Here is a 144,179-nt window from a genome sequence, read left to right as displayed (position 1 = left end):
CCTTCAGTGTTTTCTTCTCATCTTTATTCTTTCTTCTAATTTCATGCCTATTTTGTCATAGATAGCTAATTAACAAATAATTCCTTCATCAGTTACCAATTCTCTTCTTTCTGTTAAAATTTCATTTTCTATGATGTTGTTCAGTGCTTGCCATGTCCAGTGTCCTCTAACCCTCCCCATCTTTTTTTTTTGAAGAATGTATCCATGTTGTAAAGGAATGAGATTTCTCAGTACTGACAAGCTTTTTGACATCTTTAGCTTCTTAATCTCAAACTATATCTTTTAACATTTCCCCCCATCTTAACCTATGCCCACCTTTGCTCAGAAGTCATTAAGCATTAAGATATATATTGGGTATAGAGCAGGGGTTCTTAGTCTATTTTTTGTCATGGACCCCTTTGCAAGTCTGGTGAATCTTATGAACTTCTCAGAATAATGCATAAATTAAAATTATATATATATATATGTATAATTATATATAAAAATCTAAATTAAAATTATATCATTATATTGCAATAATTATCAGAATATTAAGAAAACAAGTTCACAGATATCAGGTTAAGAACTCTTACTTTATGGGATCTTGTTGAGTTCTTTGTAGAATGTCTTCATTTCTTCATTTCTGCAGGAAATGTTGCCACATGGGCTGAAATTATTTTCATGATTTTCTTTTTGTATTTGCATTTGTATATTCATCAGAAACACTGGAAGATGAGATGACCATGTGTCCCATGATGACAGAATTCAAGTTCATTAAGACCAGAGACTGTTTCACTTTTACCTTGCATCCTCATTACCTAGGACAGTGCTTGACACACGGCAGGTGCTTAATAAATAAATGCTAGCTGATTGACTGATGAGATATTTTTTGTTCCCTTTGGGAAGCTCTTTTAATTACTTATCTGAGAATAGCTTTTGAGTCATCTTTCCATTTACTCTCAACTTCTCTGTATGTTGTGTAGACATTAACAGAGAGAACATTAGTATGGATAATAATAATGACTTACATTTATATAGTCTTGGTAGAGTTAGACTACTGAATATTTATATATTCTATAAGAATTTTGAATGGGTTTCTCTTTCTATTGGTAGGCTTCTCTACATGGACCATTCTAGTAACCACAAGAAAGTGATCATTCTTGTTCCCCACTTTGCCTATGTTTATTCCCTAAATTTTTTTCTATTCTTGTCTCACTATAGTTAGCATTTCTTTTATTCAACCATCTCTACTCTTGTCCTTGGTGCATTAATTTTGTCTTAACATTTCTTTCACAATATCAAAAAATAATGGTGGTAATAAAGACCTTTTTCTTTTGCTTCATGCTCCTATTAGGAAGGCCTCTAGTTTATTGGCATTATATATAACAGTGGTTCTTGATTTTAATTAGATAGTATTGACTATTTTAAGAAAAGATCCATTTATGTTCATACTTTTTCAAGTATAACTTGATACTCTCTGAACATATGCAGTTCTAACATGGAGATGCCCTTGAAGGGCCTTTTGAGCATGCCCAATTTGCCTACCATGGAACTAAGTCTCATACCATGTGGATGGGAGTGGTCTGCTTTGATTGGCTGTGTCTTTAAAACTAGCAGGATTAAGTCATTCATTCTTTTTGTAGTGGACTCTTTTCTGCCATTTTTGGCTACATGCTTTTTGGTGATCTATACTCACCTTGGATGCCATGAACTGAGCTAAACCCTTTTCTTTTTGTCCACCGTGTTCTGAGGTGGGGTGCTGTAGTAAGACAGCCTGGCATGGAAACTCTGAGAAGCCAGGGTGCCTTGGACTAGAGCCTGAGGGGCATTTTGGACTTGGAACAGGTATTGTGTTCTATAGGAACCAAACTAGGCTATGAATTCAGTCCTATTCTCTTTCCCCCCAGAGACTGTGGTGGCGCAGAGAGGGAGGAGGATTACACCTCCCACATGCTGAAGAATAAGTTAACTAAAGTAAATTTTTCTGTGTAAAAGTTAATCTGATTATTTATTAGTGGCTAAATGGATCTGGGTGGAGGGGATCTATGCCCTTTACACTTGGGGGAATATCATTGGTGGGGGCTGAAAGAAAACCTAAATATCCCAAGCCCCCTTGAGGGTACTGGAGAACCCTGAAGGAAGAATGAAATCCAACATACTTGGCCTCCCAGGCAGTGAGGGCCACAGTAGGCTCTGTTATACATATTTTCACAAAAATAGGTATTGTATCTTATAAGCCTTTTTCCTATACCTATTGATACAATCATATGATTTTTCTTATTCTTGTTATGAATATGATCTATTATGTTGATATTTTGCTAATACTGAACCAACCTGCTTTCCTGGAATGTGATCATCATGTAGAATCTTTGCAATATATTGCTAATATATTATTCCATTTTGAAGTTTATATTCAGTGGGGACAATGGTCTATCATTTTCTTTATCTGCTTCATATTTCTTTGCTTTAGGTCTCGAGACCATATTTATTTTACAGAAGGAATTTGGTGGGATCCCTTCTTTTCCTATTTTTTCAAATAGTTATATAAATTTGGAGTCAATTGTTCTTTTAATGTTTGATAGAATTCATTTGAAAATCCAGTTAGTTCTGAGTATTTTTTCCCTACAAGAGTTTCTTTATGATTCATTCAATTTCTTTTTCTGAGGTTGGGTTACTTAAATTCTCATTTCTTCCTTTGCTAGTCTGGGTATTTTATATTTTTATAAACATTTGTCCAATTCATTTAAGTTTCCAGTTTTACTGAAGTGTAGTTGGATAACATAGTTTTAATAATTTATTTCCTCGTCATTTGTTGTTGTGAATCCTCCTTTTTCATGTTAATAACTATTTGATCTTCTTTTTTAAAAATCAGATTAGTTATTGATTTATCAAACTTATTAATTTTTAAAAGAGCTTATCTCTGTCAAATTTTTTTTTGCTTTAAATTTTAAGCCTTCCTAGAGTTTTTGGTATTTGTTTTTTGTTTTTTGGGTTTTTTTAGGGCATTTTTCTCCTCATTGGCTTTTTGGACCTCTTTTGCCATTTGGGTTAGGCTGTTTTTTAAGGTGTTATTTTCTTCAGTATTTTTTTGGGTCTCCTTTAGCAAGCTGTTGACTTGTTTTTCATGATTTTCTTGCATCACTCTCATTTCTCTTCCCAGTTTTTCCTCTTCTTCCCTTACTTGCTTCTCAAAATCCCTCTTGAGCTCTTCCAAGGCCTGAGACTGATTCATATTTTTCTTGGAGGCTTTGGATGTAGGAGCTTTGATTTTGTTGTCTTCTTCTGGTTGTATATTTTGATCTTCTTTTTCACCAGAGTATAATATAGTCTGACTCTTTTTGCGCTGCTTGCTCATGATCCCAGCCAATTACTTGAGTTTTAAACTCCTTGTAAGAGTCTGCTTCCAATGTGGAGAGTGTATTGTCCCAAGCTTCAGGGGTTTGTATAGCTGTTTTCAGAGATACTTGTAGGGACCTGTAAATTTTCAGTTCTTCCAAGGTGGTATGATAAGGGATGAGGTGTTTACTCCTTTCCTGGCTTGTGACCACAAGTATTCCTTTCAGTCCTGTAACTGTGAGGAGGGGTTTCTCTTCACAGCCACTACAAGCTCCACCACGCCAGCGCTCCTCCTCACCCCAGCACTGACGCCCAGAACTGTGACCCAGATCTAAGCACAGGCAAAGCAAGAGATTCCTGCCTCAGCACTGGCAAAGAGATCCCTGCAGTCCCTCTCTGATCAGCCACTGGATTCCCCCTCAGTCTGTGGGCCGAAAGCTTGGGAAGCAGCTGCCCCCCCGATTTGTTTTTTTGTGCTGCATTTTTTAAGTGTCTCTTTTCTATTCTTTCTGTGCCCAATTCATTGATGGGTGGTTTTTGTTGTTGTTATTGAAAACATTTAGAGATATACTCTTCAGTATTAGTTTGTCTTCATCCCAAAAGTTTTAATATATTCTCATGGTCATTTTTATTCATGAAATTAATTATCTATTATTTCTACAATCTGTTCTTTGATCTTCTAATTCCTTGGGATTAAATTATTTTGTCTCTAAGTTTAAATCCTTTCTTCAAATACTTTATTGATTTTAATTTTTATTGTGTTTTGGTCAAAAAAGGATGTGTTTAATATTTCTACTTTTGTGTATTTATTCCTGAAGTATTTATGCCTTAGCACATGTCAATTATTTTAAAGATGCTAGGTACAATAGAGAAATAAGCATGGTGTTTTTTCTTACTCACTTTCAGTAATCACCAGATGGCTATTAAATTTGATTTTACCAAAATGCTGTCCTTAATTTTTTTCTTATTTATCTTTTTGTTAAATTTGTCTGGGTCTGAAAGGGTCAGATCTAGTTTCAATTACTGTATATCTAGTATTTCTCTCTGTAATTAAATTATCTTAGTACTTAGATGCTACACCATTTATTGTGTATGTGTGTGTGTGTTTCGTATTATTTAATATTCTATCATGCCTTTTAGCATAATGTGATTTTCACTGTTTATCTCTTTTAATTGTATCCATTTTAGTGTTGCCTTATGTAAATTATTATCTCTTCTTTTTCTTAATTTCTCCTGAAGAGCAATAAATTCTTCTCTATCCCCTCCTTTTAATTATATGTGAATTTTAATGTTTGAAATGTGTTTATTGTAAACAAGATAATGTATTCTTCTTCCTGGTCCATTCTGCTATGCGCTTCTGGGTTCAAATTATTCCATTCATTTTCATTGTTATGATTATTAATTGTGCATTTCTCTCCACCATTCCTTTTAGAATTTGTCCTCTCTTTGTCCTATGCTCCTTTCTTCACAAAGAAGGTATTCAGAGCCTAAGAATGTGATCAGCATTAGCCATAAATTGCTTTCTGTAGGAGCTGGTGCTTTGAGTTGAGCTTTGAAGGAAACTAGGAATTCCCAGAGGCAAAGGTGAGGTAGGAGTGTATTCTAGGCAGAAAGAACAATCTGTATCAAGGCATAGGTTGGAAAATGGAGTTTTTTGTGTGCAGAACAGCAAGAAAGCCAGTTTGACCGAAGGACTATAATGTATAACAAATCTGGAAAGGTAGATTGGAACCAGGTTGAGAAGAGCTTTAAATGACAACCACAAGAGTTTGTGCTGGAACTAGTAAGATGGGAAGTGACATTATTGGAACTATGCTTTAGGAATACCACTTTGGCAGATATGTAGAGGATGGATTGGAAAAGAAAGAGATGAAACAGGAAAACCATTTAGTAGGAAGTTTCTCCAATAATTTAGGCAAGAGATAATGAGGTTCTCAATTGGGGTAGTGATTGCGTGGTTGGGGAGAAGGGAATAGATGTGAGAGATGTTGTAGTTAATAGAACTGACAAGACTTGTCAACTGAATGAATTTGTAGGGCAAAGGAAAATGAGGAATTGAGAATGAATAGGAATACTAGGAAGAGGATATGTTTTAGAGGAAAAATAATGATTTCAATTCAGAGCATGTTGAATCTGACAAGCTGATAACATATCCATTTTGGAATATCTAATAAGAAGTTGATGATGCAGGCCTGGAGCTCAGGAGAAAGACCAGGGATGGGTCTATACAAGGTGCCCCAAAGTCTTACTGCTGTCTTAAACTATTAAAACTTTATCAAAGCATTAAACTTTAGTAGCTTAAAACTACATTAAGACTTTTGGGGTACCCTGTATAGGTGGCACAGTGGATAGAGTACTAAATCTAGAAAGATCTGAATTCAAATCTGGCCTCAGACACATGGTAACAGTGTGACCTTGGGCAAGTCACTTAACCTCTTTTTGCCTCAGTTTCCTCAACTGTAAAATAGAGATAACAATATCACCTATCTTTCAGGGTTGTTGTGAAGATCAAATGAGATAATATTTGTAAGCACTTAGCATGGTGCCCACCACCTTATAGATTAATAGGTGCCATATAAAGTCAGCTATTATTATTAGATCTTAGAGTTATCTTTATGGGAATTACAAAGTCATCAAGAGAGTATGGAGGCAGAAGAGATAAAGACCTAGAACAGGGTCTTGGGGCATACCTCTGCTTATGAATTGGGCCATAAATGATATTCTAGTCACTACCACTTCCTTAAACATCCTCTTAGTTGGCTGATGTCCCTTATCTTGAAAGAATTTAACTGGAAAGAGTAGTCCACCAGAAACTCCTTGGTAGAGTTCTATTGCTTTACTAGATTACCCTGGGATGTAAAAACAAATGATTCATTCAACAGAAAGTGTATTTAAAGCTCCTTGAACCATCTTTGTTTTTATTTCTATCCCTAGGACCTAGCACAATACCTAGGGCATAGTAGACACTTAATAAATATTTATTGATTATTGATGTAATTTTATGGTATTGTAGATGGTAAAAGATATGTTTAATTTTTCTGCATTTCTGTGAAATTTTTATTCCTAATAAATGGTCATTTTTTTAAAGGTTCCATGCATGGATGAAGAATGTATATATTCCTGTCTATTCTCACTGTGTAATTGCCATAAATATTAGCAAAAAGGCATTTATCATAACTAACTTTTCTAAATTTATATTCATATCCTTAACTTCTTTATAGTTGACTTTTTGGTAAGATACATCTAGATCTGAGAGAAGTGTACAAACAATCCTATTATAACTTTACTGTCTATTTCTTTCTATAACTCTATTAACTTTTCCACTGAGTATTTAGATCCTATACCATTTGAGATTTTGTGTGTGTTCATGTGTGTGTGTACTAACTAATCTTTATCAGAGAAACTCATTACAAAGATCTTTTCCAAGTTATCTGTTTCCCTTCTAATTTTAGCTTCATTATCTTTGTACAAAACCTTTTAAATTTTATAGAATCAAAATTATCCATTTTAACTTGTGCAATCCTCTCTATTACTTTAGTCATGAACTCATCTCTTATCCATAGAGCTAAAAAAATAATCAATTTCTTTCTTACTCCTATGATCTGCTTTTGTTGTTACCTCATATATTTAAGTCATAGATTCATTTGGCATTTATCTTCGTATAAGGAGTAAGATTTTTTTCCTTTTTTAAAAATTAATTAATTTATTTTTACTTTTCAACATTCACTTCCATAACCTTTTGAGTTTTAAATTTTCTCCCCCTCCTTCCCAGCCTCCCCAAGACAGTATGCAATCTAATATAGGCTCTACATGTACCTTCCTATTAAATATATTTTCACATTAGTCATGTTGTAAAGAAGAATTAGAACCAATAGGAGGAACCACAAAAAAGAAGAAACAAAACAAAACTGAAGAAAAAAAAAGAGCAAATAGCATGCTTCAACCTGCATTCAAACTCCATAGTCCTTTCTTTGGATGTGGATAGCATTTTCCATCATGAGACTTTTGGAGATATATTAGATCCTTACATTGCTGCAAAGAGCAAGTCTATCAAAGTTAATCATAGCACAATGTGGCTGTACTGTATACAACTTTCTCCTGGTTCTGCTCACTTCACTCAGCAGCAGTTCATGTAAGTCTTTATAGGTTTTTCTGAAGTCTACTTGCTCACCATTTCTTATAGAACAATAGCATTCCATTACATTCCTATACCACAACTTGTTCAGCCATTCCCCAATTGATGGGCATCCCCTCAATTTCCAATTCTTTGACACCACAAGAAGAGCTGCTATAAATATTTTTGTACACGTGGGTCCTTTTCTCATTTTTATGATCTCTTTGGGATACAGCCCTAGAAGTGCTATTGCTGGGTTAAAAGGTATGCCCTATGGGCATAGTTCCAAATTGCTCTCCAAAATGGTTGGATCAGTTCACAACTCCACCAACAATGCATCAATGTTCCAATTTTCTCACGTCTTTTCCAACATTTATCATTTTCTTGTTTTGTCATGTTAGCCAAAGTGCCTTTTCTGTATCTGATTTCTGCCAGCAAATTTACTTTCTAAATTAGGACTGTGTCAGGGCTAGGCTCTGTGTGCTTCTGGAACAAATGGTGGGTATTGTTTGGTCCTAATCTGTGTTATCTGTGTTAACAAGAACTGTATTCCTCGAGGACTTCAGGAGTGGAGATTACTGGGGCAATCTGACCTAATGTGTGCCTTGACTGTTGCCATCCTGTTTTGAAACCCACGGGGTCCTGAGTCATAGCTGAGTCAGAGAAAAATAGCGATAGGCTTTGGGCTAGACCCTGATCCTGGCCCCTGTCTCTAGAGGCTGGTACCTTGCTACAGGATGCAGGCTTCTCTGGCTTCCCCCTGAGGGGGAAGTCTCTGCACTGCACTCCTCCATCCAGGCTTTTCTGCCTGGGCCCCTTCCTTAGTGTCTGCAGGCTTGTAACTGACTCTTTATATGGATCTGAGCTGGGAAAATGCACTTACTGTAATTTCTCCCTGAATTTCTTGATCATTACTTATCTGATGCTCTTCTTTTCATCCTCACTAGAGTAGTTGTCAGAGAGTTGAACTGTTTAGCTTTCCCTTACTGTGCTATCTTAAGGAGAGTTAGGCATCTCTTTCTAAACACCATTAGCAGAGAGTAAGCTCTCTTTGAAATAGAGTTTTTAGAGCTTTCAGGGGCAGTAGTGCTATAAAAAGTGAACAACATTCAAGGTGCATGGTTTAGGAATTTTAAGAGATATGGAGAGCTTCTTATCTGGGATTGAAATTTAACTTAAGAAAATTTTTGCAAAGGCCTGTATGGTGGTGTAAAGCAGGAGGTTAGTGTCTTTACAGAAGAGGGCTCTTGCCTAGGAATACTCTTTGCAGTTAGAGCTGGAAGGTAATCCAATTACCGCATTGGGAAACAGTGGCCCAGAAATGTGAAATAACTTGTACAAGGTAGTAAGTGTCAGAGTCAGAATCAAAACTCAAGACTTGTGACTATAAATCCATGTTCTTTCAAAGCACCAATGCTGATTCTTTCCCTAATCAACCTGCACCTCCTGTCCAGTATTTCTGATTATGGCACCCAGTGTCCCATGTTCAAAACTTTGACATTATCTTTGACTCTTTCCTCTCCTTTACCTTTCATTTCCAGTCTTTGTCAAGTCCTATCAATTCCATTTTGGCAAGCTCTCTCACCCCTTTTCTCTCCCCTACATTGCCACCATTTATTGTCCCAGTTAAAGGTTTTCCCCTCTTCTCTTTCTCTTTCCAATCCATCTCTCCTTCTACTGCCAAAATAACCTTTCTTATCCATAGATCTGGTCCTGTCACAACCCATGTTCAAAAATTTTTCATTGGCTCCCTGTTGGAGCTAAATTAAAGTTCAGATACCTTTGCCAGACATCCAAAAGTCTCCGTAAACTGGCAACACCCTTATTTTTCACAGCTTACCATCACATTACTCCTCTCCAATCCCTGTATTTCAATCAAACTGGACAATACTATGCCACCTAAACATATACTGCAATCTTGTGTTATCTGAGATTGTGTACTTTTGTACATAATTCTTTGTACTTTTACTCAGGCTATTTCTTGTGCTTGAATACCCTCATTCCCTGTCTACCATTTCTCTTTGTGAACTACTATCCTTTAAATTCAATTGCTTCCACTTTTTCCTTGAAGGCTTACCTGATTACTCCATGATTATTTGGTGGCAACCTTCCCTCTCAGCCCTCACAGAGCATTTTATTTTATGCTTCTATGATGCATTTATTTTTTAAATAGATGAATTCTCTTTCTCCACTTATATTGGTGTCTTTTATTTTGTATGTTACTTACATTTCTCAATGCATCCCACATCCTACTCTTCTCAAAGCCATGTTCCTTATAACAAAGTCCTAAGAAACTGGGGCTCTGTGCTCCTTTCTTCTTTATCAAGGCACTCCTTTTCTCATACTCTTTGGCTACTTACATTCTATACTAGACACTACAGGGAAAATTTGCTTAAAGCTTAGGTTTTGCTCATGGCTAGGCTCTCCCCAAAGTGGAGAATAGAATGGTACTCAAAGTGTGATGTAAATTAGGTATGGGATAGATATTTATTTCTTATACACAAAAGAAATGCTACACACAAAAGATTTTCGCCAGCTTAGAATGATAGACGACTTAAAACAGGATTCAGTAACTTATAAATAGTCTTAATCATGCACTGACAGAACCTTAAACAAGCCAAGCAAGTGGCAGGACTACTTTTATATTCTGTTAGTATGTTGAAGCAAGCATTGGAACATTAACAGAGTGAGTGCTGAATAGACACCAAAACATTGCATCTTGGCTCTGCATTATCCAAATATCCCTGGTAATCCTATCCAGGGCTTAGGCTTGGGCTTTTGCAAGTGGTCACCTTTTTCAAATGAAGAAGCTCCCCTCACAGACACTCATGTCTGATTAATGGACCCAGGATCTCCAAACTCACAAACTCATTTAGAATCACTGCTCTATCTCCTACAATCAAAGAAACATGAAACAGATGAGACAGCCAGAGCTTGAGGCTTCAGCTTGATTATTTGAGTTTTCCTACTCTAGCATGGGTAAGTAAATGTTAAATCACTCCAGTATCTTTGCCAAGAAAACCCCAAATGGGAACATAGTGGGACACATCTGAACCATGACTCTAGCAACTGTGTTGAAGCCATTACTCTGTAGCTCAGATGGGAAAGGGCAACCATCCCTGGCCCTACTCATCTGTCAAGAGGCTGGAAGAATACTGACATGCTTTATACTCAGGGAAAGAAGAGACATCTGTAGGTGAGTCACTTCCTTTTAAAGGTCTATGGAGTCATTGGCTCTTCCTGCTCAGTGGCCAATAAAGAGATTGCTTCCTTATCCATGAAGTTTCCCTTATTGTTAACATACGATTGGCTGGAAGCAGCCAGAGACTTCACCATCACCAAAGCACCCAAGTGATGAGCTAGTACAAGTGTTAGTCAAAATCAGCTCTGTAAATGCTTTGTGGAACCTCTGGTTACAAAAGATTTTTTTTTTATTATTTTGGCTAGGCAATGGGGTTAAGTGCCTTGCCCAGGGTCACACAGCTAGCAAGTGTTATGTGTCTGAGGCCAGATTTGAACTCAGGTCCTCCTGAATCCAGGGCCGGTGCTCTATCCACTGCACCACCTAGCTGCCCCAAAAGATTTTTTTTTAAGGAGAAAAACTAACCAACATTTCAAACAAGTTTGTTCCCACCTCTGCAAAGAAGCAGGGATGGGGGAGAAGAGAGATGCCTTCTCCTGTCTCTTTATTGGTGCCAGGTTTCATCATTATAATTTTCTGGCATTCAGTTTCTGTTATTTGATGGTTATTCTCTATATCTGCACAGTAGTATTTGTGTGTGTTGTTTTCCTGGCTCTGCCTTCTTAACTTTATATCATTTCTTTTAAATCTTCCCACACTTATCTGTATTCATCATATTCATTTCTCCTTTTATTCTGTTTTGTCTTATACATTTTAAAAATAGGGAACAGCAGATGAAATAAAATACATGTTATGGGCCAAATAATAGCATTAACTTTTACAAGTTGGCAGAGGATGCTTATTCATTTAGGAAATCTTAGATCTCTCTCCCTGTAGCTAGGTATCTCAGTGGATAGAACAAGCCAGGTATCAGGAAGACCTGAGTGCAAATCTGACTTCAGACACTTAAGAGCTGTGTGATCCCAGGCAGTCACTTAAGTGCTGATTGCCTCAGTTTCCTCAACTGTAAAATGAGTTTTTATGAATTACCTCCCAGGGTTATGAGGAGAAAATGAGATAATAATTGCTAAGAGCTTGACACATAATAGGTACTTTAGGAATGCTTATTCCTTACTTCTGCAATCAGGGGAGAGCACTCATCTAGCAAACAACCTAAAATTAGGGTAAAAAGAAATAATAGGCCATTAAATAAATGTTTATTGATTGATGTTTTGTGTTGTTACCTGTGTTGACTCTGCCCTGTGTTATCAGTTTAATCCTTCCTTAGCTGACTTCTTTGAATATGTTCTAGGGGGAGGTTATCCTTGAAAAGGTATAAGAGGGCACTGAAAAGTGATGTAGAATGGGAAGCACCAAAGACCAACTTTATTCACTGGACAAGGGAAATCAATTTTTGTTTGTTGTTTCTTAGTTCATTTGGTTCTTCTTCATTAGATGTTATCATTGTTTGTAGGCAAGATTTCATTCTGTATTTTGTTTGATTAATTGTCTGTTGGTTATTAATTTTATTAGTTTAAAATCACTTAACCAATTAGATTCATGTACAATAATTTGTTTAGCCACACTCCTATTGGTGGACACCTTCATTTCCAGGAAACCATCCCAGACCTCAGATCTTACATTCTATCAGACATTGGTAGACAGCAGGAGTGTGGCTGGTCAAACCAATACTTCTGGGAGAGAGGGATAGAGGCTCATTGGTTATGGATCTAGCATTAGGAAGACCTCGGTTTGAATTCTGCATCAGGCATCACATGTGTGTGTGTGTGTGTGTGTGTGTGTATGTGTGTGTGCACGTGACTCAACCTATTTTAGCCTCAGTTTTCTCCTTTGAAGGATAGGGATAGGGGTCATCTCCAGTCACCCTGATGTATATGTTGCCACTGGACTCAGATGGCTCTGGAGAAGAAAGTGAGACTGGTGACTTTACATGGCCCTGACTTACTTAAATCCAATTCACTTACAAGTCAAGATGTCACTCTCCTGATGTCATTTGTTTTCTTCTGGAACAAAGGACAAGTAACAACAACAAGATAGGGATAATAATAGAACTTGCTTCATGGGATTATTGTAAAGGTAAAATGAAAGAACAAATGTAAAGCTTTTTGAAAAACTTAAAATGCTGTATTGATATTAGCTAGTATTATAGTGGCTATAATACTGAACTTGGAGTCAGGAAGAATTGGGTTCTAATCTTGCCTCTGACACTTACTAACTGTATGACCATGAGAAAATCTCTTAATCTCTCAGCCTAAGTATCATTATTTACAAAGTAGAGATCATAATAGCTGTAGTATGTTTATAATATTTTAGTACCTAAATCTACAACAGAAATCAATACATGATCAAATGATTCAACCTTATCTGCTTAAGAGCCTTTAGCCTTTATCTTTCCTTTTCAAAGTGCTTAGGAAGCATTTTTCTCCCCATGTCCCTCAGAGTTAGTAGGCTGTAATTGTTTTCATTGTCCAGTGAACATTATGAGCCTATTCTGACAAAATAAAGCAATAATAAAAAAGAGAGATAAAAAAGAAAAATTTGACAAATGAGCAATGTACTCTTGTGGTATTTTGAGTGAAAAAACAAATGAATGAATGAATTTAAAAACATTTACTAAGTACTTACTACATACCAAGCACTTTTCTAAGCATTAGAGTAGCACAATTGAAAAATCAAGACTTTTCCTGCTCTCAAGCAACTTACATTCAAATTTGGGCAGAAACACATATAGGATGGTTCAGCTTCAAGGCAGATACAAAGAATAGGTGGGTCAGAGGGTATAGTTGCAGAGCAGTTGGTAAAACCCTGTGGTTTTTCATCTAATTGGAAAATAGTAGTTGGTGATTCACTGCTCACCCATGGATGTCTATCATATGGTGGTGGCAGAGGGATAGAAGGGAAGGCAGAGATAAAAGAACACTAAATGCTTTTCTCTGAAACAATTTTTAAAATATAGCTTTCATCTTTAAAATTCTAAATTTAACAAACACTAAATAAAATGAATTGAGGACACTTGGTACAAAGCATTCCCCCAAACATCTGTAACACATTCTCAAATACATTCAGAATTCAGAAGTTGGCTCAACCTTAAAAAGCACATGAGGCAAAGGGTTAACCTGGATGCTAGAAGCCTCCTCCCACCCATATATACCTGGGCATAATGCTAAGACACTGGTGGGAAGATGCTATTATCCTCTGGTTTCTTTAAAGCTAGGTCTTCCCACAGTCAAAGATGGGGAAAGAGGAAGAAGATCTGGGCAAGCCTTCTCCTTCCCTGCCTTCCCCTCCATCCCTTCAAAGCAGTTCCTTCTCAGGGGTTTCAGCTAGAATACCATGCTCCCTCCAATTTCTGGAATTTTCCCCTTCCAGTTAACTCATTGATTTTGTATAGGAACCAGAGGTTATTAAAAAGCCATCAGCCAATTGGAACCTTTTTGTCGAGATCATTTCATGTCATCAAATGACTTTCAAAAGATTTTCATGATTAATCTTAAGGTCCATAATTTATTGATTGAGACACATTCTTACCTATCAGTCTATAATGGGGTATAATGATTTTCTCCTGCCCCACTACACATGGATCAGAGATCTTAAGTTTTTCAAAGTACTCTTCAAACAATATTGTTACTATACAATTTGTTCTACTTACTTCATTCTGTACAAATTCATATATATTCCTAGGTTTCTCTGAAACTAACATCTTAGTCATTTCTTATAATGCAATTGAATATTAATTCAATTACAGTTATATACCACAACTTGTTCAGCCACTCCCCTATTAATGCAAATCCCCTTAGTTTCCAGTTCTTTGTTATAACAAAGAGAGATACTATAAATATCTTTGCATATAATATATGGGTCTCTTCCCTCTTTCTTTGGGGAATAGACCTAGTGATGTTTTCACTGGAAGAACAAGGTATATACAATTTACGATATACGATTTAGTGACTTGTTGGGCACAGATCTGAAACACTTTCCAGAATGTCTAGATCAATTCACAACTCCACCAACAGTATGTAAACTCTCCAACAAATGTCATTTTTCTTTTTTGTCACTTTTTTTTGCTAATCTGATAGCTGTGGTGTGGAACCTTAGGGTTCTAAAACAATTTTTAAGCATTCATATGGTGATCAGTCTTAACTTTATACTTGGGTCCTCTTATACTACTTAAAATAAAGTTGTATCCCCTTCCCTTTCAAATTAAAATTTTAACGTTCTTGTCTAGAACAATTACACTGACCAGATCAAGAAAAGCCTTAATTCAACAGGTGTTGCCTAAAGAAAAAAAAATAAACGAAACCGTAGATGACATTAAAATGCTGTCCTCCTAAGAATACCCATCTAATGACATCTAACCTGACCCGGAAAGACCACCTTCTGTCAGAGAGGTTTTGTTCCATTTGTGCCAGATGAAACACAAGTTCACCCAGTTTATTCACTGACCAGCAGGATTAATCAGACACCAGTGAGGCAGCTGGTGAAGATGTTAATTGTGTTTGCATAATAACCAGTATTCATCATCTTCTTTGTTATGAGATACAGTAACTATGTCCCTAACGCTGACTCTGTGACCCTTAAAGTGATCACCCTAAGACGCAGAACATGTTCAGATACAATATGGCAATATGGCACTCACCTGGAACTAAAGGCTGAAGTTCATACAATGAGACTGGTGCATGTTGCATCAATTCATTTGACTGGGGATGAATCCAAATGATTTGTCTTCAGTATGTCTATTTTAAAATAAAATCTATCAAGGACGCAGAAATAAACCACAGGAAAACCATAAGAATTAAAAGTTCAATATGAAGATTTGAAATTCATAGGTTTTAGAGGGGTGAGAGGAGAGGGGAAGAAAGAGGGGAGAGAGAGAGAGAGAGAGAGAGAGAGAGAGAGAGAGAGAGAGAGAGAGAGAGAGAGAGAGAGAGAGCAAATAATTTCCTTCAGAAGTGTTTTATACACGGGAATAAAAAAATTTAAATGTTCACGACTATTTTTATTTTGCTTCACATCTTCTCTTTGTCCATCTTTGCATCTCTGTCTCTCCCCATGTCTGTCTGTCTCTGTCTCTCTGTCTCTGTCTGATTCTCTCATACCTGATAAATCCTGATGATCCTAGGAGTAAACCAGTATTATATTTTATTTTCCCCACCCAGGTTTATTTTTACATTTACATTTCTTCTGGTAGTCTTTACTACATATTGAATAATATTTTACACATACCATGTTTTTCTGTTATTTGAGATAAGGCAAAAGAATTAATAAACTGACTTCCTCCAAAAAAAAATACCTGTTCTGTCATTATCATCATAAATTCTAAAATTCAAAAGGATTTCTCTCAGACTTCTAACAATAAAAATGAAGGTAACAACAACGACAATTAGGTGACATGATAGAAAGAACAATGAATCTGAAGTCAGGAGGACCCAAGTTAAAATTCCAATTCAGACACATTGTGTGATCTTGGGGAAGTCATCAAGTTTCTTCATCTTTAAAAATAGAGGAATAGAGCACTGGCCCTGGAGCCAGGAGGACCTGAGTTCAAATCCAGCCTCAGATACTCGACACTTGCCAGCTGTGTGACCCTGGTCAAGTCCCTGATTGCCTCACCAAAAAAAAAAATTAAAATAGTGGATTGGATATAATCTCCTCCAAGGTCCCTTTCAACTCTAAATCTATGGTCCTATGAACTCTGAAAAGACACGTAAGCATAGTTCACTTCCAGCCCCCAAAGAGAACATGTCCAATATTATTTCAGTACTATGAAGGCCCTGTAATCTCATCATTGTGGGTTCTCCTTCCATTGGTATAGGTTGCAACTTCTCCATGCTTTCTCATTTTGTACCTTCTTGCTCAAGTCTTCCCATGAGTCCACCAAAGACCCACCACACAATGTGTGATGGCCCGTCCTTTAGGTCTTTTGACATTTCATGGACATCAGTGCAGCACTCGGGCAATTCATCTGTAATCCTCCTCACTTGCTACAACTGACCGGTATCCTTTCCTGCATATCCTTAATGTCTTCTATGCCACTTCTTGACACAAGTCATTGTTGTTAATCTTATTTCAGATTGCTTCCACGTTCCTTTCCTTTGCCCTCTGTGTCAGCCTAAGTTGTTATTCTTCTGAGGTCATGGTGTTCTGGGATTCATATCTATATGGTATTACTGAAAAAATACTAAATATTAACATCAAAAGGTTGATAGCAGAGAATAGAAAGTGTCCAACATTAAATAAATAATGTTATAATAAATAAAATAATATAAATGTGAAATAATAAGTAATGAAGTAGATGCACTACTCAGCATTAATTCAAGGTCTTCATCTTAAGAGACCGTGGCCTTTAATTTCCATAACTATAAAATAAGGGTGGAAAAATCTCTTTAAAAATTCTGTACAGCTGATATTCTCCAATTTTCAAAAATGTTAACTGGAATACTCTGTTCTTGTTGGTGGGAGGAAAGATCTAGGCTAGAACATGGCTTAAATATAGTGCAAGAGTATGGGCTGAAAGGCTGTTTGTAAGGAACTATTTAAGGGAGAAGGAAAAGAGCTGCATCTACAGATGTTGATGACATAAAAATGCATGTGGGAGAAACTATGTGTACAAAATTAAAGGAGGCATATGAGATTGTAGCAGATGCCAAAGAGATCTTAATTAAAGAGACAAAGAGAGACACAAAGACAGGAAGACAGAGGCAGAGACTGAGAGACAGAGGCAAAGAGAGGCAAGGAAAGGAAAGTCATTCTATTAAGTTTGTTTGGACAATAATAGACCATTGACACAGTAGAGTAAAATGAAAGGCAAAGCGTTACTACGTTTCTTCCCCTTCCCCCCAACCCCAAGACTCATTACTGGCACCTTCCAGAAATGGAGCAACAAAGTTATTAATCTTGACTTGGAGAATAAAAGTATCACTTGGATTTTCAAGCAGGCCTTAAAGTATTAAAATGCAACAAAGAGTCAACATAAATCACCCAATTTTCACTTGCTTCTCCATAGGGTTAACATGCTAAAAATGTGCTTTCATCTCTACAGGAGAATTCCTGATTTTAAAAGCAGAAAGGTTTGTCTTTCGGATTTCCTGGGAGAAGGCTATCCTGCACTGAAAGACCCAAGGTAGTGAAGGGATGTGGGTGATCCCTCTTCCCTGTTACCTTGGAAGAGGTAGAGAACCAGAAGTAAGTCTGAAATAATAGGCAAATGGGGTATTCCTCCCTTCTTAGGGAAAAGTTATTACCCCTCCAAACGCCAGTTTGTTTTTTGATTTTCCACGGTCCGGCCCTGTATTTAGCACAGAAAGAAACTTTAGAAGCCATGACACTGATAATAACCCTAAATATACACAGGGACAAAGCAAAGGGCACGTCTTTTTTGTCCCAACAGGCAAATTATGATCTAAGTGTTCTGCCAAGATAGGGGTTTTTGGAGGGGAGAGGTGGGAGGTGGGAATGGGGGAGGGGGCTGCTTATTGCAACACCCACATGTTTATTGAGATTCTAAAATGCAATTAAACTCACTGGAATAAAAAGAGAGGGAGCGCTTATTATGTAGGTTTAAACTGTTTCAAATGGAAACACGGCTCCTATTGTGAAAGCAGTAAAAGCATTGTGGAAAATTATCCCAGATTACTTAAGCTAAAGGCAAGATTTTCCTGCCATGCTGTGACACTTGCTTAGGGACCTGAGGAGAAAAGGATACACCAGGATTTGTATGAAAACAAATGACTAAACCAATACGGGTAGATGGTAGCCTTGCTTGGATTTATACAAACTTGTACAGGAATGATAATAACCTATCCCAATTACTGAGCGGTAGTAATTTATTTAGGGCTTCTAATGCAGCTGCCAGGAAATGACCGTCTTGCTAGGTTTCTACACCAAGCTGGGAGATGCTACAGTGGAGCTCTTCTAAGAGATCACCAACATATATCAACTTTCCTCAGAGCTGCTAAGAAAAGTGATTGATGTTTTTCATCGGTGCCATATATTGGGGCTCTCTCCTAACTTCCATTTTTCATGAACGGCTTTTTCGCTCTTCTATATTTCCAAATCAGGAAATAATAATAAGCAGTTAGGTTTAGGATTCACTTGAACACAGACCATCGGGCTTCTGTGGCATTTTTACATTGTAATTTGTGATTTAACTTACATTTTAAAATAAAATAAATTGTAAATTATTTAAAATATAGAAGGGTTAAAAAATCAGAAGTACTATGTGGTATAATGATGTTAGGTCACATTTGGTTTTTGTTTTTAGCATTTTACAATTTGTGAAGGGGTTTCATATACATTACAATTCTTATAACAATCTTGTGAGGCATGTATTTGTCCTCATTTTACAGATAGAAAAACATTTAAATGTATCATTGACTATAACATGTTTCTGCAACCCACAAACCTTCACAGCTTAAAACACTTAAAAGATGACTCATTTCTAATGTATAACCTAAAATGAAAATTTTTCAATGGTGGGATAAAAAAAGTTTATACTGTCACAAACTGGCATTCCTATTAACAACTTTAATATCTGCCCATTTCAAAAGTGCATGATGGAATCTTTCAAATTTGGGGACTGCAGGTATTTGAGAGACAGCAAATATTTGGCAGTACATAGGCAAAATAGGCATTCATTTACATTTTAATTGCTAAATCTCAAGTTTTATACAAATCAGTTGAAGGGTTTATAATATATGCTATCACACTTCAAATCTGTGAATCAAGTTACAGCAACAGTTGCTGCAAAAGCTGAGGTGTTTTGGCAATATTTCTCCCAGCATGTTACAAGACTGAGCATAAATCACTAGGAGTCAGCTGCCTCCATTTTTGCAAGGAGCAGCTCGCAGAATCCACTCTGATGTCTTGAATTAGTAAATAACCCCTTCCAAAGGCCTTCATGAGATGATGTACTAGAAACAAAATAACACATCTGACCCAGAAGCCTCTGAAGTTGCAGCCCTTTTGTATTTACACTTTTGAAATATTTCTATTGTGATGCAAATTTTTATTTCCAGCCCAAAATTGGCTAGGAAAAAAGAAAAGAAAAGAAAAGAAAACTCTCTCTGGAAATTGTTGTAGGAAGTCAGCTTGAGTCTAAAAAATTCCTTGCTCTGGTTTTATGTGCAATGATGAAATGGTTGATATTAAACTAGTATGCCCTTTTGAAGTGTTGATTCAAACCTCAGCAGTGACAACTCATACCCACTTCAAATAACTGCATTTCAATGCCATTTACACTGGACTTGTTCATCCAAGGAGCATATAGATTTTGGTGTGTGGGAGAGAAACTGATTCTTAGAGCATTTCAACTTTTCCTGTACGTTAAAATCAAGTCAATTTCAGAGGCTTTTTTCTCCCACCAGAGTTGGTTCCTCATTAGTAGCTATCCATAGAAGTGAAATTTTGAGATAAAGAAATGCTAGAAGGAAAATAGCCACATTGACATGTAGACACCATACTTTCATTTAAAATAATTTTGATTGTGAGCATTGAAAAACAGAATCCTCTCAAACACCATTTTCCTCTCCCTCCCCCCAACAAAAGGGAAGTTTGAAGAGATTTGGCACCTTAACTATTATTTTTGATATTTTTATCAACATCAGGTTAAAAGTTTTGTGTATGTGTATGTGTTTTTTTTTTACTGTACTCCTCTAGATGTAATTCTGAAAGAACATTTCTGCTGCCAAAATACACACACAGTCTGGGATTAAAAGGGCTGAAACCTACCACCAAGTTCTTAACGCCCTCCCACAATCATTAGACTAAATCCGCCATCATTCCAGATTCATTTTTCCCTTATTCATCTGTCCAACTAATTCCTGTTGCATTCAGCAGGCTTACATCTTAATCTTTTCTGTTACATAGAGAATACATAATGAAAAGCTGCATTTTCTGGGTACATGCACACATTTGGAGCGGATGAACCATATGTGAAGTGACATACAATGCTGAATGGTGGCTGAATGGTATCCAGTACTAAAAACACTGCAAACCCAGGAACAAAAAGCAGGGGAACAAGGGCCCTGTGCTGGGCTTGCCTCTGCTTGAACACCAGGGGATTCACCACTAAAACATGGGTATAATTTCACTGTTTTCACTCACACAAGCTGTGGGAAAGGAGTCACCATCTGATGTTGGATTGTGAGGGATATGTTTTTGGCAGTGGCCTTGTATTCTGCATTGAAGGGGGGAAAAGGAGGGGGAGAGAAAAATAAAAAGAGAATAGGGCTACATTTGCTGTTTTGAATTTGACATCTGGGGGAGATGCAGGCACAGCTGACAGAGTCCCTTATTGCTCACTACCTGAAAAGGAGGAATATCCTCATCTACTGTATCTCACTCCCTCATCATCCCATCCCTTTCTACTTCCTCTTTTTCATTTCCCTCTCCCTGCCCCCTCCCACATCATCCCCCCCAACTTTTCCTTTATGTCTATACTCCCACAAGGAGACTTTTATCCTTCCTCTCCACTGGTCTGGTTAACTTACACTGAGCTGTGTGTTTGACATTTGCCTGATTTAATAAAGCCTTTTATCCAGAATAGAGACTGTGGAAATTTCCTGGATGGTAGAACTCAAAAGTGATGGTTTCTGTCAGCATTTAAGGAGAAAGAGCAGCAAATTACCACCAGGGCTTTATTGAAGTGAAATATAGAAATATTCCTGACAAAAGGGCTCTGTGAAAAATTAGTATGGTAAGTAATTGCGTGTTGGTCTAGAAAACAAAAGCTGACTAGGCTATGGGGTCTTTAATAGACAATGAGTTCCAACTAAAAAATACATATATATATATATATGTATATATATATATATATATATATTTCTGTTATGAAAAACATCACAAGCCAAAGATGTTACATTTATAGTTCATGTTTCTAATCTAAGATTTCAAGAAAAACTATTTTCCCCTTTATCACCGGCTGAATAAATTAACCCTCAGAGGAAAAGGGACCTTTTCTTCAGGCCACCATCCCTGCAGTGCAGAGGCTGCTTGGGCATTAGCCAAGAATATTCTAGGGTCTCTTTTATTGTGGAATTTAACATGTCATGGCTTGCTGAGCCATCACATAGAACCAGAGGCCAGGCAGAAGGAAAATATACAACTATAGAGAGAAAACAAATGTGTATTTTCATCGGAGTCTCACAATAACCCTGTGAGTTGATACTATGGGCAATATTATCCCTATTTTACACATGGGGAAACTGAGGCTCTGAGAACTTAGGGAACTTGCCCATGGTCATCCTTAGCAAGCGTCAGAGGTAGTAATTGAATCTGGGATTTCCTGACTCCAGGTTCAGCATTCCATCTACTATGCCATGCCGTCTGGAGCACCTCAGAAGAAAGACCCTATTATTATTAGTCACCGTATTAATTAGACCCAAATTAAAATGTTTGTCCTGTTCTACAGCTTTACTGTGGGTCTCTCTTGGTGTCCAGTGTTCGTGGAGCACAAGAAGTGTTAGAGGGTCTAGAACTAAAAGAGTTAGTTATTGGGTCCCTTGGGCTGGAGAAGAAATCCCTTTGAAGCAAGAGCCTGAGCTCTTCTCTTTAGGTTAAACAGATCTCCCTGCCTCGTTTCTCTGTTAGACAGATGTGAATAATTTTGTTTGAGCTGAGTCTTTAACAAATACAAAAGTCTCCTGGGATCTATTCACCGAAGGCAAATACACCCAAGCTCATAGCTTTCCCTTTTCAGAGCTTTCTCCTGTCACTCTGGACTTGCCCCACTTCCTCCCAAATTCACACACACATAAACCCACACAAGTGCTCTCTCTCTCTCTCTCTCTCTCTCTCTCTCTTCTCTCTCTCTCTCTCTCTCTCTCCTCCTCCTCCTCCTCCTACTCCTTCTCTTCCTCCTCCTCTTCCTCCTCCCCCCTCCTTTTCTCTCTCTTCTCCTCCCTCTCTCTTCTTTTCCCTCCTTCCTTCCCTCCATCTCTGTGTATCTCTCCATCCCCCCCACATTCTCTCTTTCTCTCCACACCCCTGTCCAGAACCCCTTCAGTACCACCACTATCTATTACTGTACACAGGGATATCGCATAAATATTTTTTTTATTGTTGTTTGTTGACAAGTTGCTAAAATCCCAGATAGCCTCAGGAATTTGTCTCACATCAGGACATGTTGCTCGAGAGACTTTCCCTTTGCTGGCCCAGGAGGCAAATCTTATTAGTGAGAAAGGAAAAGTTTTCCATTGTGAGTCAGTGGCAGGCAAGAGACTCCAAAGGAGAGAAGGATCTACAGTTACATGTTGCAATTTATCCAGTAGGTGGGGATATGAAAACGGACTTGGTTGGAAGGCATTGGAACACACTTTATTAAATGAATCTGTTGATTCTTTGATCCTCACAAATTTAAGGGGAGAAGCTTAAGGGAAAATTTCAAAGAAGTACAGCTTTGGTGAACACTGCTTTAGCAGTTAGGGAGAGTGACTGTATACATTGGCTTGGCTGGGCAGTATGATTTTCCCCATGTGGTGGAATCACTCTCATTTTTAAACTCAGTGCAGAGGCACAATGGAACTGTGTAATTATCACGTTAGCATCAGGGAGCAATATATCTACAATAAATTAAGGCTGCTTTGCAATTAGTTGGAGGAACGCAGCTGTGGAGACAAATGACATATGTGCTAATTAAATAATTTGTCACTTGACTGTTAAACAAACAATTCAGCCTCTTTCCATGACAAACTAGCATCTCTAGAATAGTCCACGGACTATTAACTAAATGGAAGGAACGGCTTGCTATGCCCTGCTTGCCTGGTAGCAGTGACAATGGCAGGATAAAAACAGCCATACACAAAATGAACATGGGTTTCATAAAAAACAATGACAAATGCAATTGCAGGGCAATGGTCTACCACTGAGAAAACAATCAGAGAAATGGTCTTTCCAGATTGCAGACCTATGAGATTAGGTCTGCTGAGGCCTTGATCTCTTGAGTTATTTTGTGTAACTTTGTACTTACATGGTAGAAAGCACCTTTCCCTGGTAGAACATAAACTGCTTGAGTAAAGGATCATTGTGCTTCTGTCTTTGTGTTCTCAGTACCTTCCACAATGACTGGCACATAGTAGACTCCTAATAAATACATATTTTACCCTTGAATTTCAGAGTGATATTATTGACTTGCAGATGGTACTTTTTTATAATGGTTATTTTTTCAATGAGCAACAATATTCCAACATTCTATTTCATCTTATCCTATTTCTTTGTCACTTAACATAGACTACCTTGCCCTTGTTTGTCTTTTGAATTAGGTTTTAAGCATGCCTGAGAGGGCAGACACCATATTTTATAGTTCTTTGTGTCTCTAATGCTTGGCTTAAATCTAGCATAGTAGATCCTCAGTACAGATTTATTGGTGATAAGATGATCATAAGATCCTAGATTTAGGGCTGGAAGTGAACTGACAAGTCATTTGGTCCAAATCTTACATTTTGGAAACTGAGGCAGAGAGAGTTTGAATTACTCTTCCAAGGGGATGGTGATGGTTTCTAGAATACTGGATTAAAGTTTAGTCTTGGAACCACTCAACTTTACTGGCAATAAGTTAACATAAGGGAGATTCTAGGATGTAGAAGCCCACCTTCAGTCCCAGGCCCCAAGTCTTTGACATTTGGCTGTACCCTGAGATGACAACAGGGAATGAGTCAGTTCCACCAGCTTCTTTGAGTCAAAAGCACTACCCCTTCATGCTGGAGATGCAGGGAGTGTTTCTTTCACATTCTGCCCCATGTTGGGATAGGCAGGTGTTCCTTCCATGTTGTCACTAATCACTCTCCTGCAGAATCTGTCCATGAAGCTCTCTCTCCACAAGAAAAATAGGAGTTAGAAATCTACTCTATAGTTAGAAACTTATTCTCAATTTATTGGCCTACTACTAATTAGGACTCTCCGTTCCCATTTACTTCCCTCTCCACAGTGATCCCATGGCAAGAGCCTGGCATGTTGTTGTAGTCTTCAATAGACTGTGGTTAATTCACAAAATACCGTGTTCAGTAGGTACTGCGGGCCGCATTTCATGCATAGGACACAGGCATGGTGAGCCAGGGCCCATATGGCCATGAACAACAGAGCCAGGTAGGTAAGATGGTGCCCAAAGTGCTCAGTCCGGGCTGTGTTGTCTTTTGAAGAAGGCAAAAACAATAGCAAGGGCTGTGCAGAAGGAAGAGTGAGGCCACAGGGCTGCAGGATCGGGTGTGGGGCCTCCACAGAGTCAAAGTCATCACAGAAAGTTGTCACCTACTGGTAGCTTTGGGAGGATTTTTCAAGAACTATGTTGTTTATACTTGGTTAAATCAGCGCTATCAACCATGACAGGGTTCTGTGTTTGTACATCTATCTATCTAAATGTAGGTAGATAGATTTATGCGTGCACGTATGTTCATATGTTTTACAGTGGGCTAACCAATGAGAACCCAGTCCTTAAGAGCACGTGGGGTACATGTTGCCCCTGGCTGAGAGAGTGCCCAAGATCTCCCCTCCTCCCCACCCCAGACCTGTAACAGCTCATCCTCCTTACTCAAATCAGGAAAGAGGTTGAGTTATTGGGACCTTTTGTAGGCATACTCAGATCTAACTCAGCAGCCAATTCAAAAGCCTCTCTTCACCACACAGGAAGAGGGTGGGAAATAGTCACAGAATGTTTGCACACACTCCAGAACAGAGAGTAGGGCCCTCCATAACGCGTTCCTGAAAACAAACTCACCAGAAAAGCACATGGAAAACTGTATCAGGTATGTTGGGCTCTCACTGCTAGATTCATGTGCATGTGTATGTGTGTGTGTGTGTGTGTGTGGTATACGTATATAAACATGCCTGGAGAAAGAAAGTTTCTATCACTTTGTATATTACTGCATACACTACCCACAAGGCACTTAGGGGGTGTCTTAGCTGTCCACATTTTTGCAGTCTGCTCGAGTCATATAGGGAGTGGACAGGTTCAAGGAGAGAGAGAAGGGAAATTGAGGCACGGAAACAGGAGACCTTTGGGTAGAGGAAATTCAATTGTGGGAGAAGGGAGATGTCTCAGGGAAAATGAGGGTGCAGACAAGGGAAGGAAGGGAGAGGGGTCCCACCTGACTTTGGGGAGGGATGAGATGGGTCCTGGTGTATCTGGCAATAGCATCCTACATATCTCCTGTGTACATGCTTGTCTCCTTGGGTATAAGATCCTGTTTACTCGGACCTTTGTGTGTGTTCCTATGTGTGACACATGTTACATGCATTCCTGTGTGCCTATCCCTGAAAATACAGCATGGTTCAGGGGAGAAGTGGAAAAAACATTATATTTTGAGGGGTCATAGTCTGTCTCTACCACCTAAGTATTTGTGTGATTTTGTGAAAGTAACTTTTAACCTTCTGGGCTGCACTTTCCTTCTCTACAAAATAATGGAGTTATGCTAGATCTCTGAGGGCCTTGTTAGCTCTAAATCTATGACCCTATGTTTAAGGATCTAACTGGGCTGTCTTTGCATTTTATTTCATTTGATCCTTACAACAAATCTGAGGAGCAGATGCTATTATTATCTCCATTGTACAGACAAGGCAACAGAGGTAGACTTGCCCAAGGCTCCACAACTAGTATCTGAAGCTTGATTTGAACTCAGGTCTCACTGACTCGAAGCCAGATACTCTATCCACTGTGCCACTCAGCTGCCTCCAGGATGCAAAACATCCCATTAGCCATCAGCAGGAAAATAAAAGAGCTGAAGAAAATGATATTGAGTTAGAATTCTAGATTCTGGTATACACCTCATCTTATTGCAGATGAGGGAAATTGTGGCCTAGGGAGGTGACTTGCCCGGAGTCACACTGCTTGCTAGTTGCTAAGCTGGGGCTAGAACCTCCATCTTCTGACTCCATTTACACTACACCGCTTTGTTAATCTAAAGATCAAATGGAAGTTTCCAAGGAAATAAATCAATAAAACTATAGCCCTCATAGTTAAAAAGAGAGGGGGCGAAGTGAGGGAGGAGCAAATATAGTGGGAGCAAATTAGGGCTTTCCTTCTCAATAAACGCAATTCATATTTCAGAGCATTTGGGGTGGGAGGCAAGGCTGGGAAAAGTGAAGACACTTTCAACCACCACTTTGATAAGGGATATTTTTAGTACTATCATAGGATTATTAGCCTATGAGATTTGCTAGGGAGAGCATTCTGCCTTTGAGGTCCCTTCCAACTTCAGGGAATACATGATCCTGTAACCTTATTTCTCTGTTTCTCTGTGTGATCTCCTTGTATGAGCTAGATCAGTATTGAGATTGCAGAGGCCTATCCATTCAAGGGACTGAGATGTGGATGAGAATAATTGAAGAGAACCCCTTAAAATGGATAGAAAAAAATCCTGGAATCATGGACCTGGAAGTGATTCAACTAGCTCAATTTCTACCCCCATTTTATGGATGAAGAAACTGAAGTTCACAAAGGCTGAGCTGAAATGATCATACAACAAAACTAAACAGAAACTTTCTTTTTTGTTTGTTTTTCTCCCTTCTCCTGCCACTTTTGAATTTAAGGGGGGTTGCCATTCACCACCTCCTTTTTCTAATCTAAGATAGAGAAGTCAATAAAGTGTCTTTTCCTGCTTGATATTTAGTGTGGTCTCAGGCCCACTTGTCCATTCATTCATTCATTCATTCATTCATTCATTCATTCATCAATCTTTTATTAACAATCTAATGTTTTCAAAGCTCTGAGGAGATAAAATATAAGTAAGTTACAATAATCCTAGCCCTTAACAATCTGACCTCAACCATCTCTCTGGCTTCATTGGATATTACTCCCCCCCTCTACATGTTGTGGTCAAACCAAACAGGCCTTCTTTCTGTCCTCATATGCTACATATTTCCATGCCTTTGGACTCACCTTCCCTCATGCCTGAAATATGGTGCTCCTTACCTCTGTCTCTCAGAATCCCTCTCTTCCTTCAAGACACAGCTTAAGCACTACTTTCCACATTAAGCCTTTCCTGATCCTCCCAACTGCTGGTGCCCTTCTACCCAAACCACCTTGTATTCAACTACTTGGCATTTATTTGTATTTTATTCATATTTCTACATTTTATATCTCTATGAAAATATATATGCACTTGTTGTCTACCTTTTTATTTTATTTTTTTGTGGTTTTTTTTTGTTGTTTTTTAGGCAATTGGGGTTAAGTGACTTGCCTAGGGTCACACAGCTAGTAAGTGTCAAGTGTTTGGTCTGAGGCCAGATTTGAACTCAGGTCCTCCTGACATCAGGGCCGGTGTTCTGTCCACTGAGCCAACTAGCTGCCCCCTTTTTGTTTTTTGTTGTCTCTTTTTAGAATGTATGCTCCTTGCAGGCAGGAATTGTTTCACTTATTTTATTTGTATCTTCAGCACCTAGCCATAGTGCTTGATACGTGGATGCTGTTTCATTGATAATTACCACCGGAGCCCTAGACAGGGAGACACATGTCTGGGGTTCAGTTCTTACCTTCCATAATGATGTCCTTAGCACCTCATATGTTTCATCCTGACCCAAAAATGTAAGACAGTCATTGTCCTAACAGAAATACTGGCAGGGTTATTTTAGATCATATCTACGTAGAAAGCACTTTGAGCTTGTTGGAAGGAGAAAAGGACCTCCAGAAACATGCTTAAATGGAAACATCTATAAAATTATTCCTAAAGCCAAGAACTGTATTTTTGAAATGCTGTATTTTTTTCAGAATTTGTTTTAAAATTTTTCTCAAAATAATTTTATGGGTATCTCCTAGGAACCTCATCCTCCAAAGCTGGGTCTACTACAAGTACACAAAAAGCTAGAGGGGGCAGCTTCAACTAGGTTAATTTAATTATCACATAGAATGTGCAGAGCACACTTGTGTAAAAACAAGGAGAAAAGAGACAGAATGAGGCATTCAGGAAATACGAGCAGGCCAGTTTGGCTGTGGTGTCGAGTGGCTGAAGGAGATTAATATGGAACAAGCCTGGAAAGGTAGGCTGGGACCCGGAGTGTAAATGACTTTAAGAAAAAAATAAAGGAGTTTGTATTTCATTACTGAGTTAAGAGTAAGTGACTAGAGTATGTTGGATGCCTAGCACAGTGCTTGACACCTAAATGCCCCTAGGTTCTCACTTTTAAAATGAGGGGGCTGGGCTAGATGACCTCTAAGGTCCTTTCCAGATGGAAATCTATGATTAGTTTAGAAATATCACATTGGCATCTCACTGGAGAATGGATTGAAGAGAGGAGAAACTGGATCCTAAGAGACTAATTAAAAGGCTGTAGCTACAGACCAAGTGAGAAGCAATGAGTGACTGAATTAGGATGATGTCAGGATGACTGGAAAGGAGACAGATATGAAATATATTGTGGAAGTAGAATTGAAAAGCTTGGCAATTGACTAGATGAGGGAGAGGGAAAACTCAAGCTTGTAAATCTGGGTGATCGGAAGGATGGTGATGTTCTTAACAGAAACAGGGAGGTTAAGAAGAAGGGGCAGGGTGGTGAGGAGAGATAATGAGTTCTGCTTTGGACAAGCTGAGTTTGAGATCTCTCTTGGATATTCGATTGAAACCCCTAATGGAAGTTGTTGATGCAAGATTGGCACTCAGGAGAGAGACTAGTGATGGTCTAGGCATCATCTGAATAGACATGACAACTGAACCCATAGGAGCTAATGAGATCACTGAGATAGCGTGGTGAGAGAAGAGGACATTGCACAGAGCCATGCATTACACCCACATGTAGGAAATGAGAGAAAAGTAATGATCCAGCAAAGGAAGATAAACCCAAATATACACAGAGAGAAGGAAATATGTGCATACAAGTTAAGATCTTTTGCTAAAGGAGAGCCAATTAACAACTGGAGAGATTAGAGAAGGTAGCACTTAAGTGTGAGGAAAGAAGGGAGGATGTAGTTATGAATTCTGAGAGATGGAGGTAAAGAGATTATTCAGCTCAGTAGGAATAGAATTTGGACAAATAGGTAGCAATTCAATTTGATTGAATGTGGTGTATGTATAAATATAATAAAATTGGAAATAAAAGTTGGAGCCAACTTGCAGAGGTCCCTAACTGGAGAGTTTGCATTTTATACTAAAGGCAACTGGAAGCCACTGAAGGTTTTAAAGCATGGAAATGACAAGGTCATATCTGTATTTTAGGAATATTATTTTGGCAATTGTGTGAATGAGTGATTGGAGATAGAAGAAACTGGAAGCAAGGAAGCCAACTGGAAGGATATTACAATAATCCAGGTTAAAGATGATGAAAACCTAAAGTAGTGCAGTGGTCATGTGAATGGAAAGAAGGGGACAAAATGAACAACTATTTATAGAGAGAATATTTTGGATATGGAGAGATGAGTGAGGAAGAATGAAGTCTAGGCAGCTTTGGAATTTTAGACCTCAGTCTGTGAATAATAAATAAGTTCTCCCACTCACCCAACCCAATCCTGGTCAGAAAGTAGTCCTTAATGGTCCATTTGAGTGGAAAAAGAGAGGTCTGTGTACCCTAGTGGTTGAATTTTAGCAAGTTACAGGCAAGCATTTTTTTATAAAGACCTTTTCAGATAGCTATTTCAAAAGTCCTCTGTTAGCCTCAAGCAAATACGCATATTAGTAGGAATTATTTATTCAAAACAGGATACAGGGTAATTTAGTTCTATATAATATTAATTTGGAACTAAAATCTCACAACTCCCAAATTAAAGATAAAGTCATGCTTGAGAATTTTTTTAAATTGATAAACAAAGGGGATGTATCATTTAAATGCATTTTGATTAATTAGAACTTTCTTTAACCTCAACCTTCATGTCTTATTCTAATGAGCCTTGTGGTTCAGTAGTGTCCAACTCTCAGTGACCGCATTTGGGGTTTTCTTGGCAAAGATACTGGAGTGGTTTGCTATTTCCTTCTCTAGCTCATTTTGCAGATAAAGAAACTGAAAGAAACAGGGTTAAGTGACTTACCCAAGGTCATATCGCTGAGGCCAGATTTGAATTCAGGTCTTCTTGTCTCTGGGACTGGTGCTCTATTCACTGTGCCACCTAAATGCCCCTAATGAGCCTAGGCAATGTCTAAAGGACTGGGGAGTAAAATCCACTGGTAATCTCTTTAGATCCTGGGGTTCTCTCCCACACTGAGAAGTTAAGCTCCACTAATAAGGTGACATCTTCATATTTTAAAATGTTTTCTTTTTGCCTTATGGCTTAATGTAGTTTCACTCACTTGCTCCAAAATCTTAGAGACTCACAGATGGATTTGGTCATTGACTCACTACCATATTTTTTACATGCAAAAGCAGTGGTTTAACTACAGATAAATGTTATCTTACAGGCAGGTGGACTGAGATCAAATGAGGTTTGTCAGGATTCGTATTGGACTTAGTTTCCTTATCTAGGCTCACTTCTTCACATTTTATCAGGTAGATCTCCTACTTTCCTACATAAGATTTTAAAGTATTTGCACTGTTGATGAGACTTTGGAGGGTACTCAAAAGAGGGAATAAGAAAAAGTCTGCCTTAGATAGTTCTTTTTTATAGGTCACCCCAAATGGTGGTTTATGCTCCCTAGGAAGGGAAAGAGAAGCAGAATGTTTTCAATCAAGACATGTAGGGGGAAAGGAAAGGCAGAAAACTGAGGTAAAACAAGAGGGAGGAAATGAAATTAAGTGGGAATAAAGATTCTCCACCTTCATTATTCCTGCTATCATGTAGACCTCAGCTTATAGGGGTCACCCTCTAGACTTGCAAATATGCCAGTGCATCCTTTGGTGGTCACCGGAATTAGAGTGATGTCTGCCCCAAGCATATGAAGACTTCCCTTGGGGGAATGGGCAGATGTGAACAATTTGTTCCTGTTGCCATGAAGGCAGCTGAAGCAGGTGATGTGGAGCTTGGTCAGACATCGAAGACCCAAGGTCATCCACTGCATCCCAGGTCATCCAATGCCAGTTGTCTTGACTTTTGTCTTGCCACCGGACTTTGATGATTGTAGAAGGGCGAGACTAATGACTTGGTGCAACTCTGCCTCATTTAAATCCAATTCACACAAAAGTAAAGACAACCGAGGGATGTCACTTAGTCCTCTTCAAAAATGAAAGACAAGTAACAAGAATACCTTCCATCTACTTGTTCAGTATTTTCTAGACTTAGTTATTTACTTATTTCTCCTCTCCTTGAGGGCAGAGGTTATTTTTTGCCCCCTTTTTGTATCCTTAATGCTTAGCCCAGTTCCTGACACATATGTACCAAGCACTTAGCAAATGTGTATTGATTGACTGATACTTACCCTGAGGGCATCGATGTATTAGCATAATAACTGATTATAGGATTTGAGAGCTGGAGCAGACCTTAGAGATCAGGAAATCTACCACTCTTATTTTACAGATCAAGAAACTGTCCCAGAAAATTAAAATAACGTGCTCAAAATCACCTGGGTCACCAGCAGAGCTAAGACAAAATTCAGGTCTTCTGACTTCAAAGCCAATATTCTTGCTGTATTAAAGTACCCACAAAAGGTTAAATTATGTTTAATATATTCCATTTAACAAGTCCAAGAAGTATATAATTCATTTCAGAAAGATTTCTATCAAAATCATTAAAGTAATAAAAGTTTTGCCTCTTAAACTTTCAGTTCTCTGGAGAATTTGCCTACTTAGGGGAGTTTATTCCTGGCAATTCTCATGCTGGGTAAATAAGGTCTTACTACTTATAGTAAAATTGCAAGCATCTAGCACTCTCTGCCTTAATGTCTAAAGTAGGATGGGCCCGTTAAAACTCAAACAAACTTTAGAGAGTTGTTCCCACGGGCCACTTAGGAGTGAGTCTCTCTTCTGGGTACCACATGGCTAAGAGCAGACTCTCACTATCACACATCTGGGACCTCACATCTGTTCACTCGCATTTTGCAGAGGTCCACACAATCATCTCCACAGCGGCTCTTTGGCTATGCTCATTCAGTCACTGTTCGAGCAACAGGACCTCTGATTGATGAAGTACTTTCAGTGAACAGACCTCAAGTCAGTGATCCAAATGTCTCTTTCGTATAGAGTGAAAAAGAACAAGGGTGTTAAATCAGTTTGGGGGCCAAGAAGCAGCCTCCTCCCAACACGCGACTGCTCTTTTTCTCCCCTCACTCACAACACTGGCATTGTCTAGGCTCTATAAAGGTCACTCAGCCTCCCCCACTGTTACAGACAAGACATGGTACTGTCTTCTTTTATAAAATCAAATATCATTCTATGAAAAGTTGTCATCATCTGTGCAGCGAACTCTGAAATACACTCTTCTTTTGCGTGAAAAGCAATATTTTCTTGCTCTTTATGACAAAAAAAAAGTACTCTCTCTCCCTCAAATTTTGTACAGAATTTTCCCCAGACATGTCCTTTGCATGTTTCACTTGTTACCTTTCATTGGAGTCGTTTCTACTCAATTCCATACAATAAACACCAAATGCCTAATAGCACAAGGCACTGTGTACACTACTGTTTGTGTGTCTTATATCCTATTAGACTAGAAACTTGTTGAAGACAAGGAATACCTCTTTTCATTTTTGTTTCCTCAGTAAGTGCCTTGCACTAGAAGGTACTAAATAAATAATATTGTTTAATTGAATAGAGTTGGTTACCATCAACCTCTAGGAGAATCATTTGGGGCTTTGTATAATTGAAACCTTGAAATTCATCCCTGAATCAAGCAAGCCACAGCCTGTGACTTCATGACTGGTAGTGTACCCCTGAAAAGTGACATGTCCCAGAAGTAAGCAAGCAAAGGACAAATCATCAGTCCTTTGTAACCTTGTAACCGCAAGGTTTCGGAGCAACTTGCATGTAGCAGCCTCTATTAAAAGGGTGAGAAAACATTGAGATATTACCAGCAATTTTTATGATTAGACATAAATACTAATTGCATTTTGAATACCTTGCTTTGAAAATGAATAATCAATTAAATTCAAGCAGCTTGCTAGATGGTACAGTGGATAGAGCTGGAACTTTGAAATCAGGAAGATCTGAGTTCAAATCTAGCCTCTGCTGGTTAGTAGCTGTGTGACCCAGAGCAGGTTACCTAACCTCTGTGTGCCTCTGGGCTTAATAATAGAGCCTGCCTCCCAGGGTTGTGAGGATCAAATGAGACAGTTTTGATAAAGTGTGCTTAATAAATGCTTGTTTCTTTCCTTCAAAAAGCATTAGATAAGTGCTGGAGGGTACATGTGTAAAAATAAATCAACTTTACCCTCAATAAGCAATTTTGTGATTTCATTTGCCTTTTTTTTTTTTTTTTTTTGCTAAGCCAGCATAGGGAATTTCTGGTTTGGGAACTCTCGCCACCATTCAGTTCCTAATCTATTTATGATATATTTACTAAGCACTTACTCTCTGCCTGGCTATTCACTCAGTATTGGGGATACAAACCCCCCCCCAATAAGGTCCCTGACCTCAAGGAGCTCCCATTCTAATGAGGGAAGGGGGAGGGAATTCAAACAACAAGGCAAATACAATATACAAACAGTGTAAATGGGAGGTGTTCTCAGAGGAAGGGGCAATGGTAGAAGATGGAGAAGGACTAGAAGGACCTTGCAGAAGGTGGGATTTGAGCTCAATCTTGAAGGAGGACAGTGAGGTGTATGGGATGTTCAGGTAGACTAGTACCTCTGATATGAGGGCTTGTGTGCTCTTTTCAGGGCTGCTCACCCATCTTTGGTGTCCACCTGTCACCCAACTCTTACCTATGGCCCCAAGAAGCTGTAACAAGAGCAGTGGCCACCCCAGTAAAGCATCTCAGCAAATGGACTAAACCAGGTTGAGAGTCACTGAGAGGCCTCAAACCCATGAGGGTGCCTACCCCAAGCAAGTAAAGACTTCCCCTGGTGGAATGGGCAGATGAGAACACTTTGTTCCAATAGCCATTAAAGCAGCTGAGGAAGGTGCTGTGGAGTGTTGTGGAGTGGAGTTGTGAGAGCTTGGTCAGCCATCAAAGACCCCAAAGTCATCCATTGCATCCCAGATCATCCTGCCACTGAACTTCAATAACTCTGGAAAAGAGAGTAAAGCTGACTACTTTGTGCAACTCTGCCTCACTTAAATCCAGTTCATGTACAAGTCAAGACATTACCCTGTGATGTCACTGGTCCTTTTTAAAAAATTTTTTATTAATTTATTTTGATTTATCAACATCACTTCCATATGCTTTTGAGCTGAAAAATTTTCTCCCCCTTCCTCCCCACCACTCTCCCCAAGATGACACACAGTCTGATATAGGCTATACATTTACATTCCTATTAAACATATTTTCACATTAGTCATGTCGTAAGTAAAAATTAAAACCAATAGGAGGAACCATCAGAAAGAGGAAACAAAACTCAACAGAAGAGAAAAGAAATAGCAATTCAACTTCCATTGTTCTTTCTTTGGATGTGGATAGCATTTTCCATCATGTGACTTTTGGAGATGTCTTAGATCCTTGTATTGCTGTGAAGGGTTAAGTTTATCAATATTAGTCATCTCACAATGTGGCTGTTATTGTGTACAACGCTCTCTTGGTTCTGCTCACTTCACTCAGCATCAGACCATACAAGTCTTTCCAGGTTTTTGTAAAATCAGCTTGTTCATCATCTCTTATAGCACAATAGTATTCTATTATATTCATATACCACAACTTGCTCAGCCATTCCCCAATTAACGGGCATCCTCTCAATTTCCAATTCTTTGCCACCACAAAAAGAGCTGCTATAAATTTTTTGTACATGTGGGTCCTTTTCCCATTTGTATGATCTCTTTGGGATACAGCCCTAGAAGTGCAGTTGCTAGGTCAAAGGGTATGCACATTTTTATAGCTCTTTTGGCATAGTTCCAAATTGCTCTCAAAAATGGTTGGATCATTTCACAACTCCACCAACAATGCATTAGTGTTCCAATTTTCCCACATCTTCTCCAACATTTATCATTTTCCTGTTTTGTCATGTTGGTCAATCTGTCACTGGTCCTTCGTGAAAGTGAAGGATAAACAACAACAACAAGATGTCCAGAGAAACCAAGAGGCAGAGGTGAGAAGGGAGAACATTCTAGGTTGTAACTTCGTAGATAAGTATGAAATAATTTCTGAATGTTATTTCAAATGGCCCCATCCAAATACAGTTCTGAATGATACCCCTCTGGATAGAGATTTGACATATTCATGGACCAGCACAGACAAGCATTTGTTAAAAGTACCCTCTATGTACAAGGCACTGAGATAGGCACACAGGATCCATAGGAAAAAAAAACAACAACAACAATCCTAGTCCTTAAGAACCTTAGTCCTTTCTAATAGAGGAAATCTAGGTGTGCCCCAGAACAGAGGTGATTCTATATAGTGGAAAGTTGTTCTGTTAGTCAGATGGCTTGAGTTCAAATCCCATCTCTTGTTTCCTAGCCACTTAATGCCCCTACCTCAGTATCTTCATATATAAAATATGAACATTGTATTTACATGTTCTAAATCTTTCTGATCTAAATCTATGGTTCTATATATAAGTAAAGCAAGGGGGCAAGTGGGAAGAATTAATAACATCAGTATCAGGAGAGATCTCAAGCACTTGAAGGGAACTATGGCTTCTAACAGGCAGAAGTAAAGAGGGAGAGTAGTCTAGGTGGTACAGTGGATCCAGTGTTGGAGTTAGAGTCGGATCTGAGTTCAAGTCCTGCCTCAGATGCTTGCTAGTGGTGTGACCGAGACAAGTCACATATTAGCTTCAGTTTCATCATCTGGAAAATAATAGCACCTATTCACAGGTTTGTTAGGAGGATTGAATGAAATAGCATATATAGAGTTCTTTGCAAACCTAAGTGCAATATAAATGGTAGCTTTCTTCATCATCATCATCATCATCATCACCCCAGGCATGGAGGATAGCCTCTTTAAAGATATGGAGGTGGGAAACACAATGTCCTGAAATGGAGAGTTTAGCTAAAATGCAGTTTCTTAAGAGGAATATTATGAAATCAGCCTGGAAAGGCAGGGTGGAATGAGACTGTGAAAGATTTAAATGCCAAACAGAGAAGTTTGTAGTTTATCTTAGAGACATTAGGGAACCACTGAAGCTTTTTAAGCTGACAAGGGGCATAATCAGACTATTGGGAGTGCACAATGGTATATTTACTTCTTGGATGGATACCCAAACAGAAAATTCAGGAAGAGTTCCCTTATTTTTTTTTGTTGGGATATAAATAGACTCAAGGAATGGGGATCCTCTTCTTGTAAGCCCCCTGTCTCATAGGAGCAGTAAACATTCACACTCATGAGTAGATGAGGAATAGAAATAATGAGGTTTACATTTTAAGGTACCACATTCAACATGGTTGAAGAGAGAGAAATGCACAGAAAGATCATCAGTGGCTTTGTGAAAGTGAGGCCTGAAATTTGGTGAAATCTCTTATGATTGTAGATCCAGATTGATTATGGTCACTAGGAAATACCTCAAAAATGGAAATTGGGAAATAGGGCAGAGAAAAAGGGGAAAGGAATCACTATTCCTAGGAGAATCTAACATGAGGTTGCATGCCTGGAATGTGAGCCTGCTGGAGTCCATAGGATGTGGTGAATGGTAGCATTTTTACCTGCCATCTCATTACTTAATTGATGGCCCTCCTCAGTCAAAACCAAGCTGGAATCCTTGACTGCTGCACAGGAATTGTCAGAAAGCATCATGCTACTTTATTCCTGATACTCCAGACCTGGAAGAGTGGGGAGATAGGAAGGTCAAGTAACAGGGCAGGCTGAAGAAAGGGACTCAGTAACTTCCCCAGAGTAGACCTTTAGTGCAAAGTGAGGAATTGTTTAAGTGAGGGGCCCACTGCTGCATGCTGGTAAGTGCCTTGTTCAACACCAAAGAGAGAATCCATCGTTGTCAGAGCCCAATTCAGAACTTGGCACCTCCTTGATCCTCACTCTCTCCTGCCTCTCTCCCAGTGTATAATGGACCATTATTTTTCCTTCCACTCCTGTTGCTCTTACATATTCATTCTTCTCTAGAGAAGTTAATATGGAAATAATTGGATAACTGGCTATTTGGATTGCCAAATTCCCCCTCCGCAAGTCATCCAGAAGAGAATAGACACAAAGAACCAATATGATTTCCAAGTTTATTTCAGCAGTTGTGTAAGGAAAAGAAATGGAACTGAACATTTTTAAGATGAGGTGTCATACAAAACAAAATCACTGGCCTTCAGTCAAGACAAAGCTTGAAGACTAGGTAGGAAGAAAGGGGAAGCATCTTGAGGCATCTACCCCATCTGTGTCTAATTAGTTTTAGTTGAAGGTGCTGGAGAGATAGCATGATAGTGTGGGGAGATCTCAGAATCATAGATCTAAACAGAGCTGGAAGGGACTTTATCCACTCCCACCCCACCCCCACCCCCATTTTACAAATAAGAAAACAAGATCTTGCTCAAAGTTGCACAGGTAAGAAGCATACTAGGCAAGATTTTAACCGGTCCTCTGAGTCCAAGGCCAGCATGGTTTGTGTTGTACACACAAGCCCTAGGTTCCCATCCTGGTTTTGTCATTTAGTAGCGGCATGACCTTGGATAAAACACTTTCCTTCTTTACCCTCAGTTTCTTCGCAGTAAAAAGGTAGCATTGGACTAGATCTTGTCTCATATTTTGTGGCAAGGAGAATGAATAGTGCTACTACCCACATTAGACAGAGGCTAAACTTAGGATGAGACTTTCTTGACCCCAGAAGTAGCATCTAAGCTCTATATAGTATATAAAGGACATTGCCTTGCAGGTATTTAGTATTCTCCATGCCCATTCCTTTCATGATCTGTCCCCAAGATCTTGAAAAGTAAGTATTCCTTGGCTGTCATTGAGAAGGTCACCTAACCTTGATAATTGTGCCTGGGTTGACCAACTCACCCCACACTTATTTGTGGGTCACCACTTAATGTGAGGATATTGGTATTGTTGGAATCATCATCTGGTCCAACAATGTTTGGGATTTTCCCTGAGACGTACTGCAACCTCAAAGGATTGACAGGTTCTGCCCCTTGTTAACTTTAATACAAGAAGATCTCACTAATATCCTATACAGTCATCTTTGGAGTCCTGGCCCTAGGAGGAAGCTGCTGGCACCCTCTCCTCCTCAGAGGTGCTGTTTACACCCTACTGTGATCCAAAGGTACGGCACCTCCAAAGCCAACGTCTGAGCTTAATGCCCTTCCCAGGCCCCATGCCTGCCACTGGCTAACAGCTGTCCCAAAGAGCAGCGCCTATCCTGAGAATCTGGGCCACCATTCACTGTGGGCCTCTCCTCAGAAGGAGAAAAAGAAGATTGCATTCTATTAGGTAGAGCTTATCATTTGCATCTGCCAAGATGAACACATTCTCCCCTAACAGCTCCCTATCCCACAGCCATTGCCCTCCCCTCCTCCTTTACAGTCTCTGGTAGCTTTTTCAATAGTTTTTTTTTCTTTTCCCCCTTCTTTCTGGTTAAGACAGGGCTGTCTCTCTGGGTGGAAAAAGGCAGAGTGTTAGTGGGGTGCAGCTGCATTTCAAAGGTACTTTGTTGGCCCGTTATGAATTTGCTTTCACTAATGTGGGGAAACAGGGGGATTCTTTGGCCTTTTTAAAACTGAAATTGATGTTATTCCTCTGCCAGTGGTACCCAAGGAACTGTTTTGTTCCATTTCCTCCCCTTTCAGGCAGAGCCCCATTTATGTTTAGATCTGGTGTGCTGCCACTAAGAATCATTGTCATTACCACCAGTGTCTAAGGCCTGGCCAAATTTAGCAGCTGTGTGTTTAATGCCTACTCTCACTAAGGTTTATTTCCTTGACAACATCTTCTCCTTTGGACCAAGTTTTATTCCCTCTCCTTTATTTTTTTCTTGTTCAGAAAAGTTCCCTTGTAGTCCTGTGGAGATTAAAACCAAGGGTGGGATAGTGTAGTGAGAGGAGGTATGAAACAGAAACTTGGGAGATGGAAATGGGCGTTGGAGGGGTGGGGTGGTTTTCACCATAAATTATAGGATCAGATAAGTTATTAGGATGGTCACCACTCCCCCAGCCCCTAAGCCAACTCACCCCGAGCCTCACCCACCCTTAGTATTTAAAATGGAATACCTAGGTGGCCCAACAGGACCCCCTGACCCCTATATCCTGTTCCTTTCTCCATGCTTTGCTGCCAGTTTCCTCGATAAAAGGAGAGAGTGAGAGATAATTAACAAAAAACATGGCCCCAGGACAATTGAACAACTGGCCTTGGCCGGCAAGAAATTTATCCTGGTTTTCTAGGTGAACTTTCTCCCATCAATCTTTCCTTTAACCCCTGTGTTAGTGGAAGCAATAGGAACACCCCCTCCCATCCCCTGAGCAATTGCTTTCTTTTGACTGGAAACAAAAAGAAGGGATCGGAGAGCGCTGAGGTAAAATCTGGGTGGTATAGTGCGCCTCACAATGCCCCCACTGTGTCACTGGCAATAGCTGGTGTTTTACAACAGGGGAGGGGAGAGCATGAATAGGCTGATGATGTGAAACAATCCGACTGATTCAGGCCTACAAACCCATCTTCTGTTCCACTAGGGCCTGAACAAAAAAGAGAAAACCAGGGGGAAAGTACAAATTAAAACAAAATGAATTAATTTTTAAAATATTTCATCCAGGGGAGGAAAGAATTTTTAAACAACCTTTCTGGGGATTTTTTTGGACCTTGTCTGACAAAACTTAGAGAGAGCTCATGGAGATAAATTTGAGGGATTTCTTTGATTAAAGAGTAAAGTACAATAGGCCATACAACTAAGATTCTCTCTCTCTCTCTCTCTCTCTCTCTCTCTCTCTCTCTCTCTCTCTCTCCATTCCTCTTCCTAGCAGTAGTAAAACATGACTAGTAGTGGGGTTGGAAGTGCTGGTGACAATACCCACCCACTTAAGGTCCCCTTAAGAGTGTATTATAGTTAGAGAAAATATTTGTGCTCTGAAGATGACACTCTCCATTTTGTTAATGGCTCTTGTTTGGTCATGATAATCACCCTCACCAACAAACTGCTATGAAGAGTGTGCTGCTTTCTAATTAATGGGCATTCTTAGCAAAAACATTCTTTTCACGGCAGCCAAAGCATTACCATTGTGCTCTATTGGGAGAATAGAAAGCAGAATGAATATGAGGGAATTCAATATTATAAATTACCATTAAAACAAAGACAGAAAGATCCTTCTCTGCCCCAGGTCACTGCTACCCCCAATAAATTAGGACTCAGTTTGGTGGAAAAAATAGAAGTGAGATTAATGTTACAAGAGTTCTTCCCATAAACAGTAAGGTTAGGAACTCTCTACTGCCTCTTCTACCCCCCAACCCCATCAATCTAATAAATTGAGCACATACTATGAAACGGAAACATTCTTCATGATCATCAGTGTTTCCTAATTTCATCATTATGTCATCGTGTAATAACTACCAAGTGGACATAAAGATGAATAAAACCTATAAAACCTGCCTCTAAGTAACAGATGAGTACACAAAACAGCTATATTACAAGGTAATGGGTGGTAAATTACTCAAGAGGAATAAAAACCAAGTGCTAAGAAGGTTCAGAGGAGGAGGAGATCACAGCTTGTTGGGGAAGATCAGGGAATAGAACATGGAAGAAGTGCACTTGAGTGGGGTCTTGAAAGTTAGATAAGATAAAAATGGAAATTGTGGAAGGAAAGCATTCTAGGAATGGAATTCCAGGGGAAAAGTATAAATGTGGAACCTTGGGGAAAACTGCCATTAATCCAATTTGGCTGGAATGAATAGAAAAGATGAGATTAAAGAATTGGGTCGGGGCCAATTTATGAAGTATCTTGAATGGGAAGTGGAGGAATTTAAACTGCAAGTGATACTCTATGAAGAATCACTAAAAGTTTTAGAACAGAGAACTGATAGATGAGTGTGAATCTGACTCTTTTCGCCTTCTTTTAAAAGTCTCTGTACCTGAGGTGTTTCTAGCTCATTCACTTATGTTTCTAAAGTGCTCTAGTGGGCCAGCAAATTTATAATAATCCATAATGGAATATAAAAAATCTATGATAAGTAATATAATTAAACTCTATAAGTGGACTCTAAGAAGAGAAAAATAGTAAGATGCCTCACACAACAATAATTTGCTTAACTATTTTTATTTTAACCAGTAAACCAAACCAACAAACCCACTCTGCATAGGTAATACTCCTCCCATTTGGAATATATGCTGGACATTCTCCATGATAGTGGCCAACATCTTTAATGTATTATTGGATACTCAGAGGTTTACCTCTGAGACTGTGACCATTAGGTCCAAATGTGAGGGCTTCACTGCTATTTGTTGTATTCCTTGAAATTTTATCCTTAAATGTCCTCAGAATGACCTCTCTTTCTATAGACTTATTTTTTCTTCTGCCAGTCTGATAATTGTCTTATAAGATGATCCTGCTCATAAATTCCACCATCTTCCTCTCTAAGATTTAGAAATGGCATTTCTAAACCTACACTGCCCTCAACTGCCATATTCCCCAGCTTGGCAAGGTGATCAAATATTTGCTTGTTGAGGTGATTTCTAGGTCTTTTTGGTCTCATGGCTATGGCAACTGATTTACATTTACTAAAAACTTCCTTAGTTAATAGCAGTTGTTTGTGTTGATGGCTGGTTGTTAATGTTTTTTAAAATTCAATTCTCATATTTTAATGTCAATAGCTAACTTAACTAGATCAAATTGGAGTTACTTTAATTGCATGCTCTATCATCTCAGCTTTCTTTTTCTGACTTGGTATAGATTTTTATCTTTGATGCAACAAATGGAAAGTCTGTTGTGCATAGACAGATGATTTTCACATTGGTAGCCAGGTCTTTCCTCTCCTTTTTAAAAATTTCATGTGTTGTGAGAGTCAATGCTTCCTTTTTCTAGTACTTCCACTCTTCCTAAAGATAAATGAGTTTTCTATGTATAAGTCCATAAATCTTCTTTAATTTCTTACTCTTGATATGTATTTTCCAATATAGTTTTGGGAATGCCTCATACTAACCTTTGCATCAAATCATTGTGTATTAATTTTATATGTTTTTAATATGGTTTCATCTATTTAGATGGGGGAATGTGAAAATAGCAATCTCTTTCATTTTATAAATGCTAATCACGAGCACTATAAGGTAAAATTAACAAGTGTCCTATGAAATCTCTATTTCTGCCTTTGGTTGTAGAATCAAGCCAATTCCAGTGACTTCTATATTTGCCTTTCCAAATAAGACCTGTGAGCCATTTTTTCCCCTTTAGTTAGAATTTCCTTTTGTCTTCTGGCTTCATTTATAGTGAGAATGTTAATTCTGATATAATTTAGTTTCTCTAGTAGTACATCCACTTATTGGTCATTGTACAAAGAGCACACATTTAGTGTTCCTGAGCGTTGTTAAAGTTTTTCAGTTGTTTTTCAGTCATATCAGACTCTTTGTGACCTCATTTGGGGTTTTCTTGGCAAAAATGCTGGAGTAGTTTGTCAATTGCTTCTCCAGCTCATTTTATAGATGATGAAACTGAGGCAAAAAGGGTTAGGTGAGTTGCCCAGGGTCACATAGTTAGTAAGCGTCCGAGGCCAGATTTGAACTCATGAAGATGAGTCTTCCTGGTTCCAAGTCCAGTTCCAAGTACAGATAGTCTAAAAATGGTGTGATTCTTAACATCTACTGCTACATTTTCTACTTCTCTAATCCTCTCATTGCAGAAGAGGGAGGAAACCATGTAGGACTGACGATCCTTTTGTATATTTCTTTTCTTCTCAGGTTGCCATTACCAAGTGACTAAACTACTATTGAAAATCTCTGTGATTAGCTAGGTAAGTACTAGAAAAGCAAAAACAAATTGTTGCTGAGATTACAATCAAAGCCTTTACAACATGGCAGAATCTGCTAAAACCTGTACTCTTTTGACATAGCCTTCAAAATCCACGGTCAGTTTCAGGCTATGAAAAGGCAGCAGAATAGGACTGTGGAGTACAATACAGGAGAAAGTATTAAGATGATGTAAGGGTGTGAGACAATGTTCCTTTCTTCCTGGATTGAGGAACAGGTAATGGAGACAATGAGGTCTAAGGGCAGCCCCCTTTCAGATTTAGAGTGGCCAAATTTGTAGCTTGTAAAGCATATGAAAGAGAATGGTCATTTGCATATGAAAAGGTCAAGATTGACAAAGAAATTTAGACTTGTTCCACTCTGCCCACTCCTTGGAGGGGGAGAAAGGTAGACCGAGAGGTTTAGAAGAGGAACAGACCCTGTCCTGCTTCTTCAACTGAGTAGAGACAACTATACTGAAAGGGTAAGTGAGCTTGGTGCCTAGAACCAGGATCTTGCTTATGAGACAGGAGGCCTAAGGGTGGAAAGCATTCTGTAGCTTTGTTAGTCATCAGCAATCTGGAGTATGGTCTCTGCTTCGTTCCGGAAGAGTTTAACAGCACCCTGGGCCAGGATTTCAGCTCAGACCAAGGTTAGGGATGTGAATGCTAGGACCAAACAACATAGATGATGTGCCCAGGGAATCTAGCAGAGAAACTCAACCAGCAGAGAAATGAGGAGCCATCATGAGAAAATATTTGGGTCCTATGTCCTGGAGGTTCAAGTTGCCTTGGCCACATGAGCTCCCTGCAATCATGGCTCTTATGTAGTGCATGTTACGTATATGTCCATTTTTCCTGCTGATATTGTGCATATTTATGGAAGAGTAAACCCTCAGTTTAGAGGAAAAGTATTTTGTATCTGCTCTGCTTACTAGGTTATTTCTTGAAATCTCGCCACTGCGAGCTAATTGTGCCTTTTTGCTGTCCATTAAGGAGAGTGTAAGTTAAGTAAGTCCCAGAGAAGTTAGGGGACCCATATCAGAAGTGCCCCACATATGTGGCCTGCAGTACGCTCAAGTGCTGCAAAACCAGATTAAAATTTCATTGGGAAACATTTAACAAATCCTTTTTAAAAAACACAACAGAACATAGATAATGTTAATATGTCATTTTCTAAGCCAACATGTGGCTCAGGAATTCTACTGTCCCCTATTTCTATTTGAGTTTGATGCTACTGACCCATATCATACCTTAGTGAGGTTGCTTGGTCAATTTTAGAGACATGGAAACAGAGACATCCAGAGGTGAAACAAATTCCAACCTTATAAAGAGATTAGCAAGAGGAGGGGCAGCTAGGCGGCACAGTGGATAAAGCATTGGCCCTGGAGTCACGAGGACCTGAGTTCAAATCTTGTCTCAGACCAAACACTTGACACTTACTAGCTTGTGTGGCTCTTGACAAGTCACTTAACCCTGTTGCCTAGCAAAAAAAAAAAAAAGAGAGAGAGAGAGATTAGCAAGAGGATAAATTATGAACACTAAATCAGTCAAGAAGCATTTATTAAGCTCTTGCTATGTTCTAGGATAAGTGAAACCAACCCTGTTTTCATGGAGTTGGCATTCTAACATGTGTATGTATGTGTATGTATGCTTCATCAGTGTATATGTAAGGGTATACGTATGTGAACATTGAGATGTATGTTTGTGTGTGTGCCTATTTTCATGTAAGTGTGTAATTGTGCTGTGTATGAGTGTGTACATATTTTTCCACATCTCTGCTTTTGGAATCCTTGGTTTCCTTCAAGTATGAATTCAAGTTCTTACATCTACATGAGGTCCTTCCTGACTAGCTCTGCTGCTAGTTGTGGAGGAAGGGTGGGAATATCAGGTGCTGTGCTAAGTGACTTACAAACATTTCATTTGATCTTCACAGCAACTGTGGGAGGGAGAGGCTGTTATTTTCCCAATTTTACTGTTAAGGAAACTGAAGTAAACAGTGGTTTAAATCACTTGCCCAGAGGCACACAGTGTAAGTGTCTGAGACCAGATTCAAATTCTGGTCTTGCAGACTCCAGACTCTATCCATTGTACCAGTAGCTGCCTCCTTTTGTCATTTTGATTGTATGTAGATGTAGATGTATTGCATGTGTATTTATATGAGTATTGAAATGCACATGTATATATGTACATGTATATGTACACACATGTACATAAAGTAGCTAACATTTACATTGCCCTTTAATGTTTACAAAGAACTTTACAAATATTATCTTGTTTGATTCTCACAACTTGTGAGAACATGCTACGATTATCCTCATTTTACAGATGAGGAAACAGAGGTTAAGTGACTTATCCAGGGTTGTACAAGAGCGAATGCCTGAGGCAAAATTCAGTCCCGTACTCTATCCACTACACTACATCTATATATCTGCATGTGTAAATGTATATGTACCTGTGCATCAACATATACATGTATATGTATATATACGTATACATATACATATCTATATATCTCTATCTCTATCTCTATCTATCTATCTATCTATATGTAATATATATATATATATTATATATATATATATATATATATATATATATATATATATATATATATATATATATATACACACACACACACATGTATATGTATATGGAAATCAGGGAGTCCAATAGACAGAGTTGAAGAAAGAGTACATTTCAGGGATGGGTATCAGTCATCCCCAAGACATGGAGGCAAAAGAGGGAGTGGTCATATGTGCAGAGTAGTGAGTGGACGAGTTTGTCTGGATTCCAGAGTATATGGAGTAAAGTAATGTGCACAAAAAAGGACCAGGTTGTGAAAGTCTTTAAATGGCAAATAGAGGGTTTTATATTTGATCCTGTGATAGGGAGCCACTGGAGTTTATTGCATAGAGGAGTGACATGGTCAGACCTATACTTTAGGAAAATCCCTTTGGCGGCCAAATGGAGAATGCATTGGGATTAGGAGGAGGTTTGAGCCAAGGAGACTATTGCAATAGTCTAAATGAGAAGTCATAGGGCCTGAAATAGGGTAGCAGTTGTGTGAGTGGAGAGCAGGGGACATATTTAAGAGTTTATGTAGAGATCAAAGAACTGAGATCTGGAAACTGATTGTCTATGTGGGGTGAACGAGAATACATAACAGCAAGGTTGCAGACCTGGTGACTGGTAGATTAGTGCTGTTTTACACAGTACTAGTGTAGTTCAGAAGAAGGTTTGGCTCCAGGAGAAAGATAATGAGTTCTGTTTTGAAGATGTTGAGTTTGGGATACTTCCAGGATATCCAATTTGAAACATCTAATAGGTATTTGGTAATGTACCTGAAACATAAAAGAAGATCTGTGGTTGGATATATAGTCTGGCAGTCACCTGCATAGAGACAGTAATCGAACTCATGGGAGCTGATGAGATAGCATAGAGAGAAAAGAGCAGAGGGCTCAAGATATTGAACCTTGAGGTACACCCCACAGTTAGTAGATGTGAATCTGATAATGGCCCAGCAAAGGAGACTGAGAAGGAGTGGACAGGCAGATAGAAAGAGAATCAGAAGAGAGGTCAAAGAGGATGAAGTTAAGAGGTGAGACCATTTGATTTGACAATTAAAAGGTAATTGGTGAGTTTGGAGAGAATAGTTTCACTTGAATGATAGGGTGAGAAGCCAGATTGGAGGAAATTGAGAAAGCTCTTTACTCTCAGCTTCAGGAGAAATAATGAAGTCTGATCATATGTATGAAGGATGACTACCTGGTAAAAAAAAATTTTTAAAAAGGATCCTTCTGATTACACTTGTAATGTTGGAGATGCTTGGAATGGGTGTATCCAAGACAACATATACTGAGTATACCAACTCAGATAAGGTATTGCTCTTCTTATACAAGTAGACAATTTGCTTGTTGAAAAAAGAATAAAATGAAATTTTGAGACAAAAATAAGAAAGAAAAATAAAACAATTGTCTAAAGAAAAACAAATTATCTTTTGGAGAATGTAAGGAGCTTCCTTTTCATATACAAACAGTTTGGTTGCCAAAGTGGACCAAAGAATCTTTTTGTTTATGAAAAACTTATAGAGTCAAGTGTGAAGACACATAAAATGTGAGGGAAAGCATATCATCAGGAGGATCATATTGAGTATTGAGGAGTCTTGTGTGAGGACAAAGAAAGGACTCAAGTTGCAGGACTTTGAATTCCTCAGTTCATTTGGATGCAACCACTTTTAGAATTTATTTTTTTTATTTTTTTTTTAGGCAGTTCGGTTTAAGTGACTTGCCCAGGGTCACACAGGTAGTAAGTGTCAAGTGTTTGATCTGAGGCTGGATTTGAACTCAGGTACTCCTGACTTCAGGGCCAGTGCTCTATCCACTGCACCACCTAGCTGCCACTCACTTTTAGAATTTAGAATTAGAAGTAGAAGTAAAAGTCACAAAGTGGCAAAAAAAACACAGATAATGGTTTGGAAATGAGGGGATGATTAAGTAAGGGCTGTTGGTTTCATAACTAAATCATTAAGAATTTTACTTCATAAGAGAAAAATGAATCACTGAACATGAGGAGATTCTGATTTGAGCCAGAGAGAGTCCAACTGGAAGGGGCTGAGTTGAGAAGATGGCAGGAGAGTCAGCTAATATGGAATCTATTATGCTACCTCTCTTATGCCAGATGGTAAAACCAGTATCCTTCACCATTCACCTGGAATTAGTCATCTCTCCCTTTGACTTAGTGATAAACACAGTTACAATGCTCAAATATAAATAGAATTTTTTTTTATCTGTTACAGAAAATAACAACCCCCAAACAAGCTCCTTTTGGACATTTCTTGCTAACAACTTTGCCAAGTCAAAATAACTACCAGTTCCTACAGACCATGGGTCAGACAAAGCTGTACATTTGGCAAATACATCTTCAGAGGCTTGTCTTTTGACTCTTCTAAGTTGCCCAACCCTGAGCATCTGCTTGTTGAAGAACTAAATGATTTCATCAACTTTCCTTTTCCTTTCTGTAGCTCTGGTAGACTCTTCCTTTTTCTCTTCTTTTTCCCTCCTTCTTCCCCTCCTACCCCAAAATCAGAAAACAAAACAAAAAACTTGCTACCTCAGAAGTATCCTCAGTTCTCAAAGTCATCTCCAACCTAATGTAGCTAATGGACACAAATGAAGAGTCATTTCAGCAGTACTGTAGAAACTGGCTGCCCAACTATTCAACAGGGAATTTCTCTGGCTAAGATGAGCCTCCTGAGAGGTATACCATTTAGAAGACAACCAGGAAAGAGGGAAAAGAAAAGGAAGACAGTTTGAGAGAAGCCTTAAATAATTCTTACGCCTAAACAGATTTTTTTTTAAATTTCAAGTAACATCTATTCAGTTTCTCTAATCAGTTTCAAAGGCCTTGTAAGGCTCCCGTTACCATTGTGTGGCTGGTAGTTCTATGTCACAACTAATTACTGCCTAATAGCCGTTGCGGGGACAAAATCTCCTGTTTAAAAGAAATCTATTTCGTCTTGCATTCAGACCTAATCTGACCCTGAATGGTGGAGATTACATGAGGTAATACAGCAGTTATTTCTACCTGCTGCAGTTCATAAGCTCCATCTCCAGCTGAGGCAGCCACCCCCTCCTCCTTTACAAAGATTATTTGTCATTAAAATGTTCTCTCTCTCTCGCACTCACTCTTTCTCTCACTCTCTCGCTTTCTCGCTCTCTGGCTCTCTCTTTTAAATCTGGATGTTGCCTGCACTTTGAGAAAGGTTTTTGAAGAAAGATTAGCAGGATTAGGAAAGGTTCACATATGTTCAGTTTCACTATTGGTATTCAAGACATCACAACTCTGCCACCACCCAGGAAGCACAGGAAAAATCAGAAAAAGGGAGCAGAAGAGGCCTCTAGGACAGGAAAAGGGGGTAGGGGGAGGGAGAAAGCTCTCCACTAACTAAAGGAATGTTTGAGTCAAAGGCAGATCAAGGAATATTTGCATTCTGGGAACATTCCCAGATGTTTTGCTAGAAATTTTGTTTTCACCTTTGTTTAAATCTTTACTCTCCATGTTGCCTTGGAGGGATCATTTTCCCTGGAATAATCAACAAACTTGGTGAAAGGGGCATCAGAAGTGCTACAAGGATTTCACCATTCGATGAAATTTCCAACATCTTTAATCTCCTTCCACTTCCCCCAGCCCAAATCATTCCTCTTACCCTGACCATCAACCTTCTCCAACTTAATAGTAAAAAACCGTGGAGGATGGGTTCCTATAACTAAGAGAGGAAACACATGACAAAGATCCATCAGTTTTGCCAAGTTATATTTCATCTCAACAACAGCGCTTACTGAGTATCTGCACTTATTGAGAAACTGTACGAGACACTGAAGGGACATATTTAGAAAATGAAACAAGATACTATCTCTGGTGTGTCCATACCCCTTGACCTAAAAATCCTACTGCTAGGCACATCTCTCATGGAGATCAAAGATAGAAAGAAATATCCCACCCACACTAATTCAGAGCAGTGCTTTGTAGAGCAAAGAACTAGAACCAATGTCGATGTCCAACAACTAGGAATAGCCAAACAAATTGTGGTTAATGAGTTGTAATGGAATATTACTATTTGTAAGAAATATTAAATTGCATGAATTCAGAAAAACATCAGAAGATTTATTTGAACTGATCAGTAGTAAAGTAGAACCAGTAAAATAATACACATAATGACTATAAAAGGGTGTATGGGCAGCAGTCTCATTTCAATTAATGTAGTCACAGGAGATCCAAACTTCTCAACTGACTCAATCGGTTAACAGAGTAATAAACTAGATGTTAATGAATTCTTTTATAACCAAAGTGTGAATGAGCTCTGAGTCAATTTGAAAGGACTATAGTGCTTTGACCATTGGATACCTCCACAAAAGTCTTTCTCCAATGCTTCTGGGTTTTCAAAACAGATCAAAAGATCTAGTAGGTACTACCAGGAATAGATTTAGTCTGTTTTCTAAGAACCACTCTATCTGACTAATCCCAAAGTGGTACATCACTAATAATACATTGGCCACCTGACAATAAAACTTTTTTGTCTATGACAACCCATGAAACAGGGAAAAATAAAAATCACCATCAGTACTATGCCGTCTCCTTTCATTTCTATAGTTATGATAGTAGAGTGGTGGGAAAGGGAACAGAGGACACTAGGAAGAATAGTTTTTACTATCTGTAGTCATATGAAAAAGTGTTCTAAATCATTGTTGGTTAGAGAAATGCAAATTAAAGCAACTCTGAGGTACCACCTCATACCTATCAGATTGGCTAATATGATAGAAAATAAAAATGATAAATGTTGGAGAGGATATGGGAAAATTAGGACAATAATGCACTATTGGTGAAGCTGTGAACTGATCCAACAACTCTGGAGAGCAATTTGGAATGATTCCCAAAAGGCAATCAAATTGTGCATACCCTTTGATCCAGCAATACCACTACCAGGTCTGTATCCCAAAGAGATTTTTTTTTTTTAAAAAAAGGGAAAGAACCTATTTGTATAAAAATATTTTTAATAGCTCTTTTTGTGGCAGCAAAGAATTGGAAATTGAGGGAATGCCCATCAATTGGGGAATGGCTGACCAAGTTGTGGCATATAAATGTAATGAAATGTTATTGTGCTATAAGAAATGGCAGATTTCAGGAAAACCTGGAAAGACTTACATGAACTGATGCAACATGAAGTGAGTAGAACCAGGAGAATATTGTACACAGTAACAACAACATTGTATGATGATTAACTATGGATGGCTTAGCTTTTCTCAGCAAAACAGTGATCCAAGACAATTCCAAAGAACTCATGAAGAAAAATGCTATTCACATCTGAAGAAAGAACTGATAGCTGAATGCTGATTGAAGCATACTATTTTCACTCTATTTTTTCATGGTTTTTTCCTTCTAGACTGTTTCTTTTTCACAACATGACTAATACTGAAATATGTTTTATATGATTGAACATATATAACCTATATCAAAGGACAGAGGGAGGAAGGAAAAAATTTGGAACTCAAAAAAATTTTTTAATGTATGTTAAAATATATCTTTACCTGTAATTGGAAAAAATAAAATATTACTTAAAAAAGAAAAAAATGCTTTTAGACTATAAACAAATATTAATTTCGTCCTTAGTGTTCTAATATAGAATTTCTGTAATTATTAGTGATTTAGAGCTATTGATACTTTTGCTTATCATTTATACTTGGGAGAATTACTTTTCTTCTTACAAATTTGAATCAGTTCTTTATATAGCTTAGAAATGGCTCTTATCAGAGAAACTTGATGTAGAGGTTTTTTTTCCACAGTTGCTTGTATCTTTTCTAATTTTAGCTGCATGTGTGTACAACTTTCTAATTTTCAGCAAAGTTGTCCATTTCATCTTCTATTATCCTTTCTGGCTTTTGTTTATTAATGAACCATCTCTTTATCCATGGATCTGAAAGATAATTTCTTTCTTGTTCCTGTAATTTATTTATGATGTCACTATCTCTGGTTTTGTATTCATTTTGAGCCTCTCTTGGCATATGGTGTGGGAGTCTATATCAAGCCAGGCTGCTTTCCAATTTTCTTAGTAGTTTTTGTTAAATAATGGATTCTTACTCCTATAAACAGGATCTTGGGTTTATCAAAAACTAAGCTATTATGTTCATTTACCCCTATGTGTAGTATATTTAATCTGTTCCATCGATAGACCTCTGTATTTATTAACCAGTACCAAATCATTTTAATACTTTGTAGAATTGTTTGTTAACCACTTTCTTTTCTATTTTTTAATTATTTCCATTGAGATTCTTGATGGTTTCTCAAAATGGATTTTGTCCTTTTTTTATAGTTTTATAAAGTAATCCTTTCAAAATTTGATTGGTATATCACTGAAAAAATAATTAATTTAGGTAGCATCACTTTTATTATATTGGCTCAGCCTACACATGAACAATTAATCTATTTCCATAAAAAGTGTTTTGTAGTTTTATTGATTTAATTCCTCTGTATACATGGTAGATAGACTCCCAAGTATTTTACATATTCCACAGTTATTTTAAACAGAATTTCTCTATCTTGAGTTTCTTTCTCTCTCTTCTTCCCCCCAATCTTTGACCATATTATCAGAGAGACCAGATCAGTAGAACACAATGCAGTGATTCAGAGTGGCACCCCAAGAACAAAGAGATGCACAATGATGGTCACTTAAGAAAGGGGGAAGCTTCAAGAAGCATGACTCTTTGTAGCAGAGAAAAATGTCACTATGTGCTCAAGAATGGACTTACAAGTCTTAAAGCGCCAGAAGCTGTAAGTTACCTCCCCCTTGCCCCAATCACGGCCGCCACCACCACCAATCCCTCATGTAATAAAGTGACAAGGGCTGGTTCCTTTATGGGAGAGAAGAGTGAGAAGTGAGGTCCAGGTGGTTTTGAGTGAATGAGGCCTCACATAGGGTTAGTTTCTGTAGTGATCCCAATACCTAAAGATTCAGAATTTCTCTTGAATCATTGCTGATTCCCTGAAAGTACAGTGATGATCTTCAAGACTGAAGACATTTAATACATTTATCACTTTATGGGTTGTCTAATACTACAGCTATTGAGTAATGTGTACTGTTTAGAATTACTAGAAATTCTTCATAGATCCAAATTAATTCACTCCCTAACTCCATAGGGTTAAGCACATCAAAGGGCAGCAGTTACAACTATAACTCCTAACTGTCAGTCCAAACTGCCCTTTCCTCAACATCACATTTGGCTCTGTAGTCTCTGTGGGAAAGCCTAGTGAAACAGGTATTATATTTCTCCCCATGGACAAAACTCTTCAGTCCCTTGAAAATTATTTGGAGAATACGTAAATTCACATTAATATCACAAGCTATAAAGCAAATCATCACTTGACAGGCTGCTTTAAATATGGATGAAAACAGGATGCCATTAGCAATAATAATATTAACAAATAATAATAGAATAAAACACATAAATAACTGTATTTACAAATCAAAACTGGTGCCTTATTTCATGACTTATGAACAATTTTTGCTCTAGTATTATATTTACATATGTATGTGAATATAAGTATAGATATTGATATATATTATAATATATAGATACATTACAGGTAAATATAGTAAATATACATAATCCAATATAGAAAGATGATAAGGAGACAGATAGATGGACAGATAGATAGATGGGGAGATAGAGATGAATAGATAGGTAGATAGATAAGCAGATAGATAGAAAGATAGGGAGAGAAATTTTTAAAAACCTAGGAAGAGAGGCAGAGAGATAGAAATAGACAGATGAACAGACAGATAGACAGACATATGGATAAATGAGCAGATAGATAGATAGATAGAGGAGGCAGTGTGATATAATTGAAGAAGACTTGAAGTTTGTGCCATAGGACCTGATTTCTAGTCCATGACCTATCATTTACCACTTCTGTAACTTTCAGCAAGTTACTTCACTTCTCAGTTTCCTCATCTATAAAATGGAAGTTAGCCAAGAGTATTTCCAACAGTCTCTTACCACTTAACATCTGTGGTCCTGTACAAAAAGGTTTTTTTTTAATTATTACAATGTGTATTTGTTTTATTTTTATTTACCATATTTAGTCTTTTCAGAAATGCTGAATAGTTAGCCAGTCCTTTCAAAGAGAACCCGCTTTTTGTTTGATCATTTTTAAAGTCTTTTTGGTTTCCAATTTATTTGTTTATCCTTTAACTTTCAATGTCCTCTTTCTGGTGCTTAGTAATCATTTCTTTTTCAATTTTGTTAATGTATGTTTTTAGGAATATACCTTTTTCCCTCAGGACTACTTTGGCTGTATCCCAGAAATGTTAGTATGTTGTTTCATCATTATCATCTTTTTCATATAATTATCCATTGTTTTAATGATTTGTTCTTTGATCTACTCATGATCTAGAATTTCGTTATCAAGTTTCCATTTTGGTCTGCACCTTTTGTTTGTGCTTCTTGACCTGGTTTTTTGTTTTTGTTTTTGTTTGTGTATTTTTGCATTCCTATTTTTATCACATTATGGTCTATAAAAGATGTTTACCAGTTCTGCCTTTTTACATTTATTTGCAATATCTTTGTACACTAATACAAATTTTGTGGTGCTAGGAAATGTGTATATTCTTTAATAGTCCCAAGATACCTCTAGATAGATCTAATTTCTTTAGCCATTTATTTCATTCTGTAATTTCCCTTCTGTTTATCTTTCTGTTAGTTTTGTCCTAAACCAAGAGAAGGACATTAAAAGCTTCTGCTATTACTGTGTTACTGTTTATGTTTCTTGTAGTTTAGTTAATTTTTCCTTCATGAATTTAGATGATAAAGTAACTTATAAGTGTATGAGATGATAAAGCACTTATAAGTTTGATATTGACACCGGTTTAATGTCTACGATTCTTTTCAGCACAGTGTAATTTTTTTTTGTTTATCTCTCTTAGATTAGAACTCCTTCATTTTTGGTTTCACATCATGTAATTCACAAGCTTCATTTCTTCCAAAGTTTTAGTCTCTTTCCTTATCAAGCCTGAAGGTCCGCATGCTGCTAATGAATAACAGATGATTAATTTGACTTACAGAGTCTTCTTCAAGTAGAATAGCTTTTAGTGACTGAAATGATCAAAGGAGGGTCAATCAGAGAGAGATGAATTAGAAGTTAAGAGCACAAATCCAAGTTTCGTAGTCAACGGCATAATGTCAAAATTGGCAGGCGTATCAGTGACCTGGCAAACAAGAGTTTGTGTAGGAAGGTTTAAAAAAGTGTGCACCATATGTGAGGACCCTGAATTACTATCCTGGATCTCCTTGCACTTAGACTGTGAGTAGCTCAAGCCTTGGGACAATATTTGTCATGGGTCTCCCAATCAAGCCTCTGCCAATGGACTCCACCATACCTGTATGAATCCCTTTATGTATGAGGACGTCTGTTGCTGCTCCCCACTTATGTCCCTTCACCCACACAGAAAGGTTGCTGATCTCTGGTTTGGACAATCCTCTAATTGTACAATTGAGAGTTAATTTTAGTTATACCTGTGAAGGAGATGGTTGTTTCCTCAGGGAGATCAGTTTACAGTCTACCAAAACTCTTTGTATTCTTTTTTCAACTTCTGGGAATCACAAAGCAAAATAATCACATCACATGCACTATTTTAAAAAATTTGCCATGTTTTGAAAGCACGATTGATGTAAATTTTCTGGGGCAGTCAGTGACCTTGGCATAGGTAGTTTTCACTGAAATAGCATTTCCTAAACTAATCCAGCCAATAAAAACTTAGGTGCAGGAAATATTATTGACAAAACCCATGCTTATTGAGGGATCTGATGGTATAAAGTCTCTCTTGAATGAAGAACACTTTGCAGCAACATAGACAAACTTAAGCCTATTTTATACTGAACAGTTTCCACAGATGGTGTTTTTGAAATATGTGCAATGTGGGTAGGGATGGCTCCTTTTTATAAGACTCTCCAGTGGCAGTTATAGGTGACAAGATACCTAATGACAAGACAGAGGAGCTGCTGCTTCCTGTGAACTTCACAGCTAATTCCTGAGCTTCATTTCATTCAGTTTTGGCTTTCTGCTCTTCCAAGTCTTTTTCCCCTGGAGCTCCTAATGAGGAATAGCAGATGATTGGTTTGACCTAAAGAGGTTCAGAGGCATGAAGGTGCCAACTCTAACCTGATTGTTAAAGGTATAAATCGGGGCTTGATTTACAATTCTGTGGTTAATATAAACTTAAGAAAATGATAGAGAAAAATGTTTGTAATGTAGATTAAACTTAAAAGTATGTTGTGAGTACATTTTGTTTTCAGAGAGCCAGTTGTTAAACATTTCGCAGCATCTTAGCGTCTCCATCTTCTGAGAGATTATGGGGTTGTTTATGAGCAGTGAAATGGCCAAAAAATCCAAAAACAGAGTCAATAAAAGATAAGACATTTTGGGAAGTCACATCCTTCATAGGGCCTTGCATTTTGTGGTATGAACTTGGGAAGGAAAAAAGAATATATAAAAAAGAACAGACAACAGAAATGAATTAATGAATTGACTAAAAAGCAATTATTAGGTGCCTTACTGTGTAAAGCACTGAGAATACTAATTCAAAAGCACTTGCCTTTAAGGACTTTTTTTTTCACATTAGTCATGTTGTAAGGAAGAATTAGAACTAATAGAGGGAACCACAAGAAAAGTGAAATAAAACAAAACAGAAGGAAAAAAAGAGAGGACTTGTGTTTTTAACAGACCCTCTAGGCAGGAGTGAGTGCTGGAGCCAGCTTTTTGGGAACCTTTTGTTAAGTTTTCAGTGTGAGTATTTACATCTCAAAAAGTAGGACTTGACTTATCACTTGTTGCTTGTCTAGATTTGAGAAAGTGTTAATGCAGATCAAATTTTAAAGTAAAGGTACATATATTTTAGGGGTTTTGTTGTTGTTGTTGTTGTTGTGTTGTGTGTGTGTGTGTGTGTGTGTGTGTGTGTGTTTTCCAGAGAGCCCCTTTGTTAAAAATTTCCCAGCATTCACCAGGGATTACTTTATAAACATTACTTGAGCTGACTAAGAGTACAAGTGATGGCTCAGGGATTGAAGTCATCAATAGAATAGAGGCTTGGTGACTGTAGTATAATAATAACAATAACAACAATAATGTTATAATGACATGCATATAGCACTTTGGGCAGCTAGGTTGCACAGAGTGCTGGGCCTGGAGTCAGGAAGACTCATCTTCCTGAATTTAAATCTGGCCCCTGACAGTTAGTAGCTGTATGACCCTGAGTGGGTCACTTTACCCTGTTTGCCTCAGTTTCCTCATCTGTAAAATGAGCTGGAGAAGAAAATGGCAAACCACTCTAGTATCTTTGCCAAGAAAACCCCAAATGGGGTCATGAAGAGTCAGACAAATGACTGAAAGGACTAAACAAAAAACAACATATAGCACTTTAAGGTTTGTGAAGTGCTTTACATCTATTATGTCATTTGAGCCTCACAACATCCCTACTCATAGGGCTGTTCCCCCAACTTTCACTTGTACTTGAATGTTGAGGTCCTCAGAGAGTGGTTGTTACCTCAGGTGCTCTCCTTTGGGGAGGCAGTGTACCTCATAAACCCCAACTGGTGTGCTTCCTGATAACAATCAGTCAGACTTAATTAGCTTTCAACAAAAGCATTTACTAAGGTGATATGGCAGATACAGCTGAAGGCCTGGAGTCAAGAAGATGTGAGTTCAAATTCATCCTCACAAACTTACTAGCTATGTGACCCTGGGCAAGTCACTTAACCCTGTCTGCCTCAGTTTCCTCATCTGTAAAATGAGCTGGAGAAGAAAATGGCAAACCACTCCAGTATCTCTGCCAAGCAAATGCCAAATGGGGTCACAAAGAATTAGATGTGACTGAAGCAACTGAACAATATTGACATAGTAAGAAAAGTTGGTAAAAAACACTTTCTCCAAAACATGGACACACTCTTTTATGAATACACACAAGTCAATGGAAGATATATACACACATAGAACATAATGTCAGTGATATATCCATGCAGGCAAAGGGGTAAATCACAACTCCTGATACTTTGTGGCCTGAAAGTACTTTCTTGAGTCTATAGCTAGTACAATTCTCTGGTACAAGAGGTCACACTCCGTACAGCTGCTTTCTCTCTCAGGTGATTGTCTTCATGTCTATTCTGTTTCTCTTACCACTACTGGCAGGATGCATTGCCTTCTACTGCTCCAATTTCTCCAATGACACGGACATTAAGAGGCTGGGGAGAAGCTGAGAGGAAGTATAAAAGTCCCTTCTCCCTCCCCCCTTATTAAATGCCTCAGTTTTTCCAAAATTTCTGGCTCCAACTTGAACTGACAGATCTGATCTAGAACTTTTCCACCAAGGGACACCATTTCTATAGTAGTGAACTGCTGAGATTCCTCCGGCTATTTGAAGTTTCCCCAGAGGCATGGCCAACCTGCCTGCATATTAAAAGCAATGTTCCATTCTCTACTAAATTAAAAAGGGATGACAGAGCACAACATCATCTTGTTGACACATTTAAATTTTATTATGAGTGAGGACATTTGTTTGATTATGTTAGGCTAGGGTGGTGGTAAAAAAAAATCACACATACACCCACATGTACAAAAATATTTATAACAGCCCTCTTTGTGGTGGCAAAGAATTGGAAATTGAGGGGATGCCCATCAATTGGGGAATGGCTGAACAAGTTGTGGTATATGAATGTAATGGAATACTATTGAACTATAAGAAATGATGAGCAGGCAGACTTCAAAAAAAAAACTGGGAAAGACTTACATGAAGCTGATGCAGAGAGAAATGAGCAGAACTAGGAGAACATTGTATACAGTAACAGCCATATTATTGGATGACTGACTTTGATAGACTTGGTTCTTCACAGCAATGCAAGAATCTAAGACAACTCCAAAAGACTCACAATAGAAATTGCTATTCACACCCAGAGAAAGAAATATGGAGTCTGAATGCAGATGGTACATACTATTTGCTCTCCTTTTCCTTTGTTGTTTTGTTTGATTGCTTCATTCTCATGGTTCCTCCCATTAGTTCTAATTGTTCTTTACAACATGACTGAGGGGAAAATAAGCTTAACATGAATGTATATGTAGAGCCTATATCAGATTGTATGCCATGTTGGGGGTGGGTGGGAAAGAAGTGGGAGAGGGAGAAAATTTTAAATTCAAAATCTTATGGAAGTAAATGTTGAAAACTAAAAATAAATAAATTATCAAAACAAATCACACACACACAAACACACACAGACACACACACACACAGGCCCCATCAAATTAAAATGTATTTAAGTGCTTCCCATATGTCAATTGCTGTGCTAAGTAAGTGATGGAGATACAACTACACAAGTGGAGATAGTGACTTCCATAAGCACTACATTCTAATAGTGGCAGACAACTAATATAAGAGGGCAGTGAGTGACCAGAGAACGCTGTTAGTCAATTTGGTAAGAATTCTCCTTTGACATTGATCTTCCCTTTTCTGGATAGAAATTGGCTTAGATTCCATCCCAATTCCCTCTCTCTCTCAACCTCCATTCACAATATTCCTCGTAACTACTGGGCTGAACCATAGCAGTCTCTCCACCAACACACACATAAAGCCAGGTAAAATAAAGATACAAGGGTGCCTAGAAGGGGAAAAGGAATTATAGAAGGATAAGGTAGCTTTAGGGGGATATCTGCAGAAAGTCTAAATGCTTTGTCTTACTGTGGGAAAACTATGGGCTGATTAGGGATATAATTTTCTTTAATGAAAGTGTTTGTATGTTTACAATCCTCCTATTTGCACATCATTTACAGTTCATTAACTCAAAACCCCTGAGGAAAAAGTTTTTCAGGGAAGAAATTATATTTTAAAATGTTGAAACATATATATTTTTCCAGAATGAAAGGTTTTAACCAAGTCTCTTAGTAGGAGAGCAAGGGTAGGTGGTTGAGGAATGTCTTCTGAGTACCAAGCACTGGAGTCACAACAATGTTTGATGCGGGTGGGGAAGTAAGGGATTGTTGTTGTTTGTCCTTAGTTTTCAAAGAGGACCAACGACATCATGGGGTGATGTCTGACTTGGGAGTAAATTGGATTTAAGTGAGGCATAGTTATACAACATCATATTCCTCCCTTTCTCTTCCAGAATCATCAAAGGGAATAAAGGCATAGATATGCTCCCTAGGGAAATGATTTTATTTTCTTTATTATTGGGGGACAGACTGAAAGCTTTGCATGAGCTGAAATAAAACCAAATAATTAATAATTAACATGACTGCCACATTCCAATATTGCAAGCACTTGGTACAAGGGAAAGAGGATTGGTTTTGATATCAGGAGACCAGATATCAACTCCATGCTCTAATACTTAACAGCTATGTGACTTTCAGTAAGTCACTTAATATCACTGAAGCTTTAATTTCCTCATCTGTAAAACTGGAATGATCATGCCTGAATTACACTTTTTAAATCTTATGAATGTTATATGAATGTGGACTTATTATCATTGTAGCAGTTATACACATAGAAAAGTCTAAGTCAATAGTCAACAAGTATTTATTAAGCATCTACTATGTGCAAGGCACTGTGCTAAGCACTGAAGATACAAAGAAAGGCAACAGACAGTCCTTACTCTGAAGGGGTTCATAGTCTAGTGGGGAAAACAACTTACAAACAAGATATATGCAAGATAAACTGGAAACCATCTACAGAGCAAAGGTACTAGCATTAAGGGAGATCAGGAAAAACTCCCTGTGGAAGGAGGGATTTTAGCTGGGACTAGAAGAAAACCAGGGAAACTGGGAGTCAGGGAGGAGGAGAGAAGGACATTCCAGGCATATTGGACAGTTGGGAGATAGATTATCCTGTGTAAGGAACAAGGAGGCCAGTGCTACTGGATGAAAGAATGTGCTTGAATAAGTTACGAGAAGGTAGGAGGGAGCCAAGTTATGAAGATTATGCATCTGGATAGACGATCCACATTGCTTTAAACATCAAACAGAGGATTTTATATTTGATCTTGGAGGTGATAGGGAGCCACTGTAGTTTTCTAAATAAGGAGTTACTTGTTCAGAGCTTTGTTTTCAGAAGGTAATTCTGATAGTGGAGGAGAGACTGGAGTGGGGAGAGATTTGACCCAGGGAAACAAACCAAGGATTATCTGTAATGGTCCAGGGGTGAGGCAATGAAAGCCTGTACCAAGATGGCAGTAGTGTCAGAGGACAGGAGAGAGAGTATATGAAAACTGTTACCAAAGGAAGATCTATATGAATTGGCAACAGATTGGATATGGGCAGGATGAGAAAGAGTGAGGAGTTGAGGATGACACCTAGGTTTCACTCAAGCCTCAGTGACTAGGAGGATGGTAGACTAGTAATAGTCAATTTAGGAAGAGGAGAGGGTTTGGGAAGAAAGTTATAGTTCAGTTTGGGACATATTGAGTTTAAGATGTTTATATGAAATCCGGTTTAAAATTTCCAATAGGCAGTTGGAGATGTGAGACTGGAGGCCTGCAGAGAGGTTAAATGGAAATGGAAAAGTAGATTTAGAATTTATCAGCATAGAGATGATAATTGAATCCATGGGAACTGATGAGGAATATCTCTTGTCCAGATTACTATATGCATTTGCATGGACAGCCTATATAGCTTGTCTATATCACCTGGTTCTGAGTGTAAGATGAATCTTGATTTTCCTCTGTGGCCCCTTAATGAATTCCCCAAGTCCTGTCCCACCCTTCTTTAACCCTGAAGGCATCTGGGTTTTCATCACTAATCACCTTCCCATGTCATGGTCTTCTTCAAGAATGAAGGAAAAACAATTAACAATCTGTGAGTAGTGGTAGCTGCCCCACTGGGGATCCAACGGGTCAGTTCCAGATGCAATCCAGCATCTTCCTTCCTTCCTTCCCTCCCTCTTTCCCTCTCTCCTCTCCCTCTGTTCACATAGGGAATCATATCATTACCTGCAGGTACTCTACTCAAAGGAATTTAATTTTGATGACTGAAGCCTCACAAAATATCTTGAGGTTTATGGGCTAGATTTCTTTGTCTTAAGCCCAAATCACCCTGGCTCTCATTGACTGACCAACAGTAGGCCCACCCCAATACTCGATTTGGTCATTGCTTTGGCTCTGATGGTTCAGAGTGAGCATAAACAGCAATTGTTTCTATTTTGGCCGGAAACTGTGATTTTTTTTTGACTAGGTAAAAGAGGCCATTCTTTGCCTCATTTCTTAATCACTGAATGGGCATTGCCTCAGACCTGAGACCTGAGAAAGAAGCTTAAAAGCTTAAGCTTAAAAAGGCCAAGGTCTCCCATCGCATCCAGGGCCATCTCTAGTTGCCCTGATCTATATCTTGCCACTGGACACAGATGGCTCCGGAGGAGAAAGTAAGGCTGGTGACTTTGCACAGACCTCCCTCATGTAAATCCAATTCATTTGCATATTATGGTATCACCTTACCAATGTCATGGTCCTCTTCGAGAACAAAGGACGAACAACAACAATGACATGAGGAATTCACTTTAAAAAAAGTTCTTGGCATAGCCTTTACACTCTCTGAGAAGCATTATTCTAACTCTCACTCTCATAGACACTTACTTTTAGGAAGGCTATTTCTCTTCTTCAGAGTCCTGTGGATACTTCTAATACGCTATCAGTGTGAGCCTCTAGGATGATCTGTTCTCCCTTTCTCAGTGATAACTGCCCATGACTAGTGTTCCAGTATCATTTAACCAATTAATATCAATTAAATTTTACAAAGGGATATTTATTGAGAAGATATAATAAAAATAGAAATATAAAACATTTCCCTCCCACAACCAAGGACACATTCTCCCTATACCACATTTATCCCTGGGGAGAATGGGCTCCAACTTAGAGCAGTTTTAATTGCAGTCACACTTAAATTTCACTTCCTAATACAACATAGCCAGTGGATGAGTTTGGATAAATAGCTGTTGTTGCCTTCCACTTTATGCTAGATCAAAACTGAAAAGTGGTTGGTACAGATAAGATTCATAAATTATTGGCTCAAATGATTCACAATGGCACACCAATTATTAGCAAAGGTAGAACTATCATGATTTTATTGGTGAGGGAACTAAGCCTCAGAGAAGTTAAGTGACTTTCCCAGGATCACACATTTAGTGTCTGAAATCTGCCTGATTCCAAGCCTAGTACCACATTTACTACATCCTGCCATCTCCAGATGCAGCACTCACTTGTGTGATCCTGGGAAAATAACTTCTGAGCATGAATTTCCTCATTATAAAAAGTTTAAAAAGATCAAACCACAGTATCTATACTGCCTACATCATAGGGTTGTTAAAAAAGAGTTTTATAACTTACAGAGCCCTATATAAACGGGAGTTATTATTATTACCAACAATAATCTTTCAATTGCTAACAATATATCACCACTACTTGTAACAATAGTAAGATAGTATGGCATGGTGGTCAGGCTTGGATTCAGAAAGATCTGGGCTCAGTTCCTAACTTGGACACATACGAACTGTGTGACCATAGGCAAGTTAATTAACCTCTTAGTGCCTTCAAAGAAAGCTCCTAAGACAATAAATAATAGGTAAGTTGGTGATCTGCACTGGTAGAGGGAGCTACCACACTGGGTGGTCCCCATATCAACAAACTTACAGGCCCAGAACAAAAAACTACGAAATACCATTACTAACTATAATAAAGAAGAGCCCCATACAAATCAATTAGCAAAGTTAGAATGAATCTATGGAAGACATATGTTTGCAGTACTCAGTAGCAATCAATAATTACTGTGCTTAGGTTGCTGGCTTTCCTATCCCTATAATGAGTAAGATAGTCAAAGTCCTGAACTGTTTATGTGACATTTCAATAAGCAATGCAGAAATTTACCAACATTTCCATATTCCTCTTTTAATGTCTCAATGTCTCTGACTTAATCCTAGTTCCTTGGCATTTATTACTGTTTGTTACACTAACAAGTAAGATTATGAGAATTCTAATGAAGGCTTCCAGTGAAAAACTCTGTGATTAAAATGCCATAGTAACAGTTGTATGCATTTTATGTGCCTGATTATCATAATCTATTTAGCACAAGTAAACATACAAACAGAAGGAGAAAAGCAAGCACACTCAAACTCTAGCTAAAGGAGAATTTTAAATGTGGGGAAGACAATGTAAATATGTAAATGTCTGTGTATTCTTTTTTATCTTTTCCCTTTCTCATCCTAGCCTTTTTTCTTTTCTGTTTGTTAATGAGCCATCTATGCTTCATCACATGTGGTACAGGCTCTACTAGGCCAGGGTGCATTTGGGGGCCATCTGCTGGGGACAATGTCATTAACAAATGCCATGCAGAAAGCAATGGAGATATTGGCAGCCACCTTTGACATCATGGAATACAAGAGAAGGTGTCATAAAGACGGTGTCTTTGATGTGCTCATGGTAAACAATTAAGTTCAGCTGTTACTCCATTAATGCAAGCCCCAATACAACATGATCATGCAATAAGCTGTTCTTCCCTTCTTCATCCTCTTTCCTTCTTCTGCTCTCCTAAACTTACATACTACACTACCTGGTCAACGTATGAAAAGCAATCACACCAAGTTTTTTCTTTTTTAAATACATTTTTATTTATAATTTTATTTTTTATATTATGTTTCCTACAGTCTCCCTCTTTCAGCCCTTTCACAGAGTCATTATATATAACAAAAAGTATTTTGAGGAGAGACAGACAGACAGAGAAGAAAAAAATCAGCATAACTACTGATTACTTATCAGCACTTACTTTGACCACTGATCTACTGGGAAATAACTTTACATTGAGAAACACTGAAAATATATGCAATATGCAATACTTGTGGACTTCTCACCTCTGCAAAGGGATGAGTTGAGAACATTTTCTCATTTCTTTCGAGGTATGTTTGTTCTCTATAGTTTTGCAACATTTACTTTTGATTTTGTGCGTTTGTGTGTGGTTATTCTTTCCAATTACATTGTTGTGGTCATTATGTATATTTTGTGGGCTCTTCTTCCTTTACTCTGCATCAGTTCATGTAAGTCTTTTTATGTTTCCCTTCACTCATCACTTTCACCATTTTTCCTGAGTTACAATATTCCATTATATTTGTGCATCACAGTTTATTTAGCCATTCCCCAATTGGTGGGTATCTACTTTCTTTCCAATTCTTTACTATTACAAAAAGTGCAAGTATACATACTTTGGTGTATATGTGAATTTTCTTCTTATCAGTGGCCTCCTTGGTATTTAAGCCCAGTAATGGAATCTCTGGGTTAAAGGAATAAATGTTTTAGTCGCTTTATTTACATGATTCCAAATTAATTCCCCAAATGGTTGTACTGATTCACCAACAATGCACCAGTGTGCTTATCTTCCCACAACCTCTCCAATATTGAATATTACTATCTTTTATCATCTTTGTCAATTTGCATGGTGTGAGGTAAAACATCAAGGTTGTTCTTGATTTGCATTTCTCTTATTAATAGTAATGTGGTTCATTTTTCATGTGGTCGTTAAATACTTTGCAATTCTTCTTTTGAAAATCTCATATTCTTTGACTACTTGTTCATTAGGGAATAGCTATTGTATAATAAGTTGCTTCATTAGTCTCTCTGCTCACTCCATTATTTCTAGCTCCTAATCAAGTATCAATGGACAGGTTGATTAGAATATTCTTATACTTTTATCAGTGAAGAATTTTGAAAAAAAACTGTAAGAAATGGAGGCAGAGATAAGATAATGGAAGGAATTTACTATTTCTACTGAGCTTTCCCAACCAAACACACTAAACAACTTTCTAAAAAAAAAATCTCAAATCAAATTCTGAGTGGAGTAACAAAAAAAAGTCATAATCTCTCTTTTTTCCAACCCTGGACAGCTTAGGACAACTGAAGGAGAGGCTGACCTGTAGACACTGTTGGGGGTGGGGAGGACTGGCAGGAAGTGCCTGGAGAAAGCAGTACATACTGCAGGAACTGAAGGCAGTGGCAGCACCAGCAAGAGCAGCAGCAGTGAGTAACAGGGCCAAGAGGGGTAATTGGATTAAACTCTCAGTTACCAGGAGGATAGGGACCAGAACTCTCCCTATACCATACCAGCTTAGAAGTACCAAAAACCTACAGGCTCCCAGATCTAGTGACAGAAGCTCAGGCTGGTCATTCCCCATCTTCCCACCACATTCCCAGAGGTGAGAAGAGCCTAACATAAAGTCTAAAGCCAAGAAATAAGATGTGGATAGAGACTACTATGAAATGCAAAATGGATAATTTTGACTACATTCAACTAAAAAGTTTTTGCACAAACAAAGCCAATGCAACCAAGATTAGAAGGGAAGCAGAAAACTAGGAAACAATTTTTATAGCCAGGGTCTCTAACAAAGGTTTCATTTCCAAAATATATAAAGAACTGAGTCAAATTTGTAAGAATACAAGTCATTCCCCAATTGAGAAATGATCAAAGGATATAAACAGGCAGTTTTTAGATTAAAGCTATCTATAGTCATATGAAAAAAAATACTCTAAATCACTCTTGATTAGAGAAATGCAGATTAGAACAACTCTGAGGTACCACCTCAAACCCATCAGATTGGCTAACATGACAAAAAAAGGAAAGTGATAAGTGTTAGAGAAGATGTGAGAAAATTGTAACACTCTTGGTGAGTTGTGAGCTGATCCAACCCTTCTGGAGAGCAATTTGGAACTATGACCAAAGGGCTATAAAACTGTGCATACCCTTTCATGCAGCAATACCACTATTAGGTCTTTATCCCAAAGAGATCATAAAAAGGGAAAAGGACCTACATGTACAAAAATATTGATAGCAGCTCTTTTTGTGGTAGCAAGGAATTGGAAATTGATGGGATGTCCATCAATTGGAGAATGGCTGAACAAGTTGGGATATATAAATGTATGAAATACTACTGTTCTATAAGAAATGATGAGCAGGTAGATTTCAGAAAAACCAGGGAAGACTTACATGAACTGATGCTGACTGAAGTGAGCAGAACCTGGAGAACATTGTACACAGTAACAGCAATATTGTGTGATGGCCAACTTTGATAGACTTAGCTCTTTTCAGCAATTCAATGATCTACAACTATTCCAAGGGACTCATGATGGAAAATGCTAACCACATCCAGAGAAAGAACTATGGAGTCTGAATGCAGATTGAAGCATTAACATTTTCTCTTTTTTTCTTTCTCATAGTTTTTCCCTTTTGTTCTGATTCTTCTTTCATAACATGACTAATGTGGAACTGTTTAATATGATTATTCATGTATAGCCTATATCAGATTGCATGCTGTCTTGGGGAGGCAGAAAGGGAGGGGAAAAAATTTGGAACTCAAAATCTTGTAAAAGTGAATGTTGAAAACTATCCTTACATGTAACTGGAAAAAATAAAATACTATTAAGTGTGGGGGGGAAGAAATAAGATGGGGAAATGACTGAAGAGAAGCATGAAAAGGTAAACATCAAAAAGAAATCATGAGGGACTTGATAAGGTTAAAATGTTTAGACTTCTACACGGGAAGATAATACATGTAATTCCCAAGAACTTTATCATTATTAGGGCAGGTAGAAGGAGTCTACATAGACAGAAGACATGACTGTGGATAATCTCAAAAAAAGAATAGAAGGATGAGAAAGAGAGATATACTGGGAGATGAGGAAAGGGAGGGGAAGAATAGGGAAAATTATCTCACATAAAAAAGGCAAGCAAGGAGGAGTTTTTCCAGTGGATGGGAAAATGGAGGGGGGGCCAACACTTGAACCTCACTCTCATTTGAACTGATTCAAAGAGGGAACAGTGTGCGTGTGTGTGTGTGTGTGTGTGTGTGTGTGTGTGTGTGTGTGTTTGTGTGTGTGTACCCATGCAATTGGATATAGAAATTCATCTCCTCCAACAGGGAAAAGGCAAGCTGGGGCTAAGAGAAGGAGGCATAGTAAGAGAGAGGGTAGATTAAGGGAAGCAGTAATAAAAAAGTTAAACAGGTTTTTGAGGAGTGGGCAGGGTAAAAAAGAAAAACAAAAATATAAACAGAAGGGACTAGGATCAAGGGTCTCAAGAAGAACTATTATGCTTCAGCTTGAAGTAAAAAAGGCAAGGGTTGCAATCATGATCTCAGAAAGAGTAAAAGCAAAAATGGACCCAATTAAAAGAGATATTCAGGGAAACTACATTTTACTAAAAGGTGCCATAGACAATTAAATAATATAATGCTGAACATATATGCACCAAATGGCATAGCATCCAAATTCTTGAAGAAAAAGTTAAATGAATTACAGGAGAAAATAGACAGTACAATTATACTAGTGGAGGACCTCAATTTACTCCTCTTGGACCTAGATAAGTCTAACCATAAAACAGACAAAAAAAAAAGAAGCTGAGATGAATAGAATTTTAGAAAAGTTAAAGATGCTAGATTCCTGGAGAATATTGAATGGGAATAGAAAGAATGTATCTTTTCCTCAGCTGTACATGGCACCTTCACAAACACTGACCATGCATAAACACACAAAAACCTCACAAACAAATGCAGAAAAGCAGAAAAATTGAACATGCCCCTTTCAAACCATAAAGCCATAAAAATTACACTCAATAAAGGGCTTTTGAAGCACAGACTAAAAATTAATTGGAAATAAAACAATCTAATCCTAGAGAATGAGTAAGTCAAAGAATAAACAAAGAAACAATAATTTCATTAAAAATAATGACAACAATGTGACAACATATCAGAATTTGTGGAATACAGCTAAGTAGTACTTAGGAAAAAATGTGTATTTCTAAATATTTATATCAATAAAAAAGAGAAAGAGAAGATCAACAAATTGGGCATGCAAATAAAAAAACTAGGAAAAAATTAATTAAAAACCCCCAATTAAACACAAAATGAGAAATCCTGAAAATTAAATGAGAGATTACTAAAACTGAAAGTTGAAAAAATGAAGTAATAAATAAAACTAGAAGCTGCTTCTATTTAAAAAATAATAATAAAATAGACAAACCATTGGCTAGCTTGATTTTAAAAAAGAAAGAAGAAAACCAAATTACCAGTCTCAAAAATGAAAATGAATATAAGATTAAAACAATTAATAGGGCTACTTTGCCCAACTATATGCCAATAAAGTTGACAATTTAAATGAAATGGATAAATATTTAGAAAAATGCAAATTATCCAGATTAACAGAAGAGGAAATAGAATACTTAAATAACCTTAGCTTAGAAAAAGAAATTAAAAAAGCCATAAATGAACTCCTTAGGGGGGAAAAAACCTTAGAACCTAATGGATTTACAAGGTCATTCTACCAAACATTGAAAGAACAATTAATTTCAATATGTATAAACTCCTTGGGAAAATAGATAAAGAAGGAGTCTTACTAAATTTCTTCTGTGCCACAAATATGACACCTTAACCAAGGAGAACAAAAACAAAGAAAACCATAGACCAATTTCCCTAATGAATATTGATGCAAAAATTTTTAAGTAAAATACTAGCAAGGAGATAATAGCAATATATCAGAAAGATCATATACCATGACCAAGTAGAATTTATACCAAGAGTTCTGAGTTGGTTCAATATTAGGAAAATTATAAGTATAATTAACTGTATCAATTATAAAACCAGCAAAAAATTATATGATCGTATCAATACATACAGGAAAGACTTTTGACAAAATACAGCACCAATTCCTATTTAAAACACAGGAAAACATAGGAATCAATGGAACTTTTCTTAAAATGGTAAGTAGCACCTATCTAAAATCAAGAGCAATATCATCTGTAATGATAAACTAGAATCCTTTCTAATAAGATCAGGGTGAAGCAAGGATGTACATTATTACCATTATTTTTCAATATTGTACCAGAACTGCTAGCTATAACAATAAGACAAGAAAAAAATTGAAGGAATGAGCACCAGGCAATGAAGAAACAAAACTATCTCTTTGCAGATGATATGATAATATCTTTAAAGAACCCTAGAAAATCAAATAAAAACTATTCAAAACAATAAATAATTTCAACAAAGTTGCAGTATATAAAACAAAACCATAGAAATCATCAACATTTCTGTATATTACCAACAAAATCCAGCAGGGAGACAAAAAGAGAACTTACATTTAAAATAACTGCAGATAATGCAGATACTTGGGAGTCCACCTGCTAAAACACACACAAAAACTATATGAACACAATTACAAAACATTTTTCATACAAATAAAGACCAATCTAAACAATTGGAGAAATATTGATGGCTCATGGGTAGGTGAAGACAATATAATAATAATGACAATTCTACCTAAATTAATTTACTTATTCATTGCCATGCCAATCAAATTACCAAAGAACTATTTTATCGAGCTAGAAAAAAATAATAAAATTCTTATGGAGAAACAAAAAGTTTAAGAATATCAAGGGAATCAGTGAGGGGAAAATGTGAAGGAAAGCAGCCTAGCAGCACAAGACCTCAAGCTATATTAAAAAGAGTAATCATCGAAACAATCTGGTACTGGATAAGAAAAAGAGCAGTTGATCAATGGAATAGATTAGGCACACAATATACACAATTAAATGACCATGGTAACCTATATTTTATCAACCCGAAGATCCAAGCTACTGGGCCAAGAAGTCACTATTTGACAAAAACTGCTGGGAAAACAGGAAAGCATTCTGACAAATTAGGCATAGACATCTCACACTGTATTACTAAGTTAAAGTCAAAATGGGTCAAAATTTAGGCATAAAGGGTGATGTCACAAGCAAATTCCATTAACATAAAAAAAATTACTTGTCAGATCTATGGATAAGGGAAGAGTTTATGATCAAACAAAAGATAGAGAGGATCAGATAAAATGGACAATTTTGATTACATTAAATTAAAGAGGTTTTGCACAGACAAGACAAATGCAATGAAAAATAGAAGGAAAGTGAGAAACTGGCGAGGGGGCAGGGGATTGCAGCAAGTTTCTCTGATAAAAGTCTCATTTCTCAAATATATAGGGAACTGAGCCAAATTTCTAAGAATAAGGGTCATTCCCCAATTGCTAAATGGTCATAGGAAATGAACAAGTAGTTTTCAGAAAAAGAAAGCAAAGCCATCAATAGTCATATAAAAAATGCTTTAAATCACTAATAGAGAAATGTAAATTAAAACAATTCTTAGGCACCATCTCACAGCCATCAGGCTGCCTAACATGTCCAAAACTGAAAATGACAAACCCTAGAGGGGATATGGAAAAATAAGGTGAAATGGAAGGAGAGAATTTGGAGATAAAAAATAAATTTTTTAAATGAGAGAGAAAAAAGAAAAAAAAACTTTAAGAAAAATTATTGGACATATTTAGAAGGAAATGATTTAGTTGGAAATAAGGACTTATAGGCACAGTTTCGTTTGGAAGGGCAAAAGAGAATGTAAATGCCTAATTAGCAGTTTGACAGGCTATTTTATTCCAGTAAAACTTCAGTTTAAATATTAGCCACCCAGAAGATAGTAAGAGTTACACCTTATAAATGTTACCAAATTCTGTTCTAATCATTCTGTTAACGTATGCTATGATTCTTTTATGTATGAGAATGAATAATCTATCCTTTATCCCGATTCATATTTCACAAGAAGTACCTATTTTTCTTTACCCCTATTTGGAGTGGAACAAATAAAGAAACTTCCAAGTATCTTCATTTGTTAGAGGACAACTGAGTCTCTCAAAGATTTATCAAATAGGTTTCTCTTAAAGCAGGAAAAATAACTATAAAGTTTTTGCTGAGAAAACAGAAAGGTCACTTTTAAAGATATTTTCTATTTCAAAAGATAATTTCTAATTGACATTTCTGTGGTGCTTTAGAATTTTCAAAGAACTTTACATGTGTTATCTCATTTGATCCTCACTACAATCCTATAAAGTAGATTCTATTCTCATTTTATAGATGAGGAAACTGAGGGACAGAGAGGTTAGGTCACTTGTATGGGATCACACAGCTAAAATATTAGAGATAGAATTTGAACTTGGGTCTTCTCAAGTCCCTGGAATTGGGAAAACATAAGTTCAAGCCTTGTCTCTAATACATATTAAACATGCAAGCGTAAGAAAATCACTGAGCTCTTCAAATTTGTTAAGTCAAAAGTCCAGATAGAAAAAGCCATAGTTTATTAGAGGTTAAAAAAATTTTGAGGGGCAGTTAGGTGGCACAGTGGATAGAACACCAGCCCTGAAGTCAGAAAGACCTGAGTTCAAATTCAATCTCAAACCAAACACTTGACACTAGCTGTGTGACCCTGGGCAAGTCACTTAACCCCAGTTGCCAAAAAAACAGGCACAAAAAAAGTTGTTTTAAATAATCTTTTTTTTTAAAACTACCTGTTCATTTCCTTTGGCCATCTATTTTTTTAAAACTAACTATATTTTAATATAAATATATTATTTTGGAATTCTATTGTTTTATTTTATACATTTAAAGACATTATTTTGATATTCTGAGAAGGGTTGCATATGTTTCACCATACTGCCAAGAGGGGTCAATGATACACAAAAAGGTTAAGGACTTCTTATCTAGACCATTTTAAAGATAAGAGAAGAAACTCAGGTTCAAAGAAGATAATGATGGCCCATGATTTTCAGAAGATTTTACTTTTACTTTGCATCTACTTTTGAATTTCAAAAGAATTGTCAACAATTGAAATTATAAAGATATTTTTTAATTTCAGATAAATATATTTGTTTATTTTACATGCATTTATAATCTGTCTGTCTCTCTCTTTCTCCCCTGTTGAATCAAAAAGAAAAGAAGGAAAGCACAATACTATTCCATTCCATTCATATGTCATGATTTATTTAACCATTCTCCAATAGGAAAGGCTCTTAGTTTCTGGTTTTGAACCAATACAAAAAGAGCTACTAAAAATACTTTTGTATGCATAGGTCCTTTCCCTCTTTTTTTTGATGTCTTTTGGAGCACAGGCCATGTGCCAGTGTAGCTGAGTCAAAGGGTATACACTGTTTAGTAACCTTGGGGTCATAGTTCCAAGTTGCTTTCCAGGATGGTTGGACCAATTCACAGTTCCAGTGCACTAGTATGCCTATTTTCCTTCAACTCTTCCAACATTTGTCATTTTCCCTTCTTTTTGTCATCATCTTTGCCAATATTATGGACATATGTATACATACATATATTTTATGCCAATATTATGAAGTAAAGTCTCAAAATTGCTTTAATTTGCATTTCTCTAATTATTGATTCTTTAGAGTATTTTTCCATATGGTTACTAGATTTCTTCTTTGACCATTTATAAATCAGGAAATGACTCATAGTTTTATAAATGTGTATCCATTTCTCAAATATCTTTCTAAATCTTTATCAGATTTTTATCAGATACCTGCTACAACAAAAATTCCCATGTACCTTTCCCTTTAAATTTTGACCATATTATATTTATGCAAAACCTTCTATAATAAAATTTTAAAGTATGTTATTCTTGACAGTTAAAATAGCATATACTTTATTATAAGAAGACATGGCTACTTCAGTTGACATCTAAATCTCCAACAAATAAAAGAAGATACAATGCACATCATCCTGCATTTTTCTAACTCAATGATAATTATTAAAAAAAAAAAAAACCCAAGTAATGAAGTTGGAGAGAAACCCTCTTGTCGACTTCCCTGCAGTTATGGTGAATAGGGCACTTGAATGATTTTGAAGGAGCCATTCCATGGCGCATGCTCCTAGAGCTCCACTGGAAACTTCCAGGGACTCCAAAGACACGAGAATTTTTGTTTGAACTTTCAGAAATTTGACAAACTTCCTAGATGGTTCCAGCCATGTTGTGGTCCAGCACTTAAAGGATTGGATACTTGAGAATGATGTGGAAAATCTTGAATGGTCCCTTGATCCTCCCCCTGCCCAGTGACAGCAGTAAAGTGGTGAAGAACCGTGTTTGTTAAAAAGAAATAGCTTTTGGCTTAGCCCTCTTGGCTGAGACTCTCCCATGTGGCGAATAGTGCTTTGATTCTCTAATGCAGGGGAGTAGGGAATATATGACATTCATTTCCTCATTCTGCCACTGGCCCCAGCAGGAACATAGACTCAACGAAGTAATCATGGACTCCTGTGGCCTTTTTCCATTTTGTATTTCCCCTCCTGAGCAGGAAATCTTGTGAGTTTCAAGGTCCAGATGTTTACAAGGACAGGGGCAATGATGGCAGGGTTTACTAGAGACTGGTTGTGGCACTGGCAGATGCAGGAGTAGTTTACTGTGGAAACAGCTGAGAACAAAGTTCAGAGGAGATTGGGTTTAGAATGGAGGAAGAATAAGCAGAGCTGAAGTAGAACGTAGAATGTCTAATTAGCCATGTGACAGATTATTTTACATTGAGAAAGCTTAAGTTTAAATATTAGCCAACTAGAAAACAGTAAGATTACGATTTACAAATTCTGTTTTCATCATTTTGTTAAACTATGCTATGAATTGATTCTTTTATGCTTAGCATTCCTTTTTGGGTTTGGGAATAAACAACCTAAACCTTGCCCTGATTTATATTGAGCATAGATTATCTATTTTTTCCCCCACCACTTTGGGAGAAGCAAATAAGATACGTAAAGTGCTTTGCAAATCTTAAAGCACTTTATAAATGCTAGTTATTGTTATTGTTATTATTGCAAACACCTTTGACTTTTAAGTCATAATCTAATTTACTATAATTAAATCATCCCTAGGGTAACTGGAGGGATGGTCTTAGGAGGTCAATGAATATGTGATAGGGACTCCCTCTGACCAGAGGCCAGGCTCCCCAAGGCTAAACCTAGTCCAAACCACATGGTTGAGTCCAAGACAGAGAACATCAAGTGACCCAGTCTTTGTGAGCTGCTCAGATGAGCAGTCCCTAGTTGCTAGATAAATATTTAAAGTGAATTTTTTTTAATGAGGCGTGTATGCTATATTACATTTATGTTTCATACAATATGGACCTAATAATCACAGGAATAGGATGAGAGTGGAATTCAGGAGACATGGGCCCATGGCAAGGGTATTAGTCAGAGGACCTGAAGTCAAATTACACCCTTTGTCATATACTACTTATGTGACCTTGGACAAGTCATTTCACCTCTTTGGGCCTTGGTTTCCTCATCTGGATAATGAGAAACTTGAATTAAATGGCCTTTAAGGTCTCTTCTGGCTCTAAATAAATGATCCTAAAATGGCAGCTTTCTACCAAATGTGGTCAATGTCACTTTTGTGGGAGTATTTTGTCAATGAATTCTTGATTATTTTTAATGTCATGAGGGCTGTCCCCTTATGTGCAGCATGGGGGCATCATTGTGTGGCTTGGAGGAACCCCAAACAAGTCTGTCTAGTCTCTTCTACCCCTCATCATTCTCCAAGGGAGACTTTAATTCCGGTGAGGAGGGGAAGCAACAGGCCTGGACCAGAAGCTCCGCCACTCTGCTCCCCTCAGAGAGAGGGGCTACTGGCTAGAATTATATCTATCTGCTCCTTTAAATATTATTAGCCTAGGAGATGTGGTTTTTAGGTTCAAGATAAACTTCTGACTGCTGATTCTGATCCTACTTAATGGGGAAAGAGGGTTCCATGCTTTATGTTCAAGGCTTACTCCCTTCTCACTAAACACTAGTTCCACAATGATCACACCTATAGGTAGCAAAGGAACCCATTAATTCAAGATGATAACAAAAGAGAAATCAGAGAAAGGATTCATAAGAGAATATATACCAGGCAGTACAGAGTAAAGGAGCTCTCTCATTCAGAGCAAGACAATTCTGCTCAACCAAAAGAGTCCCAGATCTCACCTGAAGGGGAAATTCCCCAAAGTCGCTAGCAGATCAAGCTAGGGATAGAAACGTGAAGGAAGACTGCCAGCTCCTCTCATACTGTTTTTTTCCCAGAATCTTTTTTTTCCCAGCAACCTGAAATGGGGTTAACATCTTCCATTTTCTCTCTTGAAGCTGGAAGCCAGAAGCCAAAGCCAAAGAGACACTAGAACTTGAAGAGACTGACCTTCCCCTCTCTCTTTAGCTCCTGCCAATTTTGCCCCACCCCTCCCACAGGCTCAAGCAATTGGTTTCCAGAGGAGAGAGTCCCATACCAATGGATTTGGGACTCAGATTACATTAAAATAAAGGGTTGAGCGATAAATCAGAAAATTATAGGATATACCTGGTGTCAACCTAAATAAATGTTGTTATATGTGATATGATTTGCAAAGACAAAACATTAATTCAATAAACCTGTTCCATGGGACTCCTGGCTAAGATAGTGACATGAGAAGTTCTAGCCAAACCTCAGGGTCCCCTGAGCAGCAACAATAACAATTGTGTAATAACTAGCATTTATATAGCACTTTAAAGTTTGCAAAACACTTCACAGATATTATCTCATTTTATCCTCACAACAATCCTGGGAGGGAGGGAGGTGCTATTATTATCCCTATTTTGTAGGTGAGGAAACTATGGCAGAGATATGTTAAATGACTTGGCCAGGGTCCTGTAAGTAGTACTCAGGACTTCCTGACTTTAGAAGGAAGATATATTTCCTTCAGAGTTCTTCAGAACCAAGGTATTCACTGAGATTTATCAGGGTTTCTCTGCTTTCTAGTGCTGTTATCATTTACATTATTGTAGCCTTTGTACATATTACTCTCCTGGTTTTATTTCCTCCATTCTGTATCAGTTTATGCAAGTCTTTTTTGGAATTTATCTACCATAATTTGTTCAGCCAGTTGTTATTAGTTTAGTTTTGTTTGGGGAGAGAAGGGTTTGCAAGGAGTTTCACAAGGAGTACAGCTGTGAATATTTTGTTAAATAAAACATTTTTTTTTCACTGACCTCTTTAAGATACATGCCCAGTCTTGGGGCCACTAGGTCAAAGGATATGAACAGTTTGGTAATTTTTATGAAAAATTCCAAATATATTTTCAGAATGATTAGAGTAATTCATGGCTTTACCAGTTGCATATTCTTCTCACAGCCCTCACAACACTGTTTCCATTTTTATCTTGCCAATGTGGTATCTTAGAGATGAAACCTCAGTGTTATTTTTATTTGTATTTCTCATTTGTGAATTCATTTGAGCCATTCTTTTACATGGTTGAGAGACCGGGTGCTGTAACGTAAAGAATGCTAGATTTGAAGTCAGTTGATCTAGGATCAACTACGGCCTCTGCCACTTATTTCCCATGTGGCTTTAGGTAAGTCATTTAATCTCTCAGGACCTCAATTTTTTCAACCATAAAATTAGGAGATTGTGCTAGATGACACCAGAAGTTCCTTCCATTTTGAATCTATGACCCTATGTTGATTTATACTTCTTTCATAAATTTTCTATTACTATTCTTTTACCATTTACCCATTGGGGACTAGGTATCATCTTTGTGTCTCATATTAAATGTCTTCGTTGTATAGAAATTTTAATTTTAATGAAGTTAAGTAAATTTTTCTTGTCTCCAATAATTTATTTTATTTTCTAGGTAAATAAAAAGCTGTTTCCTCTCTGCAATTGAAATACAAATACTTGTTCATTTAAAAGTTCTTTTTATGTGTATAATTCATTCTGATATAAAGTATGGTATGAGGAACTGAATTAATGGTCCACCATATTGCTAGCCAGTTTAAAAGCTGGTACATTATTCAGCAAAAATTGTGGAAGAATTGGATAGGAATATAGTGAAAAATGGAATTTGATACACTTCACTCTAAATATCACAAGAGATAAAGAATTGATTCCAAATGAATCAATGCACTAAATATTTTTAATCATAAAAAATAAGAAGATAAGGAGTTCTATATCTGTCACAGTTTCATGGAGGTAGAAAATTCTTATCTGGTCAAGAAATAGAAGAATATAGAGTACACAAAATGAATCAATTTGAATCTATAAAAATAATGTTTTAGTGTAGGATGTAATACATCCTGAATGAAAGAGAAAGAAATAAATTCAGGGAGGAGGGTCTTTGCAATAAATCTATAAGGAATTGACCCAAATTTATGAGTAAAATGCATTCCCCAATGGGTAAAGCTCAATTCAAGCAATTCAGAAGAGAGAAATGTATGTTGAAACAACCTTCAGACACAGCATTATGTGCATTAAATTGGCAAAGATGGTTAAAATTCAATGTTGTCAGGGTTATAGAGGAACACTTACACTATAACAATCCTGGTGGAGCAATAAATTGGTTTAATTTTTTTTTTAATATCATGATGGCATTATACTATAAGGACTACAACTATTCATATCCTTTGTACCAATGATTCCACTTCTAGGAAAAAAAGGCTTATTCAGACAAGAGTATTTGTTCTGATAGTGATATTAGATTAATTGAAATAACTAATATGTTTAACAATTGAGAAATAAACAAATTTTGGTATATGCATGTAATGGAATTATTTAGCACCATAAGAAATTATAACCATGAAGAATGCAAAGAAATACAGAATGACATATAAAGTGATATATGATCAAGAAACCAGAATCAGACTAAGATACATTCTGACTGTGATTACGTAAAAAATTATAGTAGCAATAACAATAATAAAATCCAGAAAAATACACAGAACAAAAAGAATACAGAGCATTCTCTTTCTGTACAGAAAGTATAGGGGTGGTTTTTTTTGTCAATATCTGGTGAAACCTAATATACCCTTAAAAGCTTTTTTAAATAACAGAACTTTATAGCTCCAGAAACAAACATTTTTTGTTGTTGCTGTATGTTAGAATTCTCATTTATGTTGATGGTTACTAAATTTAGAATAATTTTAAGAAGAAAAGTAAAAGAAATACAACGTCATGTCTTTCTGCGCATTCTTGCTCTCAAGTCAAAATTCTCTCTATCTTGGAGGAAAGTAACAACAATAACCAAAACAACATAAATAACAAACTGATAATTTAATTTTTCTCTTTTCCAGTGATCTCACATCCCACTTTAAGACTTTTATGTATCTCTTTTGATCCCCCCAACAATCCTGTGAGGTAAGTAAATGTAACCTCTATTTGGCTTTTTTAAGACCTTTCACAACCTGGCCTCACTTTACTCTTCCAGCCTTATTATACATTATACATCCATATTATACATTCTTCTCTTCCCACAGCCACACTAATTCTCTTGCCATTCTTTACAGATGACACTCCATCTTCCATCTTCATGACTTTGCACTGACTGATCTCCAGCTAGTCCTTCCCCCTTTACTCTGACTTTTAAATCCCTTGATTTCTCCAAAACCCAGCTAAAGTGCCACTTTGTACATGAAGACTTTCCAGATTTCCCCAGCTAAGCAATAAAAATCACCTTGTATATATACATACATACATACATACATACATACATACATACATACAGGAAGAGAAAGAGAAAGAGAGAGAGAGATTATTACAAGATACCTAGACACAAAGACATAAAGAAAAAAGAAAAAATAGACCCTCCCCTGAATATTTAAACAAATAAGTCTGTACATGTGTAAGGAGGTTTAATCACAGGAGTCCCTGGTTAATGTAGAATACAGAAATGCAAAAGCAACCTTTTACCAGTAGTCTGTGAAATAACCCCTTCTTTTCCTGTTCTTTCTCCCTCTCTTAGACTTCTAGACCCAAGGTTAAGGTGAGGTACTTTCTCCTTTACTCCCAAGAAATAGAGAATGGTGTCTTGCAAGAGAAGCATATTTCAAACCTGAGAGGAGTTTTCCCAGATTGCCAGGTCTTGGCTGACATACTCTGCTTCTCAGAGCCCAGGTGTGATAGAACCAGGATTAATCCCATTTCCTAGCAACAAGGATGTTTCCCCTAAAAAAACAGAACAAAGCTGTTCCCAAGACCAAACAGGGTCCTACCTCCCTTGGCAAAGCTTTCTGGTCACCCTAGGGGTATAAAAAATCCCATCCACATTGAGTCAGAGTCCCTTGTAGTTGGTAGATGTGCAAAGGAAGCTGAATCTAGAAAAGCTGAGTATATTATATCCTTGTTGAGACAGGGCAGAGCTAACCTCTTTCTGCTACCCTCACAGTAACTTATGAGTGCCTCATTTCATCCCACAATTGATCTTGAATTAACACAGTGCTTGTCTAAGATTTATCCCTAACAGCAGGCCATAGACCATTCCTGAAAATGGATGGTACTTGTAAATTTGAGAGTATTCAAAAGACAGTTCCTAATTTCTCTTTGTCTAAAATGGGAGAAAATTTCCTCAACACCATGCTTGTTGGAGAAAGAAATTGAAAAGGACTGCCCTATGTGAAGGGCTGAAACCCATAAGCAGGTAGTGGGTAGGGAGGCAGGGAGGAACAGGAACAAACTTTTTAACCTTCCATCATATTGCTGCGAGTTGCTATTAAAAGTGCAAGTAGCCATTGAATGGGTAGTTAACCAGTCTCCAAAGTGGGGAGAGGGGGCCAGTGCTTGAGTGCTTTATAATTTGGTATTTGTTCAAGTGCTCCTGTGGGTCTCTTTTGCCATGAATTTTCCACAGTATGTAATATAAAGGTTGTATCATACCTAATATTTATATTGTACCTTGAGTTCTTTTGTGGGAGTTGGGGGCCCTGTTACCCATATTTAGGGAACCTAAATAAGAACTATTCCTAAAATTTCATTATTCTTTTCTTATTTAATATTTTATTTTGCCCCAATTACATGTAAAAACAATTTTTAACATTCATTTCTCTCCTCCCCTCTTTTCTCCCTCCACCATTGAGAAGAAAAACAGTTTTATATAAGTTACACATGTGCAGTCATTCAGAGCACTTCCATGTTAGTCATGTTGTAAAAGAAAACACAGACCAAAAAACCCCCAAGAGAAATAAAGAGAGTAAAGAAAAAGCATTCTTCCATCTACATTAAGGGTCCATCAGTTCTTTCTCTGGAGATGGATGGCATTTTTTATCATAAGTTCTTCAGAATTGTCTTGGATCACTGTATTGCTAAGAACCAAGTCATTCACAATTGATCATCATACAACATTGCTGTTACTGTATACAATGTTCTCCTGGTTCTACTCATTTCCCTTTTCATCAAGTCGTATAAGTCTTTCCAGGCTTTCCTGAGAGCATCCTGCTTGGCATTTCTTATACCACAGTAATATTCTATCACAATCATATGCAACAACTTTTTCAGTCATTCCCCAATTGATGGACATTCCCCCAATTTCTAATTCTTTGCCACCATGAAAAGAGCTGCTATAAATATTTTTGTACATATAGGTCCTTTTCCTTTTTGTTTCTTATCTCTTTGGAATAGACTTAGTAGTGGTCAAAGGGTATACATGGTTTTATAGTCCTTTGGGCATAGTTCCAAATTGTTCTACAGAATGGTTGAATATGCATACAACTTCATCAATAGTGAATTAGTGTCCCAATTTTCCCCCATCCCTTCCAACATTTGTCATTTTCATTTTCTGTCATATTAGCCAGTCTGACAGATGTGAGGTGGTACCTCAGAGTTGTTTTAATTTGCATTCCTCTAATCAATAGCAATTTAGAGAATTTTTTCATGACTATAGATTGTGTCAAGATATTAGGAGAGACCCTGTTTTCCAGAGCTAAGGCCCAGCAAGCAAGCTCACAGTCTGGATGATTTCTGCCACAGAAAAATCACAGAATTGTTTCTGGTCCTGAAGTCCTGCTATGAATCAGACTTGTCACATTGTTGCTGTTACCCCTCATTGTCAGGGCCATAGCCCAATGCACAGCCGTTGGTGTAAGTATTGAGATCCACCCACCCCACTAGAGGCAGGGCTCTGGCACACGTGTCCTGGCTTGCAAGCCATTTCCCTCACTTGGGAATTAAACTTGACTCCTGACTCTCCTGTCTCTAGCCTGCTTTGTTTGGTTCCAGCCACTCACAGGTCAGAGGCCTGTTCCGTCCAGTTGATTACTTTGGTAACTTCATCTGAAAATTGCCTGTGCATATCCTTTGACCATTTATCAATTGAGAAATGACTCTTACTTCTATAAAGTTGACTCCGTTCTCTATATATTTGAGAAATTAGGTCTTCAATAGAGGAACTTGCTATAAATTTTTTCCCCACAGTTATGATTACTAACTTTTTATTTTCCTCTCTCCTATTTTCTAAGACTGATTTTAGACATTTTTTTCCTGAATTCCAAATAGACCACGAGCCAAAGACATTTGATAATCCTTTTGGGTTTAGCCCCCCAGAATCAGATCCATGGCCTTTTGGAGGCAGTGGACCCACGGGTGATACATTATTTTAAAAATTACACTCTTCAAAGCCTTTTCTGAGGCTTAATTATGTAAAATTCTTATGTAATGGCCCTGGGTAATCTGGTTGCGTGCTTTTAGGTGTGTCTGATTTAGACACACTGGACTGTTCAGTTATTTACAAAAGGCTGTAAGAAAAAAAAGAATTAGATAATGGAGTAGTAGCATAATGCATTCCATATAATCACAAAAATAAAATAGTGAATGTTGCAGATCTCCTGGACTCTAATTAGTCTCCATCAGGATAGGGATCATAAAGTATATTAGATGTGTACTTCCCCCATCTTCTGACATAGTGCTCTACGCACTTTAGGAACTTAATAAATGTTTATTGAATTGAAATTTAAAAACAAGAACAACACACAAAAAATGTTGATTTCTACCAGCGGGCTTACTGGACAGTACCAGGAAGGTGTGGCTTTTCTGTTTATTTCTTTGCGATTTTCCTCTTGGTTATAGCATGATCTATCTGAGACCTGTGAGCTATGGTTCCTTTCGGAAATCATGGATAATAACACAGAACACAGACACTAGATTTAAGCATCAGTTCATAAAAATCCCTCTCCACATACACGCTTTTTTTTTCAGAGAGGAGAATGGAGAGGAGAGAAGATAGAAGTGGAGAGGAAAGAAAGAGGAGTGAAGGAAAATATGATGGAGGAGAGGAGAGGAGAAGGAAAAGGAGAGGAGGTAGAAGGAGGAAGAAAGAAGGGGAGGGGAGGGAATATGGTGAGAGGGAATGGAAAGCCAGAAGAAAAGAAAGGATAAGGAAGGAAGAAGAAAGGAAAGAAGGGGAGAGGAAGAAATGGAAGAGTAGGGGAGAACAGAGGCTATGCAAAGACAGTTCATAGAAGGGGAAGTGGTATGTTTGTGATAGCCCAATTGCCCTTAAAAGAAGATCAGCTTAGGTGAGCGAGGTACAGATTTCGAGGTCTGAGGTCCAGGTCCCTCCTACCTCTACCCCTCAAACATAGCTCTGAACCACAACATCGAAAAGACTAAACAGAAGGCGGAGTAAGACAACGTTCTCCAACAAGCGGGAAATTTCAGGTTCCCGCCCCTATAGGGGGCCCAGGTAATGAGAAGATGGGCTAATGAAGAGACCCCTACAACTCTCAATAAACCTCATTTGCTCATAGGCGCGAGTCAGATTTACCTTTATATCTTCCTTTGCTCTCCACGAATGAATGAGTGTATGAATGAATGAAACGAATCAACCACAAAACTTTCTTATTTCTCCTTCTCCGCCTTTATTTGGTTTCAGTTTCCTCCCTCTCCCTGCCCTGGCACCTCCCTTGGCACAAGCCATCCGCGGCTCTGCACTTGGTAGGACTGGAGAACAGTACCCGGAATCGGGAGAGAAGGGGAGTGCAGCTGGGTGGTACAGGTGGAAATTCATTTTTAAAAGCTGGTCCTTTCCTTCGAGCTCGGGAGACAGTCTGACCCCAGCACCTGCGGCCACTATTTTTGAAGTGGAAAGGCCCCTAGCTTCCTGGGTCTCCAGGAACACGAGACTCCAAGCCGGAGCTGGATTCTCAGTCCGTAGGGAGGAGCGAGGGCGCCCTCTGGACCTGAGGCGCCAGCCCTAGAGAGGAGTCTGAGACCTAGCAATCCGACCTTCCTGAAACTGGTTTTTGCAGTGTCTGTTATTACTTAACGCTTCAGACTTTCCAAGAAGTGATTTCATCGGCACACAGTTCCTGCATTCACCAAAAGCAGGCTGCAGCTTTAGTACGAGGTATTCGGGAGCTGCTACAACCAAGAAAGATCCCCCTCCACCCCCCAACAAACACACACACACACCCTTTCTGCCAACTACTAACTACTCCTTTGCCAAGCTTCTGAGGATGAACCTTACTAAACTCGGTTAGCCTTGTTCTCAGGACAGCACATACAGGGAGGCACAGTTGTTAACCATTATCAGTGAAGCACTTTTAAAAATTCTTTTCAGTTAACAAAACTCTATTTTCCCCCCTCTCACACTTCCTCCATTGGAAAAAGGAAAAAAAGAAAAAAAACCCTTGTAACAAATATACACACTATACATACTTATGCAAAACAAATTCTTACATTGACCTTGTCAACAAGTGTGAGTCTCTTTCTGCAACAGTGAGGACATGGGTATCATTCTTCATCAGCTAATCTCTGGAATTGTTGTGTTGATCAGAGCTGATAAGTCTTTCAAAGATGATTGCCTTTAGGGTAGTGAAGTCTTACCAGCTTCAAGGGACCTGCCAGAAAACAGGATCACCTCCCCCCACACAATCAGAGCAGGACTTCATTGAAGGATACTTATTATGATAATCATCTTTCTGTAGCATGAAAGAATAGTTATGTGAGTGTGAATATAAGTATGCAGCAAAATTTTATTATTCTCATCAATATTGATGTTGGTGCCACATAGGAATTCATCTCTGGTAAAATGTGATTTCTCCCCCAATAATAAATACAATAACTATTGCCATAGAACTTCAAGGTTTTCAAAGCACTATTCCCACAATAACCCAATCCACAGCACTGGGTAGTGGAAAGCTGGGTAAACTTGGAGTCTTAAGAGAATGGAGTTCAAAGCTTGCTTCTTCAGCTTACTACCTGTGTATCCTTAGATGAATCATTAATAGCCCATGTTTCTTCTTCTGTAAAATTAGGGGACTGAACTAGGTAGCCTGTAAGTTCCCATTTTAGTGATGAAAAAATCTGAAGTCAAGCCAACCAAAATAATACATGTAGTGAGATGACAATGTAGATATAATAACTATATATATATATATCTTTTACAGAATAACAATAGCAATTGTTTAAATTTAGTGTAGGCTTTCCTGATAGAATCAGGGATTCATAAAATACATAGAATTTCAGAGCTGGAAGGGGAGGAGGTAATGACCTAAGTTCAACCAAGGGTTAGTTGAGGTCCTCATGCATCATTGCCCTCTTCTCACCTTATGGAAGAGTAAAGGAAAGGTGCAGAGCCCACCTCATAAACCTGAAGGGAGAGTTCCTTGTCCTGTGAATCAGACTTAATGGTTGTGAGAGCCCAAGTTTTTCTTTCTCTGAAAATCCCCGCTTTCTGGGACTCTCTATTGTAAGAGGATAGAGATTAAAGATTAAACTGTCACAATTGTTTTGTTCAATATTGCATCCCTAAAGGAGTTGAATCTGGTGTAGCTGCTTCCTGTAGAAGGGGCAACTGTACAAAGGTAAAGGCTCTACCACCTTCAGAATATTCTAATACTATTTATTCAAGCACCCATCTATGCTCCATCTTCAGAAAGTCTTACTTATTCCCTCAGTTAGCAATAACCTTTTCTCCAGACACCCCCCTCCCTTACCACATTTTTAATGCCTCTCTGTGCTTGGATTCATAGACTAAGGGTCTTTAGAAGTAAACTAGACTAATCTCCTCATTTTACAGATGAGAAAACTGAGGTCTGGGTTTTGGTCAAAGTACCAGAACCAGAATATCAACCCAAGTCCTCTAACACAAAATCCAACGTCTTCCACTACAAGAACTATAATGTTTCACCTTATACTGTGATGATGTGAGTCCAATTTCCACCAGAGGTCAACAAGGGCTCCTTGTACACCACTACCTCTCTCCCTTCCAGCCCCTGGCACAGTGCTCTTATACATAGTAGGAGGTTAATAAATGTTTATTGAATTAAAAGTACTGATAATTGTGGGGATCCTTTTCCTGGAGAGGGATGATGGGGAAATTATACTGTGTACCCCTAATTTGTGCTCTTTCCTGATATTTTTATGCATTAAATCAGATTCTATTTTCAGAGTTTTTGAGGAGATAGAAAATAAAAGTTGACTGTATTTAGGTGTGCAGGAGGCCTTGTGGTGCCCTGGAAAGAGCTTCAGTTCTGCACTTCCTGTGACCTTGGGTAAGTCACTTTAGATCTTTGGGCCTCAATTTCCTCATCTGTAAAATAAGAGGGAAGCTAGATGAGTTTCTAAGATCACTAACAGCTCTAAGTCTACAATCATATTGGAGCACCCTGCAACACACCCCAGTCAGCATTTAGCAGTCCTAAAACCTGAGGCTAAGACAAATAACCCTCATTAACTTGATTATAAAGACAGACCTGAATAAGTTGCTTAGAGTCCCTTAAATAGCCAGGGGAAGAATCAGTGATAGTAAACTAAAGACAGTACCTTGCAGAGGGTTAATTCAAGCCCTAAATGATTTCCGATCCTCTCATTGGATATAGACAGAGAGTAAACCTAATTGAGATTTTGAGAATAAAGATATGTTTCTAGTTTCAGACTTAGGCTTTAAGAGCTAAGGAAGATTATAGAGATAATATATTCCGAACTCTTTATTTTTTGAATGAAGAAATGATTTGTCCAAGGTGCCCAGATCACTGGTTTAGGTGGTAAAACTGGAACCAGACTCAAGACCTACAGCCTGTTGACTCTTGTGCTCTTAGCACTCCCTCCTTGCCAACCCCAATGGCCCCAGAAGTTGAAGCCCTTAGATAACTCCTCAGAATCAAGTAAAGGCTTAGATGCACTGTTAAATAGAAACAGTGCTTCTCATTCGTTTTCTATCTATACCACACACGTGCATATTTGGAAGTCACAATCACATCCTTTTGTTCAGAAACTTCCACAAAAACAGAAACCTACACAACAGGTTCTAAATCCCTCAAATACTACATTATATGTCCACTTAAATAGAGGCAGTCACCCTCCTTAGCAACCCAAAGATACATGCATACAAATAAATTTACGTGTATGCAGCTATGTCAACGAGTGTTAATACAACTAAAATGTATTGATCCCCTGCTCTGAATACTGGACTAGAGACTGTGGGCAATACAAAGATGATAATAACAATTGCTAACATTTCTAAAGTACTTTCCTCACAACAATTTTGAATTGGTGTCACAGTATTGCAGACACTCAGAGCTGGGAGGGACCTTAGATGTCACCTAGAGCAGAAAGACAATTTATAAAATTCCTGCAAGTTGGCCCTTTGAAGAAAAAATTCAGGAAAGAGGAAACTCCAAATATCAATTGCTCTACAAGTTTTTCTATGGGACGGTTTTCCCCAATATACAGGTGGAGAAATTGAAGTTTAGAAAAATATAATGTCTTTCCAGGGGCCAGAGTGAGAACTGGCGCTCCAACCCAGGTCTTCTGACTTGAGCCTATGACTTTCTGCTACACCATGATATCTCAGAGAACTTACAATCCAAGGGAAGATGAACATCCAGTTGCTTCTGCAGTTCTATGGTCTTCAAGTTTGTGGTCTGAGTGCTTCTTTTTAGCCCTCCCTCTCGGCCCCATTGGCTGAAATGGCCTTTTTCCCTCTGCCAGGAGTTGTGTTACTGCTGAGCCTTTTGGACAGCATTAGGCAGGACAGGAAGCCCTTCAATTTGGCACCCACAGCGCTGACAGCCCAGCAGGCAGAGGGAGGGATAAGACTTGAATGCCCAAAGGAAGAGGAAAGGGAGGAAAAATAAAGAAAAGAGAGAGGAAAGGAAAGAAGTTGGGAGGTCTATCCATTTCGAACCCTAAAAATGGAAAGCCGGGCCTGAGAAAGTTCGGCTGGAGCTTTTCCCACCCAGCCACTAGGCGGCTTGAGCAGAAACCGACCCTTTGTGGGAGGAAAATGCAAAAAAAGGAAAAAGAAAGAAAAGTCTGTAACTCTATGCATTTGAACAACGGATCCTGAGAGCTCCAGAACGCCCCGGCCAGCTAAGAAACCTCCTCGGGACTTTACCAACAGTAAATATAGCGAGTGACTCCTCTGGGAGAAAGCTGTATCCAAGCAGCGGCTGGGCGCGCGCCTTTGAGCTCGCGCACACAGACACACACAGGCACACAGACACACAGACACACACAGAGACACACCACACACACACACACACACACACACACACACACACACACACCCCATCCCCCTGCAGGAAGCAAGTAGAAAGGAGGAAAGCGAAGCTTCTAAAAGGCCTCTTCCGAAGAGCTTCTGAAGCCATAGTGCTTTCTTTAATTACTGTTAGTTACACTTCTCCCCTGCATCCCTCCCACCGCATCTCCCCACCCCACCTCTCCTTGGTTTCCTTCACGCAGCGCAAGAGACCTCTCTGGCAAAGAGGTCTAGGACCGTACAGAGGGGGACACAGCTTCAAAGCAATAAGCTCAGCTTTATCCCTAGGTCTGGGGGCGAGATAACTCCCCCAGCACTGCCTCGGGCCTCAGCCTCTGCTCCCTCCCCTACCCGCCGGCAACTTCTGCGCTGAGGCTGGAGTAGCCCGTGAAGAATAGTGAGGTTACTAGCCCTGCGTACTCTGCTCATGGCTCAGCCGGCTGAAGGGAGGAGGTGTGAGGGCCTAGTTTTCTCATTTGATAGTCATAGACCCTTAGGACTTAAGAGCTGGAAAGAACCATAGACCTCGTTCTAGTCCAACACCTTCATTTTATAACGCCGTTCTATTGCCCTATGCTGAAGCTGCTGCTGCTGCTCATTTGGTTGTGTATTGAGTGGTGTCCAAGTTTCAGATGCTCTTTTTAGAGACCCTTGAACTGGATCTCTGCACATTCCTCCTCATATACAGGTGCAATTACGTGGAGTCAGACTCGTGCCCCGCCTCCCATCCCGCTACAGTCCGCTGCCTGCGGGCGGCTAAGTCTTAGCTCCTAAACCCTGGCGGGTAGCCATGCCTTCTGCAGCTGCTTGGCCAGACACAGGCTAGCCTCCTTCCCAGGCCAATTTGCGTACAGCAAAACCAAGAGATACGACACCCTCACTTGGGAATATTTTCCACACTGTGTTGGCGGGGAGGAGACGAACGCGTGTGTTTAGAAACCCAAACTTAAGGACAGTCATACTTACATTGTTAGCATATGAATTGCTCCTAAATGCACAAACCAGCAACTGCGCGCACAAAAGCACAATTGTTTGTGCATGTAGACATTGGTACATCAACACACACACCTAAAAGCACGGAAATGCGAAAATTAGACCCAGGAGTACAGAAATGGGCTCTTTCACACACACGCTCATTCATGGAGACTATGCATAGATTCTCGCGCACAAGCTAGCTTTCTCGAGGCACCCCCGACCCCATCCCAGCCAGATTGTCTATCTGACAGATTCTCCTAATTGAACTGTTATGGGTCATCATCATAACCGTTAGGCAACATATTTCCACGCTTCAGGTCTTAACGTTTTAAATACATATTTAACGGACGGTTTGCAGTGCCAGCTGCGAAACACACGGTTAGAAAAGCAATGCTTCAGAAAGAAGATACCAAGCTGAGGCGGGGAAGAGAACCTGCTGAGATTTTCGCAGAGAGTTGGGCCAAGGCAAAGGAGTAAATATTATGGCGGCAAGGTCTTCTCGTTCCCAAAGTTCTCAATATGCATTTGAATCCGATACATTTGTTAAACATCGTACTTTGTGAGTGTATGTTAATGTGCTAGGAAGTGCAAACTTAACAGGCCATATCTTACACCCACAAAGAAGTCCCCTGAAGCTGGAAGAAATAAACTTATAGTTTCATATATTGAATATACATTGGTCATGGCCTTAAAAATATTTTTTAACATGGAAAATAAAAGAAACTCAGAAACACGAAGACAGACAGCAGTCAACAAATTTCAAGCCAGAAAGAAGCTTTCCTTTTCATTGTAACAATTTTCTATAACTCGTGTGATTCTAAATGTGCCAAATCTAGAGAAAAGATAGGACTAGGTAGTAGGCTTGGGCAGAGCACAGTGATTTAGGAAGTAAGTGCCTTCTCCCAAGATAACCATTGTAAGGTTTCACTGATTTCTCCATGTGCCTGTAATGAAGAAGCTCTTAATCAGAAATGTTACCGGCATTCAGTTCCAAACTGTCAGCAATTTTTTATGTAGCCTCTCTCAAGACCTTTGAATCTCAGTTTCCTCATTTTTACAATGGATGGAAAAATATCTACCTTCAAGCTGCTTGGAGAGATTGTTCTGCAAATAGATCCTGTAGAGTTTTTTTTTTGTTTTTAAGCTTTCAAAGAAGTTAAATGTAGCCATGTAAAATTAGCAAGAGCCCGTTTGTACTATGTCTGAAAGAAGTTTATCTAGGCCTAAAAGATTTCAGGCTGAAGGCAAATAAATTTAATTGTTACTGCTTCTCACAATAGTGAAAATGCAGCGTACAACTCTTGTCTTGACTATTAATATATCCATGGTCAATATTCACTATATTTACAGTTGGTTGCTCTAACCGGCAAGGAAGTCTGGGACCGTGGGGAAACCTGGGAAAACTATGGGTTGTCTAACTTACATGCAAAATTCAGCATTCAAAAAATTCAGAATCTTTAGTATCCATCCATCCAGTCAGTCAACAAATACGTATCAAGTGCCTATGATTATTTAGTGTGATTAAAATTATCATGCCGAAAAAATAGGACAACGACTTTTTGAGATTTGGGCTTTCTTTCTAGACTATGCTAATAAACTCTGTCCATTCTCCCTGGATCTTTCCCTTCTTCCTTCTACTCCCAAAGGCACCGAGAGAGAAATATAAGTTTTCGGGAACCGGCAGATGGCTGGAGCGCGGCTGCTGCCTCCCAGACACGAGGTAAGTGCTTAAGTGTGGGATGAGTTGATTGCATTGTGCCTGGTGAGTGTTTACATTCGGAGAGAGAAAATACAGATGGGATTGTGAGAAACCTATTAAAACTCTCCAAATCTGCCCGAAACCAAGGGAAGATTCAGAAGAGGAGAGGGAGCCAGGATAAGACTGGGAGGGTGGGGACCAGAAGAGGTTAGTAAGGTATTTTTCAAAATGTTATTGTTGCTTACTTCAAGTTTGTTTGGTCCACGTCTCTCCTTCCCTACTTAGGCTAACAGCTGTTCCTAACAGTAATCATTGTTGTATTTTTATAGAGATTTGACAAAGCTTCTCTCTCTTCTTCCTTTCCTGCCTCCAGTTCTACCCTCCTTTTCTGTCCCTCCCTCCTTCTGTCCCTCTCTGCGACTCTACTTCTTGAAGACGTCCATTGGCTCGGGGGTGGGAAGAGGCGTGTGCCCGGGGTCCGTTTCATTGAGCGGAATTAGCCTGGATGACATCAGCTTCCCAGCCCCCTGACAGGACGGTGCTTATTGGTGCAGAGGCCCCTCCAGGACAATAACATTGTTCTCCTTCCCCCAACCCTCCTCCTCAACCTCGGCTGTTGCCGGCTGATGTGCCTATAAAAACCCTTCGAGACCCTAAAGGTGCTGAATATCATTACGGCTCTGACACAACGCCCATCGCCAAGCGCCCAGAGCGGATCCTGGCTTCCCTGGCTGCACCTTACTGTAGAGATCGCCTGGAAAAAAAAAAAAAACCTAGTAAGTGTCGGCCGCCAGTCAAACCTTCTCCCCACTCTCTACCCTCGCCTAACAGTTCCCCGCCCCCAATCCCACCTCTACTCGGATCTGTGACATCGATCCAGGGTAAATTATCAGTTTACTCAGCTCAGATCCGGAGTCTGGGGCTGAACTCAAGGCTAGATGTACCTAACCCAGAAGTAGAGGGTGGGGGGAGCACCCGCAGCACCCTTTTCTTCTACCCGGCTGACACTTCTGCCCTCATCCCACCCCCAAAAGCAACAAATAGGACAAGGAGTAGCAAATTGCTGCTTCTGCTTTTCCGTGTCCCTGTTACCTTGAGGAGTTAGCGGACAGGATAAAGAATAGAAAATGGAATGTGTGTGTGTGTGTGTGTGTGTGTGTGTGTGTGTGTGTGTGTGTGATGGGGGTGCTGGTAGGGGTTAACACAAAGGCAGCAAAATACTCTGCTGTTCAGATTAGGTTCCCCCGCTCCGTAAGGAAGAGTCCTCCTCTCTTATGACCCTTGCTCTTCCAGCCGACTGCCTCCACCTCTCTATCACTTAGGGTACTTAACTGCTTGAAACCTAATGCTTGTTCTCCCTCACTGACACGCAACTCTTCTCCTTTTCTCTACCAGTCGTCCCTCCCAACCCCAAGCACGCACACACATACTCTTAAGGTAAATCCCATGCACTGTACTGAAGAGCAGCTTGTAATGAGATCCACTATGGGAGAAATGGGGAATAATAAAGAGAAGGTTGCATACGTGGGGGTGGGGGAGAAACATAGTAGTTGTTCGTGTTTTGTATGTTGCCAAAAAGAGAGTAAAAGTTAGGCTAATGTGGGAAGATATTAAGCTTCCGGGGACTTCCTGCTACTGCTGCTTAGTTGTAGCGGGGAGTGAAATTTTTCTTTCACTGACTTTGTGTTTCTCTCTCTTGCCCTCTCCCCTCCTCCTCTCCGCAGGAGGCGTGCGAAGCGGCTTGGCGGGCAGTGACTCCGACTGTGAAAGAGGGAGTTCACCAAGAGACTCTGTGTGTGTGTGTGTTGTGTGTGTGTGTGTGTGTGTGTGCGTGTGGCGCCTGCCCAGGGGATATGGACTCCGATACCAGTCTGGTGTCCAGCCGCCCATCCTCACCGGAGACGGATGACATCTTCCTTACAGCGCGGAGCAAGGGTAGCGGCGGCGGCGGTGGCGGTGGCTTCTCCGGGGGCACTGTCTCCTCTTCTACACCAAACGATTGCCAGCCAGAACTAAGCGCGGAGCTTCGAAACGCCATGGGCGCGGCGGGCGTGCACCCGGGGGACAAGCTGGGCGGCGGCTGCTTTAAGTCTTCCTCCTCCACCACCTCTTCTTCCTCTTCCACCTCATCGTCTTCTTCGGTCGCATCTTCTACCAAGAAAGACAAGAAGCAGATGACAGAGCCGGAGCTACAGCAGCTTCGGCTCAAGATCAACAGCCGGGAGCGCAAACGGATGCACGACCTCAACATCGCCATGGACGGGCTTCGTGAAGTCATGCCGTACGCGCACGGGCCCTCGGTGCGCAAGCTCTCCAAGATCGCTACTCTTCTTCTGGCCCGCAACTACATCCTCATGCTTACCAACTCCTTAGAGGAAATGAAGCGGCTGGTCAGTGAGATCTACGGCGGCCACCACGCTGGTTTCCACCCCTCAGCCTGCGGGAGCTTGGCACATTCGGCGCCCCTGCAAGCAGCCGCTGCGCACCCAGCAGCGGCAGCAGCGCACGCCTCCCATCACCCCGCAGTGCATCACCCAATATTGCCGCCCGCTGCGGCGGCGGCAGCTGCAGCTGCCGCAGCCGCGGCCGTCTCCAGCGCCTCCCTTCCAGGCTCTGGCCTCTCAGCGGTCAGTTCTATCCGACCCCCGCATGGCTTGCTTAAGTCGCCCTCGGCATCCGTGGCCAACCCGTTGGGTAGTGGAGGGGGAGGCGGTGGCAGTTTCCAGCACTGGGGTGGGATGCCCTGCCCGTGTAGCATGTGTCAGGTGCCACCACCTCACCATCACGTTTCCGGTATGAGCACGACCAGCCTCCCCAGACTCACTTCCGACGCCAAATGAGATCAGCCAGAGCCAACTGAGGTTTTGGAAAGGGCCCTGAGTGGGGACGGAGAGAGTGAGGGGCAGAGTAGCTCCAGCTGTGGAACTGGAGAAAAAGGGAGAGAGGAAAAGATGAAGGACTCTAGACTGTGAATCTCCTAGGGACCGAAGAGACAGAGGCCCGAGTTGCAGGGGTCGGTGACCTTTTCCCTGTGGCCTTTGCCAGCCCTCCCGGACCTAAAAACAAAACAAAACACTCGTTTGATAAGGCAATTTAAAGAAGGCACTGGCAACTTCCACTTCTATGTTCCCTTTCTCTTCACCGGGCAAGACACTGTTTCTTCACTGCTCATTGAAGCTGAACAGGATCTGACAACACTTGGCGCCGATTTTTTTTATTTTCTTCTCTCCCTCCCCCAGTTTCTTCTCCCCATGGATCATTAGGTCAGAGACCCAGGAAAACTGAGACCGAGACGTGCTAAGATCTGGTTGCAACAGGCAGACTCGGACACATTCCTAATACGAGTTCTTAGTCTCCCCCTTGTAAAGGAGAAGTTGGAAGGCGGTATTCTGTACAGGGCATACTTGTTCTTTCCATTTTCAGTAATTGTGTACACCCACAACTCACCGTGAATCATGGCAATTTTTTCTTTGTTGTCGTTGTCGTTTTGTTTTGTTTTACCCAGGGTTGTTCTTGTCGTTCATTTGAGTTTTTTGTTATTGTTGTTGGCTTTTTAAAAAAATGTGAATTTTCTTTTTCAAAAGAGGAGACTTGGTAGGCAAAGTGAGAAGAGACGCTTTTGAACTGGAAGTAACCAAAAACGGCCAATGCCTTTTTGGTGGTTCTTAATTACATTTTTAGAAAGGCATTTTACTCCTCTCTTTCTACCTTTTCTGTTGCAGATCACAAAATGTGAAGGTGGTTTGGTTTCTTGGTTTCTTACCTGAAGTTCCACATCCGGTAGTTTGAAAGAACTAAAAAGTTGTTGCTGTAAATGTAGTAATTTTTGTTTGTTTTTTTTACAAAAGTTTCTCTTGTGAAGTTGTAAATATAATGTCAGATGATGAAATGTGTTCTTTTTTGCCGGAGCTTTCTGTTTCTACATGTGTGCTGTATGAAGCTCGTGTACGTCTGAGGTTTTCTTTTATTAATGTTTTCTTTAGGCCACATTTAACAAAGTTATGACAAACTTTCAGTGTGCTTTCTATGTCAAAACAGAACAGAACAGAATCCACATTACCTTGCTGTAATACTTAGTGCTGGGCTTCTTAGCATCTGCAATATAACACCATTTTTCTTATCGCTGCTCCCTGCAGAGATTTTATCATCTGTTTTATTTTTGTAAAAAAAAATGCTAAATAATATTTATTACTTGTTTGGTTGCGAAAACATAAAATAAATGATCAACTGTTGAAATTTTAAATAAAAAAACATTTTAAGTAAGTGGCAGTATTTTCCCATGTGTTTGTAATATGAGAAAGTTTCGGGAACCTATTGCACTGAAGTACACTGAGCACTCCATCCCTGGAATTGGTCAAATTTATCCAACATCCCTCACAGTTTGGGAAGATATAGTGAGGGGAGGCACTTCTCCAGATTAGATTTAGAGTTAAAAGGATCACAACTGAGTTTATGCTCCTTCAAATTCCAGTGACAAAACTAATTGACTAGGGTTATCATATAACTTTGTATGACATCCAAATGTCTTAAGATTTCGTGAGCATGGAAACAGATAACTAGAAGAGATGAAATTGATCACTTTTTGAAAAATAGCAAGAAGACCAAAAAGTGTTACTTTTTGGAGGTCAAGTTTGGTATTAAACCATCTTTTTGGTTCCCAGCACACCCTTCAGTTAGATTCACCTGGAGAGCTTCTGGGTCTCCGTTTTCCTTTTTTAGTTTCGTGACAATTCACTCATCAGTCAGTAGATGATTTAATAAATCTGAAATACAAATATGTAGAGGGAAACGTTATAACAACCACACAAAAAAAGTCTCATTGAATTCTTAACTTCTCTCTTCTTATTTTGGACCAGAAAACCACCTTTCTAGATCTATAGAATGAGTCTGTGGTTTCCCTCTCTTTTCTTCTTATCATATTTTAAAGAATTTGCCACAGAAGAATGTCCTTTCCCTTCTACCTCTGCCAGGTCCCAATTTTTCCTTTTGATTCAAGTGTAGTTTTTATATTCAGATTCCCCCAGACCAGTAGCCAAACAGGTTGGCAGATTCTCATTCCCTTTTTAAGGAGGATAAGGGAGGAATGTTATTTACTAGATAGGTAGGTAGATAGATAGATAGATAGATAGATAGATAGATAGATAGATAGATAGATAGATAGATAGATAGATAGATAACCTTTTAAATATTCATTTGTTTGATTCCCAAATTGTTTTCAAAGCTAAAATGATGCTGTTCTGAAGTACATGGGCTGTAGAATCTCACTAACCCACTGTCCTGCACATAGTATCTTCATAAATTTTGTTGTTGCTGCTGAGGCTGAAGATGGTGTTGGTGCCGAGCTTGTCTCTCGACTGCAGCCACTTCTTTCCCCTTACTCCATAGCACAGCCCTTGGTCAATCCTACCTTCTATTCTCAAGGAGTTAGCAATATGGGGGAGTAGGGAGGAGGAAAGAAACCAAACAAATACAGTAGGCAACCTAAGGAATTCCAAAGACATACATTAAAAGAATTTGATTCATCCAATAAAAGGATAAAGGAAAGCTCTTTACATCAGCCAGGTAACCCCAAACACAGCTCAATCATTCACTCTCCTAGCCCTGGTTAGCTGTACTTGTCTCTAGAACAGAAGAGTGAATATGTGGGAGGGTTTCCTTCCCTTAAAAATTCATTAGGACATGGGTGGGGAGGGAGGGCAGCGAGGTTTAAAACCACACATTGGGAACATTTGCTCCTTTTATGGAGAGGTTTTGTGTGGCTTTATTTCTTTTAAATAAATGCCATTTCTTTTAGCAGTAGGAAAACAAGTGACAAGGAGGCAGTTTGTGAACCAATTTGAAGGAAATGTTTTATTTTTAAGCAGCATTTTCAGAGAATGATTTAGGAGTCTAGGATGGCTCTCTGGTTTCAGAAGTATGGGTCCAAAGCTGGAGGCATTTTATCTTTCCAAGTGAACCATGTACCTTATTAGGGGGTGGCAGAGAAGGGGAGGGGAGTTTGGGCCAAGGAAAGGCAAGGAACAAGAGGAATGAAAGAGATTTAACTTTTCTCAGTGTTGCATTTTGAAAGGAAACTTGGAAAAATTCAAAAATATTCCTCCCTCGTTCTTCATTAATTATTCTATTGGCTGGAAAGAGATTGAGAGGGGGGTAGGGAAAGAAGGGGATCTAGGGAAATGAGAACTGATCTCTATTGTTTTGTTGTTTTTTTTCTATTGAGCTGTTTCTTGGCCCCTTCCTTGGGCTAGATAGGGTGGAAGTCAGGTTATTGAAGGGAAACAACACAGGCCCACCCAAGCTCCCTTCCAGCTTCCTTCCAATTCAGAGCAGCCTTCCTCAACTAAATAAAAAGAGACAAGGGTGTCCCGCCAGCACACACAAGACTGCCCTGCCTTAGCCAGCAAGTCCAGTGCCTCAGTCCTATTCTTTGAGCATCTCTGCAGAGCTGGGACTCTGCTTCTGGAGCAGCCCAGGCCCAGCCACCCAAGGTCTATAAGAAGTTGAAACTGGCTGAAGGAAGACTTCTGGAACCTCAACTGGGAAATGTTTGCCCATTCAGCATCTCCTCTTAGCTCCTCCTCTCAGCCCTTGGTATTCCTCCCATGGACTCTCTCTCTCTCTCTCTCTCTCTCTCTCTCTCTCTCTCTCTCTCTCTCTCTCTCTCTCTCTCTCTCTCTCTCTCTCTCCTTGTATGTGTGTGTGTGTGTGTCTCTCTCTCTCTATGTCTCTATGTCTGTGTGTCTTTGTCTGTCTGTCTGTCTATCTGTCTGTCTGTCTGTCTCTCTCTCTCTCCCCTCCCTCCAATGCTTTTCTTCAAATTATATCCAGGGCCCAGGGTCCAGCAGCCAAAGACTGGTTCACTTGACTAGGTGTTTATGTGTCTGTGTGGGAGTTGGAATGGAGGGAAAAGAAGGAAGGGGGCTTGTGGGAGGGGAGGAGTGCTTAACAGAGAAGACTTAGAGAACTGAAGGGTGCCTCAGCTAGTAATCTGTCAGGAGAGGGAAGGAAGTCCTGTGCTTTGTACTGAGGTGGGTGAAAGGGAACCCTTTGCAGCAACAGGCTCAGCCTCCAGCACAAGGACAGATGTGTGACCCCCATAGGTCTCCTCCACCAAATATCCTCTCCTTTACAGACTGACAGAGAGACTTACCTTCTTTATCGTCATCCCCACAGGCTCCCAGGACCACGGCAGGACATCCCATCTACCCTTGGAAGTTGATTAAGTGCACCTACAGGTCTGAACTCTAACATGTCCTGGGGGTATGTGCAGATGGAAATTATCCCCACTTTTCTCCAGGAGTCTTAAGCCTCTTGGATCTCCCAAGGGTAGCCACACTTCTCCTGGATCACTTGGAAGATTCTGAAGCAGCATTCTCAGAGGTTAGGTACATTGAATTCCACAAATCAGATTCCCCAGCTCTTGTGAAAACAAAGTTTCAGTACTGTTCAACTACTATATAATGATGATTTTTCAGGATTCCTATGGACAAAAAAATGTACATGGAGCAAAATAAGCAAGTAATTTATTTTCGGTAACCGTATCCATGTCTTAAAAAACAATTAGTAAACACTTCATAATGCAATTACTAAACAATGTCCTACAAATTCTAACTGGGGTAACAAGTGATAGAATCCATTAAATGTTCTCAGTCCTGCTGAGGATTTCCGGCAGCCTAGGAAGGCTAGGTGATTTTGAAGGTAGACTTTACTTCTTCAGGTACCCAGATACATCAAAAGCTGTCAGGCCCAGTACACTCTGGTTAACTTAGACCTTCCTCTGGGGCAGGAACCAACAAGAATCTTGACTTGGTTATACAACACCACAACAAGGTAAAGGAGGGATAAAAGGTCTAAGAAAATTAAGGGGGGATGGGAGGAAGAGTTATATTAATATGAGATGATATTTGTAAAGAGCTTAGTACAGTGCCTAATACATAGTTGATGCTTAATTATTTGCTCCCTTCCTCTTACCTCACACCCAAGCATCTATAAGGCTCTGAAGAAAAATCAGCCAACATTCTAACTCCCTCCCAATTGGTTTGTTTCCTCTAACTAGCATTTTTAGAGCTTTATCCTTTATTATATAATTTTGCCCTTATCCCTAAAAAATCCTAACTACAAACAATGTGTGTATACACATGTCTGTGTGTGCATGCACACACACACACACACACATATATAGAGACATAGATATAGATATACATCCATGCATATATAGTACTAACTACCATGATTCTTTGGGTTTGCCTATATTTAGTGAGGGCCTAACTTGTAGAAGAAAAAGTTGCTTTCCAGGAAAATAAGACCAGTAAGCTACTCTCTCCATAAACTTGTGAATAGGTAAAGTCTAAGTCTGAGCATGATGGAGAAACCATTGAAGTCACAAAGAGAGAGTCAAACTTCTTTACCCAAAGTCATAAATATATGCAGGAAAGGAACAACCAGTAGAAGCAGAGGCTCTAATCACCAAATCAAGGACCTTCTCTGTGTGGCTCAGCAGAATCATTTCTAATGAGTCAGATTTGGTTTGGTTAAGATGGACAAAACAAGAGAAACCTCTGCTTAAAGTCTTAGGACTACAAAAATGTCTCATTTGCAATTTATCGATATCTTCTTCAGGGGTGCCCAAAAGGAGGACCACTCCAGGGAAAGTAGAAATGGGAGTAAAATACGGACACACATGGCTTTGGAGTATGGTGTGGCTTGAGTTCTGGCTCTGCTACTTATATGATCTACTACCTAAATGATTTTGGGGTACTACTCCTTAACCTTTTTGGTCCCCACTTTCCTTGTCTGCAAAAATGTGTGGAATTGCACTAAATGACCTCTGAGACTTCTTCCAACCTAAATCTATTGTAGCAGGTTTGAGGGATAGGATGTGCCCCATGCGTAGCAAGTTGGAGAGAATTATATACTCTATACCACATGGAGCAAGATTATACAATCGGGAGTTAGGTCACATAAAACTGCAGATCACCTTAAGGTAATCTTGGCCCACTGCTTGACTCATTAAAACATAAAATTGTAGTGACATTTTTTTGAATACCCTGTTTGTTTAATTTCCTTTTCCTGAATTCTATATTGGTATATTTGGGTAATTTATTTCTTATAAATAAGGAGCAGCTAGGTGGCACAGTGGATAGAGCACCGGCCCTGGATTCAGGAGGACTTGAGTTCAAATCTGGCCTCAGACACATAACACTTACTAGCTGTGTGACTCTGGGCAAGTCACTTAACCCCATTGCCTAGCCAAAAAACAAACAATTTTTATTTCTTATAAATAAACTTGAAATCCTTTTTGCATCTGGTAATTAATAATTAATAAGCTCAAGCTCCTATTCCAATTCATTAAAATAACGTCCTTTCTCAATAGTGATTATTCTTATTTTTATATATTTAAATAAATGTTAAAATTTTATATATAATTTATTAATAAATAGAAACAGTAATAAACATAAATGTATTTTGACTGTGACCATTGTCACAGCCCAAGTTATCTAAAGTCCTCAGTACATCAGGAGATGTATCAGGAGACTTTGTCTGGTAATAGTCTCAAATCATTCAAATGATTCCACAGAATGATCAGTCCCTTAAAGTATTTTCTACTTATTTCTTCTCAGGATTAGTCCTTTCTCTTTGTCCTCTCATCACAATAAGATTATATCTACATAATCACAGGAAACAGTCTTTCAATGTCTCTCAACTCTTGTTAGAATTTCCGAAACAGGTCCAACAAGGAAGAAGTTTCTCCTAACCTCCTTCCTCTGACTCCACAGATTTCTCATAGATCCTCACAGAGCACAGAAAAAGCACACCTTCTCCCTGACCATACAGGGAGAAAAACTTCAATTGATCATTTCTCAATGGACATTTAAAACTGACAACACCAGACTTCTTTTCTCTCAACATTCTATCTGAGCTCTTAAAGTTACAACGACAATATCTTTAGTCTCTGTGAGAGATGCATTTAGAAGAGGGGTTTTACTTGTCCCTGTGTCAAAAAATGCTCAGTCCCCAGAAAATAATTTAGGAGTATATCAAATCAACCTTAATACTACATTCAATACAGATATCACAATGCAAAGCACCACTTGGCAATTTGCTTTAAATTTAAAGGAGCAATGCCACACCAGCAGTAAATTAAACAGAACAAAAAAACACCCCACAACATTTATAAGGGTAACAATAACAATTAAATAGAATAATAATAATACATTCAATATACACCCAAAATTACAAAACAATACACATCATTCAGCAATTAATTGCTTGTAACTGAAGGAATAACCATTTCTACACTATAATAACATAATCTATTTATAGATTGGTTCAGTCTTTTAACATCTTGATCTTTCTATCTTTATCTTTATGGGGTGATGATACAGACTGACACTCACCATTGGTCTTTATAAACTTCTGAGACTGTCTTTTTTAAACTAGGGGACTCTACAAGTTCTGGAAAGAAAGAACTGTCTGGGGTTCAGTCCTAGGCAAAGCTGTTGGTTTTCTTAATGTAGTGTTTTCTTTACTTAAAACAACACCTTTCTCATCAGCTCTCTATGCTTCCTGGTAAACAAGTTTTGCTACAAAATTTTCAAGTTGCTTCAATTTAGCAGTTCATTTTTGAATACTGTTTAATAGTTCTTTGTAGCCAGTGGATTGCTTATTTCATTTCTTATGAAAGATTGTTTCTCTTTTGAATTTTTCAATTCCTTCAATTGAGATTTCTTACATTTAAGTATTTTTATGTGGTTATCAAGAGTAATTTGTAATTTGTTGTTGAGTTATAGGTAATGTTTTGCATTTTTGGCTTTTATGACTATGTTATTTTCCAATTTAGCTATTTCTCCTATTCCCTCTGAACACTGAAGTTTTTCAGTTTTTATGAAAAACTGGGCATCAGCTTCCTCTGAACCAAGTGATAATTCTCAAATGCAGTTGCCATTTATAAGGGCATTTACAACAGAATTTACAACATTACAACAGAAAATAGTTCTACTTTTCTGGTTGCATCTCAATTGTGTTATTATTTTATCAAATTGTAGGGATACAACAAATGATGAGGTCATTGTTATTGTTTTCTTCAGTCCAGAATGTCTTCTCTATCCAGCCCTATCTTTGTTTCCCAATACTGATTCTTTAGAATTCACCTTCTTACCCTCCAACTTTGCATTCCTCTTTCCAGAATATTTATTATCCATGTGTTCATCAAGGCTACAACTGCAACAGATGATAGTTTTGTCCCAAAGTACTGTGGTGATAGCAATTTTTCATCAAACATGTGTGAGCTTTGTTCTCTTGGTCTTTTTTCTTCACAAATGGAATGAAAGATTTTGTCTATTGTTCAATTTTCCTAAAGATACTTTGTCTGTGAATCTATATTATGGTTTCTCTGTTGGGTTTCTTTAGTTAAGAGAAGCTGCTTTTAGCATTAGTCAGCACTGAGTCTCCTTGTGGGAAATCCCTTGCAGGGATGTATGCTCCATCTCTCTCACAAGCATTATTTTTCTGTAGTCTCTCCAAGACATACATTTGAGAGGCAGCAAGGTGGCGAAGTGGCTAGAACACTGGCCCCAGAGTCAGGAGGACCTGAGTTCAAATGTGACCTCAGACACATAACACTCACTAGCTGTGTGATTCTGGGCAAGTCACTTAGCCCCAATTGCCTCACCCCCCCCAAAAAAAAATACATTTGAGACATACACCAGCATCCTATGAGTCTACTTTCATTCCTTCCTGCAATTCACTTAGACTTTCAAAAACCCAGTTTCTTCTTGTGTTAAAAGGAGGAAGTTGGATTAAATGAACCACCACAGGTCCATTTCAGCTCTAAATCTAAGTTGATCCTTTATCCCTTACCTTGCTTGAGATTGCCTTGTGACTACTAGGCTGCTATCCCCCTTAAGTAGTTCTAAAAGTTGTTTTACAGGCAAGTGACAGGGTAGACTGGAGAAAGAAATCCTGAGAGCATTGGTTTAGGTTGGGACTCAGGTTCAGTGCAGAGGTCTTACCGTTAGAATCTCCCCCTTTTCTTTCTTTCCCTATTAGATTGTAATCTGTTTAAAGGCAGGGACTTTGTTTTTAATCTGTATTTGTATCCCCAGCTCTTGGTACAGTACATGGCACATAGTGAGTGCTTAATAAATGTTTATTGATTGATTGTCTCTTATTCATGGAGGCTCAGTTAGACTATAAGATCCATGAGGGCAAGCAGTATGAAGCAGTGGAAAGAACACTGAATATATTTAGAGAGGAAATAGTCTCCTTCAAAGCCCAGGTCTGCTACCCTTTTGAGCCTCAGTTTCTTCAAATAAGAAGATTAGACTAATTGACTTTTCAGCTTCATATAAATATATGATCCTGTAACTCATCTCGAGTTTAAGTCCAGCACAATGTTATTTCTTTATATATAATGGATCTTTAATGTTCCTTTAGGTTAGTCAGAGACTATTCCTCAGCCCAGGGATCCTAAAGTAAAAATGAATGCTACTAGGACCCATCTGGCCCTGCCCTTTGACCTCTGCTCCTCCACCCAGATTCTAATGCCCCTTTCTTTGAGGCTTTAGCAATTTCTAGTCTACTCATCCTCTCACCTCACCCCACCTCCCACATCTGTGGGGGGATGGAATGAGCAGACCAGCTTTAGCAATTAGCCTGGCTTCGGTGCGTTAGTGATGCTGGAGGGAGGGCAGGAGCAGGTGAGAATGAGGGGGGAACACTCATTAGGACATGTTCTTTGCCTCTATTAGAGGCAATAATTAAGTGCCCTGACAGCTGCAGCAGCACATCATTGGAAGCCAGAAGCTACCAAATCCGTCCGTCTGGCTTTTCTCAGAGCACTCTCCAGCCCAAAGGGTTCCTTTTCCATTCCCACAGCAGTAACAGGTGGAGGGAGGGGTGTAGTAGGTGAGGCAGAGGCAGACGGACAGGAAGTCAGTTTCGCAGCCTGGAACACTTTGGCAGGTAGAGAAATGTCCCGGGTTTTCTGGGCTAATTGTACTCCCTGGGAAAAGGGACAACTGGGGGCAAGGGGAGAGATCAGGGATGTCCTACGTCCCCTTCCAGGCTCTGTTGCGTCCCAAGCAAATTCAGTTCGTAGTCCAAGGCTTCTGGAGGTAGATGAATTGCAGAGCCCAAAGGTCTATCCTATATGAACTGCCAAAGACGGTGGTATTTTTTTTCCCTATGAATTTTGCCTTTGTGCCGGGCTCTCTGCTCTATTCTTGGTGCTAATAAATCGAAGTGGGGTTTTTTTTGTTTGTTTTGTTTTGGTTTTTATTAGTTGTTTTCTTTTTAAACCATCGATTAGCAAAAGATTTTGTTGTCTTAAGGTAACGTAACAACTATAAGCAGTCTTGGAGTATATTCCCTAAATCTGGTTTGCCTCCTTCGATCAATCATTGAATTCCGTACAGATGCTGCTCGCTCAGAACTAAGAGATTCCTCTCCTCTGCCCAAGCCAATCTGAAATGCGTGGTTTGGATTTAGTGTGTGAGTGTGTGTGAGTGTGAGTGTGTGTGTGTGTGTGTGTGTGTGTGTGTGTGTGTGTGTATGTAGCTAGGACTGTTTCCAGAACATGGCAAACACAGGCTCTTTTTAGGCTGCTGGGTTTGAGGCTGAGTTCCCATTTGTTTTTTGGACACGTTTCTTGGAGGTTGGGCGGGCGGAGACTTAAAATCCAAACTGATGTAGACACAATTAGATGAGTCCTAACAAGGAGCGTCACTATAATTTGTCCGGAGGCCAACAAGCACACCCGAGAGTGGGGCTGTGAAGACGACTGGGGCTGGGGGAGTTGGGGAGGTTGAGGGGACTGGGTTGCATAAGATCAGTTCCTGTGTATGGCCAAAGGAACCCTCGAAGCAGGTAGGACAGTCGGGCGCAGGCTAAGCAGCTCAAACTGGAGAGCCTGGAGGCGATTTGCTTGTGTTTTATAGGCCCACAGAGTTCAGAGCTGGAAGAGACCTCAGAGATATCTGATTAAACCTCTCAGAAGTGGCGATTGAGGACTAAAAAAGGGAAATTATTTACCCAAAGTGATGTTGTTCAATCGTGTCCGATTTTTTGTGACCCCATTTAGGGTTTACTTTGCAAAGATACTGAGTGATTTGCCATTTCCTTCTCCAGCTCATTTTACAAAGGAGGAAACTGAGGCAAACAGAATCAAGGAACTTGTCCAGGATCACAACGCTGAGTAAATGTCTGAAGCCGTATTTGAACTCTAGGGCCAGCACTCTATCCGCTGCGCCACCTATCTGCACCAAACTGATAGCGCTAAGTAAAAAAAAAAGCAACAACAAAGGTAGGATTCGAACCTGAGTTCTCTGCCTCCAGATCTCCCCTTTTCCGCCCGCTTGCGTTACAGATTCTCCAGTCTTCATGCGGCAGCGTCCACCCAGCAACCTTTACAGGACCTTCTAATTAGGCTTATCACGGAATTGCAGGCATGGTCCTCGGCTCCCTCATTCCCTCAATCACTCACTTAATCAATCAATATTTATTAACTGCTTTCTTCAATAATGGGCAGTTAAAGCATAGCATTTCTGGAGCAGCTGCTAGTGCATGACAGAGCCCTTTCTTTTCTCGTCAAGTAAGGATCGTTTTCGGGTACTTTAAAAAAACCAACCAGCCTGCCCGCATGCAACCTTGTCTTCCTCTACCATATCTCGGCCTCTGGATGTTGTTCTAGCCAAGCAGAAGGCTCCCACCTATGTGGGTCTGCCGGAGGCTTCAGTTCTTGACCTTAGCCCTAGCAAGGAAGGGACCTCCGGTCTTCCCTTTTACCTCCTGGCTGGCCAAAAGAAGGCCTACCAGAAACCTTCCTGGGGAAAGTCTGTATCCACTGATGTCATCAAATGGGAGGCTAGAAGGAAGCTTGTTGACCATCTAAGCCTATTTGCCAGACAGAGCAACACCAGAAAAATATCCCATACACCTGGTTAGCAATGGGGAAAACCACAGGATTTAGAATTGAAAGGGACTTTAGAGACCATCAAATCTAGCCTCCTCATTTACAGCTAAGAAAATTGAGGCCAGAGAGGTTAAGTGAAAAAAAACCAGAGTCACACAGATGCCTAATGTAGTACAACTGGAATTCAAACTCAGTTTCTCTCATTGTCTTCTGAGAGGCAGCAGTAGAACCCAGGTGTCCATCACTCACACATAAAAAAAAAGGTGGATGTGAAAAGAACAATTATGGAGATATTTTTGATGACTTTATGACTGGTTGGAATTTCCTAGTTCCCCACCCCCACCTTGATTTTTTTTTTCCTCATGGGAAGTAGAGCTTGTCAAGGTCATGGAGGAAGTATAGTAAGTTCTGGGACTTAGATTCTAGTGGTTCTAGGCATGAGAAGGGAATAAAAAGATCATTGTAGAAATCTGATCAGACGAGTTTCTTCACATTACTATTGTAGCTGTCCACTTGTTCTTCTTCCTCCAGGCCATGAAGCTCCTCTGACACTGCAGGTGAGACTCAGTGAAAGAAAAAATGAGAGATTTGGTTTTGAGTTCTATCCCCTCCATTGTGTCAGCCTGAGCAAATTACTTCCCCTCCCTGGCATCCTGTGCCTTCCTTTGTGGAATGAAGAGGTTGGTCTTTGAGGTAAATTCCAGCTCTCATACTGTTTGATTTTGTGAAGTAATGATTTTCCCCCCTGCTTTCTAGGAGCACTTCTGGTTTTCCTGGCTAGAATAAGTCAAATAAAAGTAGGAGAGAAACCAGGATAGAAGCACATTGTGGCCCAGATGCTTGGAGGGAACACTGGGAGAAATGTTAGCTTGCAGAAAATGATCCCCTGACACACAGTCATATCCTCAGATGTATTCATGTATATTCAACTGCCTGTTCCTGCCTAAATATATGTAGAGAAAACTATAAATAACTCCAAATGTATCTAGGAAAACTCCCTACTCATTACTCTGTGAGCTCCTTGAGAAACGTGTTTTGCTCTTACGTGTATCACTTGTTCTTAGCACCGAGCCTGACACACAGAAGGCAATTAATAAATTTATTTATTGACCGACTGACTTGCAAAGAGACCGGAACCTAAAGAACAATGAAAGAACAGAAAATAGGGGAGGAGTGAATAGAAAGATAAATAAGGTTAAAGACGACCCAAGGAGGAGTAACAGAATCACATATAGGGGCAGAGAAGAAGTTGTAGATAAGGTCCAGTTACAGACATACCTAAAATGCTCATTTCTCCTCCCTATCCATAACCTTAGTTTCTAACGTGCTGTAGAAGCCACTTTCTGGAGATTACTGGGGCTTGCCAAATCTACCATGTGAGAAGCTCTCTGGAAGCTTCTCTGCTGCTTATTACAGCAAGGATTTTTCCATTTCTCAGCACAGAAAGAATTCTGGAGTCAGAAGGTCTGGGTTCAAGTCCTAGAATTTCCACTTCCTTACTCTTGGTGACCCTTAGGAAATTATTTGACCTGTCTGAGAATTGGTTTTTTCATCTGTAAAATGAAAGGGTTGGACCAAATAACCTCTACGTTCTTTTTTAGCTCTAAATCTTATGATCGGTAGACCCTGGAAAGGGAGGGACAGTTGTCAGGGAAGTTACCCACATACCCTTCTAATAGTAATTTGTACTAGATGGACATCCTTTCTCCCCAACCCTAAAAATAGGACCTCTGTTCTGAGCCACTGAAAACTCTTCCAGATCTTGTTGAGGACATAAACACAAATGAAACAGTGGAGAGAGGGTAACAGTAGTTTGTGGAGTAGGAGCTAAAACCATAATAATTGCATGTTAGGATTTTACTTAGTAATTTGTAAAGTGTTTTCATATATATATGTTATATGTATGTGTGTGTATGTGTATATATATATATATTTTTTTCACTAAAGTATTATTCTGATGCCTCATAGGGCATCAAAATGATAAGGAAGGGTCTCATAGGTCTTGTTGAGGACATAAACACAAATGAAACAGTGGAGAGAGGGTAACAGTAGTTTGTGGAGTAGGAGCTAAAACCATAATAATTGCATGTTAGGATTTTACTTAGTAATTTGTAAAGTGTTTTCATATATATATGTTATATGTATGTGTGTGTATGTGTATATATATATATTTTTTTTCACTTAAGTATTATTCTGATGCCTCATAGGGCATCAAAATGACAAGGAAGGGTCTCATAGGTTATGTGCTGTCAGTTCCTACCAAGATGGGCAGCTTTTGGGTGGAAACTGGCAAGGGACTGTATATCATCAGACGACAAGCTTAGCTGGTTATCTATGAAATAGAGATAATATTTTCCAGTACCTACCTCACAGAGTGGTTGAGAGGAAAATAGTTTATAATTTGTAACACCTATATAGATATAACCTATTATTATACACTTGGGGAGAACATTCTATAAGCAAGGCACCAGCAACCAATGTGAAATATTGGGATATTCTTTCCTTCTCTGCCTCCACCAGAATCAGCAACTCCCTCTTCGGGTGTAGAATCTTAGTTGTCTGGGAAAGTAGAGGTACCTACACAGGTCATCTGGGGACACATGAACCCCACTTCTGGAACAAACTAGACTTAGAGCCCCAGCCAGCCACTCACATAAGCTATCAAATCCAAATTCCACATTTTATACTTATTACCTGTGTGGCCTTGGGCAAGTCAGCCTCCCTGGGCCTCAGTTTCTTCATTTATAAAATAAAAGGATTTTACTGAGTGGCCTGTAAGGTACCTTCTAGCTCTAAATATATGATCCTATGATTAGTAAGCACACACTCATTCAATATACTATTAAATACACTATTTATTAAAGATACTTTTTTTGGCCTTAGAGCAAAATTCTTCCAAACCATGTCAGGCAGATTGGCTATTATAGGATCATAGATAGAGAGCTGAAATGAAACTCAAAACATCATCTAATCCAGCCCCTTCATTGTTCAGATGAAGAAATGGAGAGGTCATGTAGCTGGTAAGTAGCCATCAGAATCCAAACCCAGGTCCTCAGATCTAGACCCCCAGATCTTGCCATTGAGTCAGTCAATAAGCATTTATTAAACACCTAGTATTTGTCAGGCACAGTGCTAACAGCTGGGGATACAAAGGAAGTCAAAAGACCATCCCCGCCCTCGAGAAGCTCACAAGTTAATGGAGAGACAACATGCAAACAAATATTTACAGACACGCTATCTACATGGGATAAATAAGAAGTAATTAACAGAGGGAAGGCACTGGAATTAAGAAAGGTTGGGAAAGGCTTACTGTACAGAAGGTGGGATTTTATCTGGGACTTAAAGGAAATCTGAGAAGGTGTTGAGGAGGGGAGAGCATTCCAGACATGGGGCACACCCAGAGCCAAGAGATGGAGAGTCTTTTGTGAAAAATAAGAAGGCTAGTGCCATTGGATCCAAGAGTGTGTCAGAGGGAATTGGGTATGAGGTGTAACATGACTGGAAAGATGGGGGAGTGATACATTCATTGTCAGTCCCCTAGTCCCAGAAGGACTAGACATTATTTGTTTATCAAGGTGAGAAACTGAGGCTCAGAGAGGAAAGGCAGTGAAACTTGTTAGAGATCCTGAGAATACCGATCTTCCTGCCTGAAATCTTCCTTTCAGCCCCCTTAGAAGTGCTAAGGATCAAGCCTCATATGATCTAGCTCCTCTTCTTCAACTTTCTGTTCTTGAAAGAAAGCAACTAAACAAAACCCTAATTTCTGGCACTTTTTGTTCAGACTTGGTTAACAGGTACAACAAATGGGAGATGTAAGAAGTGTGGAGGCAGCAATGGGGTGGTCTCTGGTCATAGTTACTCTAGTCCTTTTCAGTGACCCTACTAGGGAGAGAAATAGAAAAGAATGAGAGTTGACACTTTTTTCTGGCTGAAAGGTCACGAAGGTACTAGTTGTTTGTTTGGGGGGCAAGAATGAGTGTGGGATAGCTGTCCCTTTCCTCTAGGACCCTGATCAACTCCTACTTCATCTCTGAGGTTAAAAGAAATCCCTGACATAGATAAAAACAACTTCAGCCTAGGAATGGGCTAAAAGGCATCAAGTAAAAGAGTTAGTGATTAGAAGGAAAGAGGACTTTTCACTTCATGACTATTTCCAAAGCTGGCAGCAGCCCCCTGGGTGAGAGATTGTACATACACATAGACTTCACTTCATGTGTTACACAGATGTAAGATGAGGCCAGTTATCTCTACCATCAAGAAAATACTTAAGCTCAAAGGACCATAAATTTAGAACTACACCCAGGAAATGAGCTAATAATTTTATTTATAAGAAAACAGAGGCCCAGTGACTTGTTCAAGTCATTTGATATTATAAATATTATACATTTAACATATAATATTTATAGTATATATAACATATATGGTATATATAAATATATTTATAGTATATATAGTATAATATATAGCATATATACAGTATGATATATAGTAATACATACAAATATGTATAAATAAATATACAGCTTGTGAAAATAAGTGGCTGCAGAGAAGAATTTGGGATCCTTAGACTCCAAATCCAGTACTCTGCATTGACAAGCTCTCTCACTGGAGGCTTTCAAACATAGGCTGCATGCCACTGGTCAGTGCTATCATAGAAAGGAGTCTTGCCAAGGTAGTAGGTGTTGTTCACTTGTGTCCTACTCTTCATGACCTCATTTTGGGGTTTCTTGGCAAAGATACTGGAGTGGTTGGTCATTTCTTTCTCTAGCTCCGTTTACAGATGAACAAACTGAGACCAATGGGGTTAAGTGACTTGCCCAGCGTTACACAGCTAGGAAGTGTCTCAGGCCAGATTTGAACTCAGGGAGATGAGTCTTCCGAACGTCAGGCCCAGCACTCTATCCACTGAGCCACCTAGCTGCCCTCAGCTGAGGTAGAAGTGGTGCTAGATGACCTATGAGGTCCTTCCCTACTCTGAAATTTTGTGATTCTGTGCAAGGTGGGCCGTGATGTTACAGGCAACGGGATGGTAGAAGGTTGGGGTGGGGAGAGAAGGCAATATAAGAAAGGCAGGATCCTCAAGAAGACAATCTCAAAATACGACAGGCCCTTTGTATCTACTCAGCGTGTGTTAAAGAGTCTTAGGTACATACTGAGTGGTAATTTGGGGAAAAGAGTCTGCTATAGTTTATCAGTTAGAAGTAACATATTTTATAAAATTTAACAAGTAACATTCAGCACTCTAAAGATATATACCATCTCCTTAAGCCCCTCATACAACTCTTTGTGCAGAAAAAGGATCAAGACCTCAGATGTTAACTCTGTCCTGAAGATTAAAGGGATTTAAAGTTGGATACTTTTTTATAATCCTTTGAGAGACAAATAGATGAGTTGTTGCGGTGACGTGGTTTTTAAGTCAAAAATTTAATGCATGTATGGCTCTATGATAAGCACGATTAAAGAATGGAAAAAATGTTCCCTTACAAACTTAGTATCTTCAACAACATATTGATTTCAGTGTCATAGATAGAAAGGAGAGTTACATTTGAAAGGAAAAGGGGAAGCAACTTTTCTACTCACATCACTTAAGAGCCTGTGATGTTAAAACCTCAGTATCTTAAATCCTTTTTAAAAAAAATCCCTCAGTGGATGTATTTGCCCCAATGCAAAACTGTCCTCTTTTGTTCAGGATGGCTGAATTCAGCCCAGAGAACAATGTTTAGGCTGACTGGCTGAGCCATGTGTTAATGTATTAATGCATTACAGTCTGCAACAGATGGTTGTGAGAACACAGTCTGACACTGCTACCCAGGGTTTGGACTCAGAGCTTCAAGAATACAGTTGTCTTTTCTATGCAATCAATCAAAACTCTGCATCTCTTTACAATAGGAAAGATGGGCTTCATAAAAATCAACCTTTACATCCTCAGGACATGCTAAGCTGAAATTCAGCATAAACAAATCAGTCTGAGATCTCTTTCTGAGTGCAGTCAGGCAAAAATATGAAGACAAAGCTTTTTAAAAATTGGCTTCACTAAAAATACCTCTATCAAAAACTTTCCTCTGATCCCTGGTAGTGACTCTGGTCTTCAAGATTTCTTGGATGCTATACCAGCAAAGTTTAAGAACTCTGGATGATCTTAGCTTAAAATACTTTAAGAATTGGTGCAGCAGGGGACTACATATTTATTGTCTAAGGACTTTTCTTGCCAATCATGGAGAAGCTCATTACCAGAAAGTTGACCACCACCAGGAGATGAATTATTTTGGGTCTCAATGACTTACAAAGATGACAACACACAATGGAGAATTGCACATTTTCATGTGATTTAGTACTATAGGAAAAGACAGATATGTTGTACTCATTATGATACGCTTACATTACATTTTTACGTGATGAATTTTTCTGACCTGTGCTATGAAGTAGCTCTTGAAGTATTCAGTACCTCCATACCAGTCAAACTTTCCTATGAAACCAAAATGTTAGACTCAACTGATGAGGACCCTTGGTAACCCATTCTAACTTCCCTATTGCCCCAATTCTTCTTGTACTTTGTATTTATTTATCTGTGTAAATGTTACATTCTCTACCCCTCCAGTGAAGTTCTTTGAAAATAAAGACTATTTGTTTGAACCCAGGAAAGCACCAAAATATTGAATAACTACCTAACTCCTGTTCCCTCCCTGTCCTTAAGTAGGCCCAGTATTCTTTGGGACAGAGCTGGAACTAGCACAAAAAGCAATGGAAATGCTATTTCCTCCTCCGTTTGGAGCACCTGTTGCTCCACTGTCCAAACTTACTCATGTAGGCCCCAGCTGGGACCCGGCAAAGAGGGTCTTGTGGCCTGCTCACCCCTCTCCTATGACTGTCTGGCATCAGCTAGGGACCAGGAAGGGGAGAGGAGTCATTGAGATGCAGACTAGTGGATGATGCTTGGTAAACACAGTGCTTATCAGTTGCTCCCCACCCAACCCACCCCAGACTGTTATTATTTACTTGTAAAAAGGGGATAATAAGGCATATAATATCTAACTCAGAGGATAGTTGGAAGGAAAGTGCTTTACAAGCAGCTAGCTACATCACTGACTTTGTTTCAGGACTCCTGGGTTCTAGATTGACACTTACAATAGTAGACACTTAACACATTTTTATTTAACAGTAGACATTCTATACGTACCTATTTGATGAAAATGGGATGTTGATAAAATATTGTACAGGCAGATAGTGATCACTTATAATACTATAAAAAGTCTAAAATAATCTCATTTTACAATTATGAAGAGAGAAATCAAAGATGACATAGAACTGACTAGTCCTGACCCTGATTGTGATAGAATGTAACTACATAACTCTTTACTATGTTTCTTGTACAAATCAATAGAAAACACTCGCATTAGGTATGAAATGTTTTTGTGTACTCTTTGGATTTAGAGTATTAGAATTTCTTTTTGTCTAGTTCTGTTTCTTTTTCTTTATTTCAACATGCATGAAATAAAGGGTTTTTAACTTTTTTGTATCAAGGAATCCTTTGCATGAAGTCTGAGAAAGGCTGTGGAATTGTATCTCAGAATAATGTTTCTAAATGCATAAACTAGAATACACAGGATTACTAAGAAAGCCAATTATATTAAAATATAATTATCAACATTTGTGTGTGTTTGTGCATGTATACACACATATATACATGTATAAAATAAACCTATATATGTATATATTAAAAATTCACAGATCTCAGGTCAAGAACATTTGCTTTAAATTGTGTTCATCACTAAGTCACTTGGACATGGTAACAGAAAATTATATCAATGTCAATAAATAATAGAAAATGATGGTGGGCAAGAATTTTACTTCGATGGGATTTCATTGAGGATGATAATCTTACTAGTTAGTCTTTGTGAGTTATTGTAGCCAAATATATATATATATATATATATATATAAAATTCTGTGGTCAGCCTTGGGACAAGTGTCTCTAAACTTAGCTTGGCATGTTCTTGGACAACAAATAATGGTCCATTACTGGGCCATTGTGGTAAGATTCTACTCTGATGTCTTACCAAAGTGTGGAGGGGACTTTGTCCCCACCCCCACCCGTTTACTGAATTGAATTTTCCCCAGGTGCCAGAATTCCTAGTTTTGCTTGAGGGCAAAGGGTTGCTGGAACCAATATGGCCTCTGGGAGGCAGAGGGTACCCAAAGACAGACTGTGCTAATTGGCTAAGGGGTGTTGGGAATTCTGGCTGTAATGCGCTCTTGGGATCTGGTTCCTGCTACTATGGGGCACCTGGCCATTGCATATTCTTATGTGAAGAAACTATCATTGGAGGGCAGTTGAAGTGATATCTTTTTACTAATTCTTCCTTTCTATGCTCAAAAAGAGGCTTGTCTTTCCCTTTGCTCATATTATTTTTCAAATTCAATAAAGCAGGCTATTTGTTAATGCTTATGCTTTATATAAATTTGTATAGTAGACCAAGTAGAGTACCTAGTACCTTACAGGTTCCCTAATGCCTTGAGGATAAAATCTAAACTTCTTAGTGTGCCACCTAAAACCTTCTTAGTCTGTTTCCCACTTACTTTTCTGGTCTTATTTCATATTCCTCCCCTTCCTACTTTCTCAGTTCTAATCAAACTGACCTAGTAGACTTGACGGGGTATATGGCATTTCCTATTTCACCTTGGTGCCTTTGCACAAGCAGACCTCCATGTATGGAATGCCTTTCCTCTTCACTTTCACTCTGCAGAATATCCAGTTTTCTTCAAAGTAGGTAGCACCTCCTCCATGAGGTCTTTCCTGATTGATATTTACAAGCACTCTCTCAGACCCTCTTTGAAATTACTTCATACATGCTTTGTATTTATTCGTGTACATATTGTTTCCCTTATTAGAATGTAAGCTCCCTGGGGGCAGTTTTGCTTGTATTTGTGTGCCCTCAGCATGTTGTACAGTTCCTTGGACATCAGAAGTACTTGATAAATATTTATTGAGTTGAATTAAATAGAAATGGACTAAATATGGGGTAGATGGTGGAGTGAGGTTTTCCAGGAGCAGCTTACCTCAATCACACCAAAGAGGGGAAAAAGCAAAAAGCCTCCAAAATTGGAATGATAAAATAAGTTATGTAAGCCTCCATGAGGTAATATTTGCAGAATAAGATAGCTAAAGATTAATTCACCAACCTGTCTTTCATAGTACTCCCAACATTCCAAGCGTCTCCCATCTAAGACAGACCTTGCCACTGGCTTGAGCCCTCTGATTCTTATGGCTACTGCAGTTTTTGAGATTGGGTTTTGAAGTGAACCTCTTTTCAGCTTCCTAGAGCAAGGAGTCATATTTCCAAGGCAGGTTGGGGCTCTATCTCTCCAAGATGCCCCTGCCATTTGCTGGCCTTCTACTTTAGCATCTCATATGGCTACTGAAATTTGGAGGTAAGCCTGTGACAGTGTCCTGAGAGAAATCCACTATTAGGTAAATTAAGACTCACGAATCATACCCTTCCCAAATACTAAGAAGAAGAAATGGGAGTGGCAATGGTAGAGCTTGGAGCCTGAGGAGCAAGAAAGTTGAGGAGCAAGAACAGAAATATATCTTTGATTAAAAATATTTAGTATAGCATAGGAGTAAACAGGCGGTAAAGAGGAGGAGGTATGTAAAAGTGAATAAAAGACCCAAATGCAAAGACTTCTCCAAGCATCCCTCTCAGAAATGTTATATGGGACTCTCCCCATACCTTTCATAACCAGCTCCCAGGGAGTATTCTGGGGACTGAACAAAGCCAGCTGCAGAATGTAGGGTGGAATCCAGAAGAGTGGGACTGATAATGGTGGAAGATGACCTACAGTAGAAACCACTCAAAATCTCCATGCAGTTGTGTCCCAACTGTCTACCTCTGAGTAGGGTAGATCTAACTCTGAGGCTTGGAAAGAAGAGAGAACAGGCTGCAAAGCTAGGCAGGAACATGAGAGTGCTGGGCCTTCTGAATGAAAGGAGATAATCTAGTGATTATAGGTCTTCCTGGGGAAAAAAAAATCAGGTAAAGAAAACCTAGACACAACAGCCAAAAAATCATACATGCAAATTGCCTGCAAAATATTAGAAACAAATGAAAATTTCAGATCAGAAGAATCCATAGAAAACAAACAGAAAGAAAATTCAGCTGTAAATTGCTAAGAAATATTATGGTTAAACTTTAGGACTATAACTTAAAGAAACAAATTTTACAAACAGAAAGGGAAAAACTCCTTCAAATTCCAAACATTAGGACTCTGTAATTTCAAGAAATAAAAGGAAAAAATAGGGATGTGCTATCCCAAAGAGCAAAGAACACAGGCTGGGAACTCTAAAATGCATAGGCAGGGAAGGTACCTTTTTAATAGGACCAAAATCACATATTTAAAACAAGAGATATGATTGTTTACACTGGAAGAACATGAGAAAAATTTCTGCTACAAGAAGGAGTAAAAAAAGGTGCCCTCTTTTCCCCATTATTGTTTGATACATTTCTAGAAATTCTTCCTGTGGCAATAATACAAGAAGAATAAAATGAAATGTATAAAATGTCAAAGAAAAGATGAAGCTAACATTATATGCTGATGACGTCATGTTGGACTTAGAAAACTCCACAGAATCAGAAAAGAGACTAAGTGAAACAAGAGCTATAGAAAAAAAGATGTATGTAAAAGAAATCCACAACAATCATTAGTACTTTTGTAGAATAATAACAAAAACCATTAAGAAACAAAAGTAAGAGAAATCTCATGCAAATATCTACAGAAGCGCTTAAAATATATGTATCAAACCACAAAGACACATCTAAGATTTGTGTAAATATAATTACAAAACACTCTTGACAGAAATAAAGAGTAACAAGTAATTGGAGAGAAATATTCACTACTCATGATTGGTTCATGTCAATATAATAAAAATAGCAGTAGTAATACAAACATTAGAGCCTTTATAATAATGTCATTAGACTGTAAGCTTCTTGAGAGTAGGTGCTGTCTTTCATTTTATTAATTGTACTTTCAATGCATAATACAGTGCCTGACACATAGTAGGTACTTTTAGAAGAACAGAAGGTCTAGAATCTTAAAGGAAATGAGAAGTATGAGTGAAGGGAGGAGACAGAACTGGCCACTTCTGCCCTTGATTTCTGAGGGCAATTCCTATACCTGGGTTGCTTCCCCCCTCCCTTCCACCTCTATGGGTAAATGGAAACAAAGAGCAGATGCCCAAATTGTTCCACCAAGTTAGTAGCAGATCCAAGAAAGAGTAAGTTTTTTAACTTTTAAGCTTTCCTTTTACCTACTAGCCCATACACATGGATAGAGAGTCTGTAAATTCAAGTCCAAATTCTATTCTTGTTTCATATTTGCTACTATAGCATGTTTTTATTTAGTGATCTGCCCTTTGGGCCAGCTTATTATCTGAGGACAATATTTATTTGTATGAAAACTATGCAGATAGCACTATATTAAAAGCAGTGAAGTATGCAAAGATGAATAAGACACAGGACAAATCTTGAGCTAGCATGTGATGTGTTATAAGGATAGATTTCAAAGAAGAGTAAGAATGCTTTCTTTCAACTGTGGTTATTGCGGAAGCCTACACAGTGGAGTTGGAGTTTTACTTAAGTTATGAAGGGTGGATAGTATTTCTTTTTTAAAAATATGCCTTTTATCATTATAAACAACACACAACAAATACTAATATGCAAATAATCAAACAATATTTGGAGTAAATCTCCCTCTGAAAAACTGTTTAAAATTCATTTACATTTTATTAATAAAGAAAATAATAAATAGGATATAAATGTTACAAAGTAAGAAGAATGACATTACATTTACTTTGTCTCCTTTTGACTTTGACTTTTTATTTTAAAAGACGTATTTTCTTTGCTGTTATTTTATATGATTATAGTCAATGTGCATGCAGTCATTCTGCTGAATTCTTATTCTGAAAATCTTTTAAGACATGTATCAATTGGTATCACTTCAGATAAGCCTTCAATATTTCTTTGTATTCTTCATATTTACCATTTTGTGATACTAAAATATTTCTTTATATGATAATTCAATATTTTGATGGATCCACAAGCTCATTAATGTAGGGGTATGCCCCACAATGATGTGATCATAAGCCATCAAAACTCTCATATAGTTCTTACCCATGTCTTCTCACAAATCTTCTATGGGCCCTGGTTGGAGCCTGTCCTCAAGACCTTTTTTTTCTTCTTTTGAATATATTGTATACTAGTGTAGAACCCAGGCTATCCACCCTTGCTATATGGCCAGCCCATCTCCTTTTCTAATCATACATCTCTTGGATAATAGCTTTCATGACACTTTCTAAACACGAGCTATAATTAGTAACGCGCTTCAGTTTACCCATCATCCGTATTCTTTACTGCCCTTGGGCCACTTGTAATTTTGATCCTTTGTAGATTACCACAGTCTATGATTCATAGCTATATAGCATCATTGTGAGAATATTGATATTAAAATAGATAAGTTTTTGTGTTAAGGAGCAGCATTATTGAAAATACCCTCTAGTTTCCCATGTACTAGTCAGCTTTTTCTCCTCTACCTGCTTCATTCTGGTCCTAGCTGCAATGCCTTTTTGAGATGTATATCCAATTGGAGTAATTCAATGGATTATCCATCCAACTGCATGTAATTGTCTGGGCAAAAGTCACTCTTTATCCACTTGATTTTTCATATGTGGACAGTTCTGGTCCAGCCATACCATGATGAACCACAAGAGCAGGAATTTGGGGGTGGGAGGGATTAGAAGAGGATTCCATTACATTAATACATTATAGTTTATGAAAATATTCCTCAATCCTTAGACACATACAATGGATTATTTCCACTTTGAGGTTGTTGTTTTTTTCATTTGCTATACTGCAAATATTTTTATGGATGAGTCCTTCTTTAATATACAGTTCCTTCAATAATATCCCTCAGTGAAAGGGTATGGTCAATCTTGTGATTCTAATTGTATAACACTCAAAATATTTGCATTAGTCTGCAATCACATCAACACTGTAATACATTTTCTATCAGCTTGCCCAAGATGAGCAGTATTAGAAGATATGCATTGAAAAATGGTAAGCTAGGCAGAGTAAAATAAACAAAGTCAAGAAAAGGCAGGATTAAATTAGAAAAGGAGGAGATCTGATCAGTTTCTCCTACCCATTTAAGTTTCTTCACTTGTCATCAAATGCCTCTTTAAATGAGAGATTATATGGTAATCCAAGTGTCTCCACTAGAAGGGTAAAAGGAAATCCACAAATGTGTCCAAAGGAGATGCATCAAATGAAGTTCTGTGGAGCTAGCCAGAGCCAGAAATGGGATGCTGCAAGCCTCTTAATCTGAGTCCAGAGCAAGGAGATGGTGTGTGAGTCAGGTCCCCAGATTGCAGTGGTGAAGCATTTCAAAGATATCTCTCCAGATTTCCCTTTTTGTACAGGAAAAAAAAATCAGTCTCTCATATTAGAATTTATGTTCCTTGTGAGTAAGGATTGTATCATTCTTTGTACTTATATCCCCCATTGCCTGGCATACAGCAGACACTTGATAAGTGCTTGTAGATTGATTGGCATGTGTTAGAGATGCTTCCTCCTTTTCAGGTTTTGCAAGATGGTAATTACTGGGGAGGAAAGTGTTGTCTGCTGCTTCTGCTTCTAGATTTACACTTTGGGATCTTTGAAGAAAGTAATTTGTTTTTGTTTTTTTCTAAATTTTATTAATTTATTTTGATTTATCAATAATCACTTCCATATGCTTTTTGAGTTTGAAATTTTTCTCCCCCTTCCTCCCCATCACCCTCCCCAAGATGATGCACAATCTGATATAGGCTATACATTTACATTCCTATTAAACATATTTTCACATTAGTGAAGTTGTAAGTAAAAATTAAAACCAATAGGAGGAACCATCAGAAAGAGGAAACAAAACACAACAGAAGAGAAAAAAAAGATAGCAATTCAAGTTCCATAGTTCTTTCTTTGGATGTGGACAGCATTTTCCATCCCAGGGCCTCTGGAGATGTCTTAGATCCTTGTATTGCTGGGAAGGGTTAAGTTTATCAATATTAGTCATCACACAACGTGGCTGTTATTATGTACGATGTTTTCTTGGCTTCTGCTCATTTCACTCAGCATCAGACCATACAAGTCCTTCCAGGTTTTTCTGAAGCCAGCCTGTTCATCATTTCTTATAGCACAATAGTATTCCATTACATTCATACACCACAACTTTGCTCAGCTGTTCCCCAATTGATGTGCATCCTCTCAATTTCCAATTCTTTGCCACCACAAAAAGAGCTACTATGAATATTTTTGTACATGCAGGTCCTTTTCCCATTTGTATGATCTCTTTGGAATAAATCCCTAGAAGTGCTATTGCTGGATCAAAGTGTATGCACATTTTTATAACCCTTTGGGCATAGTTCCAAATTGTTCTCCAAAATGGTTGAATTACAACTCCACCAACAATGCATTAGTGTTCCAATTTTCCCCACATCTTCTCCAACATTTATCATTTTCCTGTTTTGTCATGTTGGCCAATCTGATAGGTGTGATTTGCATTTCTCTAATCAATAATGGTTTAGAGCATTTTTTCATATGACTATAGATGGCTTTCATTTCTTCATCTGAGAACTGTCTGTTCATATCCTTTGACATGTATCTATTGGGGAATGGCTTGTATTCTTATAAATTTACTTAATTCTCTATATAGTTTAGAAATGAGGCCCTTATAAGAGAGACTGGTTGTAAAAATTCTTTTCCAATTTTCTACCTTCCTTCTAATCTTAGTTGTATTGGCTTTGTTTGTGCAAAAACTTTTCAATTTACTGTAATCAAAATTACCCATTTTGCTTTTTGTAATGTTCTCTATCCCTTGTTTGGTCATAAATTCTTCTGTTCTCCATAGATCTGTTAGGCAAACTATTCCTTGCTCTCCCAGTTTGCTTATAGGATCAGCCTAAGAAAGTAATTTGTTAAGGGAGGATGAAAGTATGGGCGTGAAATGTTTCTTGATTTATTTGATTTTAGCTAACAACGGGGACATAGAAGATCTTATCCAGGAGCATGCTGGAGACAGCTCATACTGGCTTGGGAGAATCAATTACTAAATTGTCAATGTAAGCATTTGTTCCTTGGAAACTGGCAAATCAAGGCTTGATTTGATTTTGTTGGCTGTCTACTTAAGAAAATGATGGAGAAAATGTTAGCAATTCAGATACAATTTAAAAGTAAGTTATGCATACATTCCCCCCCCCAAAAAAAACCTGATTATTAAACATTTACCAGTAGACTCTTATTCTTATCTGTCTTGCCAGATGCTCTAGGGCTTTCCAGGCCCAGATGGGCACTTTAACTTTGGGGTTATGGCTAGTAAAATAGGAGAAGACCTTATTTGATTTTAAGGGCAAAAGCAAAAAGCAAGGGGCAATTGACAGTCATGTGGGATTCTTGCTGATTATCATGCAAGTGTCAGGAGAATGACCTTGAATTGTTCTCTCAAGTGAAGAATCAAAGGACTCCTAGAGATGCTTGTGTTTTGGTTTTTTTTTTTTTTTCCCCTTGGGATTTTACGTGTGAAATACTAGCTCAGATTCTGTAGAGGATGGAGGGAAAACTTTCAGTACCCAATGATCCTAACAAAGGCAGTTAATTAAGTTAAGGACTTAATTCTTAATAATATAGAGATAGGTATAGATACGTAAATGTAAATACATATAGATACACGTAAGTATTCTATAGCAAGCAAAATTAATTCATCTCCCAGTGAGGAAGACACACTTGAAGTTTTAAGACTTTAAGAAGAAAAGTTGTGTACTTATACACATAACAAGGTGCCATAGAAACTGCAGAGACCAGATATTATGGGAATTATTATAGAAGTTAAGATTTTATTGGTGTTGCTAAACACCAACAAATAGAATGAAGAGGATGGGCCTAAACCTTGCACAACATATGAAGAAACTTAGCAAACTCCTCAGTCATTTAAGAAATAGCGTGGAAGGCCAACTGATAGATTTCAATTTATTATACAAGTCTAAGAATTTGGAGAGTGTCAAGTAATATTTCAATGAGGGCTGATATCAAGCTATCAAGCCCATGTTACCATCAATCTTAGGTTTGCTTAAGTCCTATCTCCTGTTGCCTAAGAAAAAAGGATGTAAATATAAACCAGCATTCCCCTCCTTTTTTTTCCCTCTGCACCACCCTCCCCCTCTCCACACCCACACCCACACTCATTATTATTCTTAGGTTTATCTTTAGAAGTTTTGTTCTGTCATTTATCTTCACTTGTTGAACATGTCTTGACAAACTCCTGAGAATCAATTTCCCATCAGTGTTTCCCCTGTCTCTTCTTGAACTGCCAAGTCAGATCTTACCCTGTGCACTAAAAGAGGGCATTTTGATGGGCCACCCTGCTCTGTTGTCCCTTCTTATGCAAGTCTCTGTCCTGGTAGGGAGTCTGTGTAATGTAATGGGGAGGCCCCTAATACCCTAATACAAGAGGAGTCAAGCTCCTCTTCTCAACAGACCTCAACTGCCTAGCCATCATTAATCATCGTGTTGCCCCTGCCAAAACCCAATACAATTGGATCAGACCCAATCCACAGAGTGTTTCCTCAAACTCAGAAGTGTGCCTTTTGCTTCTATTCTATTAGATTCTGTTAGAAAGAAAAATCAATCAATGTCAGTCCAGATCATCACACTTCAGATTGATCACAGGGTTTGGATTGTTGGAAAACTTGTTTTGGACATCTGAGACATCTGAGATTCTGGGTGTTTTTTCCTTCTTATTAAACATCACTGTCTCTAAGCTTTAACCAACTGTCCTTTCATTTGCTTTCTAGAATGTATTTCCAGCAATAACCCTAAAAGATTCTCAAACCAAGTGAGCTAATATGATTGGGTTGTATAAGAAAAAGATAGAAAGGCACTAAGTAAGGGAGGGCTCTCTTTAACGCAGGGACTAGAGAGGTTATTCCATTGCAATTGATAACTCCCATAAGAAGAAACTTTTTCTATCAAAGCAGGTTGGCCCTCTTTCTGTAGTTAAGAGATTTAGAGAGCTGCAACTTGAACCCAACTCTAGCCAGACTTGGACCCAGCTCTCTCCGTTATTCCCCCTGCTGCCTCCATTGAGATGTTAGTTAATAACCACAACTAATCAAGTGGTTATTTGGTTTTGCTGTTTTGAATATTAAAATAATCTTATAGTAAGGATGCAAATCACTCAGAATGCTTAGACTACTTTTAAAGGATTTCTATATCTTTTTCTCCATTCGACACACTCCAATAGCAAAAGACTACTTTTCAGGTTCTTTATTGGCTGTCCTTCAGAAATGATCCAAATTCAGCATCTATATGCAAATGTTACAAAGTCTTCAATGGCCATCTGGAGAGGGATTTGATTTATTCTGTATAGCCCCAGAGGGTGGAACCTGTGGGCATAATTTATCGAGAGGCAAATTCAGCTCAATATAAGGATGAACTTTCTGACAATTACAAGTATCCAACAATGAAAAAAGGGCTACATCATGAGGAATTGATTTTCCCTTCAATGGATGTATTCAGGGAGATGTTGAATTATCACATCAGAGGTGTTAACAAGACTTCTACATTGCAGAGGAGGTCAGACCAGCGTAAGGTTCCATCCACTTCTAACATGCTGATGGTCTACCACAGAGGCTCAAAGACCTGGAATAAAGATAAGTTAGTATAATCTCACCCCAAATTGTGACATCACAACCCAGATTTCCAAACTCCATAAGTTAAAGATAACAGCCTGGATTCTTTCCTAAGCAAGAAGTAAGGAACTTCGTTCTCAGCCTAACAATACGTAAATATGGATAGAAGAGAGTATGAAACCTCCATAGTTCTCTATGCTATTAATTGTACTTTTCATCTGTCATATATCTCTTATTCTAATTTCCCTTTAATTGTGGTTGAAATCTCTTTGGATAATCTGTGCCTATTAAAAGAGAGTGAAAGGTGCCAAGAACCGGATAGTGGTTCCTTTGCCTCTGTACCTATATGACCCTTTTGTAACCTGGGAAAACTAGGCTTGAACAGGCTAGGAGCTGGGCTAATTGCCATTCTTGCATGGAAGTTGGTTGAGATCTAAGGGGTACCAGTTTCTACAAAGAGTAAGAACAATCGAAATCTTGCTAGCGAGTGAGAAACAAATACAGCAAATGTTATATATTTCCCCTATGGATCACCCAATTCATTTTTTTTTTGCTTAATATAATTTTGATTTTTTTAGGAATAGCATTCTGGAAAACCTTATGATTTTATCACAAAACAACGCTTTTTAGCACACAGGATTCAAACATCATGGAAAACATTATTAAAAAGTTCCACTGTTATGAGAAGTAGACATATAGAGAGATAATCATCATTATATTAAGATTTCACGAAAGCAGATTTGTGGGATTAGAGGAGGAAAATCAGGTGAGCATGGTGTACTGGGAGGAAGTATTAAAATCACTGAGTGTGGGAGAGAGCTGGAAAATCCTAAGGGAGAGCATAATTAAAGCACAACAGATGACAATTGCCCTGAAAATGGATGCAAAGAGGAGGAGATGAATCCACAAAGGGCTGCTTAAGGGCAGGTAGATAGTGAAAGTTCAATGAAAAAATATGCATATATACATACAGATAGATACATATTCATTTGGGTATATATATATATATATATGTATATATATATATAGAGAGAGAGAGAGAGAGTATATGTGTCATATATATAGTATATGTGTTATATATATATATGTATATATATATAATTATTCTGAACTTGAGATAGGTTTATTTTATACATAGAAAAGAAATAAGGCTTATTGACAAAATAATTTATTACCATTACTACTATCACTATTAAAGTGGTCAAGTTTATAAGAGGAAGACTGAGCCTTTATATATGGCTATGTGGATATACTTATTTACCATGTTTTATATGTAAGAGAGTTTTTTAAAAAAAGAATACATTAAAGGATTATCACAAATTTGCATAGAATAAATAATTCTAAAATCATTAAGATGCTGAATACTAAAAATTTCTGACAAAAAGAATTAGAATCAATACTGTTGGAAACAACAATAATAACAAGAAAATATTCACCAAGCAGAAACAGATATGGAAGTACTTGAAGTTAAACACAAAGCTGTATGGGGACTGCTGTATACTTTAAGCCATATCTTATACTGTTATGTGAACTCCTTAGAAATCCAATAAAGTATAAGCATGCTTTCCACCTCTTGACATAGTGATAATACAGAGACATACATTTTCAGACATGGCCAATCTGTCAATTTGTTTGCTTGACTTTATTTGTTAGAAGGGAGGGTTTTTATCTGTGAGTGAGTGAGTGAATGTGTGTGTATGTGTGTGTTTTGAAGGATGAAGGGATGAAGTAGTAGCGACTGAGAGTGGACTTGATGCAGGGAACTCCTCAATAAAAATATTCTCTCTACCAATGCAGGCCAGATCCTTCCCTGAAACTTAAAGTCAGAGATTTGTCTAAGACTCAGACAGGTCAGGTTACCTGCCCAGGGTCACACAGCCAAAATGCATTAAACATGTGACAAATGAGATCTTCCTGACTGCAAGGCCAATTACACCAAGTTGCCTCTAGAGAAGGAAAAGGAGGAAAAGGAGGGGAAGGAAGAGGAGAAGGAGGAGGAGGAAGAGAAAGAGGAGGAGGAAGAAGAAGAGTAGGAGGGAGGGAGGAGGAGGAGACCAAAAAGCAGAAGACAAAGAGCAGAAGAAAGTTCAGAGGGGTCACAGAAAAACATGCCAGTTTAGTTTCTAGTGTGTTAAATAAATTTCGAAATGGAATCTCAAACTTCTATATATAGTCTTCTTTTGTGCTATTCTCTCTATATTAAAATGTTCATTTTTGTTGCCATTAATTAAGTTCATAATTTTTTTTAAAGTTTTAAAAAATTTCTTAGGGTCCTGATACAAAACTGTTTGCTGTGCCAAGAATTCAGTTAGTCTGCATGTCAAATCACGTCTCTCACACGCAGAAAGTACATTCTCCCCATGGTAACAGGGAAATCCTATAATGTTGGTGTTATCCTGTCTCTTCTACACCAGCCATGAAACAGGCTTTTACTATATGTTTTAAGCCAAACAACAATAAAAAAAACACACACACAGAAAGGGGGAATAAGAGATGGCAGAAGAAAGGAAAACAAGGAAATGTGATACACGTATAAGCATACATTCTCCATCTGGCCCATGGCATTGTTTTCTCCCTGCTCACCCACTCCTCCCTTTCCCCATATGTGCTATCTCATTTAGAAGGCCAACTCTTTTTCTTCATGGAAGTGGAAATGACAGGAGTAAGCAGAGGAGGATGGGAATAGTAGAAGGGATTTCTTTACATAGACGGATAATATTTAATGCAAATCTTTCCACGGTCATACAAGATATATTTGCAAAAGCACATTATGGAGTAAAACAAGGAAAATATGGTTGAGGTAATATAGTATTCTCTCTAATTACCTCTACCACAGCTCCCCCTTCCCCAGTCTAACTCATGGTTGATTATATACTTAGGGTTTGGGTGGGTCTCAGGGGACAGCTGACTACTACTATTCTCAAGGTTTGAGGGGTATCCCTGTGGTGATATGCTTTGAATGTGGCAGTTGATGAGCCCCCATCAATGAGCTTTCCATTAATAGTCAGTCAGTAAACTCAATTAGCTTTTAGAAAAGATATTTATTAGAAAGGTATAGAAAGATGAATGTTGGTATAAAACATCTCACACCCCAACCCAAAAACCTCAGGATCACTGTCACACATATAAGTACTCTTTCTGTGATAACTCCTTCCTCCTACTCCTGGTACAGGTGCAAGAATCTGGCTACACCAAGTATTCCTGAACTTGTAATCTTCTATCACTAAAACCCTCGCTTGATCCTTCCAGAAAACCCCAAAATTTTCCAGGGATCTTTGAAACATAGGGAATTTAACTGGAGGTTCAATGTCACTCTTCAATAAGACAAGTAGACTAATTTGAAGGAAAAAAACCTCAAAAAAAGCCCCAAAGAAGTATGGGGCTCCCAAAAGGGACTAAGCAATTGGGATTGATTACTTTAGGTTTCAGTGTCAGCAAGCAAACTCTCTCCTATGGACCTGCAGTCCTTAAAGATACTACTAGACTAGCTGTCTGGATTTATGTCACAATAAGGCAAGCAGTTCAGGGTGACTTAAAAGTAAAAAAAAAAAAATGAACATTTGAACTAGCAGAGTGTACTCTAAGGAAACTGTTAGTATTTTAAGGATGCAATATCCATACTACTGGTGTTAGTTTTAATTTTCATAATGGATATAGTACTACAAAAGCTATCAGCACATTACCATTCAAAAAGCAGTTTTCTTTAAAAAAAAAATCTGTCTTGGGGCAGCTAGGTGGTGCAATGGACAGAGCACCAACCCTGAAGTCAGGAGGACCTGAGTTCAAATTGGGCCTTAGACACATAAGACACACTAGCTGTGTGACTCTGGGCAAGTCACTTAACCCCAATTACCTCACCCAAAAAAAAATCTGTCTTATAAAGGAAATATGCTAGGAAATAGATGGTCCAATTATATTCAAAAGCTAAAGAAAAATGAAGTTTTCTCCAGCAGATACCTGCCAAAAAACATGGTATCCAAGGATGAGGATCTCACTTGGAGAATTTCTCCATCAGGTTCTTGTAAATGTGAAGGGCATCCAAATGATCCTAGTTGAGTCCCCATAGGATACCAACCCCTCCTCTGGGCTACTCTTTCAAATCACACTCACACAAATTATTTGGGTCTCCAGAGGGTAGCTGACTACTACTATTCTCAAGGTTCTAAAGATAACCCTGTGGAACTGTACTCTACCACTGTCCTCACTGGTCCATACCAGTGTGCTTTCCAATAACCATCATCCAATAGATTCAATTGGTTTTTGTTAAAGGGTATAATCTAAGAGGTATAGCAAGAACAATTGGTACCAAAGATTCCCCACAAAACCTGGGGCGTAATCTCCCCAAAATACTCTCCCAGTCTCCATGGAAAGAATGGTAGTGAGATACATGCGTCAAGAACGTGTGTGATAAAGGGACAACTCTCAATTCCTGGAAGTAGAAGTAACTTCTTCTGGTCTCTTCTCTAATGTAATCAGCTTGAGCCTCGGTTGCAGGTATGTTTCCCTCCCCCACCCCCGCTCCATCGATTAGTTGATGTGACTTATCCCAGTTCCATTTAACAGTTAACATCAAATAGTGTTTACTGGGCTATTTGTGCCCAACCTGTGGTAGAGCCTTCCAAGATTGTATTGGTCTGATCAGCCACAGTTGGACACACTAGATCTTGACCCCAACATAGTGATGTCATTTTAGACCTCTTCAAGAATGAAGGACAGTAACCACTAAGGGATATTAATTTCAAAGGTATACCAAGAACAAAAGTACAAACATTTCCCTCGGATGTGTCTGGAACACCTCTATCCCACCTCTATTTCTGGAGAAAACTGGCTCAAAATTAGAGGCAGAAAACCGAGATCCAACATGTGAATGTTGGAGGGAAGGGCCCAAGCTCTCTCCCTTTGCGTTCACGGTCTCTCACCAGACACAATCACTGAAGGAATCAAGCCAAGAGCAGAGGTCCACCAAAGAGAGAAGGCCAAACCCAACTAAGACCTTTGGAAAGCGCCCCCGGTTGCAATTCTACAACTGCAGCCAATCAAAGAAGTTGTCATTTGCTCCATGGTTAGCAGACTGGAACCAATTACAGAAGGTCTGCATATGATCCAAAGTCTCTCCAATGTACTTCTGTTATACCTCGTGATGACTCCCAGAAGCAGGCTTCCCAACCTCTTAAACACAGGAAGTTGCATTTGAATCTCATGTTTATTTTGTGGGGTAGTTATTACAAATATTATCCTCATTTTACAGCTGAGGAAATTAAGGCTCAGACAGGCTAAGTGACTTGCTCATGAAAGCATGCTAGACTTGGAATCAGAGGATTTGGTTTAGAATCCTAGCTCTAATGCTAGCTATATTACTATAGGCAAATTATTTCAACTCTTCAAGTCTCAGCTTGCTCAATAAAACAGCAGTTAGAATTACTGTCTTTTTCACAGAATTGTAAGGAAAAGGATTTTCAGAGCTAAAATACTGTATAAATACATTGAGACACATTCTCAATAAGGTGGCTATATCCCTCTGAAAGTACTTTCCTGCCCCACCCCAAGGCAATTGGGGTTAAGTGACTTGCCCAAGGTCACACAGCTCATACACATCAAGTGTTTCATGCCAGATTTGAACTCAGGTCCTCCTGACTTCAGGACCCATGCTTTATCCACTGCACCACCTAACTTCCCCACTTTTTAAAAAAATAACTATTTAAGTGGATAGATGACATATTCCTCCCCTCCCCATAAAACCTCCACAGAAGAACTATCTAATTACTATAAGTCTTCTTCCACGTCTTTTAACATTTTGTGGACAGTAGTACAGTATTCAAACTGCTTATTTCTTGATTGATTATCATTCTCTTAACTGATCAATATCCATTTGTATCAATATTAGGAATTTCCATTGGCTTGGTTTTTAATCTGGTTGGTTTTTAATGCCTGTTCCTTTCATTTCCAAATTTGATTAGTGGGGATTCTGCCTTTTGCTGCTCTCTCCTGAGCACAGGCCATATCTTTGGGGATTTAACCCTTTCGGCCCAGGAGCTTCTACTATCCTGATTGGTCAGGGCCTCTCATAGTGCACTGTACCTAAGCCAGCTCCAGACATGTTTCATTTTACATCCTGGCCATCTTCTTCACCTTCAGCGTAACACATTCCAGTCCTTCCAGTTTTGGAACCCAATCAAATCAATGCTACCAATGCTATTTGTAAGTTCTTCTATGGAGTAACCATTTCTTTGACTTTCTGAAAGAAAACACCTCTCCCTAAAACTTACTCTGCCAATGTGTTCCCTCTCCTCAAGAATGTAAGATCCTTGTTTTTGAACTGTTCTCTCAGGGCTTAGGAGAATGTTTTGTACATAGCACACAATTAATAAATGCTTTTTCTTTTATCATTTATTCTTTTATTTGTTCATTCATTCATTCAACAATGTAAACATTCCCTCTTTCTCTATAGCTAATGACCCATTTATGCCTTTTCCTTCACCATGTCTGCCCACAAAACTTCCATAGAAGAACTATATAATTACAATGGGTCTTCTTCCAATTCCTTTGACACTTTGTGGCACCAGTACTATATTTAAGCTGCCTTTCTTTGGTCCCTTACTCTCAGTACACAAGTGACCTTCCTCCTTTTCTTTTCATGTATTTCTTTGATTTCTTGTTTTATATCACCATATTTTATTATTGTTCCCTAATTGGTTATTATCAATACCATTTCACTATCAGCTGTGAAGGGCGAAAACATTACAAAGATCCAAAGAAATGAAACTCCAAGTAGCAGCTAACATGAAAAAGCATATGCTATGATTATAAACCCTATTCACCCTCCAAGAAGCTTCCATATCATATTTCCCAATTAAGATGTAGAAATAATATCCTGGATATATTATAACTAAGCTCAGCTAGGTGGCACAATGTGTAGAGTGTTGGACTTGGAACCAGGAAGACCAAAGTTGGAATACTTCCTTAGACATTTGCGAGCTGGGTGACCCTGGGCAAAGCACTTAACTTTTCTGTGCCTTGATTTCCTTATCTGTAAAATGAGGATAAATGATAGTACCTAACTCCCAGGATTAAATGAGGTAACATTTGTATATCTCTTTGTGAGCTTTAAATGCTAACTATTAAAAAATAATGAAACCCTATCATATCTGTTGTGATGTTTGACTAAAATCCCATTTATAAAGTAGTTCCTGTGGCACTAACTCCCCCTTTAGCACTGTTTCATATAACATGTTTTTGCAAAACTTTTAAATTCAGCACTTCATGCATGTACTCTCAGCCCCAGATTCCTTCCAGCAGACCATCTTTTGTTAGTGTCCTTTTATACGATGAAGAATAGACTGATGAGTCTCCTTATAAAACCAGCTCCAAAATAGAAAACACATTTATGTAAGGGAATCCCTGGAGGTATTGAGTCCTTGCCTGAACAGGAGTCCATATTTTTTGAAAGCTATATATCCCAGAAATCTAGTGTTCCACATAGGATAGTATCACCTAGGAAACTGAACTGGAGGCTAGGTACAAGAAGGTCAAAGGTTGAAAGAAGAAGGAGGAAGAACAAAGAAAGAGGGAAAAGAAAATTGCCAGGAAGCTAAGGAGCTCCATGGGGGCTTTCCTCATCTGACCAGGTTTTACAGACTTTGAGACTTTTCTTTCTCTTCCCACCGAGGCCAGGCTTTGTGGCATTGGTGCGGCAGCACTTCTGCAGACATTAAGGCGCTTCTCTGTATTTTTGCCAAGATTTTGAATCTGACATGGTCTTACCTTGCCAGCCTTTTGAGGTCTTGCCTCTTTCAAGTGCTGAAGAATCTTCAGCCAACGGCAAGGGAAGACTGTGAGCTATACATAGAGGTCGAGCACTGTTCCTGATCCTCTGATGGTCAAATTGTTAACCCACTGACTCAGGATCCCTTAGACTGGGTACCAACCTGATAGAAAGAGTGTAAGACCAGGACTGACTGAACTAGAAATCTTCTATTGTTGGGGTAGTTTAATTGGGGTAATAGCTGGTGAGAATGTTTGCTGCTCAATGTATTTTTCTGCTATTTACCCTGAATTTCTACTTAAAGTAAATTATCCCTTTTTTGATGTTACCACAATACACATCATGTGGTTAACATTGGCTGCTCCTGGATGAGGATGGGATCCAATAAGGGGAAAATGGGGGACTGGAGTAGTAATTGGAGTAGGTGTGAACCCAAACTGGGTGCAAACACAGGGAGGTAACCTAAAAGGATGTTTATATATATATATATATATATATATATATATATATATATATAAAACACACACATACTATACATATATATGCATATGTACTATATATAAGCATACATATATGTGTGTATATATATGTGCATGTATGTATATATGTGTGTGTGTATGACTCAAAGGCCAGAGACTTTTGCTGTCAGTCATGTATGTGTAATTTTTTAAAAAAGAAAGAAAAAGTATTAAAGCTATTTCCTCTATATTTTCTTCTCCCATTTATTCCCATGGGTGACAGGAAAGAATCTTGGTGCTTATAAAACCATGGTACCTCAGATCCAGACAACCCTTGGCAGGTTGTTGAAAGGGAGGCCCTGAAAATCTTTCTGGAGGGCACAGTTTGGAAATCAGAAATTGTTTGGATGTTACAAGGACTTTCTAACCATAATTTGGATTGAGTTTTAGGATAGACCTGGCCCTTAGTAAATAGGAGTGTAAGGTGAAAAGCACAAACAAACAAAAACAAACCACTTAATGCCTAAAGGTTAAGCTTAAAGTGGCTGGTTATTCTGTTTCTAAATATCTTGGCCCTTTGAGACCAGACTCTCATTTGAGACAAGCAGGAAGCTTGTCCAAGTCAAAACCCTGAGAAATGATAGATTCTTCTTATGGAGCAAAAAAAAGCAGCTAAGTTTTGATTCTTTTCCTTGTCTGATAACTAACTGTTGTGAAGGGCTTAAAGAATCCTAAAGAAGGGGCAGCTAGGTGGTGCAGTGGATAGAGCACTGGCCCTGAAGTCAGGAAGATCTGAGTTCAAATTCGACCTCAGACCAAATACTTGACACTGGCTGTGTGACCCTGGGCAAGTCACTTAACCTCAATTGCCTTAAAAAAAATCCTAAAGAAGTTGTAGTAGGCCCTCTGAGCTGCAGGCTGAAAGGAAGATGGAAGAGCCTGTGTACCCTCTTTTGGAGGGAGAAGTTACACTGCAGTTGAGAACTCCAGCCGCAATCAGTAGTTGGAAACAGAAGCTCCACCCCTCATACCTGGAAACCCAGCAGAGGTGGATTAAGAACAATGAGTAATAGCCGTGGAGATCACCGACAAGCAAGGAACACTTGAGGCCAACAGGGAGCATTAGCTTGGGGAGACTATGTGACCACGTGGCGTTGCTCACTCCATAAAACAAGTCGAAAGTAGGTATAGAGGTAGACAGGTCAGCAGGTCACAGGAGAGTTAGACATACTCGACCAGTTATTAGATTAATTTACACAGTTCTAGGGGAAACCGGAGAAATGGTTAGATGTGGAATCAAAGGATAATACTAAAATTTACCAACATAACATGTGCCTTGCATCTGATTGCATGTAGTCAAGCAAGAGACAGGATGGAGAGGGTATGGAAGCTGGATTGATGTGGTATGGCTCCCTGGGACTTTTGTCTATGGAGCCCCAGACCCTAATGACAGATGTAGCCTGAATAGACTGAGATATTACGGAACCATTTCTATCTGCTGTGGGTGGCTCATTCCACTTCTCATCCTGGATCACCACTTTGAAGTCATCCTTCTGTCTTCTAGCCATACATGGAGAAATGAAATGATTTGTCTGCCTAATAACACATAGAAATTGAGACTTAAACCTCAGGTATTACAAAAATTCCAAGACCAGTGCTTTTTAAAAAAAATAACTATATTCAACATTAATTTAGCAAATATATATTAAGTGTGTACTGTATACAGAGTACTGTTAGGCACCTGGGGAGATACAGAGTTGAATTATTCTATAGGCATCTCAAAATCAGCTTTTCTAAAAGAGAACTCATTATCTTGCACTTCCCTTCCTAACTTTGGTATTTGTATCCTCCAGTGCCTAGTATAGTGCCAGGTACATAATAAGAACTTAATAAGTGCCTGTTTCTTGATTGCTTCATAGACTGGGGAGAATGAAATTTTAGTATGGTAGAAAGGAAGGGTGAAGAAACTGAAACACAAATTTTTATTCATCTGAAAATGTAATAATTTAGCCCATAGGAAATCTTATTATATATTTGCTAACGTAGCTGAAGAAACTTTTATCCTGAAGGTCAATGGAAATGAGCTTTCCCCTAATTCATCCATGTTAAGTGAGAGTGAAGTAATAATCTAGAAGCCCAAATCAACTAATGTGTACAATCCCTAATATGAGCAAACTCCATACTTCTGTAAAATCCAACATAGGATATTTGTGGAAATGACATTTAGATTTTATTTTGAAGTGGTAAAGAGTATAAGATCTAAATTAATTCGAATATATTTTTAATATATTCATTATAATGAATTCAAAGTGAATTTCCATTTTTGCCCTGCTCTCAGTAACGTGACAATGTCCTGTCTGCAACTGCCCCTGGGTATAAACAATCATTGTGTCATTTAATTAGATATTCTAGATGCTAGTGTGAGGGACATATGTCCATTCCCTGTAACAAACAGCAAGAGCCTGCCACATGCTTTCATGCTCCTACTATATTGAAATAAAAACAGAACAAGTGCAAGCTCTCCCAAGGACCTGTGGCCCTTGGACTGTTTGAATACAAACAGCCTGTATTCATGGATTGGTTACAGTTTATTAACAGCCTATGAACTTCTCATCTGCTCCTGGGGACTTGTTAGGATTGTCACCTGCAACTGCTGGACTATGGTTTCGTTGCTCTTCAAAAATAAATCTGTGTCAGAGCCGATTTGAACATACACACATTAGTATTTTTCTACCACAAAGAGCACTGTATTTTGGAAACAACAAATGGTTCGTACTGAAAGGCAGATCAACTTTTCAACTGATTGGGACTGTTTGGCACTCACTTTAACTCCCAGCATTGGTGGGTGAGGTGGGGGTGGGGGTGGATTAGAAGCAGAGATTAGCACATTGAAATAAGCCAAACCAAATTTGGTTTATTCTAACAGCTCCAGATTTCCTTTTAAATATTTTTTCAATGAAAGCAGACAAGACAACACGAGAAATAAAATTAAAAGGAAAAAATAAAGTTTTGTCTCCATTTAATTTACCATTTAAAGATTTATTAAAAATGAAAGAAAAATACATCACTTAATGCCTGTTGTTTACTTTCTGAACAAACTTTCAGTGGCAGGTAAATTATCTTACCAGGTAACATTCTGGTTTGGGGAAGTTAGTATTAGGAAATCCAAGATCTCCAACTGATCAAAGTAGCTCTTTCTTGAACAGCCAAAGTTACTAGTCACTTGCATTTTTGCATCTTATAGGATTTAGAACTGAAAGTGACCTTAAAAATGATCTAGTCCAACTGTCTTATTTTATGAGCAAGGCAACTGATTTGCCCAAAGTTATATAGGTAGTGACAGAGACAAGATTTGAACCCAGATCTTCTGACTACAATCAAATATACTTGCCACTATACAATACTGCCATCTGCTTTTAGGATCAAAATTGAAATTCTTTCCTTTGAAACAATGGTCATAATAATTGATATAAAACTCACTTTAAAAAAACCCCACCACCATTTAAGGGATTAAGATGGCATCCTTACTTTTTATTAAACCACCATGTGGACTACATATCACCACAGTTGTGTACTGTGTATGTTTCAAAATGATGAGCATCAGATTATTCGCTAGTTGTTATACAGGCATATGAATTTAAATTTGGTGACACCAAGTTAAATGTCAATAAAAATCTCCTTTCCCTACATTAAAAAGAAGAAGAAGAAAGAATCACAAAATTTTAGACCTAGGAAAAGCCCTTACCTGAGGTTCAAGTCTCCTCTACAATATCCCTAGCAAGTCATCATTTAGACCCTGTCTATGCACCATTAGTAATGGAGAAGTCATTATCTTATGAGGCAAGGCATGCTATTATTCTCATTATCAGGAAGACAATGTGTTCCATTAGAAAAAGGTCTGGATAAGGCAGCTAAGTAGCACAGTGGATAGAGCACCCACCCTGAAGTTAGTAGGACCTGAGTTCAAATCTGGCCTTAGATACTTGACACTTACTAGTTGTGTGACCCTGGGCAAGTCACTTAACCTTGATTGTCTTATGAAAAAGCCAAACAAAAAAGGAGGTTGGAGTCAGAGAGCATGGGTTCAAATTTTATCTCTGCCACTCACTCCCTGTGTAATATTAGTGCCCTTGAAGCACCAGAAGTATAAGTTATCTCTAACATAGTACCATGACCACACATTCCCTTGTTGTTGTACATATGCACAGGTTGTGAAGGAAATCAAATGCCAAATAGAGGATTTTATACATGATTCTGGAGGTGATGGGGAGTCACTGGAGCTTATTTGGTGTCAGAGGGAGGGAATTAACCTGGTCAAATCTGCACTTTGGCAGCTGAGTGGAGGATGGACTGGAGTGGGAAGAGACAAAGCAGGGAGACCAACCGATGGCTGTTTCAATGGTCCAGGGGTGAAGTTATGAGATCCTACACCAAGGAGGTGGTAGTATCAGCAGAAAGAAAGGAGAGTATTTGAAAGATGTTATGAAGGTTAAATCAATAGGCCTCAGCAACAGATTGTATACAGGCGGTGAGATGGAGGAATCAAGGACGACATATGTATTCCTCATGGGTCTTAAGGTTTTACATGTTCCCCTATTTGTGTTCCTTTGGTGTGTCTAGTCTTCCTAGTGATGGTATGTGTATTTAAGGAAGACATTGACCTAGGCTAATGGGGGAAAGGGAATTTTCTATTGCTGCTTTCTTACTGCAAAATTTCATTAATATGTTATATAATTATGTGGACATAATTATATATTACAAATATGTAATTACATACTATCTGACTTTATGCGATTATAGAATATTCTATTATGTAATTATAGACTATATAATTCTGTTTATAATTTACATTTTAATTATATATTAAATATGTTTATAATTTATAATATAACTATATATTACATACCATTTAATATATTATAAATTCATTAATATTTCATTAAATGTTTTTCACCACCAGACATCTGACTAACTGAAAAAAGTAAACACTCCAAGGGGGCTTATGCATTATGGTTTTGAGGGACTATGGATCCACAAAGCACTGTGAACCTGAAGTAGCCTGTCTGAGGTGGCCCATTTGGGGTGGAGATGGAGGTCCCAGGTATTACACCAAAAAGAGTTTTAGAAATCAAACTAGAATCCATGGAGTACCTATAACTTAAAAGTATTATTTGATATTTGCACATCACTTAAAAGTTTGCAAGGAACTTCAGAACAACCCTATGAGCTAAGTATTCTTGTAGCCATTTCATAGATGAGGAAACAGAGACTCAAATGGGACAGATGAATTGGCTATGTCCCCCAGTCAGATACATAGCTGGTATCAGAAGACAGGTTCTTTCCCTTACATCAGGCTACTCTGCAGGAAGAAGGGTAGCATTCAAGATACCCAGGAGCCAGTAATGGTATCTATGATCTTAGATGTCACTCAACTATACTGGAGCTCAGTTTCCTAATCTATAAAATGTGTTGACCTGGAAGTCCTCTAAGTTCTCTTCCAGCTCTAAATATATGATCCTATAAATTCGATGATCCTACAAATTTTCCAGCTTTGGGCCCCTTTACAATCTAGAAGCAGGCATGCTATTATTCTCATTATGGACAGTATGAAAGCCTAGAAAGCATGAAAAGAGAAGAATGGGTCAAGAAAAACTTTAAAGTCCAATTTCTAATTTTGAGATCCTATAACAACCTATATTTGTTAGTTTTATCTTAAACGCATTTTTAGTTCCCTTTTTCATATTTGTGTTTTCCCATAATTTATATGCCCTTTTAATTCAAGTCTTTGATAGATCTATGATCTCACTGGTACTTACTGATACCCCCTCCATTGGTGCAGATCATAACTTAACCTTCTCAGCCTTTGTGATGATTATTATTTTTCCCATAATCCTTCAATGAAGGATCTACTCAATGCCCTGGAGACCTTCCTCAAGATCTTTTAAAATTCAATGGATGTAGCATTTGGGTGGCCCATTTGTTAATCTCTGCTTTTATAGACCAGTATCTTTTTTATCATTATACATTTCCTATGTTTTATGTCACTTCTTTGGCACAAGGCATTGCTGGCAATTTATCTTCATTGTGAATGCTGTTTAAGCCACCTCCTTTTAACTCTGATATCTTAAAGTAAGAATACTTTTTGATTGAGTGTGAACAGGGCCTGTATAGTTCTTTGAATCAATCAAAGCCATTGGGTGGGAGACTGTGTCTCTCATGCCCTTAGTTATTTGTATAACTGGGGAGGACAGGGATTCTCAGGTTCTGAATTCTAGAAGTGGGAACAGGCATGGCAGGTCCAGAATACCTTTAAGAAGCAAAGGGAGTACCAAGTTGTGGAAAAGAAAGAAGAGATCTAGAATGCTGGTACTCTATAGGCATCTCAAAATAGAAGACCCTGATGGAAATCTCAAGAAAAGGTCAACTCTTTCCCAGCTTCTTAGATACCTGTCTATTCATAGGCTTTATATAAGCTGTTGTTTTGTTACCCAAAGATTTCAATCAACTGAATTTTGAAGGAGGAAAACATAAAGAATAATTCCAAGATTGTGAACCCGTGTGATTGAAAGAATGTAGTATCTTCAATAAAAAATGAGGAAGTATAGAAGAGGGGTTGGTTTAGGGGGCTGGTCATTTTGAATCTTAGATGGAATATCCAGGTGAAGAAATCCAGAAGGAAGTTGGGCATACTGATAAGAACATATCGGAATTCAAGAAAGAAGTTAGGGCTGGATATATATGTAATGGGAGCCTAGCATATGGGCATAACACCTCAGATGCTACTCTCCAGGTGGAAGAGGCAGAGGATCCTGCTTCTGGGAGAGTCATAACATGCAAAGAAAATACATCATATGTAAACATTCAGTAACTGGTTCTGTTCTGCTAACTACCTGCAGCTGTGGAACTGGAGTGATGGTGCCTTCAAAAGAACTTAGTTGACCTCTTTCTTTTTCATGGTTGGATGCCTGCTCTTAAGTTTGACTCCTTTACTGATGGCATCCAGTGAGAAACAATGCTGGAATGGGTCCAGGGCTGACATGTGACCCCATGAATTTAGGCTCAGTCTTCCAACTCTTTGCTTGCCTCAGCATTTGTTCTTTCATTTTGTGTAAAGGAGATTAATCTAGAGAAGCTAACTTCATGAGTTTCAAAAGGTCAAGAGATTGATGCAATGTGAAATGAGCAGAACCAGGAAAACATTGTATATAGTAACAGCAATACTGTATGATGACTCAGTTATTCTCAGCAATACAATGATCCAAGACAATTCCAAAGGACTTGTGATGAACATTGCTATCTACCTCCAGAGAAAGAACTGATGGAGTCTGAATGCATATTGAAGCATACTTGTTAAAAATTTCTTTGTTTTTCTTGTTGGGTTTTTTTGTTTGTTTGTTTGTTTTTTGGTCTGTGCTTTCTTTTGCGATATGGCTAGCATAGAAATATATTGCATGACTGCACATGCATAATCCATATCTAATTGCTTGCCATATGTGGAGGGGGAATAAAGGAAGAGAGCAAGAGAATTTGGGATTCAAAATTTTAAAAAAAGAAAGTTTAAAACTGTTTTTACTTGTAATTTGAAATAATGAAATGCAGACTGCCAGAAAAAAGCAAAGATCAGGAGATTAAGACTCCAGGGGTTGTGAATTCCTGGATCCCAGGAGTTCAGGAGTCTGAGATTCAAGTCTATGGAAGGTTTTGCAGCTGGCACAATATTAATACCCTGAGGAGAGACATTCAGGACCTCATCCAGTGGTGACTGAGAAGAGGATTCATCTGGCAGCAATACCGCATTTTGATATGCACTTGGTGGGAATTATACTGAGTAAAAACTGTACTAAGTTTGAGCCCATTCTCCCCAGAAAAGGAAGCAGTATAGTGGAGAGTGTGCTCCAAAGGTAGTAGAGGGAACTATTTGTACTTCTAGTCCTGCCAAATCTCCAAAGTAAATATTCATTTGCAAAAGTTAATTGATAGTCATTCACTAAATGGGACAGAGGTACTAGTCACTCACTAATTGCCAACAGTGATGGGGGAGTGAAAAACAAAATGGTTAACAAGATATTTTCTCCAATTACCACAATCTATCAAACCTTTCTGAAACAGAAATTATGTGCCAAAGATAAAGTAATTTTAGTTGTTTCCATGGCCTAGGACTTAGGACCCAGAACCTAAAAGAAAGTTAAAAAATGATAGGTACAGACACTCACTATCGCTGAGCTTACTCAGCACCCCTCCCCCATCTTTGAGGCTGTACTAGCAGATTCAAGGACATGAAACAGGTTTACATCAAAACCCACCCCTGCTTCCTCCTTCCAGGGCTCAGTAGAAACCAAGGCTCCAGGTTGTGGAAGTTTGCTCAGGCCTCTATAGTCACAACCTTTCAGCGGCAAAAGCCTGCCATGGCTTGCAACCATGGAATTACTAGCACTGCAAAGCTCTGAACTGTTAATACCAGGAAAAGCAGGCTCTGAATAGCTAGTGCCAGGACAGAGAACTAAGGAGCAGAGGGAGTGGGGGGAACTTCCACCAAGTCTGAGGGGAAAAGATTCTGACCACCTAAAGTTAGTTGGGGCACAATCCTAGGGTGGGAAACCATGAATTGCCCAGTGTGGGAGGCAGTTAAGATGTTTTGAGATCCAGACCCAAGAGAAACCACAATCAAAGAGGAGAGAATCAAGAAGTTAGTAATAAGGAAAATAAGAAAGGGGGGAAAAAGACAAAGTACCAAAGATTTCAGGAAGAAGAAATCTCAAAGACCTTGAACATAAACAGATAAACCAATAGGAAAAACAGTAACAATAGAAGGAAATTTACCTCCAGGTGTAGTGCACAAGTTCAGGAAAAGATCTAGTACTTGATGATATAGGGGACTCTGTAAAATGTGAGAACATGGAATCACAACATGCTGTTCCTGAGTGATTTAAAAGAGAAATGAGAATTATGAGAGCATAATTTATGTTCCACATATCAAATATATGAGAACAGAAAAACTGGACTCTGCAATGGCATGTCTCACCAAAGAAACAAAAGACACAATAATAAATACATGGAGGATGCAAATACACAGAAGTAGAGGATAACCTAGGAGAGAAACAAAAAAACAATAGCATTAAAAGAAAATATGGGGGCATCTAGGTGGTGCAGTGGGTAAGCATCAGCTCAGGAGTCAAGAGGGCCTGAGTTTGAATGTGGCCTCAGACACATACTAGCTGCATGATGCTGGGCAAGTCACTTAACCCTGATTGCCTCCAGTAAAAAAAGAAACAGAGAGAGAGAGAGAGAGAGAGAGAGAGAGAGAGAGAGAGAGAGAGAGAGAGAAGAAAGGAAGGAAGGGAGAAAGAAAGAAAGAAAGAAAGAAAGAAGAAAGAAAGAAAGAAAGAAAGAAAGAAAGAAGAAAGAAAGAAAGAAAGAAGAAAGAAAGAAAGAAAGAAAGAAAGAAAGAAAGAAAGAAAGAAAGAAAGAAAGAAAGAAAGAAAGGAACAGAAAGAGAAAGAGATATGTTCATTATGCAAGGAAAATATACTGATCTTGCAGATAAGATGTGTAGAGACCATAGGTCTCCCAGAAGAACATGAAAGGACAAAAAGCCTTAACACAAGAATGAAGGGAATAATAGAAGGGAACTGTCCTAAGTTTCTGAACATTGAAAATGAAATTCTGATAGAAAGAGTTCACAGCTGCAAACACCTAGACACATAGTGGTTAAATTTAACAATTCATTTCAGAAACAACCAAATTCTGCAAGCCATTAGGAGAAAGACCTTCAAATTCAAAGGAAAGGACATTTGAATAATGCAAGACTATTCTGTACCCACTAGAAAAAGGAGGAGGGAATGGAATAATGTGTTCCAAAAAGCAATGGAGCTCAAACACAGCCCAGGGTCACCTATCCTGAAAAAATGAGCTTAATCGTGTAGGACAAAAGATGGACATTTAATAATAAAGAAGAATTTTAAACATTTTTTAGAAAGAAAAGCGAAACTGAAGAGATCATTTGCTTCTTAAATATCCCAAAAAACAGAAATGCAGAAGGGGTAAATAAATGCAGACATCAGAAAGACCAGCAAGCTACTTCTTTCTAAATGTACACAAGGAGACAGAAAAAGCAGAAATCTGGTAGAGGTAACAGTGAGGAGATAAATAGGAGGCATTATGGACAGAACCTGGTAACACCCTTCCTATAGATGAATGCTTCTTCTGCGAGACTACATTATAACATGGGAGGGTACATGAAAGTGGGGGAAAAGAGCAGAGGGATAGAAAGGAGTGAATGATGCATTGGAGTCAAATCAAGGACTAGCAATCAGGTGGAATGACCTCTGTGTTCTCAGAAAGAGAGAAAGAGCCTACAAGGGAGTCAGTGAGGAGGAGGGGGGAAAGGCTTGAAAAACGTTAGGGGAAGGAAGGAAATCTCACTTCAGAAGTAGGAGAGATTTGTATTGATTAATTCTCCTATGAGAGAAGGGAAATGAGAACCTTATATTGAATGAGGCCTGGGGGATTTGGTGCTTAAAAAGTCTACTTGTCCTGGGGGGAAGGGAGTGGTTGAAACCCCTGGGAGCAACTGGCACCTGGAGGAGGGGGAAAGAGAACACAGGGAAGATTTCCAGGCAAATGTAGCTGAGGCCAGGTGGAAGGTGAGAGTCAACAAAAGAGGGTACAGATCAGTTGGGGTGTGGGAAGATGTGCCTTACCACCGGGCAATGTTCTCTCTGACACCTGCGATAATTGGCATTGTTCTGAGAGTAAAGCACAGTGGAAAAGGAGAATTCATGGAGTAAACCCTACAGTCCCAGAAAGCACCTAGAGGGAGGGGCCTAGAATGGATATCTTGGAAGTTTTGATTTTATAAAGTAGGCAGAGAAAAGAGAGAGATCAGATGATTACAGGGATCATGAATCAGAGAATGAGGGTCTAGAGTAAACAGAAAGAGAAGATGGATAATGAAGACAGTGAGAGAAATCCTTTTTGGAAAGGGGGGCAAAAATGAAATTAAACTCATGAATAGGACTAGGTGAAAGGGAGAAGAGCAAGGGGGAGTCTACATTGCATACAGCAACAGCAATATTGTTTTAAGAATGACTTTGAGTGAATAAGTTATTTTGTCTATTATAAATACCCAAATTAGCTATAAAGGACATATGAAGAAAGATGCTGTCTGCATCCAGAGAAAGAACTGGTAAATAGAAGTATGTATAAAATAATTTTTCATATTATATATATGTATATACCTGTACCTATTTGTGTCTAATGGTAGCTATCTCGGGGGGGAGGAGAAAAAAGAAAAAAGAAAATTACATGATAATTTTGTTGTACATTTGAAAGGAACAGCAAGTTATGCATAGTGAATTTTGCAATTTCATATACAGTCATCTTTTTATTGTTCTGTGTTATAGAAATTCTTGTTTTATTCCATAAATTAAACACTAAATTTTAAAAATTTGGAAATAAAAATAATATTAGTAAACAGTCCTTTCCTATCAAGATACTGTCAGTTTCATCATGTGTTTGTGATGTTTGCCATACCTAGCATCTTCTGACTCTTTTCTTGAAGATGATATTCATAATGCATGAGTATGTGGCTTTTAAGTAGTCTACAAACTTGTAATGTCTTTCATTTTTTAATCCTAAATCTTGATTTCCAAAATATTATTGACCATCCTTTCTTGTGCTCACTTGTACATGAAAGTCACTGACTGTTACAGTTGACTATATTTGAAGGATCCTTTCAAATTCTTCATAGAATTTTTCTATTTCTTCATCTTCTACAATAGATGTTGACATAGAAGCTGGAACTGTTTTCCTTGTAGTACTTTTGTTAGGGGAGGGAGCTGATCACAAGGATTGTAAAGCAAGATAGGTGGTCAAGTGTCTCATGAAATAATGTTTCAGAAAAAAAAAAACAAGAGATAACCAAATGTTTCTAAAATTATATCTCTGAAAAGTGATGAAATGAAAAAATCTTACTTTTATGCCTCATAGAAGCATGGTGGTAATCTAACATTCTTTAAATCTACCTTACAAGCAAACTCTCCTCCAGGTCCTATGTAGCTACAAAAGCTTGCACTATATCTCCAGGTACTAGCTTAACTATCTATGGTGGGGCTGATCACTAGTAAGTTGGCTAAGAGGTGATGAATTCTTTTAGCCATGACAACTTACCATAAAAAGAAACCCCAACTATGAGATGACTTTCAGTTTTATGTGGTCCCCCTACCACTGCTGAAATGATGCTGGCCACATGACAGAAAGTGGGGCAGAGAATTCTAACAATCACGCCATTTTAAAACTATCTGTAAAAATTAATCTGCAGCCTAAATGTGAAATAAATATTCAATATCCAATGACTTGATACACTATCAGAAAAATTGAGTCATATGAACATTGATATTCTTGCTGTAAATTAAACCAGAAATCATGAAGAAGTTGCAGCTAAGTGGACAAGATGGCTCGTAGGTTTCTCTTTTTCCACAAGTTTTTTTTTGAGGCAATTGGTATTAAGTAACTTGCCCAGGGTCACATAACTAATAAGTGTCTGAGACCAAATTGAACTCAGGTTCTCCTGACTCCAGGGGCCAGTGCTGTATTCATTGAGGTTCTTGTTAGAGAAGCAAATAAAGGGCTTTTTCAGCAT

The 144,179-nt window shown here is 38.6% G+C and overlaps 1 protein-coding gene and 1 long non-coding RNA gene across 2 annotated transcripts; both read left to right on the top strand.

The window, feature by feature from the left end:
- Window positions 1–25,100: 25,100 nt before the first annotated feature.
- Window positions 25,101–81,725, top strand: LOC110214781 (uncharacterized). Its single transcript, XR_002326371.2, has 3 exons — window positions 25,101–25,306; window positions 43,313–43,365; window positions 78,844–81,725. It is a non-coding gene; the product is annotated as an uncharacterized LOC110214781 (long non-coding RNA).
- Window positions 81,726–92,426: 10,701 nt separating this feature from the next.
- OLIG2 (oligodendrocyte transcription factor 2) lies at window positions 92,427–94,959 on the top strand. Its single transcript, XM_020995954.2, has one exon. It carries the CDS (start codon window positions 92,550–92,552, stop codon window positions 93,534–93,536), a length of 987 nt encoding a protein of 328 aa, XP_020851613.1. The 5' UTR covers window positions 92,427–92,549; the 3' UTR covers window positions 93,537–94,959.
- The last annotated feature ends 49,220 nt before the right edge of the window (window positions 94,960–144,179 follow it).

The sequence above is a fragment of the Phascolarctos cinereus genome, unplaced genomic scaffold (genome assembly GCF_003287225.1).
Source record: "Phascolarctos cinereus isolate Bilbo 61053 unplaced genomic scaffold, phaCin_HiC Scaffold_726;HRSCAF=1367, whole genome shotgun sequence".
NCBI lineage: Eukaryota > Metazoa > Chordata > Mammalia > Diprotodontia > Phascolarctidae > Phascolarctos > Phascolarctos cinereus.
This window is presented reverse-complemented; position numbering and strand designations above follow the sequence as displayed.

Coding starts and splice junctions, on each gene's coding strand:
- OLIG2 (XM_020995954.2), top strand. CDS start 92,550: ATGGACTCCGATACCAGTCTGGTGTCCAGCCGCCCATCCTCACCGGAG.